Source organism: Tauraco erythrolophus, chromosome 2 (assembly GCF_009769465.1).
Source record: "Tauraco erythrolophus isolate bTauEry1 chromosome 2, bTauEry1.pri, whole genome shotgun sequence".
Lineage (NCBI taxonomy): Eukaryota > Metazoa > Chordata > Aves > Musophagiformes > Musophagidae > Tauraco > Tauraco erythrolophus.
Window position 1 is genome coordinate 88,069,384 of NC_141466.1, and position 109,573 is coordinate 88,178,956.

Below are 109,573 nucleotides of genomic sequence, written 5' to 3' on the forward strand. Positions count from 1 at the left end.
CTTCCCGTACGACGTTACTCTGCTTTTTTCCAGCATGCTCCGGTACAGAAAAGTAACAGCAGCACCCTCCGCTGGCCTCTGCCATGAAGGCACCTGCAGTAAAGGCGGACGGGAGCTGCTGCTGGATCTGTCGTTACATCCAGAGAAATACAGCTTTTTACTAAAGATACTAACAGGTCGTGTTCTCTGTAAGTGGCCTCCAGCTGCCTCTGGTCACTTCCCACATACAAATCTTAAAAGCGGGGGCGGTGACTACAAAGCTTACGCACTGAAAGGGCACTTAATTTTAGTGTTAATAACAAGATCCATAAATTATATTACCATGTATGAACAGATTTATTTTCCAAACAGGCTAATCTTTATTAGCACTTTAGTTGTAGTGCCAACCTTATTTAGGAGCTCGTAATGATAAGTTAAATTGGGTAGTATTATTATTGTCATCTTTTTTCCTCCAAGATTTCTGGCCATCGGATATGTGCAAAATCGATAGGAAAAAAAAAAAAAAAAGACAATCTAAGCCACTGGGCATGAGAAAGAGAGGATGTCTGTGTGCACAAGAGCTTGCAAAAAAAATGTCTTTCATTTGATGCAGAAGTAAATAGCGACTCTCTGTGATTAAGCACGTTCAGCGATTTTAACTTGCTTTTTTCTTTGAAGGTCATCTGTAAATTATTGATCTAAAAATCTTTATTTTGTGTAGTTATAGAAACTTTTTAGCCACCTCATGGAATCCTACAATAAAACGACAAAAGTCCATACTGAAAATAATGGTCTACCTAAACCAGTTTATGATTTGATTACATACTTAGGGAGGAGGGAGGGGATATTTTATTTCGTTTTAGCATATATGCATTCCTGCAGGTTAATACAGATTATTTTTATTTTAGTGGCTGCTCCTGCAGAGTAGCAGTGATTCCAAGAGCCAGCTGATATGTATATTTGATTCTGATTACTCTTGCTAATTGCATAAATAATTACTCTTGCTAATTACAAAAATACCTAGACTGAAACTGGGAAAGGTTATTTATAGCCATTATATTTGCTTACTGTAGCTACATGGATTTGGATATTTATGTGGAATTTAAATGGATACACCGCATTTGAAATACGGTCTGTACAATCATGTGATTGGATAGACACAGAGTACACATGCAGTGAGTAGATTAATTCTTACCACAAATTCCTGGACACCCTGATCATGTGTAAGAATTCATATTGGATTAGATCTTTAGCCAGCATAATATAGAAACTGGAGCAAAATCAATGTATACAGTGACTTCAACCAGGAAAGCAATCATGGTTTCCAAGACAGAAATACAGCCCTTAGCTGGGGGATAAAATCAACATTATCTGTCTCTGCACAAAAAGACAAGTGGTGGCACTGTCGGTAAATTTACCTGTCCCAATTCTGGTGATGCCCAAGCTTCTTTCTAACAATCTGGAAGCATGTAGGTTCTTATGGAACTTAGAAATGCCCAGATTTTATATTATCAAAGCTAATAAAAAAACCAATCCTTGTATAATTGCTTAAATGTAAAAAATTATGAAAAATGTGGTCAAAGCTAATGAAAGCAAAAAATGTACAATGAAACCTAACACACTCAGTCAGACTGTCAAGTCTATACAGAATCATAGAATTGTTTAGGTTGGAAAAGACCTTTAAGATCATCGAGTCCAACTGTAAACCTACCACTGCCAAGTCCACCACTAAAGCACCCTAAGCACCACACATACACATCTTTTCAATACCTGAAAATCTGGATGGTGACTCCACCTCTTCCCTTCACAGCCTATTCTAATGCTTGAGAACCCTTTCGGTGAAGAAATTTTTCCTAAGATCCAATGTAAACCTCCTCTGGCGCAGCTTGAGGCCATTTCCTCTTGTCCCATCACTTGTTACTTGGGAGAAGAGACCACCACCCACCTCGCTGCAGCTTCCTTTCAGGTAGTTGTAGAGAGTGATAAGGTCTCCCCTGAGCCTCCTTTTCTCCAGGCTAACCAACTCCAGTTTCCAGTGGAATCCCCCTGAAAGGATGGAATTTGTTACTGCTGAGTTTTCAGGATATTTAACTGCTTTGCATGCACAGGTATCAATCACAAAATGTGATAGAGACATTTGTATCTCTTCTTCCTTAATCTCTGGATTTTGAATTTTAAAAGGCTGAGAATTTTCCATGGCCTCTGTATCTGTCAGTCACCGTGTTTTCAAGAGAAAGCACAGAATAAGAGGTAGTTGCTTTACTTTTTAATGAAAAGATTTTTTTTCCCCCAAAATATACCTCATTTCTTCTCACATTAAACTCACATTTGATATACTCTTATTCACTTTTGACATATCACTATAAGGCTTTTATAAAGAGGATATACTGTGCAAATAACTAGCTTCATGTTTTAATTTTTTCTTTTTATTAAAAATCTCTTTCTTTTTACAAAGTCCTGCAAATGGAACAAAGGAAACTAATTTACATTTAGTGTGTCTCAATGAAAATCTTTGGAAGACTAAATTTTTCCTGTGAAATTCATTTTTATAGAACTTCATGGAGGAAATTGACCACTGTCCCTAACTGACTTCTGACCACCAGACTTTTTTATTGCAGACTTTCCTCTGAAATAACTATTTTGCTTCTCTTAATCAAAAATTATTTATAGACATAAACACAATAAAATATGTAGGCCATTAGAACAGATTTTATAAGATCCTAATTAAATTATAACCAAAGCTGACCGAAGATACAGACAGTGGCTTGCATATCCTACCTTTGAAGATACAGTCCTGGAAATTTTCTCCTTCATATCTTTGTACTCTTTTGCATGTCTTTGAACACAGGACACACTTTTATCAAGGTGCAACAAATGGCCTAGTGCTGTAGGCCTCACAAGACTACAATTTCATACTTGTGGTTCTCTACAACCTGCATCCTCAAAGAAACCAATTCTTAGCATGACATACGTAATAGACACCTGATGTCAGCAACCTGAGAAACAACTGGGACATACAATCCCAACAAGCATTGCTGATTAGTTAAAATCAGTATTGATTTTAGCTTTGTCATTGATGCCACTGACTGGTCTCTAGCACATCTCTCACGTTTAAACCGACAAATTAGGTAACGCATGTCTCAAAACATTTCATATGATTAATCAGACCCAAATTGAGCTGCTCAGTTTCTTTCATTAAGGTAAGAATTAAGGTATTCATTCTGTTCATAAATTAAGTGGCTGTATCGCCTTTGCGTAGCTGAGATTGACATGTATTACTTTTTTAAAAATCTAGACCAACAAAATGTGGAAAAAATAAAACAAAAGACAGCAGTTTCCAGTGAAATATTCTCTGCAATGGCATAGTTAAGACAAAGCAAATACAGCTGCATGCAGGAACACGTCTTAAAATGTTTTAATAGCAAAAATGGTTGAAGTCCTTTTACTGCGATGTTGTCTGTTCTATAAGAGGATTGGAAATCTGCTATTGTATTATAATGGATTTAGCTCCAAAATAAACTACTGACAGCACAGCTGGACGTGACAGAAGCATGTCCAGGATAAATAGCTACTCTTTGCCCTTCTTCCCAGCTGTTAAATCATTCTATCCCTCTTCCTTTCACAGCATGTAGCACTGGACAACTTCTACCCTCTCTGCAAAGCTCCTCAGCTCTCCTCATCATGTTGCTACCAAGACCTGACATGCCCTTACACAAACCCTTATTTTAGTACTCTCCAGTACTTAAAGGGGGCCTACAGGAAAGCTGGAGAGGGACTTTTTAAAAGGGTATGTAGTGATAGGACATGGGGCAATGGATGTAAATCGAAAGAGGGTAGATTTAGATTAGATAAAAGGAAGAGGTTCTTCACTATGGGGGTGGTGAGGCACTGGAACAGGTTGCCCAGAGAAGTTGTGGATGCCCCATCCCTGGCAGTGTTCAAGGCCAGGTTGGATGAGGCTTTGAGCAACCTGGTGTAGTGGAGGGTGTCCCTGCCCATGGCAGGGGGGCTGGAACTAGATGATCATTAAGATCCCTTCCAACCTAAACTGTTCTATGATTCTACGATTATTTTACCAAACCCCAATTCTCACATATATTACACCCTACAAACAACCGTATCACTTCCTAACAAGTCTGGTTCCTCCTAGAACAGTTATTGCACTACCACTCTGTCTTCTGAATGAAGCAAGGATCCTGAGGGAAAAACATAATTAAAGGTAACATCAAAAAGGGCTTGCAAATTTATTATCTGGATATAATTTAAATTATATCTACATTTAATAATATATTAAAATATAATATTAATATAGCTACACATTTCTGATTTATAATGATGATTTATTAATAATGTCTTATTTAATATTATTATTGAAGAATTATAATTGTAGCTAAGATGCTTATTTAATATAATAAACTCACATGGTCACAGGTTTATGAAAAGAAATTAGAAAAACAAAGTTTTTGCTATCTACATGATGATATCAAACAACTCACTTGTGAGAATTTTACAAAAATCCCCCAAAGGTTAAAAGATCTGCATAGTACTTACTTTCTCCAAGTAGAATTCTTCTCTAATGTAGTTCCTGTAATATCTGCAGCTCTATTTCTTCAAACCTTCTCTTTTTCTCCACTATTTTATTTTTTCACACTTTTACAGTTCCCTGCTCCACCTCCTAGGGCAATTTATTCAGCTGGGCCATTTGAAGCTTAAGGCATTTAATGTTCTGTCACGGTATAAACAAATATAAATAGTTGGCGTGATTATTACATTCATGAAACGATCATCTTTCATTTTATTGTGCTAGAAGCAAAAGCAGTTCCGTTTACAAACATACAACACATTCTTGGTGCTTTTCCCCCGATAAAACCAACGTTTTGTTAAGCCAGCTGCCGTTATTTTTCACATAAATGCATTTTAATGATGTTAAGGAGGAGGAAAGAAAGCCCAATTGATTTCTGCCACCGAGCCACAGTTCATGAGCCAGTACAATCCTGCAGAAGCAATCAAAACAAAACGCTGGTTACTGCTTTGCAACAGGGGTAAATCCGGAAAAGCTGCTGGTCGGGGCAGGAAACTGCCTGGCTAAATGCAGCTGGATGAAGGACATGAACCTACGTAACAACTTCTGTTTCTCTTCCAGGGGATTTTTATGCAGAAACCAGGCACCTTCACAGGCCGGCGTTACAGAAGAGCAGATGCCCTCACAGGACACACAGAGCTGGAGGGGAGAGCGAGCAGCTGCGACCCCTTCTTCTCAGCGTGTCCTTCTGAGGCCACCAGCAGAAAGGAGTCAATTGCCGGCCTAGCCCCCGGCTCCTACGTGACTCTGGATGCTGTACGCACACGCGTGGCAGCCTTAACACACAATAAAATAAACGGCACACGGGTCAGAGCCCTCGTACCCTCCGGGCCCGGAGACACGGCAGCCGCGCGCGGAGGCACCTGCGCGGCACCGACTCCCACGCCCCAGGGGACCCGCCGGGCCCGCTGTCCCGCGCCGCCTCCTGCGCCCAAACTTCTGCCCTGAAGTTTGTCAGTGGAAGTCGTCGCGCTCCCTCCGCGAGCCCTAAAAACAACAATTAAAAACCAAACCAAACCAAAACACAAATGGAATTTAAACCCATCAACGAGGAGCTGGTAAAAACTTTCCCATGTCTCGTTTTCTCCTCACGGAGCCGTGCCCAGCCTTCTGCATACGAAGCGGCTACGCTTGCGGAGCGCGAAGGCGGCAGCCGAGCCCCGCTATACCCGCCGGACCGGGGCCTCCGCCACAGCCCACCCGCCGCCGGCGGCCGGGACCGGGACCGGGACAGGGACTGGAGCCGCGGCCGCCGTGCCGCACCGCACTCGCTAGGGGGCGCGCTGGTGCCGAGGAGACAGCGCCGGGCGGGGCAGCGCTGCGCGGCCGAGCGGCGTGAGGGGAGCGGGCGGGGCGGGTGCCGACCCTCTGCCCGCCTTGTGTGAGGGGAAGGGCCGCGCAGAACCCGCCTCCCTCCTCTCCCTCCCGGCCGCTCCTCGTTCTCCACAGGGGCGGGGGCGGCCGTCGGGCGTCAGGTTCCCCGCGCCTCGAGGCGAGAGGAGTGCAGGGTTGTGGCACAGGTTGAGGCCGTTCCTGGAGCGGGGCGGCTGGGGGAAGCCATGACCCTTCCCCGTCCCTTGCTGTTGGCAAATGGAGACGCAGGGCCTCTGGTTTGAGGCGAGAGGTCCTGGCCTGTCTGCACCTCGGAGGAGGTGAGGACGCCGCTGGTTCCAAGGGTTGTAGATGATGCCCTTCTACCCTGTCAGGTAAGGTGCCAGCTGCTTGAACCTGGAGGAGCTACCCCAGTCCTTCACTCTCAGGTGCAGGCTAATGGCTTGTACAAGTTCTCTGGCAGCAGGAAAGTAACAGCACAAATACATAAAAACATAAGATACAGCATACAAATTGTGCATATGTATAGGGCAAGGAAGGGTGCTGTTGGCTGAATCCTGTCTTCTAAACATGGAACACAAATTTGCTGTAAAGGTTCGTTTACTATTTGGTTTTAGCCCAGGAGTTAGATTTGTCTCTCAGGTTTTTGCAGATGTCCTAAGTACAGATTGACTAATGATCAAAGAAACCTCATCCTGTGGGAATTAATCCTTGAGCTGTAGGTTTAACATGTAGCTCAGGAATTCGCTATTCCTCTGCACAGCTACATCATCTCATAGTCACAGACGCAATCCTTTGCTTCCAGCTGCACTGACTATCCTTTTCCACCCTGCTTTTCTACCTCAGAAGGGCCAAACTGGAGTACTGTAGGCCTCTCATCAACAAAAATGTCTTTATCACTACTCTGAGGTCAACCCTACAGCTGAAAAGTTTCTGCAGCAACCATTCAGAGGGTGGCCTTGCCAAATGGCAGTTTCGGAAAGTCAGGAAACATCAAGCTGCTCAGACTCTTTGTGAGCCCGCTTCCTAACATGGCGGTCCTCTGAGCTAACATGGATGTCAGCACCAACTGGAGTAGATTTAGGATACTGAAGTTAAAAACCCTCTCCATGTGTTAACCTGAGAAGGATTCAGCAAGATTCAGGACTTTTTGCTTCCACAGCTGAATTCTCCGCTGCTTGAAAGCAGATAATCAGGGCCGAAGCAGATGATTTCTAACGTGGAGCTTTATTAGCTGCAAGCCAGATGCTTTGTGTTCTCTAAGCATCGGAAGCCAAGGGAAGAAAATTAATTAACTCCCTTTACTGGATGTGGCTAAAATTTAGGGCTTTTATTCTTTACTCATCAAGGTTCTTGTGAAGAGAAGACACATTCCCTGCCAGGATGTGTCATGGATGGGCCAAGTCATCTTTAGCACTCAAATCCACCTCCCTCTGTTGTCAGTCCACATCTAGTCCGCCTCCATTTTCCAGTCAACTCATACCCAGCTGACTGATAAATCTAAGGGAATCCCCACTGAAGGGAAATACCTAACAGCTTTAGTTCCTCTTTTATGGGTTTTTCCACTGGGGGGCAGGGAGGGGTGCAAAGAAGGGGTTAAACCCTAAGTCAAACAAAACAGAGAAGACTAGCAAAGGAGAGAATATATTCTACTTGAGCTAACATGGATTTAAAGTATCCTTCTGGGTTATGGAGGCCTCAGGGAAACTAAAGGCTGCAAAGAATGATTTAAACGGTGAAAAGCAACAAATCCTTTTCAGTACTTTTTAATCTTAGATCTGCAGGTGGCTCAGTCTTCTTTTAAACCCCAAGGAACGTGCAGCGTGGACAGAAATTTCAGAGTTTTCGAGAGTTTCTTACCAGTCTGGGATGCGGACTGCATCTCCAAGTTTGAGTCTGCTCCTATTGTGTGTTGTGCAGAGAGGAAGTCTGCAGGAGAGCCTGAAGTCAGTGTATAACCACCCTAATAGAGACAAAACTCCAAAATGAAACAAAGACACTGATGTTCTGATGCTTCAGTTTCTCAGAACCAGTTTCTTTCCATCTTCTATTCACTGAGTAACATATTTAATTCTCCTAGAAAATTTTCTTCTGGTCAAATATTGGCTGAAGTTTCAAAACCACCATTTTTTTCCTTTAAAGCTATTTGCATTACTCTGATTAGTTTGCATGGGTGAGTTCCTGCCCTTGATGCGTAGGCATTATTTTATTTGAAGCCGATGGAAGCTTTGGCTGCCTTACAGATTATGGGTTAAGGCCGTATATTTGTGCTGTTGTACGCCACTATATGACCTAAATGAGATTAGAATAATAAATCCTGATTTATTATGAGGACTTTATTTAGACATGTTTTGAGTATGAGGTCTGTGTCAGGATTAATAGTGAAATCTAACATGCCCAGGCACAGAGAAAGCTTGACAATGAAAGGACATTTTTTCCCTTGAGAAAATGGGTTCCCAGCCCTCTGTTTGGCTTTTGTCAGAGTTGCTTAATGTTCAACGGCACAGAAACGCTGGATCTCAAAGATGGTGACGTAGTCCATGACTTGGAGACGAGCCCATACTGAGAGAAGGACGGAAGTATCCCATCAGCAGTATTTTCCAAGGCTAAGTACTCATGCTGTGCAATGCAGTGGCATTCGAAAAGCTTCCAATATAAGGTTTTCAGAATCCAAAACCAAATGAAAAATTACAGTTTCAGGATTTACTGGCTAATCCATCCATCACGTTGAGCAGGCACTGGTTTAGGTGCCTGGCCTTTACTTAAATCAGATTTCTGAACCTGTTGCAAGGGAGTGCCCATTCTTTTCAGCATCCCAGCCACCATGTCTCATCAGGAAACCTGATATCTTGTCATATAATGCACCACATTGCAATGGCCTGAGTGTTAGACACAGTAGGCGTGTGCTTACACCACATAGCTAAATTTGTCTGTTCTAATAGCCACATTACTAAAAGCTTCAGAGGAATTTGTCTTTCAAAAATGTTTTTTAAATTGAAATGAGTGGACTGCGTGGATGTGAGCTGGTATTTCTGTGGGACACGAAAGAGGAGGTGTAAGAGTTGTGACAAATTTGGGTGAATTAATTAATCATGAATGATTCCTTCAAAATGTTATTGAGTTTTGTAATCATAGGCCTCGTGGAGTGTAGAGCAAACAAAAATGTTGAACCAGAATGCTATTTTCTTTTTCTTTGACAAGAGGCCTGCCTATCTGGCAACCTCTCCTGGTATGTCTCAGTTGGGGTAGAACTGAATGGAACACCTCTCACAATTTTTCAGATAAGTTTAAGGAAAAGCAACTTTTGAAGAAGGACAGACTTTAAGGTCCAGCTGTGATACTTTACTACGTACTTCAGGTTTAAACCATGAAGCCAGGTATTTGTAAGAAATACAATCCAAGAAATCATGAGACCTCAAAAGAATGAAAAACCTGCCAGTGTAACTGGAAACAAGCTCTCTGGACTATCACAGTATAAAATCAAAGTTCAAGTTGGTTCAGTATCTAGCAAAATCTTAAATTACTTTATTTTCTTTGCTTCCTAGAAGTGCTCCTTTCTGCAAAACCCTTTTTTAAAGACTTTGATCTACACACTAGATAGTGAGAGTCATTAGGTGCAGAGTGCTTTAGCACACAGTGATTCATTAACTGTCTTGCCAGCAAATTCATTAGCTGCAAGTGACATCAAAGATGAGAACTCTAGACCTCTCTTCTCAGGAGCAGGGCAGCAGTTCAACTTGCAGAATCCAGATACTTTATGTTATCTACTTTTGTTAATTTCAAGTCAAATAGCAGTGGGACAGCCTAGCCAGGCAACTTTTTGAACCCTCGAGCTCCACTCAAGTTTATTCTTTTGGACAATGACCCTTAGAAACAAAACAGTGACACAAACAGATCCCCTGGAATTGCCCAGCATCCCTAGACAGCAGCAGGAGTGTGCTGAAGGCCAAGCAGTGGCTGAACTTCTTAAGCACTGGAGAGCAGCACGTGAAGTTTGATCTGTTAAGAAGTTTCTTGTTTCTTCTATTAAGAAGTTTCTGCTGTAATGCAGAGTTTCTCAACCAACCTTTGCTCACGTGCTGGCAAGAACACATGTCTGTGACTCAGTCTGTGAGACCACTGTCCCTTGGCAACACCTGACCAAGGGCTGCGCAGCTTTCTTTGGCTGCTTATGATGTGCTGCCCACGGAGCATGAGTTGGCAATCACATCTGCAGGGGCACTAAGGGAAGCCAGCAGTTTGTTGAGTGGGAATGGATTCCTGCTTCTTTGTGAATTTTATAGTATACTTCAGGCATGTGGCAGTCTTAAAATCCTGGTGTTTTTGCTGATGGCATGCCGTGGAAGCCTTTAACCTCATTTAGCAGGTTAAAGTCTTATAGCACAAGCTGGGAAGAGTTGTTATAGGTCACTGATAAAAAGCAATAGAGTGCTTATGGCCACCATGGGTTAACGTTAGCCACAAGCATAGTCAGAAAGTTTGCTGAGAGCAGAGAGGTGGTGAGTTACCCACTGAATTTATTATCACTGTACTCTGGCCTCTAGATAGTACATGTGTGCACTGGGATTGTGGAGACTGAGGGGTGTATAAGGCAGGCCTATTTGTGGAACTGAGAAAGTCTAGGAAGAGGTTTTCCTTGTCTGCTAGAAGGAAGTGTGTATCAATCTAGGGGAGACGTTTTCCTGATCTGGGAGATGGAGCCTTCTGTAGTACGTATACGTATTGAAATATATTTTGTTGTATCTATTGTATTTGTTATACATGTTGTCTAAACTACTGTCCAGGCCCTTTATCTTCCCCGTTTTTGCCTAATGAACATGATGGGCTGAGTACAGGCAGCTTCTCTGACAAACTTGCTTAAGTAACTGCTCAGTTTTTCGTGTTTTACCCTGGTATCGAGTCAATTTTACTTTTTTCCAGGAAATACCCAGGGTCTAGGAGCAGGTGCTAATTTAAAACTAAGTCCGAGTTTATTTATTTTGAAGCCATAAAATTCACTTTCTGTGCAAGCTATATCATAGCTCTGTACATGTACATGATTTTTAGTCCCTGGACGTTCCTTATCCTCTCTCTTCTTTCCCATCATTCACTATGTGTTCTGTGTATTTCTATATGCAGGCAAACCGACACAGCCACTTGGTGCTCTGTATCACACTGCTTCTGTGAGCTGTTTATCCAGGATTTCCAAAGCTGACTGCTCCTGGTAAGGGTCTTAAAATTATATCTAGACACCTTAATAGAAGTGACCTGACTTACAGCAGCTCTGAGAACCCACAGATCCCTTTCCAGTCAATGGGAGCTGAGTTTGCTTAGCACCTTTAAAATCCAACTGCTTATGTTTCAGTACCTAAACACAGATTTTGGAACATAGCTTTAAGTGTTCAATGTGGGTGTTTTTAGGGCAGAATGGGCTTCACTTAGAGGTCTTTTTAAAGAACCATCCAAATGTAGGTATGCTGTATTTCTATTAATAAGAACAAATACAATAACTGTCTTTTTCGACATTAATAATGGAAATCATTATTTTAGTTAGTACTCAGGGTCAGTGTCAGTATATTCACACCCTGAACACTGTGTCAGTTCACTGCATGGACTCTCTCACTAAGGGAATCTTTTTTCACCGCTCACCAGACATGTGGGGTCCTCCCTGGGGATTATTCCAGGTAGCAAGCACTTCTTGTAATCAGCTTGCTAAAAACGATAGGCAGTGCTCCAGCCATAACCAAGGTATCTTTCAAAACCCTTGTTATGTGATGGTATATGACACTGTACATGACCTAGAGATATATGAAGCATTTCCACCATGCTACAAATGTTTAAACCACTCGGTTTCAGTTCTCACTTCTCACCCCTGTGAGTCAAACCCAGCAGCCTGCTGCGGTGCCTATTAATTTATAGGTTTAATCCCAAAGGCACATCTGCACACTTGTAAGAAGGCGTGTCTGGTCAGCTGTTGCCACAGTGATGGCACAAATAGACAACAACCAGGAAAAAAAGAACCTGTAGCTGCATGTATGCTTTGGTGAATTTGGGTATTCAGGGGATTTTATTTGTTCCTGTGTATGCTGCTACGTTTGGAAGCCTTAATGTGCCTTCTCTCCCATTCAAATGAAATGTCTTATGTTAGAAGAAAAAGAAGATAGTGAATGTGTAAGATTTGCAGTGCAAATTGTGCATTTCCTTATAGACGCAAAGGTTTCTGCAATGCAGAACGGAACTGTTGCAGCTTATTACGATGGTTTGAGTTCCACAAGTACTTGAAGGTGCTTAACAAAATGCAGCTAAATATAGTACTTGCTAAATGGGAAATGAGACAAAAAAAATCCCACAAAGATACAATGTGGCTGCCACTGGGAAAATGCCAGGTACCTGCTTCTTGTAGAAAATAGAACGTTACATAACTAATATATAAAATCCAGATCATTTTCCCTGGGGAAAAAAAAATCGGCAGTAAACCATTCAGGGGCTGGTGGATTTCTTTGTTTCTTAAGGATGGTAAAGATTCATGCACAAACATCAGCAAAGGGCAGCTTTCTGAGCTGTTCTCTGCCAATTGCTGACAAAGGCAGTCCTAATGAATCATTCTGAATTGTGATCATGTGCTACCAGCCCACACCGAGCTGCCAAAGAGGAAGTGCAGCTTGTTTTCTTTCATTTTCTTGATTCCTATGCTGTAGGAAGATGAAAGGAGAAGGAGGAGGAGGCAACAGCGGCAGCCAAACTTAATAAATAATTCCGAGGATTCCTGATATCAAATGGAGGCCCCTGAGTGGGACCCACTGAAAAATGACACCCTTCCGCCGACCCTGACGCCAGCTGTCCCTCCGTATGTGAAGCTGGGCCTGACCATTGTATATACTGTTTTTTATTCACTGCTTTTTGTGTTCATCTACGTCCAGCTCTGGCTGGTCCTTCACTATAGGCACAAGAGGTTCAGTTACCAAACTGTCTTTCTGTTTCTGTGCTTGTTTTGGGCCTCTCTTAGGACTGTGCTCTTTTCATTTTACTTCAAAGACTTTGTTACAGCAAATTCTCTCAGCCCCTTCATCTTCTGGCTTCTCTATTGCTTCCCAGTCTGCCTCCAGTTTTTCACCCTGACCCTGATGAATCTTTACTTCACACAGGTAAGCAACAGATATTTGGTTGATTAAATCTGACAGAATGGTAAAGCTTTGTTTTGTAAGAATCATGAGAAAAATGTGATTTCCTAATGTACCTTGGCAATGCAAATAGCAAATTTCAGTTATTTAGCTGGGAATTTTAACTTTTGATCTATATGCAAGTGATCAGTGTTACAGTGAAACTACAGCCTGAAGTGATCGTTTCAGGAATGACAGATAATATATCTACTGTCTATTAAATGGGTGTCATTTAATTTAAAGGTTGGGGAAAAGATGTATAGGAGAGCTTGAAAGCTAGACAGCCAAAATGCTGTTCTATTGTTACTCTTTATTATTGTTGTTGTTACTACCAGACTTCATAAACCTCCTGGCTTAGCAGACCTGATCTCTGTGTGCAGTCAGAACTGTAATTTCTAATTTTGCTGGCAACCCCCACCCCAGATTTTTGTAGGGTGGCTAACACGTTTCTGAGTGAGATTTCTATTCTGTGTATCACAATCAAAACTATTGATTGAGTCTTGCTGTGGACCTAAATTACTGTAATGATCTGTATTACAAATAGCAGTGACTCCAGACCCCAGTAAGTGCTAAGTGCTGTACAGACATACGCCCTCTGTTTCAAGGACGCTGTGATTAAACATAAAATAGCTGGATAGTGGGGTAAAGGAGATAGCATCTCCATTCAGAAAGAGGTCTCGAGAGTTTATCTGTGCTACAGACAGCTAAGAAGCCAGATGAGTTAGTCTGCACAGTGCTCCAGGTTGCTGCAGTTAGACGTGCTTGAAAGTATATATGGTGAGCTTAGGTATCTTGGCACTGGGCTGCAGGACACGATATTGGCATGCTGAGGCAAAGAAAGGCTGCTGGGCTTGCCTAAGATCTCACAGGAAGCTTGCAGGAGGACAGGGACTGGATTCCCTATCTCCTCAATCCCCCTACAGTGCCTGGGGCAGGACACCAAACCTGCACTCAGGTGACCCTTGTCAAAGTCCGCTTTCCCAGTGCAGAGGTAGTTGTCCAGGAGAACACCAGCCAGCCCTTGAGCATCCCCAGCAGTGTTCAGGATGCTTCGGGTGTTGCTGTGTGCCTCACTTGGAACCAGCTCGGTGCCGGGGACTGGGTGCTTCTGTAGAGCCTATGGTGTTTAACAGTGCTCTATAGTGATTACAGGCCTGTCAATTCTGAACAGCCTGGCTGGAGAGATCAGGCTGCTTGTGAGAGCTGCCATCCCAGAGCTGAAAAAGCAGCGATGGTAAGCTGTAAGAGGATCACTTGAGTTGTAGAGGGCATTAAATACTTAGAACCACATACACAGTTTTGGGCTTAGGTGTACTTTTCTGTATTCAGTGTCTGAAACACCTGCTAACTCACTCTGCTTCATTCCCTGGGACTTGAGGTATATTAAGGGATTACAGGAACCTTTCATCTACGTGCCATGCAAATCCAGCTCAGGCATGTGGTGACCTATGCTTTATCCCAGATCTATTGTGAGAGTCATTTGATAATGGCGCAGTTTCCCAGGGGCAAGTGTCCATCATCACACAGTCCATCCCCATCACAGTGGCTGGGACTAAGTCATAGCCCTAGGTCAGATTCTTCGCTCAGACACACATGTAGGGCTGCCATGGGAGTCCGGAGGCAGAATGCAGCATCCTTGCCCTTCGCCAAGAGAAGCCCAAGTTGGCATGAGCACAGAGCGGGCACAGCAATCTGCACGCTGTGCGTTAAGAGTGCCAGCACTTGGAGGCTTAGTGTTGCGAGTAACTGGTTCCTTTCATCTAAGGAGGATCTAAAAAGCGAGTATACAGAATGCACACATATGCCCTTTTAACTCATTTTTGGCGTTGCTGGCTGATATCATTCAGGAAGTACCAGTCACTCGTCGGACACAGAAAAAATGCTGAGGCTGTTGGTTCTGCCTTTGAGACAGTTTCTGCTTTGCCACTGTGAGCCCTCACGATCTTTTTCTGAGCCCCTCTGTAAAAGAGTGTCATAGTTACCCGTCTTGAAGAGCTGCCGTGAGGATTTGGGAACAGTATTTGCAAGGGACTTTCAGAGTTTGTGATGTGCGTCATAATCCTTAAGGATCGTGGGCCACTGTAGACAGGCGTATGATTAGTATTGTTGTTTGCTTTAGAGCTGGTTGCTCCCAGTGAAATCTCATCTCAAATATCTCCCCAGCCAAAACAAAGCCTTGAGAAATACAAGCACAGCCATTGTATGAGTATAGTGTAAGACACAGAATAAGTGCACATATTTTTAATTCACTGTTGTTAATTCTTTACTTCTAACCATTAAAAGGTGGTTTGGCTTGAAATTCAGCATCTTCTTGAGACTGTATATTTAATGCGCATCTAGCTTTCCACAGCAGGCAAGCAAGAACTAGTGTGAAAGGGGTGGGGAGAGAGAATTTTGTTTTCAGTAATGGCTTATAACTTCACAGACCTGTTCAGAAACAACTTTCATCCTTTTTTTTTTTTTTCTAGAAGGCAGGCAAGGAAGGTCTGCAACTCTATCTCATTGCATGAAAACTGTGCTATTTAACTGGTGCTTAGCTAGAGGGAAAGAAGTGATCTAAGTATAATATAGGGACAGAGGACTGGAAGAGACCTCATGGGTCTCTGGAATTTGCCAGTATTTATTACCTGCTGTATGGCACCCAGACATGTGGCACAGCTAGGTAAAAATTTAGACATAGGTGTGAGAAGAAAAAGTGATTCCAAAAATATTGCAAATCCTCCCAGCCAAACAAAAAACCTCATTTGCCAAGTGCCTGAGGGCATTTTTGAGAATAATAAGCACCTTTGAACTTGATAGAAAGTTAGCTACAACTGTTCTCTTTTTAATAGGTATTCCAAAGCAACGAGGATGCAAATTTAGACTGTATTTTATGTGTAGCAAGACAAATAAGCCATGATGGCGTCAGCACAGGAAGGGTTGTTCCCAGACCTGAGCATCTCTATCAACAGATACAGCAGAAGGAGCTATGATGTGTTGGGGCAGGATGCTAAAGTAGGGCACCTGTGGATGAAAGAGAAGTTGCAATCAAAATCGTTTTGACTCAAAAATTCCTGAGGGAATTTTGGATTAAGAGCCAAATTCAGGGTCCTTCGCTGTGCTCTTGATGCCCTACTTATGGCAGAATAGAAGGTAAGGCTTCTGCAGATAAGGCTTGTATAATTTAGCTCCTCTTGGAAATCATACTGTAGAAAATACATATGATTTCTAATGAGAGGGCTAAATTTATTAGAATTTATTAATCCTATGTCTGTATTCATTCTCTTCTAAAGAAAAAAATAAATAATGTGACCTACCTTCTCAGGATAAGCCTCTGTCTACTTAGAAATCATTAAAATAGATCTCAAGTGAAGATGAGATCCAGTGGCACTTTCATAAAACAGTAGCCCAAGACCAGCAAATGGCTGCATTGTACCAAGCCAGAGCAGGTCCCTGAGCCTGATCTATCAGACAGGGAGCTGAAGTGTGCATTTCCACCTACAGAGACCAAAAAGTCCATAGATATGTTTGCCTCACACCCCTGCAGCTGCCACAGGTTTATTTTGCTGCTGTATAAAGCAAAGACTGCAAATCAGCAAGCAACGTGTTTTCCACTTTAAGTGACTCCAGACAGCGAGGATCCTAAGACTCAGGTACTCTTTTATGTATGTCCTGCCTAGCCAAGTCTTCCCTGCCCCTGACAAGGGGAGACTGAGATGAATCCTTGGGCTTTACAGTCAGTGCTGTGGGCAAAAGTGTAAAGAGGCTCTGGGAAATGAAATAAGTTGCCTTTTTCAGTGTGTGTGAGGGGTGGGCAGAGAAGAGTTTGCTTCACTTTGTCCTGTTTGCTTCAGACTTCACGTTTCCCTGGGGAACAGGATACAAATGAAGCAGGAGGGAGGCTAGGATGGAGGGTTACAGACTCAAAAAACAAGGTCAGGGCCAAAGACCGTGAGCCATAGGGGATGCTGGAAATCCCAGGCCTCCCCTGTGGCCTGGCACAGCAAAACATTTGATGGGATGTAGGTTTAATCATCAGGTTGGAAACTTCTCTAGGGCCTAGGGAATGTGGTGCTGAGCTAAAGAGCTGTGAGGCTGTAGGGGTGGAGAAGGGCTGGTAGGCAGATTTACCTCGCTTTCCTCCTCCCTAACCATCTTCTCTTTTCTCTGGCATCCAGATTGAGAAGCTTACCCTGCCTCCCAGGCAGGGCTGATAAAATCAGGGACTTTCAAATGAGCAGAAATTGTGCAGAGTAAGACAGTTTAGAGGGAAGCTGGCCATGCTGGAAGTGACTGGCAGGGCGGGGTAAAACCAGTGCAAGGCTTTTAGAGAGGTTACATGTATCTCAGTGGAACTGGGGTATGCCTTAGCTCTGGGAAGAAATTAAGAGAACTTCTCTAATTACTGGGAATGGCATTTCAAAAGTAACACCACCAGCGAGAGAACAGAGAGAGTTTTTTATTTAGGAGAAATACTTATTTTTAGTAGAAATTAACACACCCTATTTTATAAAGCTTGTTAATTTAAAGCGTGCTTTAGAGGTATGTAGAACTACACAGGAGTCTATGGACGGTGAAGCATCAGCAAATATGTTTGGCGTGAAACGTTGCCCTCAGTATTGGATCTATAGGAGACGAATTGCAACTGCAGACTGGCTGGCTGTTAGCACCTGACATGAAGAATGAGGTCATTTGACTGAGAAAATAATTTGATAGGGAAGCTACACATGCAAGTTTACTGCGGCCACCAGCCCCACAATGGTTCCTATCCTTTCAGGACTATTTTTACCAATTTACACAAGGCTGAGTATGGTAGTGAGTCACGTTGCCCATGTCTGTAGGCCTCAAAACTGCATAGAGTATAGTGAGTAGAGGAAAAACTTGCGTATTTTGGGGAATTTGAAATGGAAGAATGAATGTGGGAGAAGGAGAGAAAGGGGAAAGTGGGCCTGGAGCTAGAAGATACACAGCAGAGGAAAAGCATACATGCTGCTGGTGAGGGGCTCTGGGCCTGCATGAGGTTGTGGCATATTTTCAGGGTGCAAAGAGAAGTTCACATGGAGTGTGACAGAGGAAGAGAGGGGCTGTGGTGAAAGGAACTGGGAAGGAAAAGTACACACTGTGCTCCTCATAGTGTTTTTGAAATGAGAACTGATAAATGAAACTGAACTTCATTCCTGTGCAGAGGGCCAGCTTGAGACATATGCAAGCACTTAACGCATACCTGAGGCTTTTTGGTGAGCTGGGCCGTGGCTCCTGTAAAAGTGAATTGATCAGCTAGCCCTAGAGGGACGCTGAAGCTTTGTCCCAGCAGTCACGTCAGTTCAGCTAAATCAGAGCATGGACTGAAAATTGCTCCAGTGAGATTTTCTTCTTCTTTTTCTCTGGGAATATGTGACTTGGCTTTAACACCTGTTTCACTGATACTTATAGAGCCAGAGTGGCTCCTGATTTAACTTTCATAACCGTGGCTGGAACTCCCTTAAGCTACGGTAGCCTGGCCCTCTCTGCCTACGGTGCTGCCCAGCAGCTCTGCAGAGCTCTCTGTGGCCAAGCTGCTGATGGACCCCTATGCCATCCCCACTGCTTCTCTACTGGGGCCTGGTGAAATGTCTTTAAGGTCAGCTGTTGTCATCAGTTCCTGCAACAGGAATTTTCCCTGGCTGTATGAAGGGCTTTTTGGAGTCCTTTTGTGCTGCTGCAGTTTTATAAGCCAGACGTATACCTCAGGGGAATGGAGGAGGGAGTGTGAGAATCTCATTTGAGATTTCCACTCCTTTGGCAAAAACAAGGAGTCAAAACAGGATATTTCTGCTTTAAAGAGCAAGTGAAGGGGGAAACACTTTAAAGATGAAAAAGTAACCCTTTAGACATTAGAAAATTAGCAAGGAATTTCACTGAATTTTCCTTGTGGCTATTCATCTTGAGGCTCTCTGAAAGGTCGTTTTTAAAAAGTCTTCCTCCTGTTTGCTGTTTATTCTATTCTTAGGAATGGCCTGATTTGCTCTGGTTTGCTGGAAGACTTGCTTAGATGACTCAGATATTGACTGGAAGCTTTCTCAACACTGTTGCGGGGAGGGACTGTTGAGCAACATGTCTCTTGAGCTAAATGTGAAAAGCAAAGAGCTGCACCCACACATGTAAGGTATATTGAGATCAGCCTCTGACATCCTTACTCCCACTGAACAGCCCTTTATTCTGAGACAATCACGTTGCTTCCAGCAAGGCTTCTCATGAAATAAGGCCACATCAGTGTTTAAGCAAAGGTGGCGGAACTTGGCCACCAGTGTTACTGCCTAGCAGTGAATTTTTAAGAGTGTCCATGCCTGGTAGTGTAGCTTTCATTCTATGTAGCATCCATTTTCTATGCAGTGTTCATTTCCTTTCTTAGCAGTCATTTTTCTCTGATAAAATTCAGAAGCATTTTTCAGCTGGGACAGGTTCACCAAATGTAGAATCACAGTAACAGCTGTTTTGGTGATCTCATATCTGGAGACCCTGCTGGATCTGCAGCAGGAACATCATTTTTGGTTTCAGCTAAGTTATCCATGGAGCTTTTGCTGGGTAGGGCAACCTTGGACTGATTTATGTGACAGGACTGCTCTGTGACATTATAGGGACGAGTGGATTGTTTTGGGGAAACCACAGGAGATGGTATTCAGGACCCTGTGAATTTTCTAGGTTTTGTAGATCCAGCACAACTCATTGCCCACTGCAGATTGCTTGTCTTGTGCAGTTCTTTGCACAGGCTCTGAACACTTCTGTTCAGTGCTACTCCTGAAAGCTGTTCAAATTAACGGTACAATACGTGTGAGTAAGAGCTACTCAGAACAGGTGAGGATTGTGGAATGGCCCTGAAGACAAGTTTTACTTGTTTAGTTTCATTGAGCTCAGGAATCTATTTCCTGCCACTTGCCCACAGTGTCTTCCAGAATAAGCAGGGTAGGCAACAAGTCTTGTACAAAAAGTGTACAGGAATTATTTGGAACCCCATCTCTTTTCTAAAAACTGACGGCCCCTCTGAGCATCAAGGAAACTCAGAACATTCACAACCCTCTTGTACCTCTCATTTCAGTAGCAAGTAAGTAAAACAACAGAAAATTTCTTCCTGAACTCCTGCGAGAATTCAAGATCCAAGAATTTGGAGAATGAATAACTAAAATCTTTTGTAAGGGATACTGCCAGAGATATTAACTATTTGAAAACAGTATCAATGGTTGCAGAATATTTTTAGAGATTTTTTTCTCCAACTTTTCAATTTTATTCTCAGCTATTATTTTTCTAAGGCCTGCTGAAAAGCTCAGTGTTCTCTGCTGGTTCAGCTAGTGCTAAGCAGGCTGATGCATCACAAAAATAATTTCCATGTCAAGGCAGCTGTTTATGGTGAATAGGAGTTAAATGACAAGTTGTTCCAGGAGTGCTGGAACAAGTGAAGCCTGATTTTCTCCAGATCTCTGTCTCATGCTTGACTTTGCGCCGTTTCCATAACTGAGGCATTTTTTACACTACTTCGCTATACAGAGTCTCTCATATTAGGTGATGCGTAGCATCATTATGCAGGATTCTCCTCACAGAGGTTGTGTATCAGATGCATTTAAAGGATTCCTTACTCCTCTCGAGTCACTAATTTTTAGGAGGGTGATAAAGGATCATATCTTTGATGCTTCAAGTATTTTTCCATCAATTCTCTGACCAGAGTATTTTAAGATTAGTGGGGGAAGAGATAAACAGGTTGACAGGCAGACACATGCCTACACATACATAGTGATCATGTAAGTCCTGTTTCCTTGGGAAAGCATGATAATCATAGCAAATATTATGCAAGCTATACAAAAGGGCATGCAAAACCAAGTGAAATGGATAAGGCAGGATAACTTGAGGAGAAAACAATTAGGAAACAACTCAGAATAAGTCATACAGCATGGGTTTTTTTTATAATACTAGCAGTCAGTGTGCTTTGTTGTTGGTTTAATGGACGTTTGTAGAGTGTGTTTGGAAAGCATGTTAGCTTGTGAAAAAGCAGTAGTGCTTCCCTGTGATTTTTTTAATAAGATATAAAATATGCTAATATATTTTTCTATAATTTCTGATGGTGGTTAAACACCTATGACTGGTATTACCTAGCCACATTGCAGAAATTATGATGTCAGTATTTCGTCTTTTCTGTTACAGCAAGGTAAGTACTGAGCATGAGCTGTCTCTGTAAAACTACATATTGTTGTATAGTAAACAGACAGTCATCAGAAGCCAAGTATATCTCAGAGTAAAACATTAAGTTTGGTTCTTGATGGCACCCTTTTGGCAATGTAACATGGATACAAACATATGTGTGTATATATATATAATATATATATATATATATACATCAGGCCAAGGTACTATGACAGGCTCTTCATGTGAATAGAACATCTGACCCAATATGCTGGTATGAGCTGGTCTACGTGAGAGACATGTGCTGTTAGGTCATGTAAAAGCCTAATAATTACTTGCCTCTATGATTATACTGGCATTGGTCCTCTTGTGAATACTGGTACAAAGGACCTTATTCACAAGCCAGAGTAAGTGAAAATAATGGTGTAGACAAATTGTGTACAAGTACATCGTGATCGCCTGCTGAGTGGTTTTAATACTTTGCGTAGAGCTTGCCTGCCATAGATAAGCAATAAATGCAAATCTGTTATCTAATGAAACCTATCATTACATTTCTTGTGACCTGTGAGACAGGATTCCTGTGGATCACAACGTCTTTCTTTACTTATATGTGTCCTATGTTTGATGCAATATTTTTCTGTTTTGCAGGTGATTTTCAAAGCTAAGTCAAAATACTCCCCAGAGCTATTGAAATACAGGTGAGAACTATGCAAACATTCGGTGTGATATAGATGAGTAGCCATGCTCTTTGAGAAACTCTACATCTTTGACAATGTGGCACTCATATCTCAGCTATTCATACTTATATACCAGTGTTTTTTGATGATAGTTCTGAGGCCAGCTTCTTCCTATGACATTTAAAATTCTGTGTCATTTCCCAGCACAAGCATCATCTTTAGATATTCACATATTTCAGAGGCAAATATTTCAAGTGCAAGGAGAAAACACCTTGGTGGTTCGTTTACAGGTTCTTAACAGTTGTATTGCTAGGTGAATTCAGATCCAACGCTTTGGTAAAGGTGGCAGAGCGATTATTGTGACAAGAATGAGTGGGACTGGGTATGTATTAATATGTGAGGTCAGACTCAAAAGTTTTGGGAAGATTAGAGAAGAGTTGTGAAGGGAAAGAGGTAGAGAGAATGGATTCAACTTGATGTGTTTGGGAGCTCACAGACAACCTTCCCTAACTCCATAGAGTTGAGGTTATGGTAGCTTTGCATTTAGGTGGAGAGATCTGTTTGGGATCTTGTTGAGCTGGAGGGATTGTCAGGAACTACTTGAAAGCTCCCCAAAGGGTGGTAATGTCCAGAAAGCTGAGAAAGAGCTCAAAAAATGAATGCTTATTGTGGCAATGCCTAAAAGCCTGTCAGGGGCAATGTTTAGACAGGAGAAGAGAGAGAGGTTGTCTCCGTTCTAAAGAAAAAATTTACAATCTGAAATCAGGATAGGAAAGCAGAGCAATTTGAAGCCGAAATCTGTTATTCGCTGACTGTTCAGGGAAACACAGTGCTGTATCAACAAGTCAAACATTAACATTGTCTTTCCCTTGGAAAGTTTCTTATCCAATTGGATTTTGATACAGCTGGAGAGGTGATCATCTGGGGCAAGTGCTTCAGAAACCATGTTTGGTAGAATGGCAGTACAATGCGAGCAGGCATGAGGTGAACTGTGCTTGGGCTGGTGAGGGTGTGGGGACACGGGGTGTCACAGCTGACTGAGAGATGTGGACTCCATGCTGATGCAGAAATCGTCAGGATGGGAACAGAGAGACTGCATCTATTTTGGTGGCCTCGGGAATGCTTTCAAGTTAGTGTGTCTGTGTGCATACCTTGGCAACATCCCAAACCACAAGGGGCAAGAGCTGGATGCTGCCTGGTAAACACTGTGGCATACAAATAAATTCATCCGCCTTTGTACTCTGGTTTCTGTGGGAAGGAGATCCAGGAGTATGGACTGGCAGACAAACACAGCACACACCAGCCAGGTCCCCAGCCAGCCCCCAGTGCAAGCCCCTGATGGTACACATAGGCAAGAGGAACAAAGAGGACAGCTTTTCACAAAGCCTGGGCTGCAGGTCATGGTGGTATGGGACAGATCTGTGAACATGTTCCTGGCTGGCTTTAGAGGCCAGAGGTAGAAGCTTTGAACCTTATCTGTTACTGATGTTTGTGGCAAGGCTTCATTCCTGAAACTGCTCGAAAATGTCTTTCTTCAAGCAAAGAGAGCTTGTGATATTTGCTCAATGCCTATGAAGTGACTACATTAGCACCCTGCTGATGTAGCTCTTAGAGTGTTTCCGTTTCTAAACACTTATGTACTGTGACTGGAATTAGTCATGCACAGACTACCCTCCCGACAACAGCTCCCTGTCCACCCTGAGTTTTGCCTGCTGCGCTTCTAACACAGATCGCTCTTGGACCTGGTCTATCCTTTTATCTCTTATTCAGCTCTGTTGGTAAAGGACTTCAGCGGTGTTTTCTTGTAGTATCTAGAACCCTTAGCACGAGTGGGGTTACCCTGTGCAAAAGAGGCGTATAAATAAAGCTGACCTGGTTTCCTTTGTAAATGCATGCACAACACAGCTGAGGTCCTGAGTCTTAGTTGTTACAGGCAAGTGAAAGGTCACAGAATCACAGAGTGGTTTGGGTTGGAGGGGACCTTTAAAGGTCATCAGGTCCAATTGCCGTCCCATGGGCGGGGACATCTTTCATTAGATCAGATTGCTCAAATCCTGATGGAAAGATGGTGATGGGTGAGAGAAAGATGGATGGCCTACAGACAGGGACTGGAGTTTGCACTTACTGAATTTGATTTTTCTTCATTGCTGAATGCTCACTTTTTGAATTTTTTTCCCTCATTTTCTTTAATAAGTGTCAGATCTTATTGCCTGATATTGACATTTCTGCAACAGATGATGGCAACATAAACAGGGCAATAGAGAGGTAGGATTGCTATCTATGTATTGGCACAGGTCTCAGAAATCAGCATAATTTCAGATATGGAAAAAATTGATAAAATCCTATGAGCGATCCAGAATCTTAAACAAAGTTTACTCAACACGGCCTTCAGGATGTTAGTCACTGTGGCAAAAGCTCGTGGCGAAGCCTGTGACAGCCCAACTTCATATTTAAACAGTCCTTCTGCACGTCTCCCTGGGCTTGGGGATTTCTTACAGCCACTGGGTTTGGATGAGGCTTGCTGTGCTGTGTGTGCATGCCTTGTTACCCACAAGCCTCAGATGCTGTACCATTTCTGAGGAAACCACATACAAAATGAAGTCGTTTCAAACAGATTTTCCTGTTAAACAAGGCAAAACTCTGCATTTATCTGAAGTTTGATTTTAAGCTCAAATTAAAACTTAGGGGTGCATCCAGCCCAAACCAGAAAGAACAGAATACCCTGGCACGTGCCTTTCCTGGCAAACCAGATTACACAGAACAGATTACAGGAGCAGAAACAGCTCCTTTTAAGGGACTAGCCTCAAAATGAGGATTAGGCACAATAGGCCTTTGAACAGCCACTGGTGCAATCTGGAAGCACCTCTCTTGCCCTGCCTTTCTGTTTTCTAAAAAAACATATATGCTTATTCATGCCTTGTAGGTGCCCTTTTAGCTGAGCTGTAAGTATACATCCTGCCTTTGAGTGAGTTAGGAATGCTTTCTGCAGCTGCAGAGACCCTAAAACTGCCCTGGGAGACACAGCCTGCATCTCCATCAGCGCTTATTCAGAAGTTCAGCAACAATGATTCTCTTGTCAAAACAGGCAGCCGTTCCCCAGCCACATCATGTTAATAAGGGGGATGGAAGATCATTATGTGAAGAGCTGCACAACTGACTGGCCATGACAGCTCACCCTGGCACGTACGGGAGTGTGTGGGCATGAGAGCGTGACAGTGCTTTTTTTTGCTAAACTCTGTCAAGAAGCAGCCTGGCCTGGAAGCCTCTAAGCCTTGCTAGCTGCAAGCCTGCATCAAGGGCACGCAGGCTGCACTGAAGCAGAAGGTCCCTTTGACTAAGCTGAGCAAAAAGAGAGCAAGTACTTACTGTCCCTCAAGCAGGCAGCATGTAAGACCGTACCTTTCCTCATAAGCCCAAACCCCATAAGAATATTGTACCCGCACTACAATGAAGGAGTAGAGATGAGATTATGAAATAGGCTTCGAGAGGGGAAGGAAAGGAAGACATGTGACCATCAATTAAAGACTTTTGAGATATTGATAAAAGCTGTAAATGTACCCCCCATTACAACTGGGAGCTGCATTCTCCAGAGGAAGCTATGTGAGAGAGGAGCTTCAGGACTGCAGCGCATCCAGCATTAGACTGTGAGGTTTACAGGAACTACCTCTAGCTGCTTATCCTAAAAACAGAGCCCTGCCCTGGAAGGTTAAGAATGAGCACGGTCTTCCCCCTTAGAGGGATTTTCCGTGACTGGCAAGGAAAAGACAGCATCCTCACTTACTGCCAGATATAGCTGGAAAGAAGGGCGCTGATTCACAAGCAGGGACTTTTAGGCTTTCAGTTCCCCATTATACACTTAAAAAGTCTCAAAGGTATACCCCTTCCTTCCTTACACTCTGAAAAGAAGCCAGCTACGCTTCAGCTTTGCAGCTGGGTTGCTGCTATCATGAAAGGATATGAATGTGTGAAAGAAAAAGATCACCATTGGTTAAAGTATTTTTAAACAATCAGAATTTGATTTCTCAGGGACAGTCTGGATGTTAATTGTTAGCCAAATTCAAAGCTCCCAGCAGGCATGAAAAGCTGAGGCCAAAACCTCTTGTTCACTGACTGCAGATTATGACTCTTGTCTGTGATTCTGTGATTTATCAGTAATTGCCTTGGTCAGCAATGATAATGAAGTAAGCAAACACCTGAAATGGAAACATGCCTTTTTTTTTTTTTTAAGTTAAAAGCTCCACAGCTGTGTGTAGGAGTAAAGAGGAATTGGAAGCAGCTTTCCTTGAGTATGTGGTATACTTACATTGCAGGTATCAGTGCTGGGTAGGTGGGAAAAAACAGATGGAGAAAACCAGTCCAGCTTCTGGACTTCTGTCTGTCACATTTCTGTTCCAGCTCTGCTCCTGTCATTGTGCAAATAAACCTCTTGCCTGGTGTAGATGGCAAAACACCAACCCAGAATCAATAAGCATATTTAAATTTCTTGACGTTTCTTTCAAGAGGTTGCCCATGACCAAGTTATTTAGGAAAAGGAACAGATAAAGATGCTGGGGAATTGGTAACTCAGAGATTTTTCCTACTCTTACACACTTCCCTTATTTAAAATGAAATCTGATGGCGAACATCAGCAGTCAGCGATGCTTCTCATGGCAGTGGTGGTGTAGTAAAACCAGGATCAAAACCAGTCCATTTCAGGCAACTTCAGCTTTTGTGAGGTCTCTCCTGTCAGTGAGTAGTCAGAGAGTTTGTGCTGTGTATGAAGTGCATGCTCTGAAAAAGTACTTGTGTGTTTCAAGTAGTTTTTAAGAACCGTGCTGTTGTGTTTCCACTCCAAACACTCTTCCCTGTTTTGCTGCTTGATGTTAGTTTCTTTACTCACAGCCTATTGTGTAACTGTAAAAACAGGTTTGAAATAAACTAAGTTAATGTCTCCAGCAATCTGGAGCGCTTTGATTTGGGCTGAAGTGACTGGTCACTCTGTCAGCTGTGGCAGCCCAACATGTGCAGCTTTCATTGCTCAGAATGCAGCCTCCATCTCATGACTGACACTTGCTGAACAATGTCGCTAAAACTGTTTTCTCCTCACTCTCCCAGGTTGCCCCTCTACCTGGCTTCTCTTTTCATAAGTCTCCTCTTCCTCTTGGTGAATTTAACATGTGCAGTATTGGTGAGGACACAGAACTCAGAGAGAAAAGTCATTGTCTCTGTCCGGGTGGCAATTAATGACACGTTGTTTGTGCTGTGCGCTGTTTCACTCTCCGTCTGCCTGTATAAGATTTCCAAGATGTCTTTAGCCAACATTTACTTGGAGTCCAAGGTAAGGTACATTTTCCGTTCTTTTCGAGTACCTTCTGAGAGACAAGGGTAGCGCAAGGCAAAGCCACACAGTTCTTTAGATCCCCTGAGAGCTGGAGGCCTTAAACTTCACAGCTGGTGCTTGGTTGGCCACCCTGCTCATATATGAATTAAATACTAAGTGCTAGCAAGGGTGCTTTGGGCTAACACCAGTGACCCCAAAATATGTATTTCTGAGGCAGAGTTTACAGAACTTATTGGCTGGGGTTTCTCACAGCTGTTTTTCAAGTGGATACTGCTTTCTCCAGATCCCTGTCTGAAGGCCACTTCATTTCAGTACTGCTACATAGAAGTGGTCTATACTTTGGGATCCAGATTATTAACTGATTAATTGTTTAAGGTAGCAGCATGCTGAAGAAAAGCCAGATGATACAGAATATGAATCTCCCTTTATACATTTGCATACTGTCCTATAGATCATGAGAATGTGTTTTAAAAGATTTAATGTGTTATAAATTCAGCCAAGTGGGAAGAAGGGGAAAAAAAGTCTGTCATATTACTCTACATAACGTTCCTTAAAGAAATATTGTTAGGTTTACAGCTTTGGGCACATTCAGTGGTCAAGGCGCTGGATGGCATCGTGTAAGCCTGCAGCGTTTGTTGTAGAATCAGTGAAATGTGTTTTGTATTTATAAATAATGAAATGGGGCTTCCAAAGGTCCTCACATTTGCAGTAGATAGTTAAATCTTAAAATGAATTATTAATTTAACCAATAGCACATTACCTTTACCACAACAAACTTTTCAAAAATATAAGTTCCAGCTACTGTTTAGGAAATCTTATAACCACATTCCTCTCTCCATTTACTTAATCAGATGAAAAGAGTACTTCTCCTGATTAATCAAATCTGGCCGTAATGCACAACAACTGAAAGTTCAGGGATGAATAGAAGATTTAAAAACACAGCTTAGTTTGTTTTGTTTCTTTCAAGCCTGTCACTTGCTGACCAAAGGGCATGGGCAGTGGATTATTTTTACCAGTAAGAAAAGTTTTTCCACTGCTGCAAATCACAGAAGAGTAAATCTCTGTAACAAAGCAGTGCTAACCTAAGGGAGGCTTTGGTAGATTACTTTCTTCCGTTTCCTCCTCCTGCAGGAAGCCTAATCTTCTTTACTTCTAGCTATTTCACAAAACCCAAACAAACTCTAACTAACATTATTGCAGACAGGAAGGGACAGGACATTCAGCTGATGAAAGTTTGAATGTGGAAATGAGAATTAAAAAGTGCTTTGCTCCTTTCTGCTGACCTGAAATGGGGGTTCCTCCGGGGACTTTCAGTAGCATTTGACTGCACATACTTAGGAATACAGATGGCTACAGCTGGCAGTGAAAAAACATCCTGGTTTAATCTGCTACTGTTGTGCTGAAAAAACTACCTAAAGAAGAAAAATCCATTCTCTACAGTGATGTGATAAAAGTAGCATTGCAGATAATGCATGCTCTATGGTGCACGTAGGTAGGCATTGGTACTGGCAGCCTTTTATTTGCGTCTCCCATCTGCTGGCACGTGTCTTCTGACCAAATGTGAAAACACGTTCACCTCTGTGACCCAGCGTAGGGGACCATTCTTGTTCTCTGTGCCAAGGCTTTGACAGCCCCAAGGAGGTGCACAGCCCTGCCCTTAGGTGCTGACTTGGGCTGGTTCTGTGCTGGCCAGAAGCATCATGTAGTGGGGCACGCTGCAAACTCAGGGCTCCCCCTCTTTTCTGTAGGGGCCTGTGACTGAAAACAGGTTCCTCTGACTTTATTTTTACTGCTGCGTTCTCCCTTCCCCAAGCCATTAAGTATATTTAACTGGCAGCAAAACCAGGACACTTTTACCTCCTTTTTTGTATTTGGTGGGGTTGAAGTTTGTTAAATCTCTAGCATATTTAACTATTAACTGTTAAAGAATGACAGCTATGTAAAGAAACCTATATAGGGAAATACCGACCCCGTTCTGCTCTTCACTTCTGCTATCCCCAGTCTGTAAATGCCACTGAGCTGGGGTATGGCATGTCCCAGTCAGCAGCTTCTCTCTACTCTCTTACCCTCCGTTTCCATGACAGCTAGTACCGGAGAAGAATAGAGAAGTGCCTAGCAAACGTTTCCTCTGTGGCATTTCCTGCTGGCTGGTCTTGCCACAGCTTTCACCACTGCCTGCTGTGTATCTGCCTTCAGTTCCCATATAGCAGCAGACTCTTGGCTCACTCCCAGCATGGCTGCAGGTTATGGCCCAGCGGACAGTGGTAGTTCCAGTGTGTTTTAAGCAGGAAGTCGGTCAGAGAGGTTGACTGCACTGGGGATATTTTAATACTCCAGAGCCTGGCTGTCCCCTAAATCAACATTATTTTGCTGGGAAGACAGGCAAGCTAGTTTTCTCCAAGCTTTTCTGACTACTCTGAGTTCTTCTTTACTGACAATTTAGGGAGTGCAGACTGAGGAGCTGGGTTGGCAGAGCCACAGGGACAATAGCCACCAGTGTGGGCAAGCAGCAGGGGGGCCCTGGTGGTCTCCTGAAGGCCAGGGATGCAGGACAGGGTGACTTGGTGACTCTCCCTGATGCTTCAGTAGCCATCTTGTTATGTTTGTGCCCTACCTGCCACAGTGCTTCGGACATCTGCTTCTTGGCTGCAAAGCTGGAAGCAGAGTGTGTCAGTGGAGAGAATAGAGCGCAGAGCTTCCTGTCTCCTGCACTGGTATAAAAGGTCCTGTGCGCAGAGGAGCAACTTCCCTCTAGGCCCCTCTCGCTCACACAGATGTGTGTGGGTCTCTGTCAGGAGAGGGAGCGGGCAGGGCTAGTGAAGCAAATGACTGCAAGGTACCTTGCTCCTCTAAAAGCACCCAGAGCTTTAACCTGTCTTTCCTTCTTTGGCTGTGAAAATCACTATATCAGAGCCAACTGCACAGGATTTACTTTGAGCTTCCTTCACAGCCAGTCTCATTTTTGTACATCTGTGTGCCTCCATGATCAAGAGGGCTGGAGCCTATGAAGACAGTCTGAGAGAGCTGGGATTGTTCAGTCTGGAGAAGAGAAGACTCTGTGGAGACCTTCTAGCAGCCTTCCAGTACCTAAAAGGGGGCCTACAAGAAAGCTGGAGGTGATTTTTACAAGGGCATGTAGTGATAGGACAAGGGGAAATGGCTTTAAACTGAAAGAGGGGAGATTTAAATTAGATATAAGGAAGAAATTTTTTACATTCAGGGTGGCGGGGCACTGGAACAGGTTGCCCAGAGAAGTTGTGGATGCCCCATCCCTGGAAGTGTTCAAGGCCAGGTTGGATGGAGCTTTGCGCAACGTGATCTAGTGGAAAGTGTCCTTGCCCATGGCAGGGGGGATGGAACTAGATGGTCTTTAAGGTCCCTTCCAACCCAAACCATTCTATGATTCTCTGATCTGTGATCAGACTTATGCTGATCCCTGTAGTCATGGCTCCTGGATTCATTCCTTCCTTTCTTGCTGCTACAACTCCTGTGCTGGTGTCTCAGTCCCCCACAGTAACCCTCCCCGCCTGACACAGCAGTCAGGTGTCACTCATTCCTCGTGCTGGATTAGGCTCTTTCCCCTGCTCTGTCCATTTTACTCTCCAGGGCTTAGGAACTGTTGTGATTTCACACTCTGTAGTCTTATTCTTCCCCTTGTGCCTAAGCTCCCACTCGCAGACTGCCCCACCATGGTCACTCTGCCCATAGGCTGTGCTTCCCCTTTGTTTCCTCTGTGTTGACATTAGGTAAGGCAGGATGTTCTGTTCCTGTCTGTGCTGTGTTTAACTGCTGACTGTTATGATCTGCCCCATACTTAGGAAATAGATGCACAGCAAGCAGTTGTAAAAAGATGCAAGGTTGCATCATGCTAGCTAGCCAGCATCTGATGATACAGGATACTCTTGCTAACACACAGCTGAAGGCTGAATTCTCTTCCTCCTGCTGATACCAAGTGTAGTAGTTCTTACGTGTTTTCATTGCTCTGAAAATAGCACTTTTACAATAAGTTGTAGGAATTAGTTGCAGCCCATCTTGGTAAGGGCTGGAACTGCTACAATTGCCTGGAAACTATTGTACTGATAAAATACAGGAATATACATGGTATAGGATATTATGATCAAAGAAGGAAAAAGAAAAAGTTGGTCGCATCAGACAGAGTAGCATGACATCCCTCGAAGTCCATGCAAAGCAAAGTTCTTGTCATCTTCCCTTATGAATAATAACTAACCCGTGCCTACATCTCTTGCAGGGCTCATCTGTCTGTCAGGTGACAAGTATAGGAGTGACTGTTATACTACTTTATACCTCACGAGCCTGTTACAACTTGTTCATCTTATCATTTTCCCAGACGAAGAAGGTCAATTCTTTTGATTACGATTGGTACAACGTATCAGATCAGGCAAGTATGAAAATATTTTCTGCTAATGAGAAAAACTCATTCTGTAAGGGATGGCTGATTTCTTAAATGTTATGACAAGAGGAATCGATATATTAAAATCCTCTTTTTTCCCCTTTTATTCAGTGCACTATGATTGTTTAGTCCAGAAATACAAATTTCTGGTAATTTCAGCATAAGGAGGGGAAAAAAACCCGGTGATAAAAGAAAGATGTAACTACTAGCCAAATAATTAAAAAAACCCAACAACAAACCAATCTTTTATTTACCTTGATTTTATTATTAAAAGAAAATCCTTTTATTAAAAAAGACAGGTGTTTTATCCATTAGAAAGAATGTACTGTACTTGGAGAAGCAGAATAACAGTACTTGATTCCACTGAAATGCTCAGTTATGAAGTCACCATGGAATCTCCCATTGCCACCCAGGGCTGTGGAGTTATTTACCTTAGTTCTGTCCCTACTGTGATAACTTCTGCAGTTTGAGAATAAGGCGGTGATTCTTCCCAACCTTTGATTGCAAGTGACAATTCAGATTGAAAACTAACAGCAGTAAAAACACTAAAGGAAATAGCAGGGGATTCTTTGTTGAATTTTATGAAATTTGAGCATCCAGCTCCTTTCCCTGCTTTGAAACACGTGGTTAGGTCCCAGTAGTTTTTCAGCTCTATCAAGGCTAGGCAAAATGTCAGGCCTGGGTCTGGGCCATGAGTACATTTTGTTTGGCCTCAAAATCACAGACTCATGATGTCTCCCCACACTCTCAGCAAGCACCTACAGACCAAAAGCAGTGTTCCCAGCCACACAAGGGCCTTGTATTGCCAGGGTGGCCAAGCAAACCTGGAACCCTGAACAATTTTCGGTTGTGCAGTAGGTAAAACTGTAAATAAGAGGTAAGTAAACAGTAAGGTAGGATTGCCCGGAGGACCTCATTAAGAGTTAGTTGAGTAGGGTCTGTCAAGGGAGCACTAATTAATCCTGCTGCGGTGTAGAGAAGAGGTGCGGAGCTGGCTGTTGCCACTCCATGTAACTAGAAGACAGAGGTTTAAGCAGAAGGGCACTAGGTTGTGATTCATCTCCTGAATCAAACACGTTCTCTCCTGTCCTTGGGTCCTGGAGTGTTGCTGCTGCTGACCCCTTGCAGGGGTCACTTCTTGTGCTGACTCCTACAGTCTGGAGTAACAGCTGCTGGAACTTTAGGGCCAGAATACTTGGTCCTGTTTCCCTCATAGAGATAGAAGTTGTTCATAGGCAGCTTGCTGGAATGCTTTAAGCCTTAGGACGCTACTACTGATTTTTGAACATCCGATCTGACTTGTGACATTAAGGTTGCCTGGATTTTGGAGTAAATTATTTGAGCCATATGTAAAAGGCCTGAAACTAAGGAGGAGGTGCTCAATTTGGTACCAGAATCAAGCCCAATGTTTGTACTGTCGTACTGCCTCAGGTCACCTGTCAGAAACATTACCCTTTTCTCTTCCGTACAAAACACGTGAAAGGACAGGATTTGCCCTCTGCAGCGATGGTGAATGACGGAAGGCAAATCTAAAGAGGAATTCAAAGCTAATGCTGGAGTAACAGCATGGTTGTTCAAGCTAACAATGTGTCCTAATTTGAAGGGATCCAAGCCTCAATTTTTAAAAGATGGATTGCCAGCAATGCCCTTGAAGACCTGGGCATTGGTTGTTCCTTCACATATTATTCCGAGCTGGACAAGGACTGGAAAACCAGTTTCTCATTACCTCGATTTGATCCCTTGATCAAATGGTTGCTTGCCAGACTCTTAGACTGGAAAGACCCTTGCATTAAACTTTGATTTTGCTGAAGGAAAGATAGGAGAAGGAGGGAGGAAGAAAGATAAAAGCGAAGTCATGTACCCAACAAGACAGAATATTGATTTTTATTTTTTTTAGTATGCCTTTAATCATTAGCCAGGTTAATCTGGCTTTAGCGGAAGGAATTTCTGGCCATGTCGTCAAGCATTTCAGCCACTTAAATGTAGGTCTTCATAAGAAGACATGTTGCCTCCTGCACCTTTTAAATGAGCTGCCATCTTTGTTTTTAAACACTTTTCCCTTTGACTTTTCAACAGGCAGATCTGAAATGCCAGCTTGGAGACGCAGGTTACATAGTATTTGGTGTGATCCTTTTCATCTGGGAGCTCTTGCCTACTTCCTTGGTTGTGTATTTCTTCCGTGTCCGAAACCCTACAAAAGATCTAGTAAGTAGAGTTTGTTAGTGTATTTGTCAGTGTAATGTCCAGGTAGTTTTGGAGGGCTCAACTTCCGAGGGAGGATTGCTTCTTTACGTTTTGGTTTCTCTTTTTCAATGTGTCCCTGGCAGAATAAAAGCAAAGCAAACTTCTCACTTCTTTATGCTAAGTCCTCATGAGAGAAACTCATCATATTTACCTGGAAGGAAGAAAAAGTGTTTCTCAGACAGTTTACCTTAAAAATCAGGATCCTTCTTAGATTTAGGGACAAATTCCCTTTGGGTTAATACAGTACTTTACTGGAGTCAGTGGAAAAGGAGTTTGTTACCCAAAATTGTGATCTTTCATCACACAGCAGTGAAAACGGTTGTGTGCTAACTGTTCAACAGCGTGTATGAAATAATAGATTGAATTCTTTCAGCCCTGTACCCATCGAATTGTTTCCATGTCAAAGACCGATAGCCATAATAAGACCTTGCTGACATTTTTGTTTGCTATTTCAGCAGATATTAGAGTGTGAGCTGTAAGGATAATTCCCTATAAGTATCCATAATATCTAGGTAGTTAATAGATGGACAAGCATCTTTTTATAGCTGTAAGCAACATCTCCAGGTTAGCGTAGGGTATGCTGGTTGACAGGCACATGAGGAAGATCAGCTCTGCACCAGGATTACCAAGGTAATGTCTCTTTCGGTAGGCCAAAGCTAACCAAAGCCAATATTCCCCAAGAAGGATGTGAATGGTAAATTCACAAGAGAAGCAATTAATAGAATAACTTTTTAGAGAAGGCGATGGTTTTTATTCTTACATGCAGATTTCAGAGACAATGATAAAGCCAAGTTGAACACAGCTATAACAAATCCCCACCTCTATAAAGCTCTTCTTACCGTTCACCTGTGATACCTGACATCACACTAAGAAACCCCATGGACCCCAGTGTCCATCACAAAAAAAATCTTAGCCCCACTCCTGCTTAAAAATTAGCCAGGACAACTGAAAAGAGAATAAATGTTTAAAGTACAGCCTAGTAGTGCTGCTCTTCTAAAAAGTGACCTCAGAGAGATGTAATTTTATTTAAAGTGAGTTTAGTAAGTCTAGACCTGCTGGTCAAGTTTAGATAGCGTGGCAGAGATTCACAGGAAAAGGAAAATAAGGAACATGGTCTAATCTCTACTTTCAAAAAGCTGATCACATAAAGACTTGGAATCCTACTCAAATGAGAGCTCAAATGGATTCAAACAGGCCGTGTTCTCTCAGAAGTCAAAGAGCACTGCAGTAACACAAATTTTTGCGTTGTGATTTGCAGAAAGCATTAAATCTCCGTAACAATATAGTTCAGAAGAGTCAATCAGTGATATCATGTCTTTCAGGGATACTTTTTTAGGGTAGACATGATCTGACACAGTGGATAGGTCATATGTATTTTTTCTACACGAGACAAATATTTATGCTAAACAATATTATGGTAAGAGGAAAACTGGAAACGACAATGTTAGAAAGAAACAAAAAATGAAGGGACTCTGTCGCAAGGCAAAAACTGAACTTCAGTGCAAGTGTGCCACAAGAGGGAGACCGAGGGCCACAGGACTTTAATGTGTTCGGCAGGCTGTTAACAACAGTTAAGGCATCAAATGGTCCAGTGGTAGAAATTTGGCCAGAAACCGTGGGGTTATAATTAAAACAAACCCTCTTTTAGCTAAAAAAATCTTAACAACAACTCTGATTTAGTAAAAATCAAAAATGTTCTTTATTTTTAATAAGGAACAATCCCAAGAAATACTTGTTCTTTGGTTTTACCAATTCAAGGCTTCAGAAACAAGAAGTTTGAGTAGAGGCAGCCTGCGCTCCGCACTGTTCAAATGTAAAGCTCACTCGAGAGACAATTATAGCCTGGAACGAGCTGTCTCTCCGCTTTGGTGCTGACACAGGGTAACTGCAGGGCGTGGTCCTTTGCCTCCCCTTGCCTTCAGCCAGGCAAATGTTGGAAAATGGGGAGATGACAGAGATGGACCTATCTTTGGTTCATCTTTGTCAAAGTCATTTAACATCTGAAAAACAGGGGGAGATTAAACTGCTCCCCTGCCTAAGGCCAAGGAGAAGATGTCATCCTTGCTTACCCACAGGCGCAGGGAACCCTGCTCCCTGGGGATGGAAGCAGTGGATCAGTGGAAGAGGCTCAGCTGGCTCCTAGATGTCCCTCTGCACTGTTTCCGGAATCAAACTGACCTTTTGAATGTTGTATGTTTGCTGTTTTCAGTCATAGGGAAATAAAAGCAAAATGCTTTGTAAATGAAGAAGTTACATGTACACCCCTTTCCCTGTTTCATCGAAGGACATTTCCTTCAGATTTGACATTCACAGGACTGTAGTGTAGATACTGAAATTGCTCAGGGAGGTCCAAAGGGCTTTTCAGCTGTGGTTTCATTAAGCAGGGTGCCAAGGTTTAGCATGATCATTCCTGAGGCAAGGGAGGTAACATACCAGGAAAGGAGGGTTACAAATTTGGGTGGTTAAACAAAATCTCTTTAGGTGTTTCATATCCTTCAGCTCTTCAGCTGCTTCGTGTCCTGGGTTTGGATGGGATAGAGTTAACTTTTTCATGGGAAGCTGAGAGGGGACACAGTGCAGGCGACTGACCCAGACTGTCCAGGGGGCTATTCCATACCATATGACATCATGCTCAGAATATATATTGGCGGAGCTAGCCGAGGGACAGGCATTGGCTTTGCAGGTCAGGAGCGGGCTGGGTTCTCGGTTCCGCGTGGTGAGCAGCTGTAGCACTCGCTTTGTATTGTTCTTGTACAAGTATTATTGTAGTTATTATCCCTTCTCATTTGTTTTCTTGTACTGTCCTATTAAATTGTCCTTATCCCAAACCACCAGTTTTGCCCTTTTCTCCTGATTTTCTCCTCCCCACCCCACCGAGGGGGATGACTGAGCGAGGGGCAGCGTGGTAGCTTAGCTGCTGGCTGGGCTAAACCATAACACTTCCCTACTGCTCACTTCAAGTCAGCTGGCTAAAAGTGCCAAGTGGCCAGGATGGACAGGAATTGGGCAGACAGGTTAAACGTGTACTGGAGGGCGCTTTCAGAAATGGGTCGTATCTGTTAGCTAGAAAGAAGGAAAAGGAAGAGCTATTAAGATCAGTAGATGATCACTATACTGGTGGAGAAAAACAGAAAATGCAAAAAGATTTCTGCTGTCTACAGCAAATGTAAAATTTCCCGATTTATTTTGGAAGCCAGGAGGTAAGTCTGCAATGACTTCTTTTAGAAGTCAGGTGCCAGTTTATCTATCTTTTGCAAGTAATGACTGAGGTTTCCCTTCCCTCAGGCCAATGCAGGAATGGTCCCAAGTCATGGCTTCAGTCCCAGATCTTACTTCTTCGACAACCCTCGCAGATATGACAGCGATGACGATCTAGCGTGGAATATTGCACCACAGGGGGCACAGGGCAGGTGAGATCCAAGAGGGAATTGCTTGATTCCTGGAACAGAAACCAGAAGAGGAAGAACTCCCACACACTACAGAAGACTAGTGTGAATTGTCTAGCTCCAATTGTTGCATAAATTCCAGGGGGTGAGGGGAAGGAAAGGGGGAAGCTGAAGTGGAAAGGCAGAACCAAGTGCCTGTAGGGATCCAAGGGCCCCATAGAGACTGCAAGGACACAAGAATGAAAACGGTCACGCATTTAAAGAATTTTAACAGCATGCCACTCTTTTTGAAAAACTCAGGTCAGATTTTTGGGTTGAATGTTTCACCCTCTGCTTCTTCCATAAGTGGCCTAAGAAGGGCCACTCACTAGTTTAAGAGTGTGAGCAAGGCAGCCTAGAAAAACAGCTTGTCTCCCTGTCTTCAGGGAGAGCAGGCGGAAGCTCAACAGTGCAGGCAGCAGCGGTAGTGAGAAGCCTCTCAACTGAGGTTGCCCTGGAACATGGCTAAAGGTCTTGGGTTCACCTGAAATGAAACGGGCATTTGCCTTCCCACTTGCTGAAAGCTTATGCCAATCTACCAAACTGCCGAAATCCCACACAACCCAGAACTGGCACAAAAAGCCTGTTTTTCCTGTGTAACTGTGACCTTTAGGTAGGGATTCCCTTCCAGGAAGGAGCAGTTCACAGCAGGAATAATAGCACCCAATGCAGGGAAGGAAAGGCACTGCCAGGACACTATCCTGCCCTGACAGGAGGAGGCTCAGTCACGTGTTATTCATTTGCTTCTTCCTGTGTCTACAGTGTGCTGGTAGTAGATCAGTGTAATCAGTCATCTTAAAATGAAGGCTAACGAGCTAACCGGAGCTAACGTACCCAGACCTAGTTCTTGTCACTCATTGAGCTACGATTGTGCAGTCGCTGTCTCTGAGCCCAAGCCATGATTCAGTAGAGCTGGATATTCACTGTTTACAGTTACTGGTCATCCTACCCCTGCGTTAGTTTTTCACGTAGTAACTGCACCCTCCGAGGCTGCTGGAGGTGGTGCACGTCGGGCTGGTATCCAGCCTAGAGCCAGAGGCATGAGGGAATGGGCCACGCTGGTGTCACAGGCACAAACCAGCCACGTGCGTTGTCTCAGGCCACTGGTGGGAGAAAAGCCAGTACGCCAGCACGGCTGAGCAAGTACCAGGCCCCAGTACACGGACACAGGAGGTTTGGGTCTGGCACGGACAGCACTTGCAGTGCTGGGACTTGGCCTGGATTAGCAGCACTGCTGCTAGGGTTTCCAGACACCTTCGGGATTAGTGGAGCAGAAAGGGGAGGGTCCTTAGTGAACTAGAAGAATCAGGAAACCCTGAGTTGAAAACACTTGGGCCAAAATAATTCACAGATCAGAAAAATAAATAGCTGCCTGAACCCTTGGTTGGGTTTTATTTTATTTTTGCACTTCAGCATGAGAACTACATCTACGTGATTGCATTTTGCTCACGTTGACTAACCAGGTATCTTCAAAACCAACCTGCCAGCCACTAATACTTCTGTTTTCTTTTTCAGTTTCTCTCCAGACTACTATGACTGGAGCCATCAGAACAACAGTTTCATGGCTTACATAGGATCCCTCCAACAAGATCCAGCACTGGACACAGACCGGCCGAGCCCTATATAACTTTAATCAACTACAGCGTTCTAGGACATTCCAATATTAAAACAAATGCTCTCAAAAACAAAGTTTAGCAATTTCTCTTCACCTTTTGGTTTTTAGAAGTGTTCCTATGCACAGATAAATGAAGAACTTGTCTGCCACGAGCTTTTCATAGTTCAAGGAGAAGTATAAGCTAATGATTTAAACTTTGAAGACTGTTCTAATAAATACCTTGCTCTAAGCCATGGTATTTTTGGCTTTGAATAGAGTTGTTAGAGGGTATAACTTAATCATTTTATGCTCATTTTAAAAGAGCAAATTTCATGAAGTGAAATGGCATAATTATTTTTAAAGTATTTTTATTTTTACACTGTGTATTAGGTTAGAAATACAAGATTATGATGAATATACTGTAAACACACGAAGGGGCTGTTCAAATGCATGACAGTAGCGATTGTTACGTGCACATAAAAGCCTGTAAGGGAAGAACATCAACCCAATTAAACACTGTCTCTTCAAGTTATTGCTACAGTCTTGGAGCACAGTTTACTCTCTGGATCTTCACTGCTTACTCAATGCAACGGGATGGTTGGAGGCTGAAAGTCATCTATACTCTAGTTACGATCTCAAAACACACTGCGCTCTTTTAAGAAAGTAAGAAGATTCTGTCTTCTCAGCAGCTATAAGGACAGTCTCAGAACGGTAGAGATGGGCACCTGCTCTGGCCGGAGCATTGTGAACTGCAGATCAGGCCAAGAATTTGTGCGTTTGAAAAACTGAAGTTGTGGCATCATCTCTGTCAATCAGTTCTAGGTATGTTATGTGGAAGAGTAAGCCAAATACCTAGCCAGGGAGATGAATACAACCAAGAGTACTTATGTATTTATGAAAAACCTAGAAGTACAGTCTGGGAATAGAACAAGAGCCAGGAATACGTAAAGCAGAGGAACCTCAAGCGGACCTAGAGGATAAACTCTGTATAACTAGCAGAAGGTCCAAAAAGCCATGCTTCAGCCTTGTATGTTCAAGAATAAATTTGGTGGTTTATGGTGGGAAATGGAGGATAAATACCATTCTAATATGTGACATTTGCTCACAGAAAGCCTAAAAATAATTAATACCAATGTAAGGCGAGCAGGAACCCTAACTCTGCTTCAGGTCTTTTATTGCGCCCAATGCTGACCGGTATGCTCTACTGCGAAGAACTCTGCACCCACAGCATCTCTTTCTCCTTCCCCATGTGAAACAAATACTGTAATTCAATCCACATTTCTCTAGGAGAAAAACATAATTCTCATAGTAATTTTTACTTCTATAAACGTAGTTCATTTTGAGGTGCACTACGGCATCCCCAAATGGTAGACAGACTTGATGTTTTCCTCATACCCAACTTCAAGAAGTACAAGGAGGAGAGAATTCTTGTAAAAATTTCACAGAGGATATACAGGAAAAAAAGAAGGGACAGCAATGGGGAGTACATCTGCTTGGAAGCTAAAAGCACAGTAGTGCCACACATTTGCCAAGTCTTTGCAGGGTCTTTGATTTTTGGGGCCTTTGTGGTAAAAATCAAAGCACGAGCTCTGCCTCTGGCAGAGGCACTCTGCCACTTGTTTGCCCTCCAGCGCTTCCATTAGTCTCTTCACCTCTTCCCAAATGTTCACTGAATAACAAAGCCAATTAAACTATCAGCCAGAGCTTAAAGAGAGTGCCACAGGGTTGGGAAAAGAACAGAAATTTTATTAAACCCTTTGGAGTTCTACAACCATGTTTGTACAAAACTGCCTGAAGACTTAGTGCAAGAAATTCTGCAGGAATTACATTTTCTTCACAGTAGATGTAGCTGCACAGCAAAAATTTAATTATGAGAGTTCTGCGCTTAAATCAAGCTTAATCCCTGTGCCACAGTATGCACACAAAAAGTGGAATTACAAGTGACTATGACCAATCACAGTAATGAATTAAACACTCTTGAACACAGGAGATTTAAATAACATGAAAGGCAAGATCTTAAATTTAAATTAAATCACTATAATTATCGTTACCTGTGTAACAGGTACTTAGCCACCTAAATGGGGGATGAAACATGTATATATTGATAACCAAAGTTTTACTAAGATTTGTAAAAAATACATACATAGAATAAAACAAAGCTGCAGAAACCCTTTAGGGGGAATAATTTCACATAAAGAGCCCCACTGGGTGAACCAACCAGTAAAATATTTACAAAATTGATTTTATATGCTATTCTGAGAAAGGGACAGAACGGACCAAACTTCGTTTCAAAATAAGCCTTTTTGCCTCTGAAAACAGTTGGACTTGTGGCTAAATTTGGCCATATTCCTACAGAAACACATTGTAATTCTGCCACACGCGTTTCTGACGTGCTGACTGCAACTCACTGTGAACAGCAACAGATACGCAGGTGACACTCATCTTTTGAACGGGAGGAAAGTGAGAATGAAAGCCTGCTCATCGTCTTCAGCTTAAATGACAGACAGGTAAATAATGTAAGTTACATAATTTCTACCAAGTGTAGTTGAGAGGTAAATGAAAAGTAAGACAGTTTTCAAATGAAACCCCAAAAATTACATTCACAAAAAGAAGTTGTAGCAGAAAATACTTTAATTCGCATTTTATAGATTGAAACATAGCAAAGATTCAGAAGTGTTTAGATCTCAGTAAGCGGTTCCAACACTGATTTTAATAAATATTATGTTTTAATAGGCTAGCTATATGGAGGAATTGTAAAGTGATGAATTGCTGGTTGCTACTGTATAAACATAAGCATCTAGATTATTTACAACATAGTACAGGTCGTTTCCCAGAATAGCACAAAGCAAGGTCAGATAAAGGCAACCCAACCATCAAAACACAACTCAAGAAAGTGTGGCACAGTGTATTTCATGCACATACAATGACATACAGCACAAGTCACCAGCTGGAGTAGGAAAACAACTTGTTATTCCAGCTTTCACAAGTCTCTACATTTTACTGGTTTAAATCTATATTCTCACCTTCCTCCTCAGGCACTGAAGAGCAAGTCGTTCAGCAACAGCGCCCTACGTTTCACCTGTGTGGTTTGCACCAAGTCTTATTTCACATCAGTCTTCACGATTTGGGAAAAATGAAACGTTTTTGTCTTCATCTTCTCACTAGCTCTGGGATTACAATCATTGTGTCATTTGTACAAGGAAATGTACTTTTACTGTGAAATGAATGGCAGACAATGTTGACAAGCTGATCTCCAACAGGGAGCTGGAATTTAAAATAGTTTACAGGTCACAGACAGTGTAACTAACCTTATTCTTTAGTATAAAAACAGATCTGTAAATGTCTAAAATTTAATTTAACATATAAAGAACTAAGTCATCCGACTCACATGGCAAAACTCCATAGGCAGCATAGTCACAGAATGTACATCAAATACAGTAAAAAAGATGGTGATGGAAAAATTCTTTCAATTACATTTGTAACAGGAAAAATCTTACGTCCTATTTCTACAATGACAGTGAAGTGAAATGCCTTCCATATTTGATCACCAAGCAAGATGTACCTTCGAATGCAACAGAACTTCCCCGTACACAAAATTAGCTGTTCAGTTGCATTCCTGTGTTTTCATGACACAAAGGACAAGAAGAAAAGCTTCCCATTTCTTTATGTCCTTACCCAACAGTATTAACCTTGCCTGCATCGTGCCAATGAGGGTTGCAAGGAGCAGGTGTCCAGGATCTGCGTGCCTGAATCTCTCACCTGTCCCAGGAGCAAGTGCATGATGCCAGTATGTGATGCTGCTTCAGTGTCCGTAGATTTTAGCCAGGCACAGGTGGAAAAAAAAAAAAAAGAAAAATAGCGAGTTGCGTCCCCAGAAGAAAGTTGGAAGCAATTCACTTTCCCCATGAAAAAGGGGGAAAATGGGAAGAAACAATTCTGAGGCTCAGGTCCTTCCTGGGGCAGCACAGACAACACAATTGTTTTTCAACTAGAAAATCCTGCCTAAAGCTTTAGGCACTATAATATGTAACAATACAGATCAATTCCAGCTACAGAGCATTCTTCACTCAAGCGAGCCTACAGGTTCTAGCCCTTGCAGGTCAATCCAAAAGGCAAGGAATTAATGGCCAACTGAAAACCACACACTTTAAATATATACAATTACTCAGTTAGATACTCGGGGTGTAACTCGTTTACTAAATACAGCTGCTCACAACTGAGCTAGTTACCTGGATTCCCACTTCAATTTACCAGAGAAAAATAAACTCTAGGGTGCAAATGTCTTCACCCCATCATAAAGAACTTGGAATAGGCCAGATGAATCCACCTAGAAATCACCTGCTCTTCTCCATTAACTAGGAACAGACAGCCCATGGTGACTTGCTCAGACATGGGTGCCCACAGGCAAGAGAGGCTGCAGGGTAAGAACATATCATCCCCAGACGTTTCTCTAACATCACGTTAAATTATCTACTGGCTTCAACAGGAACTTCTGACTGGATACCAGTTCATTGCCAATTTATACAACTATCTCCAAAACTTTGTGGAGGTGGTTTGTTCTGGTTTGTTTTTTCTTTCATTTAGCTTATCTCAGTTTGACTCAAGAGAGTTGACTTTCTTGAGAAACAGTATTTTTTATAATAGCAAGTGTCAGCAGGATAGACTGTCTCATTTCCAGTCAGGCAGAAATTTGAGGCTAGTCTGGAAACCAAGGACATAGAGCATATTCCAGCTTTCCAAAAAAACTCAGGTGTACAAGACCACAGTATGGAAGCCAATGCAGTTACAATCAATTATATAAACAGGTCACTAAATATCTGGCAGGGTGAAAAATGTTTAAGAGCACTTTATTTTGTGAAGATTTATTTTTAAAAACAAGACATGTATCTACACTGCACCAGCACTTCCTACATTCATAACTCCTAACTTCACTTTAAAACATGCTGGTTTAAAAAAAAAAAGATTATTTTAAATTTAACCCAATATTTGGTTGCTACTAATCAGTAATACTGTTTCTGAATTCTGTTTTGGACAATGGTAAGTTATCATTGACATTTGTGGACAATGATACATGAGTAATTTCTCATTTTATGAAAGTTATGTTATTAACATACCCGTTTTTTTTAAGTTGAATATCCTTTTAAAGAAGATACAGTTAGGGATTGCATAGATAAAGAGTATGTGGTACTAAATGTCAGTGTGATTATGAATTTTAAAAAGCTTTTTTTTTTTTTTTCAAAGTGACTACAAAAACAAGTTCTTACTTTTTGCACTGACCTTTTATCATAGCACTGAAACATAACCCATAAAGAGCAAATCTATTTCCACGGCTCAAAGACTGAAGTGTGCTATTTTAACATTTTAGATGTTAAAAACACAATTTCTGGAGACGGAACTTGTGATTACCATCTAGAAAATAAAATGGGGTAGATGTGTATTTGATCGACTGAGGCTTCTCAGCTAGCAGCACTCCACTAAGCATCTCCTCCTGCCCTGACCCCCACCCTCGAGAAAATGCAGGTAGCCAAGGAGCTGCAGAAAAGTCACTTCCAACTGTGCTGCATCAGAGACAAGGCAGTTATTTTAAAGAAAACAAGAAATTCTGAGAAGCAGCACATAAGGAAAAAAATGTTGATATCAGCATGATGCGAAGGAGCTCAGTATGAAATAAAATTTTCTGCTCAGTAAATTTCCTATTTTTAAGTAAGTTTCATTATTACAGCAAGAAGTTAGAACTCAACGAGAGCCTTTTTTCCTTTTCTATTTTTGCTGGTTTTGGTGTGTGGTTTTTTTTTGTTTTTTTTTTTTTTTTTCTTTTACACAGTCAGAATCAGCATACCCAATCCTCAGAATATACTGAAGCTCGGTACTGGGGAGAGGCAAGAGGTGAACCACCTCTCTCAGGACAGGCCAAGTCAGGGTGCAGGTACATATGTCTTCATATAAAACAACTGTCTCAGAAATACAAGGAAAATTTATGAAATTTCAGTAAAACAGAACTGTGAGCAGAGAACTTAAAAAATAAACAGATCAGCATAATTTACACATTTAAAACCCATGTATTTCATTCATAAATATATTTTCTAATTAATAACCATTCCTAGTTTAAACATAAATATTCAAGTTGGTGTTTGATTTTACTTTTTATCAGTTCATTTGAGTCCTGTAAGGATCAGTTCCTCCTGCTCAATGCAGACGTGTAAATGGTCTTCACTAATGGGTGGTGCAAAGGCCTTCATTACCTAGTTTGTTGTAACAAAACTTTGAAATTCTGCAACTCTCTTATGCTCGTGGAAAGCCTGTAAAACAAAAACCCCTGAAGTGTTAGTAAGTCAACTGCAAAAGAGAAATACAAATCATCGTCTTCCATAGGGGCTTTTTGTTTGTTTATCTTCTGGACAAATTCTGTTCTAAAGATGAACACACTTAAGAGACTACTTTCCCTCAAAAGATCTACTATCTGATTCTCCATTATATTTACATAGTATAGTACAAGGATTTAAGTTTATATGTATTTAATTGTCTCAACTTCATTAAACATTTAAAAATCTCTTACCAGAGGTAATAATGTTTATTACATTCTTTTAAACAGGAATGGATTGTTATATCCAAGATCTGAAGAACTCGCAGGATGAACAAAGCAAGTTCTACATATCTTTAAAAACTGTTAAAATGTTTTATTTCATCACTTGAATGGAGTAAATTTTCAAAAAATTAATCAAACCTAAAGTTTTAACAAAAATTCAACACAAAAATCTAAAAGCCTAAGGGCTAATGACAGTTAACATTAAAAAAACCCTCCAGGTATTTTCTTCCTTTTCACTACTTTTTACATACACACATTTAAAACAGAAATACAAAATGTAGAACAGCTGCAGCCAGTGTTCAAAAGGAAGAGAAATCCTCAAAGTCTAATGTTTACGACTGTTTAAGAGACTTAAATTCAGCTTTCACAAGATGGAATTTATGAGATTTGAAATAAAGAGATAAATTGGATCCAAAGACAGAATGATGACCAAGGCTAATAATCAACACTCCACATAGTTTGACGGCATTAAGTTTATCCATATCCCTAACAGCAATTCAGCCTTTAAAAAGCTACAGCTACCAGTACAATACCATTTTCCACAGACCTTAAGTGTTGACACTGAACTTTTACCATTTTTCTACCACACAAATGATGAAAACTTACCTTCCAAAGGCATTTACAAGAGCAACGATTTCCTGACGCGTCAGTTGAAAACCTTTTGATGGGCTATTCTCAGGAAGGCTCTGTATTTCTTTCTCGGAAAACAAGATCTTCAGAGCGGTTCCTAAGCCTTGAGTCTACAAAAAAAGTCCAATGTTTTAACATCATTAAGATCGCACCTCTGAACGCTCAGAAAATTGTAAAAAAGTTTAAAAATTACTAATTCAGCCAAACCGCGGTACCAATTCTTATATCTTGACACTCCCTCAACCCAAATAACTGCACACAAACAAGGACACTAATGCAAATGCACGCCATTAATTCTGTGCCAGGTTCAGTCACTTATTTAAGAACATTTGTTTCCTCAGGTGTACTTGCTCTTCATCCTTGTGTTTTTAATCTCTCTCTTTCCCATCTCTTTTCTTCTCAGCCACAGCAGATGCGTATGAAAACATGCCTGTTACCAGACTTCCAGCTCCCTCCCACCCCTCACTTTACAGATGCTCCACTGCTGCAGGAGCTCTTGGATCAGATCTCCCCTTTTCCTCTCCCCTCCCCTTTTGAAGTCAAACTAGGTTTTATTATGAGGTATCACAACACTTCTGCTTTTTCCACCTCCAGTCCCAGTGGCAAACATTGCAGTTTCAGTTTCAAACCCTATTTTCTATACAGAAATAGAACAGAAGCAGCTATTCTTATTTCCCCTTTTAACTGGGCTACAGAAACAACCACTGCGTTTTGACAAAAAGCAGTTGAGGCTGGCTGCAAGAAAATTTTATAGGTCAGGAAATCTGGCCCTATTTCATTTTGTGTGAGAAGGAAAAAACAGTAATAGATCAGAAGCAGTAACTAGGACAGGGTAGGCAGAACTCTGGAAATTCAGCAGAGACCACCAAATTTTTGATGTTATAAATTTCTTTGAAAACTGAACTCTAATGAGCTTAATGCTACACAGCAGTAGAATACAGTAGGCACCCCAAAGTAACAGCGATTCTCAGCCTGGATTTAACATTAGTCTTGAGGTTTAAAATCTTGTTCTCAATAAAATAAGTGTCCAGAAGAAATAATAAGTAATAAGTGTCCAGAAACTACAATGATTTTTCAACTTTCAGCTTTACTGAGCACATTTGCATTCATTTGCTGCCTTCTGCATAAATTGTTGAAAATCTGAATTACTTCTTTTTCTTATGCCTCAATTTGTGGAGTTAAATCTCATGCTGGATTTTCTAACAACTGAATACAGGTAAGATATTGACTGCCAGTAAGACTTTGCCATGAAGCATCTGCTTTAAATACATTTTTTTTTCAGAGACTACAACCTATACCTTTCAGTAAACTAAGCAGCTGTTGACCAAACAAAGAAACATTTTTTTAAAAAACAAATGTTTTTAAAAAATTGTTTAACAGTGAAATAACAGAGGTCTGTTTTTAATACATATGTAAGGATATCAAAGACCAACCATGTTCAGCAAGTCTGAATGCTACGGTAAGAGGCATCCAGCCAAACTGAAATAGATGCTTATCTTCTAGCCTCCCTCCTGCCACACACACACAAAAAAAAATGAACTGTACCTGCAGTTTGCCCCACAGCCTGCATTTGTCACATCCAACACAATCCATTATGCGGGATATGTTCTTGAAATGCAATCTGAATTCTTCCTATCAGTTAAAACCAAAATAAAAAAGGTTAAGGTAAAGTACTTCTTACCTTTACAAAAACAGGTGGTTAACTAATCTAGTAGCACTAGAATATCAATTCTCTGTTCCTAAAACTGAACAAGACCACTACCTTACGTGGTCAGGCCATAACAAAGGTCTGCGTAAACTCAGAATCTTGTTTCCAAGCCACTACTAACAGTTAATTCCTAAAAAAAACCCCAAAATACAGGACATGCAGGGTAACGCTTAGATTCTGCACACTGAGTTTCTACCAACTTTCTCAAAGTTTTTCAAGTGCTGTATCTGTGTCTCTGCTCAATTTTTCTTCCGTTATTCAAATCTCTTTTCAACCAACTTACCTTTTTGACAAACAGGCAAACAAGTTACAATTCACAAAAGACATTTCCTGTCCAAAACTATGGGCAGATGATCGCTTTGCAGCTTCAGTCAGAGTAGAAGCAAACACAGCACAGAACTAAGTAATATGATCTCAATTAAAGACTTAAGGTCAGAAAAACACTAGCTGGACTGATAAACTACTGGCACCTTTGTAATAGCATTCTTTCTAACGCTGATGAGATTCTAGACTACTACTGAAATAAGTATTACAAGTGTTCACAAGCATTGGAACAGACCTTTACTACCGAGCCACACTCGAGCTGTGGAATTGTAGCACTTGCCAATTGGAACACCAGCATGTGAACACTGGAAGTTGCTAGGTAGTAACAGCATTTACTTAAGGTTCTCATGTCTAGGAGCTACCCTTTTCTAACGTTAAGTATAATATTATATTACATTATACTATATTATATTATACTGTACAAAACAACTGTTTTTTTAAGCAAACATCACTCTGCTTAATCTGTTAAACAGAAAAAAATCTGTCTTTTTTTCAGATACTTATGTGAAACATACTCTATTTAAAAAAACACCATTGCATCTACTGGTAATACCAATTCATCTTGTTTGCCTCACCACAGTCCTGATGGCAGACCCAAGGCATTAAAACAGAGATCGCAGTCTGCTTGGCTCAGGACAATACCTTGTATTCATTTTCTGTAAAGTAGATTAAGAGGCCTCAGATACAATTCTAAGCTTTTGTTCCCGCCTTTTCTACTCTGAGTACTATGCTACTGGTAGGTAGAGAGGTTTTCTAAAATAATAAAACTTAATTCCAAAATGGATATTTTGGATGTCATTCAGAAAACTAGCTTTACCTTTAATGACTTGGCTCCTTTTTTATCTCCAGCAAACATGGACTTCTCATCAAAGTGCATATGGAAGGACCTAATAAAGACAAAATGCAAAAAAAAAAAAGCAAACGCTAGCATGAACTACAGTGTTCTATCAAGCTAGGTGAGCAGCTGATGCCATCAGTGTAAAATACTTTTCAGAGTTCCTAGTCTTTGCAGAATAGCCCTTCAAAAATTTACCGAATGGTATCAGTTTTACTATTCAATCACTGTTACTTGAAATCTGTTATTTACAGTTCGGTTGAGAATTTTCTTCACTCCACTTCCACTGATCAAGATATACACGTATACAGAAACTGTCTTAATGTTTGCCTTGCACTTGACTGTTGGCCAACCACATCTCAAACACCTAGCAAGATTATGATTAGGGACAGCAATGAAGCCACACAGCGAGTTACCAATCACAAAAATTAGCAAGGTGAGCAAAGGAACTGGACTAAAGAACCTTACAGAGCAAACAGAAGGAAAAAGTGATGGCTAAAACCCCAGAGGTTAACTCTATGATAAAAGCTGGATTACTCATTGGATCATTAGAAGACTACATGTACTATTTTCCTTTTCAAAATAAATCATGTGCATCTTACACTGAAGAATTAGAAAAAGCAACAAATAGGGAGTAGCTCAGGGTGTTGTGTGTGGGGGGGGGTTGTTTGTGTTTTTTTAAAGACTGGTATATTCAAACCTCAAAAATACTAATCTTATCCCACCAAATGTACAAATTCCTCGTTCTCTCCCATTACTTGATTTTATTTATTCATTCCACTCTCCCTCTTTTCCTATCCTATCAAGAAGTCGTCTATTCTCACTTGCAAATATAACTGAGAATTTCAAACTATCGATAAAAAGAAAGAATCCTATGCCTTACTTTGTATCCCTGAAGATATCCAGTAAGAGTGCTTTGGATTCAGCATCCTCATGGCCATTTCCAGTGTAAAGGTCAACAACTGAACGCTCAAAGTACGGTGCAACCTTTGACAAAGCACGCAGCTCTATCAAATATAAGAAATACAAATTTTTGAGCCTCCGTGGTCCTTCTCCTTTTGTTTCAATAGGGTCAAAGCGGCGAGTGAACTCTTTCACATTCGGTCCCCAGCGAGGCTTCCCCCAGGTTTCTACACAGAGGAAAAAAAAAAAGGGCAGGGGAGGAGTAAAACATATTTAGAAAAAGAAAGCAACTAAGTATACACCAAAAACATTCAGAAAAAAACAAATACATGTTACAGATATTGTAGAATTCCATTCAGCAATTTTACTTAGACTTAAATTACCTTCGAGAAGATAATTTGCACATAGATGCAAGTTGATGCTAGCATGAAGCCCAGAAATGAGTTTATAAAACACTCTTTTCTCAAGGCAAAGACCTGTCCAGGAAAAAAAAAACAACACAAACAGACCTCAAACTAAATACTGGAAATAACATATTAAAATGAATGTACCTCGACATTTCAGTGATGCAAGTCTGCATCATTTGACTTTCAAGAGTTACAGTTACAGTATTTCAGCATTGTTAATAAGCCCTTATATCCATCACAGGAATAGTTTACCTCTTTTTTATATAAAGAAGTACTAAGAATGAAGTTTGATATTTCTTACTTGGTATTTTAGTGCTCTAATAAATACAGTCAAATAAGTATCTGGTCAATTAGTACAGATAAACTGGCGCACAAAAATGATGCTTATATTGTTTGAGCAATAAATTTGAAAAGGTCTTGAATTTTGACAGCTGGGAAACCAGAACTATACTGTGACCCATCGTAACAAGAATGAAAGCTACCACTGAATTAGAGTAGTGACCTTACAGAAAAACATAAAAAAACCCCAGAAACAGCAAAAATATTTATTCCCAGCTCTACTGTAAATTCATGGAAGATTTAAATGCACAGAGTAAAACCTTGAAAAATATGACTTTGATGGATATAGACTTCTACAGCATAAACAGAAATGCAATGGCATGGAGTGGCCAAAATATAATTTAAACGCAGAAATTACTTATAATATCACTTAGACACAGAGATAGAGACTACACTTAGAATTTAGGATTTTGTTCCTTTCTCAAAGATATGTTTGGGTGACTTCCCTGAGACTTTAATCTCCACAAACCGAAGCAGGAAGAGCTGATGGTGAAGCCTATCTGTAAGGCTGAGATACGGCCTCATTTACAGATATCCCATTTTATAAAATGTAAATTTGTGTGCTTTCCTATAATAGCGCCAGTTAGAGATCTCCAACTAGACAAGTAAAAGCTTAGAAAACACAGAATTAACTAAGTTTAAAATTAAGTCATTTACATTTAAGTCATTTACTTTTCTGCACATCTCCAAAATGGGGTTTTGATTGCTACCACCGTAACAATAGTTTCCGTTTAAATATGAATAAAAAGCAGATTACTTTACCTTCTGAGCACACATTATACTTAGTATAGTTTATATACTGGGAACAGAACTATCAAAAACTTTCATGTTTTTTAAATTCGTTTTCAAATAAAAACACTTAGCAATGTTACTAACAATAATGTCCCTGCTTAAATGCCTTAAATGAGCAGAAAATTCAAAGTAACTGATATCGAAGTGAACTCCCCCTTTTATAAAAGATGAAACACTGAAAGGTTTAAGGACTACACATCTAAGTGAAAAAGATTTCCAGAGACTCTCAAGAAAAAACATACTCTTTGAATGACACTCAGAAGTTCTGCACAATTTATTAAAAAGCCTACACTATGGGAAAAAAAAAAAAAAAAAAACAAAAAACCCACACAACACTGGGCAGGTGAAAAAAAAACTACAGTGTTTCTTCTAGTGAATTTAACATATTAACCCATCCAAGAGCCTTTACCTTCTAGCCATGTGTAGAAAGATTCTCCTGTAAATACAAAGTATATAGTTAAATGAAAATCGTCCATTTTCAACATTACACTATATTTCTTCGCATATGAACATCAGCAACCACCTGAACATAAAGCTAAATAATTTAGCTATTGAAGTGAGAAAGGCACTGGAGTGGCTGAACTTTGAGGTCAGTTTAAACCTGCTCGGGTCGGAGCAGGAGAAATGCACGAATGAGCACGACACTAAGGTACTGGTCGGGGCATTCAGAAGAATACGGAAGGATAAGCCTGATCATATGCACCAGTGGTGAGAGACGTGACGGAAGAGGGTAATTAGTGTAATTGTACCTGATCGCCTTTACCCTGACTGCTGCTGTCTGAAGGTCTCCTGTTGGCTTCGCTCTTTTGCCTGAGAGCTTTCAGTTGACTGAAAAACCTTCAAATCTGTCTCACTGTAGACAGACCAAATGCTTTTTCTCCCCACATTCTCCCCACCTTCACAATATCAAGGACATTCAAGAACGTATACAAAAAAAAATGCCTCTCTTCTTTCAAGGGATCTGACATCATCATCAGCCAGCAAGCTCTGGAGGAGACCCAAGAATCCTTTACTTTATACATCTCCAGTTATCTCACCAACAACAGTATCGCAACACGTATTCTGTTACAAGGGTAAGAACCAACAACAGAATTGTATTTTGCTCTTATCCACAGTTTCTCCCTATTCCAAATGAAAGAATTATCCCAAAAAACACATTTGCTGGTCAATCATCTGCATAAAAACATAACTTTCCTGCCCTCTAATGCAACAGCAATAAAGTGAATAAACTAGATTTAATGCTTTTTAATGCTAGAACAAACTCTTTAATGCTTACTTCATTTCTGCAAGTCAAGCAAAGTAAGATGACTTACCATCATCTCCTCCTTAGGGGGGAAAAAAAAAAATCCATAAGCATTAAAAAGATAATTTCCACAGCAAAGTAGTAATGAAACACAGGCTTTACTACAAACACTGAAAAAGTGCAAGAACCCTTACTTAATCTACAAAAAAATAGACTACTTTCCATCCCCTTCCTCCTCCTCAAGACCATCTGAGACTAAACACATTACAATAATGACAGTCGCTAAGAATTTGAAATTAGTAGCTGATTTACATATTCTTGAAAGCTATGCTTTAGCTTCAGAAAGATGATTAGGAAGTCTTTTTCTTCAGTTCACATAATTCAACAATCTGACCAGTCCCTTTCTGAAATTCTGATGCCTTAGTTAAACTGCTTTTATTTTTATTTGTGTATACCAGCAATATATTATCTCAATATTTATAATTACTGAAAGCTATCTTGATTTTCTAATGTGTGGTGATGTTTTATAACCCAAATCTTTTGGCTAATAACTAATTTTTAAGGGAAATGAGACATTGACAAGGGAAAGCTGATTCATTTGGAACACCAGGTTATAGTTTTCAATTTAAATTTGAAAACTTAAACTGCAAGTCATTGGCATGCCTTTTTTTTTTATTTTTTAACATTCTTACAGATAACTGAGCCTTCCTAAGTATCCACTCCTTCAAATAATGCAATTATTTGTACATTTGTAATACACTAAACATTATGGATGGAAAATGTACAGCTACATTACACTAGGATGACTATGAGCTAAAGTGATTAAATTAAACTCTCTAGGAAAAGAAAACAAGGGAAGAATACAAGACTGCTGAAATTCTTCTTGAACTTTAACTCCTTCCCATCCACACTGGAAAATTACTGTGACACTTACTAAACAGTTTGAGACTTATTTTAGTTTCCATGTTAGATTCTCTAACTATAATAAGCCTATTCATATGCATAAGATTAAGCATGTATGTAAACAAGTATCAAAACCTTAGTCTAAATACTGAAAATGGACAGCTACTTCTACAGAGGAAATTAAAAAGGCAGAAAGCACACCTACGCGCTAAAGATTACTTTTTGTATCACTTGAACTGCAATAGTCACCACGTTAAAAGAACTGCATTAGAAAATAAAACAAGCAAGACCCACCCCTACTAGGCGCCAGTGGATTTAAAGGACGATAGACAGATCGAGGCCTAGAAAATAAGTCAGAAGACACGAAAATCAGTTTTAAGCTAAATTGAAATGCAAGCATAAGAAACAGCCTTCCTCTCCCTCTCAATTACTTGAAGCAGTTTTCTTCGTAGATGCTGTTCCACACTCTCCAAGCAGAAGGCCCCTTGTATCCAGTGTAGCGTTCCGGATTCAGCAGCAAATCCACATACTGTGCATCTGGAGATCTCTCATCTAAATAGGAAACGTTTTGTTATAGATTCTATCTGATCAGTTAAAAAAGATTTAATTTAAAAAAACAGTCACACATAGTTAAATATAAATAAGAAGTCTCATACAACCTTATTTTGTCTTCCAGTTGGATTATAAATGCCTAGTACATAAAAATACAGCAATATACACACTAAATAGAAAGCTTAAAACTATATAATTTATTCCAAAGTCTCTGATGTGACCATAATTACTACAGTATCTGAACACCTTCTATATGTCTTCTTCAACACCACCATAAACGTCCGTGCATTGTGTTCTCTCATCATATCCTAAGATATAAACAGTGTTTTGTTTTAAATGGGCTTCAAATTCAGGGTTTATTTGTCCAGCAGTATTTGGCTGGGGTGGCTGCTTTTTTGAAATGGGTATAATGCTACAGAGGCTTCTTAATAAAGACAAGGTCAAAGAAGTGCATCTTGTAGTTGGTATATATTGCATATTTATTAGCTAAATCCCTTTTTTTCCAGATACCCTTCTATACTGGCAGACAGTCTGGATCACATTGCTTAATTGAACAAACTTTTGGCATATTGCAGAACGTGTGGTTGGTTACAGCAAGAAACGTGTTATTTAAGCAGCATTTCAACAAGTTATACCCCCATCTCTCAAGTTCACTACACATTCAGGTAACATATCCAAAGAAAATGGTGAAACAGTATTCTCTCTGCTTAAAAACTCCCTATGAATAGAAACTTAATTTTCAAGCCACAACTAGTAAAAAGCAGGAAGAATTCCCTCCTCTGAGATTCTAGGTCAAGAGCAACTCGTGCTTAAAAAACCCCATATACGATACAAGCTGGTAGGTCCAGAGACTTATTCATAGGAATAGGCCAAGCAGTGCTACTGATTATTTCCTCAGATGTTGAAAAGAGCCACAAAAACAGAGTGAAAACTGCTCTAAAAAGAAGAGATGATTCTGCATGAGCAGTTAAGCATCGTTTCGGCAGCAGTAGCAAAAACAAAGAAGAGAGACAGACACAAGACGCACAACACCACAGTGAGTGCCAGATGAGACAAAGTCAAATTATAGCTTTATTTATTTCTGTGAGAGCACGGCTAACATAAGCAGTTCCAACATTGCCTGGTCACCTTAGGTCTCCGCTTTTTCTTCTTGCCATCCACGTATAACTCAGTCTGTGGGGCAGTGCAACTGAAAGATGGAAAGCTGACCTGGGTTATGAAGTTTTTTTCAGCTAGATCAATTCCCTTATGTAGTTTATCATTAAGCCCAACAAAAAGCTAGTGGAAAATAAAACTGATGATAATGGTTTTGTGCTACAGTTGAGTGAATTAAGAGCTCTCTCACTGTCAGGAAAAGAGAGGAAGAGAACAAGAGTTTCTACTTCCTCCCAGTCACTTCTAGTAGTTTCTCTCACCTCTCCCTGCTCCAGCTCACAAACTCACCTGATAAGCCAGTTCATCACAACAATCTGGCAGATGGGAGGGAGATGTCAACTTACTTTCCCACTATTCAAGTAAGATGAATCGGCTTACCATGCACAAAGATGCATGCCAGAGCCAGTACAAAAAAGCACTGGAAAAACACAGCTGGGAGGCAGTACATCCTCCTTCGGCAGGGCACGATATAAGGAGAGATGGAGGTAGAACCAGGAACTACCTGAGTTAGTATTACTTCCAAAAGAAGTGATCCTAAACTATAACTTTCCCAACTGAGTCCTCTTAAAAATGTAAGTACACAGCTTGAAGATAGAGATAACAGCAGCTTGTTCAGATCTACAGTAATGCTCACTATTACAGAAACAGCTTATATAGAAAATTCTCACAGATAAGATGCAGCAGAGGTGTTGGAAGAGAATCACAGTTGCTAAGTCCACTATAGCTGCTACTTTCTCAGGTGACACCAAGCATTAGCCTAAAGGTAGATTAAAACATCTTGCATTATGCCCTAAGTCTTCCTAGCATAGAAAGCTTTCTAAGGTGTTTGTTAAAAAGGCCTTTAGCAGTCATTCCTGAACTTGGCAATTCTCATGTTTATCTGAAAAACATTCCTTTAAGCTTTGAATGTTACAAGCAAATAAAAAGACACTCACACGTGGAGCAGAGGGAAGACACAATCTAGTATCCTAATGTTCCAACAATAAGAAAGTCCTTACACATAAGGGTGAATTTAGTGCAGAGATCATTTGGAAACATAACAAGGCTGGAAGAGGAACAAACTCAGTCCAAGCAGAGACAGCAGAACAGTAACAAAAATAACATGGTAGTAAGAAACTGAATCAGCTGCAAGTAATTTGTCTTACGTTTGTGCTAGATTCAACTCTTTTGTGAGAAGCAGCTTTTTAAAGAATATACGCTAACCCACTCCCGTTTACCTTCTTTTTTGTTTCCACAAAAGTCTCCTGTTCACTACACTAACAGGAGGTAACAGTGAACGTTCTGTGTAGACTACCAAACGCTCCTTGTAAAAAATTGCACTCTTTGCATGTAAGATGATATGAACTGTCACATCTCTGTTTAGACCAAAATTAAAACTTTTTAAAAATTGTTATTTGCAGAGAAACGATAATCTTTTGTGTTTTTAAGAGACAGCAAATAAAACAAACACTCTGAAAAAGTTTAAACGTTTTACCATCAAGTTCACAAAAATGATCCTGTGAATCATCGTATCTTGCCCAGTCAATGAAAGCCTCCTTACTTTGGTTACTGAGGGGGAAAAAAATACATTTGATTTTAAACTTTTAAATAAGCAACATAGTAAGAGCTACTGAAAGAAACACAATCCACATAGTAGTTAACTTGGAACTGAATTCTGAATTACTGTATCTGAAACTCCAGAATATATGGAGTTACCACTTGTTAGCTGCACAGAGCTTCAAGCAAGAATCAACTGCAATACTTGAAAAAGTCATCTTCATGTTAGACAGCAAGATGATTTCACCATCATTATTTGAACTAACTGCACAGTAGCAGTGACTTCTCTTCCTTCAGTAAGACCTTGGTAAAACACTTTCATAGCATACTTTTTTAACACTTCCCAAAGTACTACATCAGCAGCTGTCGCTTCAGGGAGGGGGGAGGAATCATCATATTTTCGTAACCTGTACATTCAATGAGATCTACAATAGTTAACCTTGCTTTTTAGAGGAAGACTGGATGTCTAAATGCCCCTTCCAAGCTAAATTACTCTATATGATTTATCTTAAGCCTTTTAAATAATAACGGTATTCCATTCACGCCAGCATTTTCAAAGGTGTACTGTACCAGAGAAAAGTACTTTGAAGTTCCCACACTATGAAACACAAACAGTGCCAAAAGCTGAACGCTTTCTTCTACACTCATGTGCAGCACAGAGCTACTGATGCCATGCTACTGGCTGCAAAATGTAAGCACAGTTAAGATTGGGAACTCTGTTCCAGGGTGCAGTGAAGCACCTTGAAATAACATAAACAACCTATTTCGTTTGATCAAATTAGTACTAGCTCAATTCTACAACAAGAGGCAGTTCTATAACAAGATCCATTTCTAAACTTCTGCCAAATCACAATAGGAGACTTCATACTTGGCACTAGGCGAGGAACTTCTCCAGTAATTACTATCAGGCAAGATTTGATAATCACAAGAAACACAGCTGATAAGGGGAAAATCACCCAAAACCATGAGGATGATGCACTGCTAGGTAGCGAACATGGAGGTTTGCTTACAAAGCACAAACTCTTCCTGTCCTTGCAGGACCCATTACCTGCCCTCTCCCAATTTTAACTGTCTACTCTACTCTCAAAAAAGGCATTCTCTTCAGCTCTCCGTATTTGTACTCAATCTCATATTCTTTGGCCCTACAAGAGTGGAAGAGAGCTAGTAGTTTCTTATTTCCCCTAAAAAACCTTGGATAAGGGCTCTACCCAGTTTGGTTTAAACCACACACCAGGCAGAAGCAGTTGCTTTTTCATAGCAGTCTCATTTTGTCAGACGACAGGAAAGAGTTTCAACATCTCTATCAGGCAGAACTGCTGAAATCTGTGGCCAAAGACACCACACCTCTCCATCAACAGGGAAGATCTGATTTTTCTAGTTTTACTTTTTAAAGGTGGGGAATTCAGTAGAATGCAAGTTTTTCTAGGTGCCATTCCACACACTCTCCTGCTCAGGGACAAGACCATCCCGCAGAACTCCTCCCACTCAATCTTGACTGTGCTGTGCAATAAGCAAGATCAGGGAATTGATCCAAGCTAAAAATAACTTTCCTGACAACAAAACTAACTCACAAGCTCCCTGATCTGGTTCACTGAATGATCACAAACAGGCACATCAGTGTAACAGAGGAACAGAGCAGGACAGAACCCCTTAATCCAGCACAGTCATCAAGAACGAAGGCTGATACCGGTAAAAAGTAGAAAGTGGGTTTGTTTGCAAGTTTCCTCTGACTCTTCATGCTGTAAAATACCATCTTACTTTTAAAACCAAGAAAGTCTACTTGTCACTTAACACCTTTACCATCAGATGTTCTTGCATCATTTCACATTTATTTTCTAATGCGCTATGGAAAGAAGGAAGAACAAAACCCAGCACATTGCAAAAACAAGACAGTCAAAACGAAATGCTCCTTTGTGCTATTTTTATTTCCGTATTATTGTTGTGCATCACAGCATACCTTAAGGTACTGTTAACTGCTCCCAGTTTGTTAGCTTGCTCACAGTCTTCCAACTCTTTGGAATTATTCGCCACTTTTGAATACTGTAAGAAAGTTCATATTTAACACATAAATGAATTTCTTAAAATCATCTAAGAACAGGTGCTGTGAGAAGTATTTCTAGGTTTAGCAGTGAATTGGCTCGTATCAGGGAAAAACCTCAGATTCTAGCAGTAGTAAGCAATTCCAGAACATTTCTTATTTCTATTTTCCTTCACTTATTTTCATCAGGCCAATTTTGCTCTGTGGCTTTAACTACCACAGAAAATTCAACTAAATATGTCAAAACTTTGTTAGTTCTGCTTTTTTTTTTTGTTTAAATAAAATAGAGTTCTGAAGTGTTTCAGATACATTCTTGTAAAAAGACCTTGGAAGACAAGCAGTGTCATACTGTCATGGTTTGATGTGGAGGGGGTGGGGGTTCTGGTGGCAGGAGAGGGGCTTTGCTCCCTGCGACCTCCCCGGTTTTGGAACCGGGTCAGACCTGGTTCTGGCCACCAGATCAGACTGCCATCCCCCTCGGGGTTGAGCCAATAGGGCGCCTCTGCGAATTGCCCTATTTAAGTCGGGACAAAGGAACCGGAAAAGGTGCTTTGCCCAGGAGCAAGGAGAGAAGGGAGGAGGGCACTGCCCTCGCTCCCTGGCTCCTGGCCGGGCGGCTGCCTGCGATGGGCTGGCGCCGCCCACGGAGAACGGCGGCAGCGCAGCCGGCTGGGGAACTCGGGGGCACCCCACTCCCGGGGTGCCCACTGAGCTGAGTTCACCCAGAGAGGACTGAGATCTGAGAGAAACAGCTGCATCGACACCAGGTCAGTGAGGATGGAGTGGGAGGAGGTGTACCGGAGCCGAGTTTCCCCTGCGGCTGATGGTGAGATAGCAGGCGGCCCCCCTGCAACCAGGACGGCCTCAGTGGAGTAGAGACCCACTCTCAGCCCGTGGAGAGGAGATGCCTGAGCCTGAGGATGGTCGTGTTGGGACGCACGACAAGGCAGAGAGGCATCTGGAGTCTGCGTGACGACCCACGCCGGAGCGAGTGGCTACAACTCCCTAAGAATCCGAGACTGTGGTAAAGCCCACACTGGGGCAAATCTGATGGGGAAGGATTGCTTCCTGTGGGCTGGACTCACGCTGGAGAAGTTTGTGGATTTTTCCTCGTGAGTAGGGGATCCACTGGAGCAGGGGAAAAGAGTATAAGGACTCCTCCTCCTTTAAGAGAGAAGCAGCAGTAACAGCACGGAATGAACTGACCTGCACTCCCCCAGTCCCTGCCCCCTGCGCTGCGGGGTGGGGGGGCAGGGGGGAGGAAGGTGTCGGTTTTTAAGATTTGGCTTTGTTTCTTTTTATTCTCTCACGTAACCGTTTTTTTTTCCCTTTGTCCTTTTAAGTAACTGTCAATAAATTGTTTTGCTTTTTAAGAAAGCCAAGTCTGTTTTGCCCGGGACCATGGTTGGTGGGTGCTCCCTCTGTTCTTGTCTCATCCCTCAGTTCCTTTATTATATTTTTCTCCTCTCCACTTTACTGGAGAAGGAGAGACTGTGTGAGTTTAGTTGCTGGATCAGCCTAAACCCACGACACATACCTATAAAACATACCTTGTATTTTGCAAGCATAATCATACCCCAAGTTTCATTGATCATTTCAGTAGGAAAACGTATCAGGTTTGGCCATTTTCCCCTCTTGTTTCATTTAATCCTATTTATCGGCATGCTTTAGACATGCCCAGGTCTGGAAGAGAGGCTTTTCAGGTGGAACTCAAATTTTGATTATTCCAAAGCCAGAATTGAAGTAATTAAGCTGAACTCTGATTCTACAGTATTTTTTAAAAAGTAATCCACTAAAATAGACTTAATATTAAAATATTTCTAAGGAAAACATCTGAAGAACTGAAGATTAAATTCCACTATTCTACAACAATATGGTTATGTCAGCATGGAATTTGTAAAGTCTGTTAGCTTAAAGCTCAAAAAAATCCTTCTAACAGTTTTGGAAGATAACAGATAGTATCAGTGCTCTCTTAAAAGATAAACCTAACTTCCTCTTTTTTGGGGTTTTGGGGTTGGAGGTTTTTTTGTGTGTGTGTCTCTCTTCTTTTGCAGATTGAGCCCTAGGTTTACACAGATTTCTACCTTATCACAGTCCTTAAGAAATACAGAAAATGATTTAATGTTAAGTAACTGATAGCTTATATAAAGCTAAAGTGCTGGCTTCCCTTCACTTCCAAGCACATACATATTGACATGAAGGATGACTATCCAAAACCAGCTCAAAATAAAAACATAAGCTAAAGCCTTTGGATAAACCTTCAGAAAGAGCAAATGACAATAATAATTTGATAAATTTTAAAAGAAAGAGCATAGTCATGACTTGTGGTCAAGACACCAGAGGCAAAGTACCATCACAATACATATCACAATGCTTTGAAAAAAAAAGAAAGGATTTTAATTAAAACTGTTCAGATGAGTAAGCAAGATGACTTGCTTAAAATATACATTTGCCAGAACCCACACAAGGAAAAACAGCAGAACCTACTTAAGACCAAAGAAGTGAAAGAGATTAAAAAACCCAAATAATTTAAACTTGTTAGAGGTCTTGTCCATAACAAAGATTTACTCTAGAAGGAACTTCTCGCTCAATTTTCTTGCACTTGCCAGGCGTGAGGGCTCATTCTTTAGTATCATATAGATGTTAAATGGAAAAATCTGAACAAGGAATGGATCTGACTTAGAATGAAACAGATACTGCAGATGAAATAACATACTGAGATGCTGAAGTAAACATTCTGCATGTCTAGAGTTGCAAACCAATTCCTACTCTGAAGTGAAAAAAATTGCTGCCAAGAACATAATCCTAAATTTAAAGTTTCAAACATTCAAGTCTCAAAACAGGTTTCCAGGCTTCACTATTCTCCAGTGTTTAACAGCAAGAGCTATTGGATCAGTGCTCTGTGACCACTGACTAGATCAGGATAAAGTATCTGTTCCTGACAAAGCAGGATCTCCTAAGAGCAGTTTCTGGAAGAACACAGAAGAGAGGTGGGTGGGAAGTAAAATATTAAGTTGAATGTTGTAACCTTGAGTTACTGCATCCATCCCTCGCTTCACAGATTAATACAGCAGCTGTCATGACAGGTCTTTAATGTCTAGCCCCCCAAAATGTGTTCACTACTGAAATGAAGCAGGACCATAGAAAGGGAACCTACTTTGTGCCTCTCCAGCATCATTTAAAAAAGCTTACGTTGGTGTCAAGAATTCAAGAGATCCTCTTTTGCTAACTGCACTACTGTGGAGAAGCTGTGCAAGTGTAACTCTGATCTTTGTGGCTAGATGAGCTTTCAAAAGAAGAACTGTTTTCTCTGTGGTTCAGCAAAGAAACAAAGAAATCCCCCACACAAGCCTAATAAAGCTAGAAGTTTACAAGCTCATGTACATTAGGAGAGAAAGGCAATAGGAACCTGCACAGAAGCCAAGCACTTTGACCACAGAAAAATTCACAGGATTCTACCCTGAGTATATCTGCTCAAGAGATTATAGCTCTCATCATTAAAAGGATGCTTTTGGTTGCTTTCACCTTTCCAAGGCAGAAACTATAAGGACGAAAGAGAGAAACTGGACATATATGTCTCCAGGGGAGAAACTTTTTTTCTTTTTTAAAATCAATACTTTAAGGATAATCCACAAGACGGAGGACTTTCCCAAATGGACCAAGCCCAGGGTAATAGCACAGTACTTGCATAGTCCTTGAAAAAAACATTCATACTAAGATTAGTCTGATGTTTCCTTAAAAGGGACATTAAATGAGATTGTCAATTTTTAATCGGCTTCAAGAAAGATCTTTAACTGAATCATAAGTAAGAAAATGGTGTAGGTAAGATTTATGTCAGTCCTTATGACCATTTTCCTGCAGAAATATTTCTTTTTCTGACAGATAAGCAGCAGATGTCAGTGCCTTTGTCTCCTACAGATTAAAGGTTAGCAGAACCGCCTCACTTTGAGCACCGTAGCTGGTTGCAACACCCTACAAGGCAATTCAAAGGAAACAACTGTAGCAAATATACCAGCCAACGATACTTTCCCAAAGAAGCTATCCCAGTTTCTTTATTGCGGTGAAAGCAAAAAGTGGCTGATTTTTCACTTCTGAAGTCCAATCCAATATGCTCATGTGAAGTATCTTAAAACAGCATACTCTTTGGCTACTAATTAACACCTTACTTACGGCTCTCAAGATTAATCAGTCAGGAAGATCAAATGCCTACTAGAAGAATCTTTTCTAAAACAGTCTTTAAGTCTTAAAATGCCTCTTTAGGAGGCATTATGGCATTCCAGGAGTCAGTTTCTCTGCAATCCAGCTTGGAAGAGAACAGAGTCAATGAAAAAGAGAACTGGCAACAGATTATCCAGCTAAAACTCAAGATCTTGTGCCCAGATATAGTGCCAAAGTTTTCCCAGAAAAAACTACTGCTGCTTGCGCTGAAATAGTGAATGACTGACATATAAGTCATGTCAGTGATAAAGATGTTTCTTCTCTGATCACCAGAAACCTTTAAATGAAGAGGCACACTTTACTTCAGAGTGAGCTTAGCAATGTAGGTATAAACAGGAAACGAGACTTCCTCTTGAGCTAAAGCTTGGACAGACACTTGCCTGCACTGTTCATGACAGCAGGACGCAGAAGTCATCAATTCGTGATGAAGTATTCCTCTCAGCTGCCTTTGGTAATCTTTCTTGGCATAAAGTCTAACCCAATGCCAGTGGTCATTTACAATACGGTGAACTGCACTCAGGTGAGGCAGGCAGCAACTATGGCTGCCAAGTGAGGTGGAAAGTGGAGGATGGAGATAGGATAGTTAACCAAAAGTAAGTACAAGTCTACAACATACCCAAGGCACTCAACTCAAGAGGAAGATCTCTCACTTGGGCACCATTATCCCATCAACTGCTAAAATTGTTACTTATGGGCAGTGTGTTTGGGATTTGGGGATGCAGGAGGGTTGTTTGTCTTTCTGCCCTGACCTCTTCTCTAGGCGTATATACCCTCTTTACTTTTTTGGCTTTGCTAAGATAACTTGGTGATCTAGGAAAGATGGCTTGGAGAGAAGCAAGCAAAAGCCAACAGCACAGACTGACTACCGAAGCTTGCACTGACCATTTCAGCATAAATTGTCTTTAGGCTCATGACCAAACCATCTTTAGACTAATGACCTGCCCAAGATTAGACATGGCACAACTACATGTAATTGTTCAGGTTCTTTTAATACTAGAGGGTTGTGGTTACATATGGTTCTTACAAAAGACTGCACTGCTACTGCATTTGTGCATCTTAGCCTATGACTTTACAGAAGGTGGCCTGCACTCAGAAATGAACAAAGATTTTTGCATCAGGCATTCTGTGGCCGTGTACTGCTGTGCCTGGTCATTCAGTGATTCAGTTTGCACCAGCTCTCAAGCTATAACAGATTCAGAATAACATGCAAGTACCAGCAATGTCAGAAACACTATTATACATAAAAGTAAAAACATAAAGCCACAAACAGGAACTGATTAGTTATGTTAACAATTTCATCGCTATGCCAAGACTGAAGGTTTGTAATAAAAAGTCACACAGCTACTGTAATGTTAATATTAAAAAAAAAAAGAAATAACTTAGAAAATAAATGATTACTTACTTTATTAGAGCTTCCAGCCTTAATTCCAACAGGTATTTTGCTCTAAAACAAAATATAAATCACAGTTTTTACGCTGTTCACAGAAGTGATTATGCTTGATTAAAATCTAATATCATTCCTACAGAGGTCAAAGCAAACTTGCTTTTAAATAATTAACTTGCTCCTTTACCTTCCCAAACAGTGCTACAGCTCAGAAGAGACTTATTCTTAAAGTTATTTGTTTTATCAGTAAACTGACTAAGACCTTAAAATATTTTGGTTGTATTTCTGCTTTTGAAATGGAAAATGATTTTACCGTCACTCTTTTATTTAAGTTCTAATTAGTAAATATTGTTAGTATAGTATCAGTCACTGCAAATCAGCAAATGTTTAAGCCAAATAATCTTTTTCTCTTTATATTATTTGATCCATACCTCAGGACAAGGCTCTACATGACAATCTTTGATAGAACAATGTCCATCATCAGCCCAAAATGGGCACGGTCTCTTCAGGTTGACCTAAACATACAAAACCAAAAGTTTATAATCAACACTTACATAAGGCAACTTTAAAATAAAGAGCTCTCACTATCAGCAAATCCTTTCAAATTAAAGGAGAGGATACAAGGGAAAAAGGTTAAATTTAGCACTTTAAGTTTGGGGGGGTTTGTAGGGGTTTGGTCGGTTGATTTCTTTTAACTTTTCTCCCTCTGAGTATAAAAGCTGAAGTTTGCTGCAGTGGAATTGTTAGCCATAATGGCCTCCAGTGGACACAAACGCATAGTATATTAAGGCACAAATTAAAACTCTCACCACTAATATAACTTCAAAGCAGTGAATAAACTACTAAAAAGAAGGCAAAACAGACATGCAGCTCTAAAATGGTTGTACTTACAATCAGTTGTACTGTACTGATCAAGAAAATACATTTGATGGAGGATAGACTAGTGCACAAGCTTACTAATTCAAGAAAATGCTTGGATGATTTCAGATTTCAAGCAATAAAAACAGGCAATTATTACTACACATCATAGCTAGACAAGTAAGAATGAGTATAATAATGGCCTCAAATTAGACAACCGATATAGGATAAATATAAATAACAAAGAGAAACCACTTCAGAAACATTAGCAGCAAATCCTGTGATGATCAGTGCTCCCATTTGTCATCAAATGGCAAAACAAAGGCAGGGGGTACCACTTGTATTAGTATATACTACATGGCAAGAGATTCAAACACTTTACTACAACTTCACAACTTACATTTGTCAACGTAAAAGTCAGTGAAGAAGAAGAAAAAAAAAAAAATCCTAGTTTTCCTTTACATTAGCCTTATACATACTAACAAACATTAGTGATAAAACCCACTTTGACCTCATCACTCCTAAACCGAAGACTGCAGACTAAAGGTTTTCCTGCATGATCAACTAGAAATGCTGCAGAAATACACCATCTTTGAAATCTAACACTACAAATAAAATTCAAAGCACTTATGCTCAGTAGCAACCACTATTTTCCAGATAAAAGGTCAGTTTTAAAACTTTCAAAGTAAAAAAAAAAACCCAACAAAAAAAAACAAAACAGAAAACACAATCCACGCAAACCAAAAGTTACTTTTATTCTTTTACTTTGTTTTCCTTTAGCACAGCTTGTACTAGTTTTCTTCAGTTGATAAATACTATTCCTGAAGCTATTCAACTGAAGTCACTACTTACACGCAACAAACTACATCTTGAATGATTTGATGTATCACTCCTTATTTGAAACTGTTGCAGATATTGAATTTGATTCTGTAGTCAGACATACCAAGAGATCTACAAAACACACCGTAAAATCAAGCCTAATACTCGAAGGATGGCATCAGGCCCTAGAGCAGTTTCAACACAAAAATTTCAGAATTTTAAGATTGATAGATTTAAATAATTTTTATAAGGACACTTAAGTCAGAAAACTAACCCTTATGCCAGCTGATGGAAAAAAAAACCACATACAAGCTGTACGGTAAATTAATAGTGACACAATATTAGAAGTGTTAGAATTAATAGTCACACACTACTAGAGCAGTATTCTTACTATACCTAATAGGTTACAAGATTGAGACTAAATACTTCATCAATTTAGTCTTCAGAAAAATGTTTTCCCCTTATATGTAGGAATATTTTTTTCTAATTAATGTAATTTATATCCTATACTTTCACTTTACATAAGGAGAAATATACAGAGGAAACAAAGTTTAAACATCTAGCACGTTATGGCCAGAGCAGCCCTTTAGGCAAAGAACTGGCAACTGAACGCTAAATCCCATACTCTGATGAACTTGGGAGTCCACTGAGTGTGGTACCTGAAGGGATCCTGCTATGATAAAAGAAACACACTACCCCATCTTTTAATTTGGAGACAAACTAAAAATCACTGAGCCGCCTTTAACAATTATTTCATTAAAAAAACCCCACAACCTTTCTGCTTTGAACTCATTCAACTGGCAGAGTACATTTATACTGGATCTGTGATTTGCTTTAAGCGGCCTGGATTTTGGGGGAATATAGTCATAGAAGCCCAATGGCTACATTCACTGAATTGTCAAACCAGAGCCTCAGCAATAAAAAAAAAAAAAAAATCATATTCAAATTTTTTTCCCAGCATTATACGTAATATACTAAGCATAAGTAAAACCACATCGATATGCCTCTGACGCAAAGCATGCACAATATGAAGAATCTGAGGTGAATTATAGCCAGATTTTCCTCTCCCTCCACTCTATTCTCTTAATTTTGACAGCTAAGAAAAATCAAAACTATGTACCAAAAATAAAGAAACTGATTTTAACGCTTGAAGGATAAATTCTTTTGTGGCACTTCATACCCAAATTAAAGCAAAAAGAATTCCCTCCTCAAGTGTTCTGTCAATACCACAAAAGATCCCCCAAGAAAAAAACGTCTGACTTGCTCAACTGTCCTTTATTATACTAAATTCCTCTACCAAACCTTTCAGCAAGTAAGTTCTTTGTGCTTTTTCAAGACACGCACACAAAGTTAACTGCTATATAACATCTGAAGTAAAGACTCTTCCAGGTTTCCATTCTGATGCACTTATTCAGCATGACTGGGAATTATAAATTCAGCTTTAAAATGTTAAAGAGATTCCTCAGTCAAAAAAAACTAACAAGACATTAAGCAGATGGTACGACTTCTTAGGAATGATGACAACTATCTTTTAGTTACAGTTCAAGCCATGCTAGCAAAGATACACTAACCCCAGAGATTTTAGGTTGCTTCCTTCCCAAATTTCCTCTATTGAATCCATAAACATCATCCCTACAAAAAAATACGTAAAATTTTAGAATTTTTTGTACGTGTTTTTTAAAAAAGCACAAAAAAGTGCTACATTTTACAACATCTTCACAATAAGACCTGTTATATAAAACATGCCGCTTCCATCACTCTCTACCAAAAAAGAGACCAGCTAACATAGTTAGACTACAACCTTCTTGAAAGTAGGAAGATACAAGTAACCAGGCAGTTGCTATTCTTACACAGAGGAACACTGCAAAGAAAAGAATACTGTTGCCTGAACTGCAGACTAATTCAGAAAGAGCACCTGCAAATCAAGATCTACCAGTCTCAGAATGATTCAATGGCACTAAAAACCAGCACGCAAGCACACACTTCTCAGACAAACTGAGGCTGTAGAACGCTTGTACTTTAATCAAGACCAGTCATGCACTCACTACATGGAGCATCCTTCTACTTTCTTCAGGGTCTGAAGTATTAGATTTCATCATTAAGCCTTATCATGAGGCTTCCGTAGCTGGTGTGTTTCAATGTACAAAACTATACAGAGACGATTTTTTTTATTCCTTTATTTTTTTCACCGAGAAGTGTTCCACTAACTACCTGGCACAATTTCAGCGAGACTTTTAAAAGAAAGTTTGTGCCTTTAAATACAAAGTAGCTAGTCCATTCAGTGCTATACATTAAAGCTTGAGTTCTTTTATGGTTGTTGAATTAGTAACACAATGGGAATACTGTGACTGTAGTTACAGAAGTTCACAATCCAAGTCCCCATTACAAATTAAATTACTTCAGAGTAGGAGTGTTTTCACTTTCAGAACAAGTATACTCCCCCTATGCTTACTCAGTATTTAGCTACACTGTAGTTGACATAAATGATCATTGCCTACCCTCACAATTTCCACATCCATCTATGTGCTTCCATGATTCTGTGCAGGGACATTAAAAAAAACACTCCGTTGCTTATTCAGAGGGGAAAGGGGTGAAAAATGTTCTGACTCACTTACTCAGTTTGCTTATTCAACACAAATCCTTCCCTGTCACAACTGGAAGTACTAAATAATGCATGGCGATGGGCGGACGGCACATTGGCCTTTGTAATTGCCCATCTATTAGGAAGGTCAGTACGAAAGGTGAGGTGGGATCGCAACACATCATTAAAGTGCGAGCTGCAGCACTGCTGTTGAAATGAAGATTAGCTTTAAATTTGCAGGATGAAATTACTGTTGTATAAAACCTTGTATACTTGTTGTTCCTCTTCTTCAAATATTCTGTTTTGTATCTTTCTGTTGCCTCTGGAGAATCTAATTACCACTACTATGTCATGTATTGTCACTGAAGTTGCACGTATCTTGTTTCTCCTGAAAAGTGAAGTTAGAACTGTATCATGTAGCAGGAGGAGATTCAGGGTGGAGTTACACATTCCCGCTTGCTCAGACTAGAAAGGGAAGATTCTAGCACTTTTTGCTCTTTCCTCACGTTCATAACCCCATCTTGCATGAGTTTAATACTTGTCTGACTCCAGATCACAGTCAGACAAGCCTAAGAGCTAAAAGCAGGGAAAGGGCAGGACAGTCTGCCCTCAAGGAGTGTAACCTCCTTTTTCCATGGCAGGCAAACAACTGATTAGCTCAGTCCAAATGCAACCTCATTTTCAAGTTAAGCATATCTGAAAGCAGAAGCACCAGGCTTCGAAGTCTTACTTTGCTCATCAGATCATAAAACAGTAAAAAAAGTGCTTAAAGTCATAAAAAAGTGATACTGCATACTACTTGAAAACTGAATATTTTTACCTATTTTTCAAAGGAATAACAGTTCTCTAGACAGCAAACACTAAAACTGGAACTAAGCAACTTACAAGAAAAGGAAATCACTGCATTATTTCCATTTCAAATTATGCACATTTCCTAGAAGACAAGTACTGCACACTGTCAGAAAGTTGCTAGTACACAATTCTTTTCTGGATGCAGCAGTACAAAGATACTACTTTTAAAATTACCACTTATCAGTTGAATGAAAGCAATCATGATTTACTGTCACTGACTCCAGGATTAATAATAGCAAACATGACTTATTACCGACATAACTGTCAGGGACTGAAAACCTGCTACAACCAATTTAAAGAGCTGTGGGCTTCTAAAAGACAACTTAATATAGACAAGTTGATTTGTTGATATGTAATCCTCCCTATATTTTCTGGATTTTATTTAAATTATTCAGGAAAACACCATCCTAATTGTACCTTGTAGTATCTGAAGTAATCACGTTCTTGCAGTTTCTGTATTTTGGGGAAGATCTTGAAAGTATTGAAGTCATCGATGCTTTCTATGTCACATAAACAATCATCTAGGACACCTGTGAGCTATTAAAAATACATAAAAATTTAATTTTAATCAAGAAATGCAATATTAAGTACAGAAAAATCCTCTAAAGACAAAAAGATGGCAGTCAAAAGAAATACTAGTGAAACGTAGTTCCACAGCAAATAATTTATTTCTCATCGTTAAAATACTCTACAACATACCTTACACAATCGGAATTAGAAAATAACCAACATTAGCACTTTTTTTGAGCTTAAGTCCACCTCCAAATTCAATGCTGAATCAACATCCACAGATTAACAAATTTCAGGGCTGAAAGTGTTGACAGATTCAGCATATAGAACTTTCTGTGGAATGAGCAGCCAGATTTTCCAAACTATGAACACATGGTGTATTAGCACATCAGAGCTACATATAAAGTATTCTCCTACGAAACGCTTACTAGCTGAATTGTCTAAAAAATCCACACTCACACACTGTCAACTAATTTTTATAATTCTTCTCAAAGTGTAAGAACACTCCAGCTAGTTTTTTTAGAGGCATGGGAGAAAGGGGAATAGGTACTTTTGTGCTCAAGAAGTTAGTAACCACACAGTTAAATTCTACGAATAAATGCTGGGAAAACCAGGTGCTGGCACCTATATCGTAAGGCTGTAAATCTGCTGTGAAACTAAGCCTCAACTTTCCAGACCCTATCCCTCTGCTTGTGCCAGGACAGCAAGCTGGTCCAAAGTTCTGCACTAGTTTAAGAAACAGACTAAGCTCCTGCAACAACTTTGCCGAAATCCTGGCAGTGTCTTAGTGAAGCTGGAAGCACTGGGAGTGTGACGGTATGGACATTCGTACTGTGAATTTCATGAAATTTAAACTAACTGTTCCAAAGCACAGCTTCTTAAACAACTACAAACATGTTTGAAAGGCCTTTCAAATGTAAGTTTAAAGGCTTTGGACCATATCTAAGGGAATGGAACCAGGCCCTGCTGTTTACTATTCTTCAACCAGACAGGAAATTTACCCACATACACGATGGCCTAGAAAGCATATAAAATTCGAAAACCCACACATTTTATATCTTGCATGTGCTTAGATGAACTTCTAACTATTAAAAGGTTATGTGCAAAAGGAGATGAAAAATATTTTGTGGCTATTTTTTTTTCCTCCACAGATTTCATACAGATGAGATTAAGAAATCATCTAATCTGTTTTATGCATGATAAATCACTCCACTACTTTACAGAACAGACAGCCTTATATAACCCAGCTTGATGTAAAAGAGTCACTAGAAACCAAATTGTAGGCTTCTGCTCTTTTATGAAGCATAAAGGAGGCCTGGAAAATGGATTTCCCCAACTACCCTTGTGAGAATAAAGAGGTGAGGGCAGGGCAATACAGCATTTAAGTAGAAAACACACCTTACGTAGATCCTGCTTTTCCTGGGGCACTAAACAGTCTGTCACAATCCTGCAGAGTAAATATGGCAACTAAGTAAAACCCATTTAAGGGAAGTTACTTTACCCAAAGTCTTCTGTGCTGTTATGCTTGGCTTGTTAATACTATCCAACTTCAAATCTGGGCAAACTGCTATGAAAGAGCCTATGTGCAATTACAGGTTTTTCTTCGAAGTCAGAAGACAAAACTTGTTATTACTGATATTTCAGAAATAAAACCTCTATGGACTTTAATCTATCACGATTTCATTTAAAATTTCAAATTTTCTTATTGGTCACACATAGGCAGAAAATAATTTTGCAGCCTTTACAGGAAACACCATACCACACACCAAAGTGCAGTACATCGCATTATAATACAAAAAGGCAAAAAAGATAACTCTGAACATTTTGCTCAATTATTATTAAACTGTATAAACAGGATAAACCTTATGTGAAGAGCAATAATTTATTAAGCTGAAAGCAGTAGGAAAGATCTGAGAAATTTTCTTTGGACTCAGAAGATAAAAAAAGGAAATTATCTTGAGGACCACCTCGTGAAGCTATCCACTGCTTACAAAAATATTTTTACCATTTATGCAAAACCGAAAATGCTTTTTCAGGGGAAAATGTTCCAAATAAACATGCAGTAGTTACACACAGTGTCAAATCCCCACGGAAAAATAAAAAGCTGCAGTCTTTTTATTCAACTAAGGAGGCAAACTAACAGAGGTCACACTTTTGCCAGATGTCTCTGATAAAATCTCAATTCTAAGAACATCTTTCAAAACACAGTACGGTTTACTTAGAATATTATGAACTTTCAGAAATAAACTCTCCCTGAAAACTTGAACTGGTTTAAGAAATTAAGAGAAAAATTAATTTCGAGCAACAAGAGCAAGCAAATAAAACTTACTATTTCTTTCTCACAACTTTTTCAAAACTGGAGCAGTTAGTTCCCTAACTAAAATAGCAAAATCAGTGTTTCCTTGGAAGGCATGCTCTAAAACTATGCTATATCTGTACCAAACCACAATTTATAAAATGGTTTGACTTTGCATACGAAACACCAATACTGCACATCAGTGGAGTCAGTTCATAGCACACTAACACAACAGCAACACAGGCTTTAAGTACTCCAGTTAGAGGGTTGTTTTTTATTAGTCCAGATGTAGTCTTCGGTGCTCTCACTTGTGTAAGGATGGAACATGCAGAAATTGTTTCATTTTTGTTGACACCTGGATCTTCCAGTGACTTTTTTTTTTCAAACTGGAGACATCAAAATAAGAACAGTGTATTATATAGTTAAAATTACATACTCCAAGACCTACTTTGCTAGTCACACAATTGGTATTTTGCATTTTTTTAATTGAACTATACTAGTTCACTTAGTCCACAAATAGAGTGTCAAACTGCACTGTAAATTATCACAATTTCTATTACAATGGCCAAGTATCAAGCTTCCTTTTCATCTGTTAATTACTTTGAACTCTAGGATAAACTCTAAAAGCATTAGCCTACCAGAATTTGTGTTCAAGAAGTAGTCTGACATTGAATAGAAGCTATTTCTTCCATATTTCCAATATGCTTCATCAAAGTATTTCCACGTATTGTCACACCTAGCTTAGCTCTTGTACAGATATCAGAGCTGTGCTGGAGATGTTAAACTTCTAACTTATCTTCCCCAAGACAAAACAATCTTTCAGAAGAAAAAGGTCAGTGTCCAGCCTGCATCAATTTCTCTTTATGAAATCTGGAAAGAAAAGTGTATTCAGCACTTCAACATTAAGAAAAACCTGAACAAATGCATATACTAACAAGCAGCCTATTCATACAAATAACCTCATTAGTGTTATCAGGTTGTTGTACTTTAATTGCTTCAACAATTAGAAGACCACCTGGGACACCTTGTTCTGTTCCTTAATTTTTTACTTTGTCATAGCTGCAGAATGAGAGAAAAGCTATACGTAACACAACCCCAAGAACAAATGGCTAGCTTATCTTTTCCCTGTGCAAGTCAAACTCTAAGTATTTGAACTCTGAATACAACATGCTAAAAATTTTATGAAGTAGTGACAATCAATCTCTCTGCCAGGTGTCATAAGAAAACCAAGCCAGTTTGTTAATGGTTTCTTTAAGAATCCCAATTCAATTAGTATTTAGTTACGCTAAAATAGCTACTAAAAATAAGGGATTTTTAAACCTGAGAAGACCTCAACTTACAACAGAAAAACTGCAATAAAAGCTATCTACGCTTGACTATTCTCGTCACTGCCTTGGATAGTCACTTACAATATAGAGCGTTACATAAAGCAGAAACTTAGAAAACGTAAGAAAAATAATAATCGTATACAAAAGACAAACTTTACTCCACGCAGACACTGTCTTTCCAAACAAACTCACTCTAATGTCCTTGGCCCAGCTGAAATCCTTCCCTGCTTGACACCAGCTATTATTTCGGTCGAAGCCGTACTGCTGATGAACAGCAAACTCCCAGCTACAGACACGTGTCCTTCTGAAGCTGTGAAGGCAGTTTACAGAAGGAAGGAGCGTTCTCACCATCCTCTGTAACGCGGGCGAACCGACACACGATCTAAACACACGCCAAACCCGGGCACCGATAGAACCCTTCGAACATATATACGGCTTCCCAGCGACACCGCAGTTTCTGCCTAAAGCCAAGGGTACGGCCCAACCCAGAGCTCCTTCCTCCACACGACACCCCGCAGCCAGCCGGCAGCGTTACCTGGATTAAACAACTCCCCTGCGTGGCTACACCGTTATATAAGGATATTGCCAGCGCTTCCCAGGCCAGCCACCTTCTCCCCTGGCTGTGGCACAGCGGGGCCCCGCAGACCGGAGGCACCAACCCCCCGGGCCGGGTCCCAGCAAGCAGCAACCGCAGCGCATCCAATAGGAAGGACGTGGGCTACAGACTCCAGGGAGTGATGCCCGGACTTCTCCACCGGGGAGGCTGCACCAGCCACGGCCCGAAGCTGCCGTCTTCCCCACGACCCTCCGAAGCGCCCTCTCCGCCTCCTCCAGCCCGCGACGGGGAGGACCTCCGCTCTCGTTTCCCCCAGGCAGGGTCCGCAGCCCTCCCCACAGCCGGTGGGGCAGCCCTGCCCGGCCGCGCTCTCTTCCCTCCCTCCCCACGCCCTCCCCGCTCCCCGCCATGAGGGGACTCTGCTGCACCGTCCCATCCACGGCCGGTTCCTACCTGGGCCCCCGCTGTCAGGACGCAGCCGAGCACGGCCAGCAGCCGCGCTGCCGGCCGTGCCCTCACCGCTGCGCTCCGGACGGCGCCGCCGCCGTTCATGCTGCTGCCGCCGCTCCGCCCGCCGCGGCTGACGGGGGAGGGCGGACCTCGCTCCGTCGCGCAGCAGCCGCCGCTGCCGCCACAGGAAGGAGACGGACGAACCGAGGGTCGGCGGCGGCGGTCGTGGCAGCGTCTCTTCCCGGCGCGGCCGGGCAGGAGCGCCTGTGGCGGGAGTCGTCGGGCGGGGGCGCCGCGCTCACCTCGACCTGCCCGCGCGCTGCCGCCGCCGCCACCACCACCACCACAGCACCGACGCGCGTGCACGGTCCCCTCGCGGCGCCGCCGCCCGCACGGCCGCCCAACCACCCGCTCCTCCGGCAGCCGCGCGGCATCGCGGGAACTGTAGTCCGCGCGCGCGCGCAGCCCCCGCCGCGGCACGGCAGGGGCGGGGCGGGGCGCGGGCGCGGCGCCCAATCGGAGAGGACCACGCGCGCCTCCAAAACAAGCGGCGAGGGAGGGGCTGCCGGGCGCGCGCGCGCGCCGGCGCGAGGCACGGCGGATGGTGGCGCCGTCGCTGCTGCCGTCCCGCGGGGGTGGTGACCGGGGCCGCCGCCGGTAACGTGCGGGCGGCACGGACTGGGGCCGCGCTTGCCCTGCGCTGCGTGGTTGCGTTAGGCAGCGGCGGAGGCTGCAGGTTCCCCCGCCCGTTGGGCGGGAGGGGGCCGCCGCCGGGAAGTCGAAGTGTCCGGTGTGCATCGGGGCCCGCGTCCGGCCTTGGGCCGGGTGTCTCACGGGGACAAAAAACACTTCTGGAGACTTCTCGTCTTCCTGTTCCTGCCGGGAAGTGCCCTAGAGGGGAATCGTGCTGAGTATTGGGAAGCGGCTTCTTTCTCTCGGGTCGAACCGCCCTCTTGTCTCAGCGCAGCTGCTTTTGGGAAAAGCTGTTTATGTGACGGTGGCCGCACCTGATTTTTTTTAACAGCAGGTAGAGGGAGATAGGAAATACGGCTTTGCCCTGCGTGATTCTCTTACCTGTTCCCTTTGAGAGCGAGGCTGAAAGTTAGCAGGAAAACTATAGGCACTCCTTTCACCGACTTTTTTTTTAATCGTTTTTTTTAGTTGTAAACACCCACCCCGTATTTTTTCCAGTGGAGGTACAGGCTACTGTAGCAAATCGAAGCCTATGAGACAGGAAGAAGGTACTTTCAGATGTGGTTTCGCATTACAGCTAAGATAATGAAATACAGAGTTGTGTGGAAAAAGGCAGTCATAGTTTTCCTTCCCTCCTCCATGTTCTCCATCTGATGTATCTGAGATAGCAGTCCTAAAGTTATGTGTTAAATCAATTCAGCTACTTAAGTGTGTTTTTTTTTTTTTCCCTAGGAATAATTTTCTGCCAGAGCAGCCTGCTGAACTGACTCACTGCTTCATCACTTGACCCAATCCAGAGGAAGAGGCAAGGGTACATATCCTGGTAGGAAAAAGAGAGGGTAGGACCATCCCTTTCAGTGGCTGCTTGCTGCGAGATCAGTTTAGGTACACCTGATTTTATTTTATTTACCAAGCCCTTAGGGAGACTGGTTGGCACTTAAGAGTTTGAAAGTTACAGTATGACATCAACTGAATTTGTGTAGCTATGCTCTGCCAATAGCTATTGGAACCAGTTTAAGACTGTTACTGCTGCTGCTTTTCAGTTCCTTTCAAATTTTTTTTTAAATAATATCACAAAAAAAAAACCCAAACCCAGCTAAAAAACAATCTTTTGCTCCCAACCATTAAATGTATATCTGTAATTCACTTCCAGAATTGCAAAAATTCAGGTTGCTGTGGGAAAACATGAGTGTTGCACTGATTTCATGTGTAGGATTGCTGGAATTAGGATTTAATTTTCAATCCATCTGCTAACCCAGGTTCTTCTTACACCCTTTCAGTTAGCGTAGAATACTACTTTACTGAAGTATGGATACAGGCTTTAGTGTAGAGGAAACTATTTTGGAGAACTTAAAAGTTTTTAAATTGGCCTTTGTTATTTACTTAAAAATTAATTCTAATTAGTTTTCCATTATATTTGTCCTTAAGTCCCAGTATGTCACAGATTTTGCATTGCTGAAAATGGCTTGAAAAGACAAAGGATTGATAGCTATGAATTACAGAGACTGTGAAATGGAGTAGGCAGTAGTTTTATAGTTTGGTCTCAGAGGGATGATATAATCTCTCCTTCCTTTTGTCTCTGGAATACAGGCAGTAGACCTTTGGGAAGGATTAAATGAGAGTCTATTCCTACTTTCATCATCAGTGGATCAATAAGTTCGCTAGATGTTTGAGAAAAAGGGACAGAACAGCTAATGCTAATGTTTACATTGCCATGGTTTGCTCTCACTATCAGTACTCCATACTTTATTGCAAGTGGTTTGTGCTTCTCACAAAGGAACTGTTTCTATTTAGCAGAGATTCGTTGTATTTGTTTGTGTTTCATATATTTGATTCTGGAGTAAATTTTATGAGTATTTTAAAAAGCCCCAAAACCTTGGAAGAATCAAGCACTTGCACTGCATGAAGGATGACGCAAATTAGATGTAAACTCTGATATTTTCTAAGTCATAGTGTTCACACAGTTGTCAGTTCAGAACATTTTATGTTGGTTACAGAAATTTATTTCTTCACCTCTGACAGAGCCTTATCCTGCTTACATGGAAAGTCAGTAGCAGTTTAGTTTTTGACTGCCATGTTAGATGCATAAGGAATTGGCTGTAGAGATGTATAATGAATTATTTTAAGAGGCACAGAAAAAAGAAATTTATTTTGCGTATACATAAGTATTATCTGCTATACCAGAGTTGAATTTAGTTTAATACAGTTTTCTAAACTCTAGGGTATTTTCAATCTTATTTTATGTTTTAGTGTTTGTTTCAACCTATGAATGCTACTTTGGCAGTGGTATAAAAATGTTTTAAAAAATGTGAAAATCCACGGTTTCTTGTGAAATCAATTTCAGGAAATAGCTGCAGAAGAAACAGTTTTACGATTGCAAATGTAACCCAACAGCATGTTACAAAGCTGGGAGCACCTACTAAGCCTGTTTCTTTTAAAGAAATTTGCCATGATGTTATAATATTTTGGCAAGGGCTGAGGACAAGCCTTTACTGGGGCGAGGGATAATCATTGTTTACAGCTTGCTGGGCTTATGAAAACAGTATGGCATATAAATGTAATTTTTCTATGTACATATACATTATACAATGTACATGCTTGGCATAAAAACAAATATCTTCTGTGATTTCATAATAATATGCATTGCTGTTAAAAACGTTGACAGTTTTAGTTGCAAGCTCTAACATTTTCTTTCTATGTGCAAGCAAAGAAAGCCTTGAATATGAGAACTAAAAACATTCTGTGTTAGTAAATACGATTTAAATAATGCACATCAGAGTCACCTCTTCCCTATCACAACGTCGTTCTCTAGAGTAGATAGAGGTCTTGGTGCACCAAAGAGTGACAGGTGGTCTTTTAGTGGATACAACAAATCTACCATTACTCAACTTGCCTCTGGCCTGCAGAGAGGACATGGTGGGAACTGAAACTGATCAAGTCCTGCTACTTCTCTTGTGTTAGCTCCATTGGTGCTTTTTAGTCAGCTCTTATTTGCCAGAATTGAGCTTATGCACTCCGGTTGTACACAGAAATCATGATCTGTATTCATCAATTGTCTAAAAATGAAATTATTATGGACCAATTTAAGTGAACGAACAGGCAAAACAGGGTGGGATTCACAGTTCATGTTAGGAGAAGCTTGGTAAATCCCAGCTGCTTCACCAAGTAAATGCACTAGATTTCAGTAATCTTGAAATGTGGATTTATGGAAATTTTTGCCCTTGAAACTTTTGCCTTTATTTATTTTTCCGAATTAACATTTGAATGAGTCCTTTCTAAAGTTAGAAGAGTAAACCAGAGGAATCAATACGTCACTAACTTCTGTTTAAGTCTGGCAAACAGCAGCAGTGGGAGTGCAGCGCCTGTTGAGCAATGGAACATCTTGTGGTAGCCTAGTTATGAAGATTTGGCAATACAGCAAAGCAAAGCTGTGGGTTAGTAAAATACCTGATGTAAGTACAAAAAGCAGACAAGTAGTGGAGCACATGAGTTCTGTGGTCTACCAGGCCTGCTAGGACTGAAGAACTTGTGTGCCCAAACCCCTGTTTTATCCAGCTCTCCTAAGGTCTGATACAAGTTATTTCCTTGCAAGTCATGCTTCACTGACATCCTGTTCTCACCTACAGGTTTCTGCTTTAAAACCATAATATATATTCAAGTCTGAGGCAACTGTCACAAATAACTTTCGAAAAGTACCCATGGATGTCTAGACAAATGAGAAATGTCAGGACTATGGCCTGTAAATGGCAAAACAATAGGCCAAATTCAGTGTAGTGAAAAAGGAAAATTTTTAAATTAAAAAGTTCATACAGCAATATCTTCACAATGAATATGAGGAAAAAGAGGAGAAACAGATAGAATGCAGTAAAAATAAAGAATAGCAAAGTATAAAGAGGGAGTATATTTTTTAAAGTTTTTGTAGCCGGTGAAAAATTAACTACAAATCTTAGCTCTACACCTGTATCGTCGTTCCTGTCTTTCATGTATGTGTTATAGCTGAATGTTAACGAACTGCACTGTGTAGTGTATGACTGCATCATCGGAATCAAGAGCACAGAAGTAAAGCAATCTCTGGAGGCTTACTGTCATTCCTGTAGTACCTCTCATTTTCCACAAATGCTAACAAAGAAATTAGTCCACTAACTGTCAAACTTGTGAATATAGCAGGTGCAGCTGAACAGAAGTAATCTTGTTTAAAAAAAAAAAACCAAAATCAACAAGATTTATGCACTTGCACTTTGTGTGCCTGTGCTTATCTGTAAACAAATCCAATCGTGAGGTAGAGATCTCCACTAAATTCTTAAGTGTTTTATGGAAACAAGCAGCCCAGCAGGAGGACTCTGCTTATGCCCCTGCAGAGGGATAAGCTGCAGCCTGAAACCAAGGGCATTAGACAAAGCCAGGTTTTACTGTTTCTGTGGTGCGTGTTTGACTTAGACAAGGCACAGCTCCTGGAGTGGTGGGAACATTCCCATATCACGCAGTCCTATAAAGCAAACAAATTATCCACAGGCTTCCAGGTAAGATGGTCTAGGTGTGTGTCACTCCTTGTATTTTCTCCATATAATGTTGTTTCTGTCAAATGAATATCGAAATTGTGACATTTCTGTACAACTGTAAAAGAACAAACTGATATAATTATTGGCAAAGAAAGTAGTTTTAACTTTTTAGCTGCTGGTTAATTATTCCTACTCCAGAACAGTCTTAGAATTTTAAAGAACTGGCCTAGCAACACGCTGTCAGCTGCTGACAGTTGAGAGCTACCTGTAGGATATCTGGGAAAGAAAACGCAGGGAGGTATTTCCTAACTAGTGAAATACATTGGAGGTGAAGAGCTTATGTTGAAACAGAAGTATTTTACTCAATACGAACTTCCTTAAAGAAAGATGTTTGAAATTTGTCAAGCAAATGAATGAGGAAGAATAAACAAGGTTGCCACGCGATACTGGCAGGCCCACAGTTACCGTGACTATTAGCAACCCCTGTCAGGGAGGGGGAGATTACTGTTCCACAGTATTAGTGGCATCCGTGATCTGGAACAAATGTTCTTTATTTCCATAGGGAAAAGCTGTAGAGGTTCAGTTAGAAAAAGGTTTTATGTCTTTTTGTGAGGAAATGGGGATAATATTTTGCTGGACAAAAATATATTGTCCATGGCAGGAAAAAGGTTTCATCTGTAGCCTTGTGCTCAGAAGGTGGGAAACCCCTTGAAACTGTGTAGACTTGATTTGTAAAAACCATCTGAAAATATTAATTCTGTATTTGAGTGGAAATTTACAAAATCCCAAACTCTTCACACAAACAAATGATAATATTTGTTACAGTGCAGCTTGCAGGGTTACAGCCAGATAAGATATAGATTGTACTTAAGTATAGAAATTTGATTAGAAAGTTAATCCACTGTTTTAGAGGATGCCATTGCTTAATGTTGTCTTATTCTGGATTTATTTTTTATAATACAGTTATACTTAGTTTTGCAAAAAAAACTGTTGTCTTTCTGAACTGGTCAGTTAAGTAACAAGCAAAGGTTTCTATATCACTCATTAAAGAAGGATACAAGAACAGGCATGCAACAGCCAAATTAATCTGTACTGTTGACTGCTCTAGAGACATTTATATGTAATTGCAGGCTCCTCCTTCAGTACTAGGAAAAAAATTGTTAAATTATGATGACTAACCTAAGTTTTGAGGCAGTAATATTATCTAGACTACTGGCTTCTATTACTAAATTCCATTATTTTAGAGAGTTCTTTATGAATAATTTGTTAAAAAAAAACCCAACTGTTTCCAATTGAAAAGCCAATGCAATTTACAGAGATGCTTTTAAAATTACATGATTTTTAACAACATTAACCAGTTTTGGTGGCTGCTGGCACAAGTGTTCTTTCACTAAAATTATTTTGTTTTTGTTTACTAAAATAACTTTTAATCCTAATTTAAGAAGATTTCAGGCTGTAAGTTATCAGAAGCGTAAACACCACATTGATGGTAAAGCCTGGCTTAATCCCCAACACCTGTGCTTTGTATGTTTCTGCAGTTTACAGCCACCTGTGTAACAATAGTACCCTAGGGATATTATGAAGGATGTCAACGGATACATTTCTATATAGATTATACATATCCTTATCCAAAGTTTTTGTAGTCACTGACTATATCTACTTCAGGGGTTAAAACCAGTAGTCTTCAAACAGCACACAGAGGCAATACATACATACATGCAGGTCCTCAAGGCAGGTACGGCATTCATTTTATTGAGGCATAAATTCAGTGGGTTTAAAATCCAGAAAATTCTTAGCTCTACTGTGGCTTTGTCATTCCTTAACAAGAGGAGGAGGAGAGGCTTCAATTATTACTCTGGCATTTGTGCAGATCTGTGTCAGTAAGAATACACTTATGCCACCCTCTAATTCTCAGCCTGATTATCATCAAAAACATTGTGCCTCTAAGGAAATCTAGGGAAACATACAGAATCAGCAATTCTATTTCTAATTAGACTTGTTGTTACCCTTTTAAACTAAGAAATGCCTCTGTTCTTTGAGAATGAGTTTCAATATTAATGTGGAAGCAATTGAAATCAACCTGTACTACGAACAGCTGCACTCCAATGATGTGCCTAAAAAAATATTTATTTGGTTTTTACACATCATGAATTACAGAAACGTTAGTGATCTTTTAGCTCTACCTTGGAGATTATGATTTATAGAGATATATGTATGTGTGTGTGTGTATGTGTATAACCCAATGGCAAGACCTCTATTGATCTCAGGCAAAATAAAGGTGATGCTCTCAATCTTCTAAATACCATGTCAGTACTCTCATTGGTAGGGTGATTTAGGTGTACACCTTAAGAGCTCTCCTCACAAAGATGTGCTCTTTTACAGGAATTCACAAATTCAGTAACAGAAGCATTGGAAAACATTAATATTATTGATATTAATTCAATCTAAATGCTGAAAATAAGAGCGATTTAATCTTTTATCACTTTTTTTTTTTTTTTTAGATTTGTAACACACACGAGAGATGGAAAATAATCTGTGGAAAAGTACTCAATTTTTAATGCTTTATGGACCAAAGGCTACTTTTTTAGTTACTCCAGTGTAAGGCAGCTGACTGAGTTGGAGCTCTCCCAGTGGAATTTGGCCGTAAAGTTACTTTGTTAATAAACCAGTAAGGTGGCTAACACACAAATGTCGTCTTTATCATGGCAAATTCAGTTATGCTGGTTTCTTTTGTTTGTATTGTACAATAAATAGCAATACGTGACGTTTCTTATTTAGAAACCGATTTCATGCACGGATCCCATTTAAGAAATCTGTATTACTTCAAGTATATTGAAACCTTTTAAGTGAGAGAATTTGCTGGAAGCGACAACCGAGACCCAAAGTAATTGCATACAAAGATCTGACATCGTCATAGTATTGGACGTGCCTGTAACGTAAGAGGATGGATATTAAATATTTGTGAAAAGCCAGTGCAGTTTATGATTGTCGCTGTGCAACACTTGTGTCCTTGCACTGTGAGCCACCCGCAGGTGTACCTTAAATCCTGATCGCCACCACCTTTCTCTGCCTGAGGGCGGTTATTTAAGCGCGTAAATACCCGTAAGAGCAGGAGAGCGAGCGCTTGGGTTCGTGTTGCCGAAGTAACTTACTTTAGGTCCAAACTAGCATGAGTTGGTACGCCATAAAGTGCACCCTCTGCCTGTGTTGTTAATGAAACACGGAGTTTTCCTATAACGGAGCACCTCCCTCCTGGAGGGGTCAACCCAACGTACCGGCAGCAGAGCGGTATTTCCCGCCGGGAAACGCGAGCTCCCGGCGGCCGCCGCGCTTTCTGCCCCGGCTGGAGCGGCGCCCGGTAGCTCCGGGGGGAGGGGCCGGCCTCCCCGCCGCGGAGGGCGAGGCGAGGCCCCGCGCCCGGCCCTACCTGCGGCGGGGCTCCGGCAGGAAGGGGGCGGCGGTTCCGGGCACGTCGGCGGGCGCCGCTGGTTGCTGGCGCTGGGACCCCGCCGCCGCCGCCGCCCGCCCCATGGCCGCGCCGCAGGACCCGCTGCCCGCAGGTGAGGACGCCGCCGCCGCCGCGGGGAGCCGGGCGGGCGGGCGGGCGCGGTGCCGTGCCCCGCGGGAGGGGCGGCGGGAGCCGCTCCCAAGCCTCCCCCCCGCGGGTCCGGGGCAGGAGCTGCACGGCCCTCGGTGTCCTGTCCCGCTTCCCTCCCCGGCGGGGGTGACCCGCGGCCGTGGCTCATGGGAGCCAGGTGAAGAGCCCAGCCGAGATTACAAGGGTTTGCTAGTTCTTCCCTTCCCCACCCCGCACGCGCTAATTAAGCATGGTAATAACTTATCATGTGCTTTGCTGATGTGATTTAGCACAACTTGTCTTGTCAAGCCTGCTGCAGCGTTTAGCGTAGAAGTCTGTGCTTTCTAACAGTGCATTAAGAAGAGATTTTCTTAACATCCCAGACTCTGGGTGGTTAGGAAGCCCCCATTCTTTAACTTACTTGGCTAATGGTGCAAATGGCTTTTGACTACCACATCTCAGGTGTGCCAGCATCACAGTTTTGCCCTACCTGTCTGCTCAGACAGTGACAGTTTTGAGAAGTTAACAGTAAACAAAAATGTGTAAGTGCTGATGAACTTAAACTTTTCAAAGAGCTGAATATGCTGATATAATTTGCTGTATTTCCTCCTCTTATTCAAATCTGAAATTGGTGTGCCTGTGGTCAAAGCACTGTTGTTAGTTTGGGTCTAATCAAAGGGTTCATCTCTATGAACAACATTAGTATTAGGGCGATCACTTTGTTTGAGTTGTGCTAAGTTGTACTGTTAATGCGTATGCCCTGCCTTGGCCTGAAAGAGGCCTTCCATGTGTATGGTTGAAACACATAACTACAGCAGACCTTACACGTTTCGCTCCGTCCTAGTGGTGTCAAGGCTATGTTGCAGGGAAAAAAACTCAGAATGCTGAGGTCTCCAAAACTCATCTCAGACTTCCTTCTGACGCAAGGATGAAGAGCAGATGCAGCATTAGAAGTCTGAATGTGTATACACGTATATACAGGTGTATATGTAAAATTGACAAACTGTTCACACTGGTAAGTGCACAGCTTTGCCTCCCTGTTAGAGTAGCAGTATTGAACAGAGAGAAACGGTGGTGATGGGTACAAGTCTGCTGCTCCTCTTGCAGACTGGTTATGCTGGACAGGTTTAGGCAGAAGAGCCCCAGTAGCTGCTGAGCAGTCAGTGTGCAGGTGCTGGGTGGCAGAAAGGAAGCCTGGGAGCAACCGAGGAACCTGACTTATGTCTGTCTGAGTCAATTTGCATGTGATGATTTATGTCCATCTGAGTCAGCTCACATGTGGTTCCTGACAGCAGTGTGGGGAAGTAAATGTAGGCCAGTGGCTGTATGCTGTCAGTGGGGAGTATGGTGATAGCAATTTTTTTGAGGGGTCCCTGATAATGTTGTTATCAAGCTGTCCGTCAAAGTAATTATGAAATCAAACAGTCTGCACAGAATAGTCAGTCAGATGATACCTATATTTCCTGTCCACTTTTCAACATGCAAAACTGTGGATGTTTTACATTTGAGATAAACAGAACTTTCCTCTCTGCTGTTTTGTGCACCTGCATCCAGCTGTATGAGATGAGCTGCAGAATGCTGTGGGAGGTACACGTGGGCAAGAGAGAGGGGCCATGACATTTTAATTGCCTTATTCACAATTAAATATTAAGTCTGTGGTTTTCAAATTATCTGCCAACTATCAGTGATCAACAAGACCATGGTGAATCATCTGCAGTCAGTATGCGAAGCATTTATTCTTAGGTACAAATATTTGTACACGTACATGCCACTCATAGAAAATGTTGGGACTTGGTAGCCTCTGCAACCTTAAAACCATGTAAATTGCTGTTCTTCATAAAGAACTAGAAAAACGAAAGGGAAGAAATTGAGGTATAGGGAAAGAAATATGGTTTTAAAATACTTTTTAGGATGGGTACTAACCAAGAAAGATGCAGAGGCATAGATTAAATAGTGACTCTGTTTCTGTGTGAAACCTAGAAAGCAAGAGTCAATTAAAAGTACCACCTTGTACCCCATCACCTCTTGTAGGGTCACCCTGGGGTCTGTCAAATCCCTATTTCAAATGCTGGTATTCTTGGAGCTTCTCCCATTTTTTCAGTGCTTCTGTCTGGGTTGTGGAAAGTAAATAGTTACCGGTGTCGCAGTGTAACTTGGCCATATCTTGGTGATGTGACAGAAGACAGGAGATGAAGCCCTTACCATAGCTACAGTAGCCATCAAGGTTCACCAGGGCATCGACCTTTTGCAGGATCTGCTTTCATTTACTTTAAGGCTCCTCTTATACTACAAGGGCAAAAGAAAGATTTTAATTGTTTTTTTTAATTCGGCCAAGAATCCATAGGGAGGAGCGGTAAGGCCTCCAGAATAAACTGATGATAAGCTGTGTGCTTTGCTACCGGGTTTGTTCGGTCTTTGCTGACAGTGGAGAAACAGCGAGACTAGGGATGCCTGGGCTGGCCTTCTTCCCTGGAGCCTTTCTTTGGCTCCCCGTACCTCCTCCTTTTTCAGCTTTCCTTTACAGGGCGGGCTTCTCTCTTTGTCCCAGTGCCTTTTCCATTTTTTTTCGCAGCTCTCCACCACAGTTCCCACTTGGATCCTCCGTTTTTTGGCCCTCTTCTCGTGCAGTGTCTTATGCCAGTTTACGGTGTTTTCTCATATCCCAGTCTGACTCCCACCCTCTCTGTGTTTGAGTTGGGAAGCTTATGGCAGTTTGTGCTGGCCCTTGCTATCAGGGCAGACTTTATCCAGAACATTCTGTTAATACCATGTTTCTGGAGGAGGGATTTAATATTTACCAAAAAGGGGCATGTGTGACAAGAATATGGGGGTTTGATTTGGAGTTTTTTCCGCTTCTGCGTAGATCTTCCTAAACTTTGCACTGCAGCGTGAACATGCTCATCTGAAATTTCAGAGACCTCCACCTTTGTACAATGTCCAGTGTGTCCGTGCGCAAAGGCTGTGCCCAAGCCTTTTAGATCTGACCCCTCTGATCGTGTGCCACCTGTCTGGAAAATGCGTGTGGTCTTCCTGTGGGCACTAAGCACCAAGAAAAGCTCTACCTGGCATTGCAGAGCGGGGCTGGGCATGCACTGGGCACCCAGGAACTGCTGCGGATGGGGCTGCTGCGCAGAAGCAGGAGGGAGCGCAGCTGTGTCCTGGAACCCCAGGGCTGCTTCTGTCCTGCTGCCGCCACCTTTTTTATTTTCAGACCTGTTTATCGTACTGTCTTGCGTTGTCTTATGCTTTAGCTTGTCATTCTGTTGTATTGAGTGGATTTGTAGGAGCAGGCCTCGAAATAAACAATTATGCTAAATTTGAGTTGGTTAGAATAGTGTCTGTGTAACTTCTGTGCTGATATGGGGCTCAGTGTTTATACTGGGCGTTTGGTAACTCATTTCTGGGACTAAGTTGTGTTCTAAACCACACCAATTTCTGTATTTGGGAGAAGGTAATCACCAAATATTGATTCCAACCACTTCTTTCCGGTTGCAGTTGAAAACATTTAATGTGTTCTTGTAGTAAGCGTAAGGACTTTTAGAATGAGAGTGGTAAGAATGGAGTTAAAATCCTACTACATCATTCAAAATACTTTTCAGTGTTTGAAAACGTGATACTTACCAACAGAAGAGATTCCCCAAGGAAATAGCATAGCAATCTTAAATTACAGGAGTGATGGTGTGAATCCTGAGTTCTATATAAGATTTCTTTCAGATTCTCTGTGCACGTTTGGTCAGTACTCCACCATTATTTGACAATTTAGCCATCAGTGCAAAGGAGTTGACATTTAATGATTCACCTGCAAGTGCTTTGAAGATTTGGTTTTGTATCCTTTTGATGCTAATATAATTGAAGTTTATGATTTTGTTGTATACAAATAATTAATGTTTACTTCAAATACAGTTTTTTACATTGTTTTTATAGTACAGTCTGCCGTTTATTGTAGTATTATTTTTTGTTGTAGTGGGAATGTTTACTGTTTGAATTAGTGCTCTAAGGAGAAAACAGTGCTGCCACTCGAAGAATGAACATTAGCTTTTAGCAGATGTACTGGATTTTATTCTTTATTGCTGAATTGGTTTGTGATTTTTTTTACTAGAAATAATTTAGAATTTTCATTTACGTCTACTTTTTGTTAGCTTAGAGTTAGGTTTCCTTGTTGCATGTAGTTTCTCATCTATATGCTAGTAGCTCTGACATTTTCTAGTTTGTCATGTTTTCTTGTGGAAATCAAATTTGACATAATGCAGGTAATGGCTGCATAGTTGTGCTCTATCTTGGTCAGACAAAGAAGCAAAATGTGAATGACCAGACAGAAATATTTTCAGGATTACGCAGTAATAAACCTTTCTTATTTCCAGCAGATCATGCAGCAAAAGAGCCAGTGGAGGATACGGATCCAAGCACTCTTTCCTTAGCAATGGTATGTGTTTCTGGTCTAACACATTTCAAATCATTATAGCTCTCTACAGGTATGTAATGCAGAGGTGAGGTAAAACATTCAAGGATGTTAAGTCAAACTGGATATATATAGGGGTTTGCTTATCTGTATGATTGTATAAACAAATTTTAATTTCCTAACCTTGTGCAATTAAAGTGTAAATAAAAATAACAATAGGTGCATAAGCTGAATTGGATGGTATCAGCTGAGCTGTCCATGGGATAGCCTCTACAGGCTGTGACAGTACTGGTTTTTGTAATTTAAAAAAACCCAACAATTGAGAAAGATTGATGCTGATATTCTTCTATATGATATATGGATTGGAGGGATAAGAACACCCACGTAGGGCTTAAAATTTCAATTGTACTAAGGTTTTTTTCCTTCCTGTACCTGTTTTGGCTGAAGTCAGGGGAAAGTAAGACCCAACAGCAGCGCCTTACAGCAGCCTCGGTTCAACCGAGGGGGGAGACCGAGCAGCGCGCTCTAGTGCTGGCTGGCAGAGTAACACTGTTTAGGACAAGTTTTTGTGTCTTAGGATGTTAAACATGCCAACCTTACGCTGAGACAGGAATACATCAGGTAAAAGTAACATGAAATTCTGTGAAGACTTTTAAGAGTTTTTCTTTTTAATGTTGATATGGATTGTTTACTCTAGGGAAAAGTTACAGTGCTGCGTAGCCCGGAGAAGACTGTTGTCTAATGTAGTTATGTAAACAGATTGAAATGCATTGGTTTGCTTTATGAATGGCAAGTGAGCAAGCTGTTGTTTTGCCTTGGTGTTTTCTTCCTGCAACAGGCAGTCAGCAGGAAGATGAAAATTTCACTAGTACTTTAAATGCTGATCCTTCACTGCGATCCATTATTGCAGTCTATGTACATGAATTTGTGTTAGCAGGTTTTCATGAGAGATATAGACTTTGTGATTGTTTTCTGTGGACTGAATAAATTAGATGCTGTATTTTGCTAAGGGGAGTTTTTAAAAGGTGGAGAAAAGTTGCTATGTCTGAGATGAATGAAAGTTTGTTTATCCCCTCTACTCCCTCAAATTAAGATGTCTTCAATCTGTTTGCATGGTTACAAGCTTCCATAAAAGCCATGCCTACTTTTACATAAGGATAGGGGTGATAGGGAAGGAGTTGGATTTCAGGTGTGATAGTAAGTTGTAAGATGCCTTGAAATCAGCAGCTATCCTCCTAAACTCATTAATAATACTTTTCTATTGCATCTTAATCAGCTTTTTAATTTTAAAGCGGAAGGGAAAAGTATTTTTTTATTTCAGTGCAGTAACATTTTAGTAAAAGCTTATATCTACTAAAAAGGTGTTTGAAGTCATCTCTATTACTTCTGGTATGCATTACCTTCTCTAGATTATCTTGCTACTTAAATGCAAAATTTGTTTCCCAATCTCTGCTTTTTCACTAAAAAGTAATACCTTTAAAAACGCTGCAGCAAAGCAGCAATCCCTATTACTTTTGCATGTGCTAATCAGTAGCTTTAGTAGCATCTCAATTCCCACGTAAGAAGAGTGTTACTATACCTGATTGCAGACAGATCAACTGGTAGCAATTTAAGAGATGCAACTATAGTTATGCAGTTTTATATGCTCTTTCTTGAGTGCAATTACACTCAAAACGGCAAACATCTGTGTCTCTTGCCTTTTTGTGACAGACTGAAAAATATCCTGTCCAAGACACAGGAGTACCTAAAGGTAAGAATTGTGATTTCTGTCTATTCAGGTGTCATAGATCTCTGTTGTTTCATGCAACAAAACCATTGGTGTTATCCAACAGATTGAAATACTCTTACTTTTTCCTAGATGTTTATGTTTTAAATGTAGTGTTGTCTTCTGTATTTTTAAGGTTAGTTTGGTGTACGTTTGAAATTCTCTTCCAAAGTTTAATTTTGATCTAAAAGTCAGTCTAAAACTATCATCAGAAGATCTTGGTTCTCAATCTGGAAGGAAAATACAGTGGTGTCATCAAAAAACAGTGTTCAGAGAACAGATGGTAGAGACATGATAATGTTAGAAGATGACTTTGAAGAGATTACCAGTGCCTTCAGCTTGTCAGAAGTACAATCCAGAAATACCTTCCAGGTCTCTTGCCTCTGATTGCATTCTCAGCCCTATAACCAATTAACGATTCATGCCATCTTTTACCTTCAGCAGGTACGAATACTGTCTACTTGGGAACCTAATATAGGTCCACTCTGCACAAGTTCCTGCATTTCCTCACAGAAATGGAGTGAGGGAGTGCAGGTTCTGTGTTGCACTGAAGTCAAATACTTGAATTACACGGTGTGAATATCCCATTTATGGTTTCTTTGACATGTGGGATGGGGCTTTTTGTCATCCTGGGCTTCACCATTGGCTTTTGTCCAGGGACTACCCTGGCAGGGGCTCAGTTCAGGAGCGCTCTGCAGGTGGTGTATTCTCCATCTTGCGTCGCACAGAAGGTCTGCAGCAAGCACAGACACAGGAAACTATGCAAAAGCTGGTCACAGTGGAAACTTTTGCTGAGGAGTGTGAGCAATATACTACTGGGGTTAAAGAAAGATTGGAGACTATTTTGGGGACTTGAGGGAGCCAGCCAGAGGAAACGAGCATCCTCTCAGAAGTGCTGCGCAGTAGGGAAGGAAAACGTGGGACGAAAACTAATTTGAAATCATAAACTATTTTCTATTTATTTGCAGCCAGGTGGTTTGTTCCTTCAAAATTGTTAACACTAAAGCAATTTCTCTGTAACGTTCTTTTCCATGTCTTGTTTTTTCTTTCACCTGTGATATCAGGTCCTCTTCAAATTTAATTAGATAAATTCCTGAATTTCAAATTTGTCAAAGTTGTTTGAAACCTGAGATTGCATGTTTTAAATGTATTTAGTTTAAAATGGAAAGCTGAGAGGAAGTAGAAATTTCAGCACTTTCTGTAGAAAGGAAATGAACTTGGTTTATTTTTAGTTTTAGTTTCTGCTTCCTCTTCCTAAATGTAAAAAGATGTAATTACTAATGTAGCTTGACATTTCCCCTTTTGAATTGAAGGTGATACAAATACCTCTTAATATTCTGTTTATTTTTGTGATTTAAACTTTTTTTCTGAGAATGACTTTTCGTAACTATTTCTGTAAAAATACAGACTTAGAAATATGAATCTGTGAGCTAAAAAACGCTACAGATGTGCAGGTCCGATTCTGTTTAACACAAAATTATGTTTGCTTCAGATATAATGTTTGAATAGACAGTGCATTGGCCAGGGGTGAGGTGGGGGGTGTTTTGTTGCTTTTATAGGTCAATTAATTAATGGACCACTTTGGGGCCAAAATTTATTAAAGTTCTTAGCACCCTCTACCAATTATGAATTAAAGGTGAGTTGAGGGAGCTTTTAATCTTGCAGGACTAGGTTTAATGTTTACATCATGCTTTGATTATAATTCTACCTCCACTCAGATATAGACCAAATTTCACACACAATGTTTCCACACAAATGAAGTGGAACTCTGAAGCCCATACACCGCATTTCAGCCAGGCTTTTTTTGATTTTTTTTTTTTTATTGTCTCTGGACCTATGGTCACAGAGAATAAAGACAATCCTTATTAAACGTTTACCCTGCTGGAGGTGGAATACTATTTGGCTTAAAGTTTCAACAGTCTTATAAAACCAGAAAAAGAGGAAAATTATTATTATATTTTTTTTTCCCTTGCAAGTGTAAGGATTAATTATTTGATTCAGATGAATTTCTTGAGTGAGGTAAGGAAATACGTCTTCTTTCTATTATGTGACGATTCATAAAGATAATAGCTGTTCTTTAATGAGATCTTACCACTAAACAAACAGCAAATGGAAATGTACCAACACCAGAAACGTAGTGACCACCATGGAGAATTCTTGTGTCTAAAAATGTGTAGAATATAACCTCTTTTAAGGTCGTGTTAATGGTTACTCAGTGCCTGACCCAGGAGAATTATGCAAATGAATTGATAATGAGGACCTTATTAATCATGCAGAGTGAAATTTGTTTGCACAAGGTTCACAAGGGCTTATGCATCCCTTGTACCTCATTTTGAGGGCTGAAGTGAAGCTTGAAAGGTAAATAGAGTTTGTGCTGTACTGGAGAATGTTGTGCTTTCCAGTGAACTCCCAGGGCAGTTGATAAACACACTTTGCAACGAATTATTTCAGTGCTTCAGAAAACTCCTGTGTAGTAGAGATAAGTAGGATGAGCCTAATTCACGAAGGGGTGGAATAAAAAGTAAATATTTGTGTAGTACATATTCCTACAATTATCATTGTAAGTGTGGTGAGAAAAACAAAGCAAAAGGGGATTATATTGACTTGTGACAGTCATCTTCTGCCTACTTCGATGTATTGGTTTGGTTAATATTCTCTGGTCAGCTTTCTGAAAGAAGAGCATGACTCTTGCTTCAGAAATAATGTGGCGTTTGTTTAAAAAACAACTGCTACACTAACATCTGATCTCTAAAAGGATTTTTTTTGTTTTTGCACAGTCATACTCTGCGTGATTATTGCAGTCTCTGCCAATTTAACATTTTGGGCTTTTAATCCAGCATTTCCCAGTGACTGATCATGATATGGAGTTAAATTTTGTATGATAGACACCTGTACTTTACGTTTGATAGTCTTACTGTTTAAATTTGTGTTTGAGTGGAAGACCAGTGTTTCACGGTCTTTGTCTTAGATGAGGAATACCTAACAGATCAAGTTACGTTGGAAATTGCATCTGTGAACATCAAGACCCTTACATCAGATTCTGGCTTAATCCAACAGGTAAGAAAAATGATACCTAAATGTGAACTAAGTTATTTCTAAGTATGTTAACAAATAAATATATTTTCAGACTATATCTGGAGTGCACGGAATTACTCAGTAAAACAGACCAGAAATATGCTCTCTTTTCAAGAGTTCAATGAAGTGAGCTTTTGTGGAGAAGAGCAAAAGAAAAGTTGTTTAATCATTAACACGTACTTTGTAGTTTAAATAGTTTTTGATTGGTGTGTAGGTGCTCTGAAGAAGAGCTGACAGAGTTAAGGCTTTGTCTTGCATACTGTTCCTCTTTCCTGTGGAAAATAGAGCCAGGGCAGAGAATAAGTGAAGAAGTAAGGAATACTAGGTTTTGGACTCCTTGTGTTTTGCGCTTAGGCAGGTATTTGACTGTGCTGCTTTGACTTTGGGACAGCTGCTCTTCCTGTAGTGGAAACACTCTGCATTGTTTGTGAAATCTTGTGTTGCCTTAGGGTGGGCAATGCTGAGTGACCCTCATGCTCCATGGTACCATCTTTCAAATGAATGTTATTTGCTGAATTTCAAATTGATTCTCTTTGGGTTGAGCAGAAAACTTGGAGAAGAGAAATGAATGAGCATTTTCCAGCGAGACGAAGAAATAAAAGGAGTTCCTTTTGGCAGAGTCCCAGCTGAATTTCATCAGAAACAATCTTGAGTGTGTTATGCATTTCACAGATGATGGAGGTAACAGTCTCATTCCCATCATCAAGAAGAAAACATTTAATGCCAGCTTTGAATCACTGTAAAGATATTTCAGTGTATTAGGGTGCTAATAACTTACTGCTTATCTTCAGACTCTGCATAGTTTTATGGCTTTGATTAGACCTGTAGAGATTGATTAGCTTTTACTTGTGGGCAAAAATACTCTTGCTTAATACCTTCATTTCATGGGCAGTAGCGCTACACTGTCTTATTGCTGTTACATTGCAAGAAAATGATCTTGAACAAACCTGGGTGCATGTGACTTGATAAAAGTAGATAATAACTGATCAGTAAAAATACAAATTTTGAAAACAGTTATATGGCATAGGTAAGTATCCCTGGTTTTCTTTGTACTATTTGCAGTACTAGTCACTCTTGGTTTTTTTTTTTTGTCACAACACATGAATATAATGGCATCTCTTAAAGGCATTTAGGTATTAGTTTTCACAATGTAGTTTGAACTTTGTGAATTCATAAAGTCTGACGTCTGGGAAACGTTACTGAAGCTCAGGACAGCAACTTAGCTATTGCAAACTAAGTGAACAGTATCCACTTTTCCTCCTCCTCCCCCTTTCATTTTTATTTGCTTGTTTGTTTCTTTTGAAACAGCTCTTTAGGGAGACTGAGCTATGATGGGCAACTCCGCATTCTCCCAATGAGTTAAATTTCTGGAGATTTGCTCCTCAGGGCTCAGTAATAATGTACCTTTTTAGGGAATTTGAGGGAATGGAGATAATGACTACCTTATAGTGGAAGAAGGTGTCCATGCCCATGGCCGGGGATTGGAACGGGAGGATCTTAAAGGTCCCTTCCAACTCAAACCATTCTATGATCCTATGATTGTATAGTCAGGATCTCCAGACTTAATTTTGCTTAAACTTTGGGTGCTTACATGTTGCCATGAAGGCCAAGTTCGTGTTTAAAAAGCTCTGTCCAGAGAAAGCTTATGTGGTGCCTCTGGAAAAGTAAACTACTAGAAGATAATGGCAAGGATTATTCTATTGCAAGTGGCATATGCAGTGTTAGATCTCTCTTGAGCAGAGAGCAGACGTTTTGTGGGGTAAATTGGTGTTGCATGTTTGATCTTGCCTTTTTCAGGGAATAAAGAAATGCTGAAAACAGCATGCAAATTTTTCCTTTCCTAACAAAGTCTTTAAATATTTTGGAGATAGTTTACCTTCTTTGTAATTGGATTGTGAACGTATACGTGTTCACCACATCAACTGAAACTGCCTCTGTTCTATTTTTAGTGAATTTCTTAGTAAAGAAGGTGTAGCAGGTAGGAATAGAGTATCTTATTACACTATGTTGTGACCCAGTTGACTTGTGTTTGCATGCACAGCCTGCAAAATGTGGAGAAGCCTGCTGTAATAGTTTTGGAATAATGACACGATACAAGAAATCAACAATACTTTATTGCAGCTAAGGGGAAAATCCCCTTCTGCTTTCATCTTTAAATCCTCAACAGAAGAAAGCTATTTCAGCTGGCTCCACACCCGCATAGTTAGAGTAAGGGCAGCTGCAGTTTCCTGCAGTTCTAGGATCAAGGTTGCTGTCCTTTCAGATTTTAAATTTTGCTCTCTAAATAATAGAACTGAAATGTTACGATGTGTGTTGCAGTCTCAAGCTGCTAAGTAATTTGGTTATGGTTAATGAGCAGGCAAAAAGCCGCTGAGGGAGTTTACTTCGAACAGTAGGAGGGTTGGATGTGGACCAGCAGAAATGTTCAAGCCGACCTGTTGTCTAGAGAAGCTTCCTATGTATGTAAAGAAATTTGTAAATAAAGCTCCTCCACTTTTCCTGGATCAACAAAACAGTCCCTTACTGCTGCATGTTACAGGCAAAATTATAATTTTTCTCATTACAAAGCATTTAAAAATCTTTTTAATCAAGCCATGTGAATTGTTGAATAGCTGTTGAGGGATTAAGAACAAATTATTCAAAAGATGTAACCCCGTAGCATATCATTAATAAAGATGACATTGTTCAGTGGATGTAATCAACAGGGCAGTTTTGTGAGCCAAAGCATGAAAATGCTGCCTGAAAAGACTGCAGATTGTCAGTAATTCCTCAAAACCAGATATATTCCCTGACTGACTTTACAAGAAGCTCAGGATTCTCCTTAAGTAATCTCCTGCCAATTGTAAATTAGCCAAATAGTTATTCTGGTGTTCAAATACACTGTTTTGATTTATATTTGTTTTCTGCTTTGTAGCCGGAAGACGAAGACACACAAAACCATAGTGGTGAATCACTTTCAGGTAATATGTCATCTTTACTGTTCTACATATTTTATTCCTAGATTTTCTTTGAAAGTACTTCAATAAAAACTGCTATTTGTCATAACCAAGAACTGCCTAGGTAGTCAATGCTTGTGGAGCTCCTTTCATTACTAGTTCTTCCTTGTTCTAAATGGGGTGGTGATCATTAATGCAGACCATACAAAATGTAAAAGTGGCTTTTCCAAATATATCTAGTACATCCATCTTTGGAAGAAATCTGTAAACAGAGAGCAGAAGTTGGCAGTAGGCTATGGGGGCTTATCCTGTCATTGTATGAGCTCAGCTGGGGGTGAGGTGCGTGTGGATGACATACAGCCCTGTTAATCTAACAGTGAACAACTGAGAATTTCCTTTTAATAAAGAAGCTTGTCCTATCATGTAGCATTAGGATCATGCAATTAGGTGGGTAGGTCGTCACTGCTCATCAGTATCTAACACAGGGCATTTTACAAAAGCAGGGTTCTTCATAATGCTTATGATAGTCTGCACATGGTATAGCACAAGCAGGTTGGTTTAGTTTTGTTTACCTATAACTGTGCCCTGTGTTTTCCTTACTCCTTCTTCTGTTGGAGGGTAGAACTTACTCTGGCATCCTTGCAAAGCAAAATAAGATGAAATTCAGATAGAGTGCTCTCCTGCCCTTTGAGCTGAGACAGAACTTTGATTGGATTACGTTCATTTTGCCGTGTTTGTAGAACTAAATCTTGATCTGGGTCAAGCAAATACATTTTTTCTCACTTCAGCAAGACGTTAGGGTGCAAAAGAAGAACAGAATAGTGCACATACATATTTCTGTAGAGAACAGCTGCAACGCCTGTGGAATACCTGTGAGCAAAGATGTCACCAGAACATGTTTCCCCTTAACAGGGAATCTAAGCGTTTGTACGAAGTTATGTGTCTGCAGCAGTGTTGTTGCTACACGTCCTAACTTGTTGAAGACTTCAGAAGTTGTCTTTGGCCTGCTAAAAAAGCAAGCCAATGAGCAATGTTACAAAAATAACAATAGCCTGTTCTTCTCTTGAAAACAAAAAACAAAGTGCCTGCAGAAGCTACATTCAGCTGAGCGGCTTTTATCGGTAGTAATATTCTGAAAAAAAAAAAAAAAAAATCACAATTTGACGATCTTTCTGGAATTTTCATGGAATCCAATAATAATTACTGCAAATAAAAAACCCACGCAAACAAAAAAAAACTCAACAGAGCTGTTGACGGTATGAGTAGGTGGCACTGAGTACCATATTTTCCCTTTGCCAGAGACACAGGTCAGGTCTCTTAGACCAGCACTGATCCAACACTTGTAAATTGTGTGTCAGCTGTTTTCTGTTCTGATTTTTAATCTATCTTTTGATTAATACCAGTTGTCTTATTGTAATGTCCCTTTTTCAAAGAGTTTCATCCCAAGTAGGACCAGTTACTTCCCTATTTCAAGCTGTACAATGGGGCTGGAGGGCAGAAGCTTTAGAAAGTGCTTCTAGGCTGTGTCCATTATCTGCTACTCTTCACACATAACAAATTCTCCCCGCCTTCAAAAAGGGGCAGGGAGAATTAAGGTCATATCTGCAGCCAAAATGCTCAAACAACGCCCTATACCACTGCAATGTTAAAGATCTTAGAATTAGTATTTAACTGGAAGTATGACTAGAACTGGTTTCTACATGCTTTTTTGGGTTATTAATATATAATATAGTCCGAAAGCACCACATTGGTTCACCATGCTGGGGAGATATTGACTGTTGTGTGTGGGAGACCTCTAAATGGCAATTTTTGGTATTTGATGCCGATTTTAGAACATATCACCACCTACTTCCAGCAACTTGGTATTTTTATTTTTCTCACACATTGAGGAGTATGCATTTTATTCCTTTCCATAATGTACATTTAAAATAGGCTTGCTTATTAGAACAAGGACAGCTTTTATTGTAAGGGCCCTTACAAAGCAAAGGAACATTTCCACTTTTTCGTTATGTTAAAGTACTAGCTGTTAGTTGTGTTTGCAGCTGTCAGCAGAGATTGTCCTGGTGCAAGTATTTCATGTCATTACGAAGGCAGCAGCTGAGAAGTGCAAAACCTTTTCCTTCATCCTACAACATATGTTTACAAGATGCACATAATGTGCACGTAATGCTGTTGGTGATGTAAGCAGGGGTTATGGCAGATTCAAGGAAGCGATGTAGTTCCCAAAAAACGAAAAAGGGGAATATCCCAGCTTACGCACTGGACTGAATTGCATGCCTTTTCTATAAAAGTATAGATATGGTACTTTCAAAATTACTGTCCTTTTGATTATAGCCGCTGAGCATAGTGAAGAGAGAAGTCTTAGAAGGTTAATTTCTTGAGTACTTCATAGGGAAAGGCATTACATGTCACTATACTGACTTTTTCAGAAATGATTCACAGGAACATAATACTCTTCAACCTTTTGTACTTTTAACTTTCTGTTCCCGGTGAAACCACAGCAATAGATCCTAACTTCTCCCTGTGTAATGGTTTTCACTGCAGATCTCAAGAAAACCTGCAAGGAAAATGGCACCTGCTCCTTGTGCTTATTCCGTGCACCAACCATCAGTGACATGCTCAATGACGAGGACTTGTTGTATACAGTGAGGCTAAAGCTGGATCCCTGCCACCCAACAGTGAAAAACTGGAGAAATTTAGCAAGCAAGTGGGGGATGACTTACGATGAATTGTGTTTCCTTGAACAGAAACCCCAAAGTCCCACCTTGGAGTTCTTGCTACGGAATAGTGACAGGACTGTGGAGCAGCTGATTGATCTCTGTAAATTTTATAAGAGAATCGATGTTGTAAAAGTGCTGCTGAAATGGGTGGAGGAGGAATGGCCCAAGAGAGGGAGCAGAACTTACCAGAATGACTTCTAGGTGAAAGAAAGTTGCTAGTCCATATGTGTTAAACACTGGGGCTAGCTGCCACTAGTACATGGGAGGTTTCCCTTGCAAGATAAGATGAGCCTGTACTGATGGTTTGTATACTGTGTAAGCTTTATGTACTGTATACACATATATATGTTCTGTGCCCTCAGGGTTGCAAAGATAACCTTCCAAAACTGGATGGAATAATGCAGGTTATGTTCTTGAGCCTACAAATGCCTTCAGTTCCTTTGCTGCTGTTTGTAGGCTTCCTAAGCAGAAGAGAAATGATTTTTCATTCCTCTGGCTTTTGCCAGACCATTGGTTTTGCTGCAGCAGTTGTGAACCATGTCAGTTGTGTGCTGTTGTTATTGGGAAAGCCACAATTAGAAGGCAAGTCTCTTGGCCTTTCTGGCAGCCCTTCCACAATTTTATATGGTCTACCTAGTAGAAGATGAGGGGCTATTTTTTTTCTTCCTTTTTTAGAAAAAAAAATAAATTAAGATTTATGACACTGATTTGTCACAGGAACACCTCGGTGTTCAAAGCAGCAGTCTGGATTACAATTAATTCAATGTTTCAACATCACATTCAGGCAAATTAAGCTTTAAATCTCTTTTATAAACAAGAGTAGATGTTAAACAAAATAATTGTTTGCGTACTTCTGCATCATAGGACATATATTTGCTATAGAAGAAATCAGGCAATTCAGAGAGACTTTCTGGCCCATAACCACTAGGGACCAAAAAAACCCCAAATTAAAATGCTTTATACCTAAAATTACTTTCCAAAGTTTTGAAGACAGTAAACACTCTGAGTGCATTTACCTGTTTACCTCAAATGTCTCTTGCTTTGCAATATGAGGTGACAGCTAATGCCTCACCCACAGTATATCCTTAGTATTGAGTATAACTTCCCTTTTTGCAGGCTGTGGTTTTCTTTACAATCCTGTGGGTTGACCTACTTTCTGTCCCACACCAAAGTAGTTGCACACTTGTGTGAAACTAGCACAGGTTTATGTATTGATTAAAGCCATTCTAATGGGAAATTAACTGGTGAATTCATCTACAGTCCAGGTGGATGTTTTTTAAAGCACTTATGGTAGTTTAGATTGATGTTTCTCAAAGAATGTTGATACTCCGAATTACGCTATATACACTTTAAATATTTTAGAAATTGGTCTTTTTCCTACCATTCTTCTGTGTTCTAATGTTTAAAAAAAAATCCTGAAAAATCAGTTACATAATATGATGTATAAAGAAAGTACTTTATAGCTATAATGCCACACACAAAAATGTTGTGGCTTAAAATTACTTCTAGTTGTTACCCTTACTAAAAGCATCTCAGACAATACCAATATGTACATAGGTGTATATACCAAAGCACTGGTGAACAGTATGTCAAGATGTGGGGAAAAACTAGAATAGGGGTAGAGGTTGATGCACTGTTTACTTTTCTTGAGTAGAAATGACTAAGAATTAGTAGCAAAGCTGAGGGAAGTCTAATGCTGTATACTGAGTTTCTTACTGTAAGAGAATGAAAAGGGACCTCTAGTAATACTATACTATAGATGCTGAGTGATATGGTTACAGAAGAGCTAGAAGGAAAGACTAACGTTTCCAATGTCAGGCACTTGTTCTGGGGTGACATAAATTAGCTTTATTTTAGTGACTTCAAGAAGCTGAAGATTTAGTTTCAAGGTGAAAAGACTGACCTAAATCTGAGGTTTGATTTTTTTCTTTTTTTAAAAGCTTGTGGAAGACTGGAATTTTGAATAACTTTGGTTTTTAACCATTCCTTGAAAAAGCTGCTACTCTTAGAACCGTAAGTTTTCTAGCCATGTTTTAAAGAGGAAATTTTACTGCTGTATATTGTTTGGGCTGCAGTTCAAATGTTTCATGTTCCTCTTCTAGGAAAGAAGACAGATGATCCTAGATGTCTGTCGACTCTAACTTTTGCAAATAATCTTCCGTCTTTAGCTAGAAGCTTTAGAATCAGCTTTGGGGACTACTGCTGTGGCTGGGCTGCCTGCTGTTTTGAATTCCTAGGGGCATCCACTGCATATGTGCAAATAGCTTATAATGCAGCTTGTCCAACATAATCCCTATACCTTGGGCCTATATTTGCATGATTTAGGATCATGTGTCTGTGTGTTAAGTTGTTCTTCAGAATGATGAGTGCCGGCATGTATGCCAACAGCTTTTCTCACTGATAACATACCACAGCTACATGTGTGTTGTGTTACAGTATGCTCTGCTTTCGTAGATCCAGTCCAGCAAGGAGCTGGAGCCCTCACCTAAGACTCCCAGTGGGAACATAAAATGATGCAGCAGAATTTCTGAATCAAGATGTTCAACTGAAAACTACCACTTTTCCTGGCTAAAACTTGTAAAATTTTGAAGAAACACTGTTGTCTTGTGAAAATGAATTCTGATCCCTTGAAGCTCTTGAAAAGTCAATGTCAGCTGCAAGGATTCATGTCTGATGGAAATAAAGCTGCTTCTGAGAGTTCAAATGTGGATTTGGGATAAACTCAGTACTGAAGGTTGAAAATGTTAGCCTTAAACTTCATCACACACTGGATTACTCATTAGTATACTTGAAATATTTTTTTCCTCTTTGTATGGCATGAATTGAGATGTATACACTTTGTTTTAGTTTTATATCTGTTACAAGATACTGGATCTGAGTGTTCAGTTTATTCTTATATCTTCTGTTATAATGTATACTATTTTTAGAAGAAATATAGATTGTCAATGTTTGACTTTACTCTATTTGTTTTTATTACAGCTAGGAAAACAGTTCTTTTCTTCTCACCAGTCACCTTGGGACCACTGAACTATCAACTAGTTGTGCTGTGTAAAAACATCTTACATACAAGATTCATGGTGTCTTAAAGCACCTATGTTTGCAACAGATACCGCTGTTCAAGAAATGAATATGCACTTTTTTAATCTTTTGCATGTGAAAAATGAGTTAATTTTGATAAGATGATGAACAAAGATGTTTATCTAGAAACTTGCAGTGGAGTTACTAACTATAGAGAGGTATGAAACCTACACTGAGTGAACTCTTCCTGAATTAGTAACCAATTTGATAATGAAGGTTAGAGAATCACATGAACACTGAAAAGGCTCTACTAGACTTATCAGTTTTGTTCCATTATATCTTTCTCCTATTCCTATACAAGACCCATTCTCCCAGATTTTCCAGTACTTTGGCTGCCATCTCTGTGCTGACAGAATAACCAGTGGCCCTTCCCACCCACTTTAGCTTCTATGAAGATGTCCAGACCTCTGTATCATTTAATTCCTGCTATCTAAGACAGGGTGATCCTCATAACTGTTCTTCAACAGCAAAAGTACAGTCTTGTGCTCCAGGAACGCCCCTAGTTTTGCTGTGAGGTCAACTATGGGGCAACCCCAACAAAACAGTGACAGTGTCCAGTTGCCTTACTGGCTGCATGCAGTTCTCTTTGGTCTGTGGAGAAGAATGCAAGATGGGTTTGGGGCTGTCCTTCGGAAGCCTACCATAAAGGATAGAGTAGTCAGTGTGGCCCTGTGTTTAAGAATTAAGTTGTACAGAAACTGTAAACCATACTTCTTCCTGAATAGTGGAGAGCTGCAACTCAATCTGCGCAGCGCTTCATGCAAGAGACTGCATGTTTTGCACTGTCTCAAACTGCCTGCCTCCCACAGTTCCAAGTCAAGCTGTTAGCATGTGGGAAAAAATGTAAATTCTGCCTTACAGTGGTTTAAGTTAGGGTAACACTGTTGATTTGTGGCCATAGTTGGAAATTATTTGTCAGCAGAATTTTTTAAACAAGGTCAAAGAAAGTGCATGGTACTTATAATTTAAAGAGCAGCCTACTTCTGTAATTTTTGCAGCGTATCGTGTTCTTCTGACCAAAAGCAATTAGTTATTCATAACTGATTTCAATGTATCTTGTAAGTCTTAAGTTTTGGGTCAGTCTTGGACAGTAGGGCAGAGTGCCATTAAATGAGGACTTGGGCTTGTTGCCCATTTTGACAAAAAAGTGCTTTTCTAGCTCCTGAGCTCAGCCAGTCCTGATTGCATGGCTATGCTCAACTGGCCTTAGCTGGGTAGGGAAGGCATGGATCTATGGTCGGATGGGCTAAATACAAGCAGCACTAAGAAGAATTTATTTGGAAAGGTGGAGTCCTGTAGTATTTGTTTGCCTATACCTTGGCCAAGGACTGGGACTGAGTCCGTCTTATAAGAAACGGATGGCAAAGAGAAGTTGATGGATTTGGGAAGATTTGCCTGTACCCTCTGATGGAGGCAGGGAGGCGATTAAACAGCTGGGCAGACTTACTAGTTGGTTTGATCTCTGTATTTTACCATTGTAAAATGGTGATTCTTGATTTCAAAGGCTGGTCGTTGGGGTAAATGTAGATTTGTTACTGTGGTAATGAGAGTCGCATGAGAATCTTAAATGTGAGAAAGATAAAGCAGTTCAAATCTTGTTAGGATGGGATCAGCAAGGGTGGCTTTGGCCTTTTTGAACTCTGACATGAAAGAGTATTAGTGTGTTGGGTTTGTCCAGGCTTTGTTTACTGGTCTTATTAAAACTGGAGAAGAGATGAGAAAGAAGTAGCTTCTGTCAGAAATAATTGGTGAGAAGTAGTGTCTATGGTGTTAACTTTTTCTCTCCTTGGATGTATGTACAGAAATAGTTTCCTTGACTAAAAATCTTAGTTATTTACAGCTGCGTCTTTCAACTTTTTTAAAGAAAACTCCAGAAACAAGTGTTAGTAACTTGGAAAATAAATATGTTCTGTGTATCTGTGTACAGCATGAGGTAGATATGCAACTTCACATATCCACACAATGGTGCTTTTTATGATAAGTTTGCTTCAGAATTGCCCAGTATTTGGTTTGCGAATGCTTTCTGTCTCCAAAAATAACCAAAGTTTCATTTTGTTGATGACATAAAACACATTTACACAACTAGAAAGTTTCTTAACAGGAAAAGCCAGGATAAGAATCAGAAAAGGGCACTCAAATCTTTACACTAGCAATAATATCTTGAGTCTAAGCTGAGGATTTTTTGTTATATTTGTGCCCAATGCATGTGAGCTTCCCCTACTCCTCTCAAGCTTCAGTTCATTCACAATCCCATAAATAGTTTATTAGATTTTTTTTTTTATCCTAATTTACTTTTGTCTCTATTTTCTCTGAAGCTGAGGAGTTCACCAGCTCAAAGTTCTATTAAAAGCCTGTTGCCCTCTAACCAGAAAACGCCTACCATCTCGTGGTGAGAGGTGATACTACAGCCCTCTCCTTTCCTCCCGTGAAAATGCAGCCACGCTGGGGGCTGGTGAGCCCATCTGTAATTGCAGACACCCACCAGGGAGATCCAAAGGCAACTGTAATCAGGATGATGGTGTAGCTAAGGCTGAAAGTGTAGTCCTAAGGATCTTGGATTTGGTCACAGTCTCTAGCTTGGAGAACATCACAGAGTTTTTTGTTTTGTACAGATGCGTGATGTTTCTTGGTTTTTATCTCTGTAGGTAAGTAGGGACTGAGGCACTATGTTTGTGTAGACTAAGGCACAATCATTTCTGGGGGGCAGACAGGACAGGCATAGGCACAGGTTTGCTCTAGTATCTGTTGCAGTGCAAATGAACAAGTGATCCTGACTGCTTTCAGAATCCTACAGTGTTGTGTCACTGATTAAAAAAAAAGAAGAGGTGAGTATGTTTTAAGGGTTCTGTGGCCTATAATTGGTTTTCAAAAGGACTAGTGACTTCTCTGTAACTCATTTGTCCTTGGCCTTCATATCTAATCTGTATCATGTTTGCTCTTATGCTTCTCTTCAATGTTTTTCTTTAAAAACCAGGCATTGCAACAAAAAAGAATAGACTACTTACTAGTTTCTGAAGTAGCAGTAGCATTTTAAGCTTTTGAATGCTTAAATGAATCAGTAAGCCCATTGAAAAAAACCAGTTTTTATTTTGTTCCCTGTGATTTGTAAGATTTGTGCATTTAGTCTTGAAACTGAAAACTGAAAGATCTGAACCATCACTGCGGCTAAGGTATTGATGTTTTAAGGAAGAGTAATGGAAGGCCACTGATTAACTTGTAACTAAATAACAGCTGAACCAGTCAGGCTGTCAACTGAAATGTTAATGTTCATGTATCAAAAAAGTGGTGACTCATGTCCACTTCGAATCTAAAGCCTTCAAAGAAGCTAGGGGTATAATTTCCATCAGAAAGTGCTGTAATGCACAAACAGCTCCACTAAAGCTATGGAAGACATGACAATGTCAGGCTTTTGAGATCATATGAAATTATGAAATCCTTACATGTAAAATTTCTGCTGAACAGTACAGTGTGCTAGAGCTTTACCCTGTGGGCCTGGGGTACTGTATTGACTAGGGGAAGAAATTACAGTTATTCTGGTACCACACAACAATATAAAAAAAGATTATATGAGAGTAGCTTCCACTGGATAGGTTTCTTCAGCCTCCCAGTACTTAAAGGGGGCCTACAGGAAAGCTGGAGAGGGACTTTTTACAAGGGCATGTAGTGATAGGACAAGGGGGAAATGGCTTTAAACTGAAAAAGGCAGATTTAAATTAGATCTAAGGAAGAAATTTTTCACTCTGAGGGTGGTGAGGCACTGGAACAGGTTGCCCAGAGAAGATGTAGATGCCCCATCCCTGGAAGTGTTCAAGGCCAGGTTGGATGAGGCTTTGGGCAACCTGGTGTAGTGGAGGGTTTCCCTGCCCACGGCAGGGGGTTGGAACTAGATGATCTTTGAGGTCCCTTCCAACCCAAACCATTCTATGATTCTATGATTCTTAAAGGGGGCTAGTAGCCTACTTTGATTGCTTCACTGCAAATCTAGATAACGTGTGTATCCATCAGCTTTGGATACACCAGCCCGTTAAGGACTCTTCATGAGACCTGCTGAGAGCCACTGAGGTTATTAATATTGAATGGTCTGAGTGGTGTGTTACCATATAAGTGGTATGTACAGTGGGGAGATGTGGACAGGGAAGAGGATTCTGAGCTCTGTGAAAAGACAGGGTTCTCATGACTGTTGTTCATCTCTGAGCCCTGCAATAATATCAAGATGTTCCAGAGACTAAGAAACATGCAGCAAGGTCGGCATCAAGGCCGTGCACATGCCATGAGAAGAACACCTGGCATAAACAGGGGGCTGTGCACATACTTGGACTGCTGTGTAAGACTTAAAACTACAGGAATACACGATTCTACCATTGATTGGAGCCTGGAAAGGGGCTCCGTATGCTATAATTTGGTAAAGGGAAAATAAACTTAGATTTGATCCCTAGCATTTGCAGAGTCCGTGTGCTTACTACACTACAAACGGTGCCTGAATGGGATTTGGAGAGACAAACAACTTAAAGAGGCACACCAGTGGCGTACCCCAGCTGGACGGAGAAGGACTGTCGAACCACACGTGCTGACTACTAACGAGATTGCCTGTCACTGGTCGACAGCTGTAGGGAGATTCGTCTGCCGTTACCATGGGGCAGATTGCTACAAAAGAGCAGAAATTACATACTGAGACTCTGCAGGTGCTTCCTGATGACCAGGGGTTCAGACTCCAGACCTCACAGTTAGTCACACTGCTTTATGGGTCCGGAATAATTGCGCCTGGTTCCCTGCTACAGGATATGTTCTGGAAGAACTAATAGTGACATGGAGCCTAGTTTATGTAGCAATAAGATCTTTAGGCCAGCAGGGGACATCTTGCAAACTGCTGCGGGCTGCCCCTCCATGTCCTACGACTGACAGATCAGTCGTATCTCAAGATGATTCCTCTCTTAAACTGTCACAGGAGGAGACAGAACATGATGAGGTGCTCGACCCTCAAGGGGCCCCACCCTGAGGATGACCTGTTGCTTAACGATCCTTCTGATATGGGGTCCGTAGATCCAGAACAGGGACTTTGATTTAGATCCACCTTTAACTCCTGTGAATGCCAATACCCAATGCAACACCGACTGTTAGAGAAATTCTGCAGTGTCAGCACAGGGGGAAATTCTGCAGCATCAGCATGGGAGAAGGAACACCTCCGCTGGCACCGACTGCACCCCCATTCACCCCTTCTCCATATCGGTCAGACTGGCAAGTAAAGGAGAAAGTTCAGTGTCTGCCTCTGCTGACATCTACGGGACTATTAGATACAATGCCGTGTGGAAGCGCTAAAGAAAGGAGATGTGGAGCTCCTGCAAGCAATGCCAGTGATCTGTGGCCTGATGCACCTCCGCAGTTTGAGCATTTGCCATATGAACTCATTAAAGAGGTGCACAAATCCATTAAGGACTATGGACTTCACACGTCATTCACTATGATTTTATTCAGGCCATTGGGGATTCATATACTATGAGCTTTTGGGGGAAGGTCCATATGCTACGAGACAGGCACAGGCAGGATTACACCAGGTAGTTTTCCAAAAACTAACTGAATTGGCTATGAAAGAATTAAGACGTGTCCCTGATCTTGGGACAGGGGAGGCTTCCTTTGCTTCTATTCGGCAGGAAGCTCATGAACCTTATATGCGTTTCCTTGATCCGCTGCAAACGGCAGTTCAGAGACAAGTAGAAAATCCGGCTGCTGCAGATGTACTGCTATTCCAGCTAGCAATTGAAAATGCTACTGCAGACTGCCAGCAAGCTATTGATCCTATTAAAATCGGGCAAAAACAATTGCAGATTTAATAAAGGCGTGTCAGAATGTGGGCTCAGAACACTGTAAGGCAGAAATATTGGCAGCTGCTTTGCACAACAGATGGTTATGGCCCGAGCAGCTGTTAAATGTTTCTCCTGCAGACAAGAAGGGCATATCAAAAAGATTGTCCTAAAATAGAAATCAAAGCAAAAAGGGAGTTCCGACTCAACTCTGCCCACGTTGTTATAAGGGATATCACTGGGTAAAACAATGCCGATCTAAGTTGATAAACAAGGCAATCCTATTTCGGGGAAACAGGAAAAGGGGCACGCGACCCGGTGCCCCGAAAATTTAAAACAGGGTCATTCAACCTGTAATGGACCCTGGACACAGGGTCCAGGCGGGTTGAACAATCTGTCACTGTCAGTGCCCTCCAGCCCTCCACCTCAGGGAGCGCAGGGCTGGATTGGCCACAGCAAATCAACAGTAATCACTGACACGTCAGTACATTTAATTCCTACTGGTGTCTTTGGTCCTATACCACAAGGATTAAGTGCACTACTGCTGGGACGATCATCCACCACACAATCAGGATTGTTTGTACTCCCAGGGGTATCGATTCTGATTATAAAGGGGAAGTAAAAATTGTAGCATGGGCTCCTTCACCACCATGCCACTATTCCGGCTGGGGAAAGAATAGCACCATTGCTTTTGATGCCTCAAAGCACCACATCACCTCCATTGTGTAACACAGATAGAGCTATAGGAGCATTTGGTAGCACAGGCCAACCAAACATCTTTTGGACACAGAAAATCACGGCTGGACAACCTCTTTTAACAATAACCATTAATGGGAAGGCTTTTTCTGGCCTAATTGACACAGGGGCTGATGTATCTATAGTGAAAAAATCTGACTGGCCGCCCTCTTGGCCTCTGATACAAGCCCTGGCAGCTGTGATCGGAGTAGGTGGAACACAGATCCCACAGCAGAGTGCACAGACCTTGTTAGTAGTAGGCCCAGTTAACAAACAAGCTGTTTTGAAACCATATGTTCTTGATGCTCCATGTACGCTATGGGTTCGGGATTTGTTGAATCACTGGAATGTGAGGCTAACCACAAATTTTTAGTGCAGGTCACTGTTGTCCAGCCCAGACTCAAGCTGGCCTGACAAGCTGGTCTGGGTTGATCAGTGGCCATTAAAAGGTGAGTGGCTGGAGTGGGCTCAAAAATGAGTCGATGAACAGCTCAAATTAGGATATATAGTCCCCTCCACTAGCCCATGGAATACTCCAATATTTGATATCCCAAAGAAATCAGGAAAATGGAGATTATTGCGAGATTTAAGAGCTATAATGCAATCATGTCACCAATGGGTGCATTACAACTGGGGTGTACCAAATCCTACTATGATTCCAGAAACTTGGCATTTGATGGTGATGGATTTAAAAGATTGTTTTTTCACTATTTTTTTACACCCTGACGATCGTCCAAGATTTGCCTTTTCAGTTCCAGTGCTTAACAATGAACGACCCATGCAATGATATCATTGGATTGTACTGCCTCAGGGCATGATGAATAGTCCCACAATTTGTCAATTGGTGGTAGATGATGCTCTCCGTCAGGTCAGACAGGTACACAAGAACATTATATTGTGTCATTATGTGGATGATATTTTGTTGGCTGCAGAAACAAAAGAAGCTTTACAGCAGGCATTTGAAACCGCCGAGCTCATTTTACATAAATACAGCCTACAAATTGCCAAGGAGGCTCCCTGGAAATACTTAGGGTGGAAACTTTTTGAATCACAGATTTTTCCTCAAAATATTCCATTAGTAGCAAATGTAATACTTTGAATGATCTCCAAAAATGGCTCGGAAGCATTAATTGGGTTAGGCCTTCACTTGGCATATCCACTGAAGAGCTTTCTCCCTTGTTTAATTTGCTCAAGGGAGACCCTGACTTGACCTCTGTACACAGACTAACTGAACCTGCTAACAAGCTCTTCAAATGGTACAGACCAAATTAACACTACTTTTGCTCATTGAATTAATATAAAACTTCCTGTTTGTTTGTTTCTGATTTACAACACCTTTCAGCCTTATGCATTGTTGGGACAATGGGAATATAGACGATGCTGAGGATTCGATGTGCTGAGAATATTTGAGTGGCTTTTTCTCCCTCATTCGTTAGCTAAAACACTCACTACTGTGCTAGACATGCTTGTTCGTCTATAGCACAAGGATGACTGAGATGTCAAGAATTAACAGGATGTGACCTCAGATTATTCATGTACCATTTTGTAAAGAGGAATTTACTGTTTTAGAGTGTGATAGTCTTTCTTTTCATATTGCAATGGCTGACTTCAATAATGAGATATTTTATAGTTTATCACGACATAAATTTCTACAGACATTAA

General features: G+C 40.8%; 3 protein-coding genes and 1 long non-coding RNA gene across 9 annotated transcripts; 3 read left to right on the forward strand and 1 right to left on the reverse strand.

The window, feature by feature from the left end:
* The first annotated feature begins 12,648 nt into the window (after nt 1-12,648).
* GPR137B (G protein-coupled receptor 137B) lies at nt 12,649-38,889 on the forward strand. 2 transcript variants are annotated; one of them, XM_086627592.1, is made up of 7 exons: nt 12,649-13,017; nt 21,811-21,860; nt 26,934-27,156; nt 31,409-31,562; nt 33,651-33,775; nt 37,100-37,224; nt 38,755-38,889. In XM_086627592.1, the coding sequence occupies exons 1-7, from the start codon at nt 12,649-12,651 to the stop codon at nt 38,864-38,866; spliced, it is 1,158 nt and encodes a 385-aa protein (XP_086483718.1). In that variant the 3' UTR covers nt 38,867-38,889. The 2 variants fall into 2 exon arrangements, with proteins under 2 accessions (XP_086483718.1, XP_009987852.1); XM_009989550.2 differs by having other exon boundaries at nt 31,409-31,558; nt 33,647-33,775.
* Nucleotides 38,890-41,454: 2,565 nt separating this feature from the next.
* On the reverse strand, nt 41,455-74,738 carry ERO1B (endoplasmic reticulum oxidoreductase 1 beta). Its single transcript, XM_086631583.1, has 16 exons — nt 74,640-74,738; nt 69,914-70,033; nt 64,818-64,901; nt 64,405-64,446; nt 58,704-58,786; nt 56,685-56,758; nt 53,935-54,055; nt 53,798-53,844; nt 52,671-52,682; nt 51,767-51,793; nt 50,203-50,295; nt 49,800-50,046; nt 48,899-48,968; nt 47,595-47,681; nt 46,026-46,159; nt 41,455-45,132 (listed from the first exon to the last, which is right to left on the reverse strand). The coding sequence occupies exons 1-16, from the start codon at nt 74,736-74,738 to the stop codon at nt 45,072-45,074; spliced, it is 1,401 nt and encodes a 466-aa protein (XP_086487709.1). The 3' UTR covers nt 41,455-45,071.
* Nucleotides 74,739-75,414: 676 nt separating this feature from the next.
* Nucleotides 75,415-82,769, forward strand: LOC147529264 (uncharacterized). Of its 2 annotated transcripts, none has more exons than XR_015223028.1 (3): nt 75,415-75,663; nt 76,062-76,168; nt 82,330-82,769. It is a non-coding gene; the product is annotated as an uncharacterized LOC147529264 (long non-coding RNA). The 2 variants fall into 2 exon arrangements; XR_015223029.1 differs by having other exon boundaries at nt 76,062-76,152.
* A 588-nt stretch (nt 82,770-83,357) lies between these two features.
* Nucleotides 83,358-101,218, forward strand: EDARADD (EDAR associated via death domain). 4 transcript variants are annotated; one of them, XR_015223027.1, is made up of 7 exons: nt 83,358-83,388; nt 87,770-87,828; nt 89,515-89,554; nt 92,538-92,626; nt 95,559-95,604; nt 98,125-100,313; nt 100,755-101,218. XR_015223027.1 is itself a non-coding variant. In XM_086631585.1 (6 exons), the coding sequence occupies exons 1-6, from the start codon at nt 83,358-83,360 to the stop codon at nt 98,499-98,501; spliced, it is 672 nt and encodes a 223-aa protein (XP_086487711.1). In that variant the 3' UTR covers nt 98,502-101,218. The 4 variants fall into 4 exon arrangements, 3 of the variants coding, with proteins under 3 accessions (XP_086487711.1, XP_086487712.1, XP_086487710.1); XM_086631585.1 differs by having other exon boundaries at nt 87,767-87,828; nt 92,511-92,626; nt 98,125-101,218; XM_086631586.1 differs by having other exon boundaries at nt 87,767-87,828; nt 98,125-101,218.
* The last annotated feature ends 8,355 nt before the right edge of the window (nt 101,219-109,573 follow it).

Coding starts and splice junctions, on each gene's coding strand:
- ERO1B (XM_086631583.1), bottom strand. CDS start 74,738: ATGAACGGCGGCGGCGCCGTCCGGAGCGCAGCGGTGAGGGCACGGCCG. Junction 50,296..51,766: donor TTTCTACACATGGCTAGAAG/GTAAAGGCTCTT, acceptor TTTCCTGGACAG/GTCTTTGCCTTGAGAAAAGA. Junction 45,133..46,025: donor CTTGTAAATGCCTTTGGAAG/GTAAGTTTTCAT, acceptor TTTGTTTTACAG/GCTTTCCACGAGCATAAGAG.
- GPR137B (XM_086627592.1), top strand. CDS start 12,649: ATGGAGGCCCCTGAGTGGGACCCACTGAAAAATGACACCCTTCCGCCG. Junction 27,157..31,408: donor ACATTTACTTGGAGTCCAAG/GTAAGGTACATT, acceptor CATCTCTTGCAG/GGCTCATCTGTCTGTCAGGT. Junction 33,776..37,099: donor GAAACCCTACAAAAGATCTA/GTAAGTAGAGTT, acceptor CCCTTCCCTCAG/GCCAATGCAGGAATGGTCCC.
- EDARADD (XM_086631585.1), top strand. CDS start 83,358: ATGGCCGCGCCGCAGGACCCGCTGCCCGCAG. Junction 83,389..87,766: donor GCAGGACCCGCTGCCCGCAG/GTGAGGACGCCG, acceptor TCTTATTTCCAG/CAGATCATGCAGCAAAAGAG. Junction 89,555..92,510: donor AGACACAGGAGTACCTAAAG/GTAAGAATTGTG, acceptor TTTGAGTGGAAG/ACCAGTGTTTCACGGTCTTT.